Below are 142,749 nucleotides of genomic sequence, written 5' to 3' on the forward strand. Positions count from 1 at the left end.
AGCAGAGAAAAGCTCTTTTCCCTCTCTCATAACTCGAGCACTCAGGGACAGCCCCCCAAGCAGCTGTTAGGCCTGGTGGGGTGGGGAGAGGTGCCAATCCCATCAGGAGTATGAACTATTGTCAGAAACACAGAGAAGGGGAGGCCCCATGACCGCTATTAATCTTTTTAGAAAAAACCAATTTTCCAAGTGACACATACAAGCTGTGTATACACTATGCCTTTAAATATATGGAATCCTCGAAAGATTCCATCAACGGTGTCTCCAGAAATTTTTACACATCACTTGGGAAGACAGGCGAACTAATATCAGTGTACTGGAAGAAGCAAAGATCACCAGTGTCGAAGCAATAATTCTTCAACATCAACTTCGTTGGACTGGTCATGTTGTGCGAATGCCTTCCAAAGCAACAACTCTATTCTGAACTTAAAAATGGAAAGCGTAATGCTGGTGGTCAACAAAAGAGGTTTACAGACTGTCTCAAGGCAAATCTAATAAAATGTAGTATAAACACTGACAACTGGGAAACACTGGCCTGTGAGCATTCCAATTGGAGAACAGCCTTTACCAAAGGCTGAAGACACTCGAACTCAGGACACAAGGGAGAAACGTGCTAAGAGGAAGGCATGCTTGGCAAATCCACACCGTGATCAACTCCCGCCAGGAAACCAATGTCCCCACTGTGGAAGGATGTGTGGATCCAGAATTGGCCTCCACAGTCACTTACGGACTCATTGTTAAAACCGTGTTTATGGAAGACAATCTTACTCGGCTACGAGTGATTGCCAAAGAAGAAGAATACCTTTAAAGCACATTCAAATGACATTCCCCTCTCTCAAAGAATTCTAGGTTCTGCAGTTTATCCGTCACAGAGGTACAATTCCCAGCAGCCCACAGTGAACAGCAGCAGCTAGAATTCTCTGAAGGGGAAAATGTGCTTCGTATCCTTAGCATCTCATGTTATTTGGACCCAAGCCTCTGTTGACCATGTAAAACCCAGTGGATTTCATGGCTGTGCAGGGATTTGAATCCTGGGCCTCACCCACTCAACCTTCAACACTCCGTCCATGACACCACAGGTAGAATCTTAGAGACTGAAGGGAACCAGGCACAGGGGCTTCTCGGTGGTGGCGCCCACCCTGTGGAATGCCCTCCCATCAGATGTCAAGGAAATAAACAACTATCTGACTTTTAGAAGACATCTGAAGGCAGCCCTGTTTAGGGAAGTTTTTAATGTTTGATGTTTTACTCTGTTTTTAATCTGTTGGGAGCCGTCCAGAGTGGCTGGGGAAACCCAGCCAGATGGGCGGGTTATAAATAATAAATTATTATAATATTATTAATAATAACTTGGGGTCCTCTAGCAAAAGAGCACCTGCCTTGCATGCAGAAGGTCCCAGGATCAATTCCTTGTGTAGAGGTGGAGCTGCCAGTCAGTGGAGACACTGCCAAGATGGACCCAGTGGTCTGACTCAGTAAAAGGCAGCCTCCTATGTACGTTTGCTGCCACTTCCTTGACAGGTGGCCAGCTGAGGCCTTATCCACACTTACCTTCCCTCACTCTTTCCAGGCACAGTCCAAGCTCTAAAGCTTTATGTCAGAGTGCATCCCTGTGAAAACCCACTCTTTAAAGCTGAATCGGAGCAAATGGCAATCCATAGAAAAACTGAATGGCCATTTGCTCTGATCGAGCTCTAAAGGGCAGGTTTTCATGGGGAAAGCTCCAGGGCAAAATAAAAATAAAGAATTAAAGCCATCAGATGCTTTAAAGCGCAGGTCTGTGCCTGGAAAGAGAGGGGCAAAAGGTTAGTGTGGATAAGCCCAGAGTCTCTGCTTCAGTACTTCCAGCAGAAGTATATAACCTGCTGTTGGAATGGGATGCTACCTCAGTTGCTTCAACTTGCTTGCCTTCTTACTTACAAGTAGTCCAGGGAATTGTCCTATCGTTTTGCTCAGCAGCGAGAAGGATGGGGACAAAGGCTGCATTGGTTGGATCTGCCTGTTGAAGGCTTGCTCTGCCCTGTCTGCACTTGATGCTGGCTCCAACTGCACTCGGGCTCCTTGCTTTCTGCCTTACCTGTCCCAATGGGCACCAGTCCCTACTGCTATTTCTGATGCCAGCTTTGCTTTGGGCACTGTGTCTGCCCGCTTGCCTGAGAAGCTCAAGATCAGGAGTAGGCAAACTAAGGCCTGGGGGCCAGATATGGCCCAATCGCCTTCTAAATCCAGCCCACGGATGGTCCAGGAATCAGTGTGTTTTTACATGAATAGTACGTGTGCTTTTATTTAAAATGCATCTCTGGGTTATTGGTGGGGCATAGGAATTCATTCACCCCCCCAAATATAGTCTGCCCCCCCACAAGGTCTGAGGGACAGTGGACTGGCCCCCTGCTGAAAAAGTTTGCTCAAGATACTGAGACAGTAAAGAGAAAGGAAAAACTTTTGGCTGCTGTAATTGGCTTGTTCACGGAGCTGCTTAAAAAGCATGGCAACTCTGCCAGGAAGGCATCTGGCAACCTTCAAAGCAGGAAAACCAGCTTAAAGGGTTTGGGGATTGTGCAGCCTGCCCTCTGCCCTCTTGCGAGATCCATGCCTCCCACCTGCTTGCCCCCACCGCAAGCTCATGAGGCGATGGGCTTGGCCTTGGTGTCAGCCAGCCTGCTGTAAGTGATGTCCTTCCTTATCTGCCTGCTGACAAACCAGCATCCTTCACTGGCTATTTAAGAGCGGAAGGGAGAGGAGACACCAGCAAAACAGCAGCAGAGGCGCTCAGAGACACAGGGAAGCCAGGATCCTCCGCAACTCTTTCAGACTTCTGTGATGCTGCCTGCAACTTTCAAGCTGTGTGCCGGCATTTCCTACAGACACCTGCACAGCACAATGGGTGAGTACAAACCAAACAACATTATTATCATCATCTTCAGAATCAGAATCTTTTTGAGGGAAAGAATGTGCTTCAAACATGACTTATAGTGGGTACACAGTGTAAATGTGATCAGATGAATCTCCTACAGTTTCTTTTAAAGGTAATAGCAACTATTGGTGTGTGTTTGGGGGTTATTCAGATCGCATCCATTGTGCAGGGGCTGAACCCTTTGCCTTCCTGCTGTTTTCCAGATTTAAAAGTTGCTTCTGTATGTTCTTACTGTGGCACAAACAGAATTTAAATCAAGGAAATGATGAACGGCTCCTCTCCCCTGGCGCTGCAGTTCCAGTCTGAACGGCTGCAGCTAGTAGCTTTTTCATTCCTTGTGTTGCTTTTCAACCTTTTCTAGCAAGCCATCTTCTGGGATTGAGTGGGTGAAATATTGATGTATAAGCAATTTTTGTTGTATCAGATAAAAAGTTATCATGGATGTTTCTTGTTTTCTGGCTGCTTGACATGTTGTTAATGGCTAGCCTGGGAAGCTTGTGGTCTTCTGCCCTTTCCCTCTTTTTAGAACTTTTCTTTATTTGGGGTGGGGGGGACTTTGATTATAGTGGGAGGGTGCACTGTAATGTTGACCCTAGCTACTCAACTCTCCTTATTTACCAGTGGCATTGATGCTTGTGCATTAGCCTATGTACATTTCATGTAAATGTGTGTTATGTGCCTTTAAATAACCCAGCCATGCCCTTAGATGCATCTGTCTATGACATGCAGAAATGGATAGCTTACATTTTGTAGTTCAGGGGAATCTAGCGGTGGCTGCTGCCCATTAAGACAAGTAAGGTGGAAAGCAGGGAAACCACCAGCAGGGAGAGCTGTGGCCAATGACAGGCAAAGCAAGGAATTCTAGTTTTGTCTCCAATTACCTCCCTGCTGAGTTCCACAGGGAGACTACAGAGGCCATGCAAACCCTTGGACTGGTTTTGAGGAGGAAAAGCAGGCAGGTAGAGATTGGCCAAGGGCAGGCTGAGGGTGGTGAGAAACTACTGTACTCCATTTCCTCGAAAAATTGGCCAGCCTCTACTGGTTTTAGATGAGCTCAGCTGCAGCATGCAGAAGGTCACAGCTTCCATGTCCAGTTTTTTATTATTATTATTATAATAGGTTTTCTTGTTTTACAGAAGTAAGTGTAATGCCTCGTATTTTTTCCATGTAACATTTTTACAAATCCATTTCATTTGTCGAGACATTAGGGGAAGAAGAAAAAGAAAAGAAAAAAAGGGGGTGGAGGGAGGGAAGATGGGTGGGGGTGGGGTCGGGTGGCGATGTTTCTATTATGTTTAATGTATGTAGGGTTTGGTGTCAGTGTTGCTCATGCTGTTTCTTTGGTGGTGAGAGAGGTTGGGGTTGGCCTAGGGTGTGGTTGTTCATTTGTGATTGGCTGTGGTGGTCTTTGTTTTCGTGTGTGAGTGGGGTGGGTGGGTGTTTTGGATCAGGTTAGCCATACTGATTTGTATGCTGTTGGTGGGTTATTGCCATTGTCTTGTTGGGCTGTGTATGTGATAAAGGGGAGCCATTCCGGGGTAAAGGCATCTTCTTCTGTTTGTCCCTGTGTCAGTTTCAGTTTATTGGTTAATTTTTCTAGTAGGGCTGTTTCCCATACTGTTTGGTACCATTGGTCCATGCTTACTCCTGACAGGTCTCTCCAGTGTCTGGTTATGGTGTTTCTGGCTGCGCTTCCATGTCCAGTTAAAGTATCTCAGCTAAGGGGGCTATGAATGTAACTAGGGCGTACTTTCCCCTCCCCAGCTGTAGAGAGTTTAAATTGGGGTTGGGGAACCTGATGTCTTCTAGATGCTGGACTCTAACTCTCATCGCCCCAGCCAGAATGCTCATTCATTTTGGGAATTATAGGGAGAGAATTACCCAAACTTTATAGAAATTTATTCGTGTATGCGACTACAATGGCAATAATGTTACTTGCCCCCAAATGGAAGAAAGTCCCAGCAAAAGAAGAATGGATACAAAAACTTAGGAAATATGCAGAAATTGTGAAACTTAACCGGAAAAAAATAAGAAATCAAGATAACAAACAGGGGGGCAGTGGAGTCAGTTTTCATATGATGGTTCCTTGTTTCTAAAAGCCTTTATAGTCATAAATCTGTGTGCATGTTTGTAATGCATCCTGATTTCTTGCACAACTCTGATAAATTAAAGTCACTTTAAGTGTTTTCTTTGAAGAAATAAGCAAGAGATATAGAGGTACATAATTTACCATGTAAACATGCCTTTACCAGAATTTGTGCAATGTTCTCATTGGAGCAGAGGAGAAATCAGTTCGGCAGCTTTGTAGTAAAATCAGCAGAGTAGTGTTTCTACTGTACCCGCAACCCCAAAAGGCTGCCTGGATTCCCTTCTTAAGCTAAGAAGGCAACAAAGGAACTTGGAAATGGAGAAATGTTCAAGCAGCGTTTAAAACAATCTTGGGTCCCCAGATGCTGTCAGACTACAGCTACCATCATTCCTGAGCTGACCACTGGCTAAGCTGGCTGGGGATGGTGGGATTTGTAGTGCAACAACATCTGGGGAGTCAAGAACTGTTTTAAACAATAAAATGCAAACAGGACTCCTGACACAGGCTGTCCCTGCTGATTTAGTTTTAGGTTGGGGTTTTTTTTACAGCGGGAGGTGCAGGTGGGTTCGGGGGAGGAGGGTTGCATGAAGAACCTCTGGCAGTCATTCTATTCAGGACTAATTGTGGTGGATGGAAGGGCAGTCAAGTTCAAAGGGCTCAAATCTGTACACTAGTTAATTTTTCTTCATCTGATAAGTTTCACAACTTGTTTTTATGTGTATCAGTTCAATTTACAGCCCTCAGTTTACAGCTGCAGATTTAAGCAAGTAAGAGATTAGACTCATTAAAAGATTTCTCTCTGTGTGTGTTAACTGTCCAAATCTTGTCACATTAAAGAGTTTAAAATATTCATAAATATTAATAAAAATATATTGGTTCTGGTGGCACAAGAGTAGACTGTGTTGAACATGTCCTCTCAGATCAGCTCACTCTTTTGGGTGCTTTATTTTTCTGTGTTGTCTGTGTTGTTGTTTTTTAATGATGGTTAGGAACATCAAAAGCTGGAAGTATCCCAGGCCTCTCTGGACCTCAAAGGGCCTGCTTCTACGGGTTCAGATATGGCTTTTAATACCACTGTTATGCTTTCCTCTCCTCAGGCTTGAAGAGACAAGCAGCTGCTGCAATTGTCCAGGAGCTGAATAAATTTGCAGTTACCAGGCCTGGTCCCAGCAAGTGGATCAATAATGTGCGCAGAAGGAGCTCTTTGCTAAGTATGTATAACGAGGCACGGCTCTTGTTGGGCATGTTTTATCCTTGCATTTTGGGGCTGCTGAATTTTTGGTGGCATTGAAAATTCAATCTTTCTTTTAATAAAAATAAAATTAAATTAAAACCTGCTCCAAATTCCAACAGGTTCGAGACTGGAAGAGAATCTCTTCAATGAAATGGAGATGTCCTACATTAAGCAAGGAGATGAAGCGCTTCAGAAATCACTTAAAATTCTTGGAGAGCAGGAGGGCTGGAAAACAGAGACAGTGATGGTATGCATGTTGCATTGTTCATGGGGGACGTTGTTTGGCGTTCCCTTCTACTTTGCTTGCAAAGGATCAGGGAAGATGTCAGTTGGGGTCGCCAACTTTGCAGCCTTCAGATGGAGAGCTGAATTTTAGTTAGGGTCAATATATTTCAAATTCACAATTCAAATTCAAATTCACAAACCAAGGTATCTTTTATTTTATTTTCTAAAATATTTTTTATTAAATTTTTTGTTTTACGATTTCAAATACATATTTTACATCCTTAAGATATCAATGACTTCCCTTCTTCCCTTTCCATGGTTCAGGTTTAAACAAACAACTGTTTTCTGAGTTTGGATGTTAGGAGGAACTGTGGTTAATATAAAGCTGGAAAGGGTTCCTTCTGATCTTCTCACAAGTGTAAAAGAAAAAAAAAAAAGCATGTCATACAAGCCTGTGGCTTATTGCAGCTGGTCCTTCTAGTGGAAAATCATTATTTTGCATAAAAATGGGCCTAATTTTCTTCATGCTGCTCACTTTCTCACCCCACCTGCACCTTTCCACCCTTAAAAAAGGAGCAAATATTGTGGTCCTACTGATGCAACTTTTATAGACTCTAATCCATTGATTCAGGCATAGTCAAACATGGTGTGTTCCAGATGCTTCTGGACTTCAGCTCCCATCACTCCTGACTATTGGTCCTGCTGGCTGGGGCTGATGGGAGTTGGAGTCCAACACCTGCAGGACATCAGGGTTCCCCATCCCTGGTCCACACACCAACTGGTGGTAGCTCTCCAGGATTTCAGACAAGCCTTACCTAGAGCTTGAACTTGGGACCTTTTGCCTGCAAAGGATGTGCTCTACTTCTGAGCTATGGCCCTTTTCTAACATTAGCCATCCCCCTGGCTAGCACATTCTGGGCCAGTCATAGCTTCAAGGCCAGCCCCATATAGAGCACATTGGAAAAGCCCTGTTGCAAGGTTATCACCTGGGAATTGGGCTGGATGCAACATACTACCTAATAATACTCTTAGCTCTCATGCTTTGGGTTATGCAAGCCAGGGATGCTAACAATTTAGACCCCCTTCTGCTTTTTTTCCTGCAGGACAATGGTGACAAAGTCCTGAGCAAAGTGCTCCCGGATGTGGGGAAAGTATTCCGACTAGAGGTGGTGGTTGATAAACCCCTGGACTGCGTCTATGGCGAGTTAGTGGAAAGGATGGAACAGATGGGAGACTGGAACCCGAATGTCAAAGAAGTCAAGGTAAACACACACAGAAACGCATTCTTGGCGAAAGGAGACTGTGCCAATGGCTTATGCATTCAACTCTCCAAGGAGTTATAAAGCACATTGCTTTTTCAGTGATTTTTTGGGTAGCTATTAGTAGAAAAAGTATATTGTAGAGCAGGGATGGTCTAAGAAAGAGTGGGATCTACTGAAAGATTCCTTGGATGATTCAGAGTAAATCACCAAGCGTTGCTTGCTTCTTGTGGTGCAACGACAACAAATTAAAATCACAAGTCTTTAAAACAAATCTCAGCATGGCTAACCAATGTCTTGATCTCAGTGTTCCACACCTGTAAAACATGAACATTAATGAGGTGTTTGGGCAGCTCTGCTGGCCAGTTTTAGACTCTTGTGTTAAGTGTCTCAGATCTGTAATCATGCAGACATGGGTGCATTATGGTATTTGTGGGGTATCCCAATTGTATGGCTCGTAGGCCATACAGGCTCATGGGGAATTGCCTCCCTCCTTCAAAGGACAGAAGAAGGGCCCCCTCATGATTCCCACTGGAGGCAGAACCTAGCCATCATGGCTAGTAGCCTTAAAATCCTTATCTTCCATGAACTTATCAAAACTACTTTTAAAGCCATCCAAGTTGATGCCATTGCTACATCTTGTGGGCCACTATTACACACCCGGCTGTGGCTGGTGACCTTTACACTGTGTGCATCCTGCCCATGTTGGTAGCACCGATCATGTATTAAGAACAAAGGGAGTCTCCTTCTGCCTCTTGTCTCTCCCTTCCCCAAAGTAATCAGCACTGCGCTCCTTCCAAAAGTGAGGCAGGAAAGGAATTTGTCGGCCATAGCAGGAATTGCACCAGCTACCAGCAAGGAAGTGCAGTAAGTATCCCTGTATGAAAAATGACAACCCTTTGTTTTCATTGGCGATCTTTCTCCAGATCTTGCAGAAGATCGGCAACGACACGGTGATCACTCACGAAACTGCAGCCCCAACCCCTGGCAACATAGTTGGGCCGCGAGACTTTGTGAGTGTCCGTTGTTCCAAGAGGAGAGGCTCAACCTGTGTCCTGGCTGGCATGTCCACCACCTATGCAGCGATGCCTGAACAGAAAGGGGTTATTAGGTAAAGAGTCGTCCCTCCTTGATTGAATTTGGGGGGGGGGTACTCCATTTTTTGTGTAATATGCTAACATGATGCTCTCCTGTCCTCCCACAGAGCTGAGAATGGCCCCACATGTATGGTCCTTCGGCCTCTCCTTGGTGACCCCTCCCAGACCAAGTTAACCTGGCTTCTCAGCATCGACCTCAAGGTACAGGCACCCGGTGGACTGAGCTAAATCACTGCATCCATTGGTTTTGCCAGAGATCATCCTCTTGCCATGATTTGGGTGGTGCAACTTTCATAAACAGCTGTGCATTCAACTCTGCAGGGAGTCGTCTCAGGTGTCACTAAGAGGGACCCACTTTCTGGGGCTCTTAAGGGGGTATTTTTTAGTTAGATGAACTGTGCAGGAAGATACATAGCACTGTGCCAAGGATTCCTCCTGCATTTCCCCCCTACCACTCTCCATCGTTTGATGTCTCGTAAGATGAATTGTGGCTGCCTACAATTAAAGCACAACAGTACCACTTTAACAGTCCTGGCTTCCCCCAATGAATCATGGGAGCTGTAGCCTGTTAGGGGTGCTGAGAGTTGTTAGGAGACCCATACAGCCCTCACAGGGCTATTATTCCCAAAGTTCCCTGGGAAGAGGGATAGACTGTAAAACTGCTCCGAGGGCTCGTCCGCACGTCTGCTCTTCTGTGCTTTCTAGGCCTGGTTCCGAGAGGATTTTCGTTTGCTCAGCCACTTTTCCTGCGAAAACCCGCTATTTGCTGCTGAATTGGGCTTCCTGTGGATTGATGCTTATGGCAAACCATGGGAAAACCTCTCGGACCCATGCCTAGGAAGTGCAGACAAGCAGAAGGAGAAGGACAAGTGCAAAAGCGGCTGAGCCCCCCGAGTCCAGAAAGAAAAAGAAATCCTGATACCACTTTACTGAGGAGAACTGAGGGGGGGGGGAATAAACAGAGATGTTTTGCCTCTTTTTTATTACTCCAGACCTTGTGCATAGCAGGGAGACTGTCACAGAATTAACCCTTTAAGTTGAACACATAATGATGTTGCTCTTTTCCCCCCCTCTCTCCCAGGGATGGCTGCCCAAGTCCCTCATCAACCAAGTCCTCTCTCAAACCCAGGTGGATTTCGCTAAGCATCTGCGCAACCATTTGAGCAGCAATTCTGCCTCCATGCAGCAGGCCATGCGCTGTTGAAGTGGCCGCACGCACGCAACACACTCCTTGTGGCTGATGAATCCCTTCCCCGGCTCATGGACCACTCGCTCAAGGCTCTTCCCCTGGCAGCTGAGGCTCCTGCTCCAGAAAATGGGTACAGGGACATCCATCTTTCCTGCCAATAGAACAAGCTTCCTGCCTGCTCCTCTGAGGCAGCTTTTTTTATCCTCTCCCAAAAGGAAGAGTGGGAAATCTTCTTGGTTGTTGTTCTCAGGGGTGGTCTGTTGTGGGTCACATTCAGCAGTGGGCATTGCCAGAGCCAAAAGGCAGAGTAGGCCATCCCTTTGTTTCCCTCCTTCATTTCACCCCCCCCCCTTTTCTCACATCCACACCATACATTGAAGCACTTACGCCGTTTTCGTTGTCATGGCTTCACCCAAAGAATCCTGGGAACTGTGCTTGATTAAGGGTGCTGATCTCACAGAACTAAACTTCCCACCACCCTTGACCAACTACAGCTCCCAGGATTCTCCTTGAGGATTAAAGTAGCTGTGATATGGCGTAGCTGTGATCTCTATCTTAAGATTGCAAGGGGAGGGACAAATCACTCTTCTCAGAGGTTCAAAATGATTGCTTTCAGAATACTTTTGAAATTAGGCAGATGGGCTGAAGGTTGCACCCACCTCCACCCCCAGTTCAAAGGATTGAACAGCAGAAAAATTCATCCTAAGTGCTTGTTTCACTGATCCTTTGGTGACAAAGTGCAGGACTAGATTTTGCAGCCCCGGGTTTGTTAAAGAGGTTTCCTTTTGAAAAGTGTATCTGAAAAACCCTGAAAACAGAGCAAAGTTAACTGAGCTCACAGAACAACTTAAGCTATGATCTTACTTTTTTAAAACCAGTAGAATTTAGTGCCATTTATATTTTAATTTAGTGCATTTATTGTCCCACCCTTTTGTTCCAGAAGCATGGGGTATGCATGATCCCCCCCCATTTCCCCACTCCTAATAATGGTGGGTTAGGCTTGAGTAAGGACTCCTCCATTGCTGCCTGTTTATTGATTTGCTTGCACAAAGTTTACCAAGGATTCCTCTAGACTTGTTTATGGGGTGGTGACAGTCAGCATTCATCCTCATTTAATCCACTTCATTGGAACAAGCCTGAATTTCCAGGTATGCACTTGAATCCCTCCTACAAAACAGTAACAGCCTGGAGAAACCCCAAGAGGTAGCAGTTGGCCCAAGGTCCACCAGAGCATCTCAGAACTGCATTTGAAGCAGGGTGTCTGCAGCCTAATCTGGCAGTGCTCTACCCACTGCACTGCTTCTCCATGCCTGATTTAGAATCAGTCTGCTTGGGCCAGTTCGTGAATCTGTGTTTATGCAACACCTCCTATTTTACACTCAGCTGGCCTGTGCTGAACTGACTGGTTGAGGGAACCTCAGCTGGGTGGCAGAGCTGCTGCCTTGCATGCAGAAGGCCTCCTGCACTGTCCCTGGACCTGCCAACTAAACGAGAAAGGCTCAGGGAGCAGGTGACATGGAAGACCGCTGCCCAAGATCTCAGAGAAGCGCTGCCAGCGAGAGAAAAGGCGGCTAGGCTAGTTGGACAAGTGATCCGGCTTACTGTGCAATGGAAGGGCGTAAGGAAAGCCCCCCTGGAGCAGGCCAAAGACCCATCTAAGTCTAGGATCCTGCTGGCATGGCGGCGAGCCAGATGCCCCTTGGAGGCCCGCAAGCAGGAGCTGAGCACAAAAGCACTCTCCATACTTGCAGTTCCCAGAAGCTGGCATTCAGAGGCAAGCTCCCGCCAACAGTGGAGTTGGAGCTCCATCTTAGCTGCCTATGTTCCTAACTCTCTCTTAGGTATTGTGCCCATAGTGACAGCCTATCGGAAAGCCTTTGTGCGTGGGATCAGAAAAGAGCCAGTGCCTGTTCCAGGTTTCCAGGGGAACCTGGTGCAAGATGTTCTCCCCGTCTCTGCATGTGCCCCCCACCCTGAGTACAGCTTTCTCCAGTGTCACTACTGCCTCTCCCCATGTGTCTCTCCGCCGCCCCCCTCTCTGGAAGGCCCTTCTGCACCGAACAAGGCCTTCAGAGATTGCTGCTTTCTCACAGGGAAAAGGGCAGCACCAGCAACCAGAAACAGCAGGGCAAAGTATCTCCAAGGGTGGGACATGGGAATGAGCCAAACAATGCTGGCTGTAACCTATGTCCAACACGCTAGTACAGTGGTACCTTGGGTTACAGCTGCTTCAGGTTACAGACTCTGCTAACTCAGAAATAGTGCTTCAGGTTAAGAACTTTGCTTCAGGATGAGAACAGAAATCGTGCGGTGGTGGCACGGCAGCAGCGGGAGGCCTCATTAGTTAAAGTGGTACCTCAGGTTAAGAACAGTTTCAGGTTAAGAACGGACCTCCAGAACGAATTAAGTTCTTAACATGAGATACCACTGTAGATCAATGCAGTTTGAACTCAGCCTTCATCTTAGTGGGCTTGGTAGCAAGGCGCTTGTTTTGTTTAGATGTCCATAACAGCAGGCCATGCATGTGACTAACTGCTAACCATCCTTTGTAGCTTAAAAGCCACAATTACCACGGAGCAAGACCCTGCTGAATAAAAATAGTGCATTTGTAGCATCCCTGTTTCCCCACCAGTCTCTTGGCTCTCTGGCCAAGGCCTTTCCTCCTTCTCTCCCTCTCTGTCCACATATACGAGCTTTGGTTGACTGCACTGTATTCAACCCCTTGTTTTTTAGGGGAAGAGCAATAAGCTCAGTAGGACAGCATTTGCTTTACATGCAGACAGTTCTACATCTAATCTCCAGCTGGAGAGACTTCTGTCTGAAATCCTGGAGAGCTGCTGCCAGTCAGTGTTGCCAATATGGAGCTAAGAGGGACCAGGGGTCTGGTTCAGCATAAGGCAGCTTACTATATTCTTCAGGACCATAGTAGGCAAGCAGTTAAAACACACACACACACACACACACACAAAAAAAAATCTCAGTAACTAGCAGCCTCACCCTGGTCGATGAGAGTTACTTTAAAAACAAATTAGTTTCAATGCAAATATGTATTCCATATTGTTTGTTGTTAGGCTTAAAATAAGATAGGTAAGCTCCTAAACTCACTTTGTGAATCTGTGATCCCCAAAGTCTGACCTCAGGCTTGGCGCTGGCACATTATCCAGCCTCACAATAGATTTTACCATTTCAGCTACCGGAACCCTTGAATATGTCATTACTCATAACCAGTTTTGTTTTTTTAAAAAAACAAACTCTGTAGGTATCTTCTTCCCTTGTTTGCAGTTGGACAAAGTGTTTATTTAATATTTATTCAAGTCAGGTATATTAAACATGAAAAGCCTGTTCTGTTTTACTCTTGTATTCTCGGTTAACATCTTTTCAAAAACTGGCAGATGGTGCAGTGTGAAGATTTTGTGTGTTTAGACACTAATGCCAGGCGAAAATGAATAACAGCTTCTTTGATCTGAGACATTAAAAATTGTATTTAGCAAGAGTAGCAGAAAACTGTGCTCAAAGTTTATGTACTTCTGAAAATAAAAATTGAGTATGATTTAAAATGTTCCGTGTCACTGCTCTCTTTTTTGCCTACAGGATTAAGACTTTTGAAGCTCATGTAACTGAAAAGGTCTGCCCCTGATTCAGGGATGACCCAGTCAGTGAATTAGGACAGAGAGGGATAAAGGAATTTTATTTTGTATGCTACAGGAATCTGTGACCAACCAGATGCTATTGGACTCCAGTTCCCATCAGCCCCTGGCAGCATGGACAACTGCTATGGAAGATGGGCTCTGGAGTCCAATGACAGCTGAAGAGCCAGAGGTTCCTCATCCCTGTTCTACAGCTTGCAGCTTCTGAACATGGATGGCCAATGTACCATCTGGGTCCAAAGCTCAGTGGCAGAGCACTTTCACTTTGCAGGTCACCTCTAGTGCACGCTTTCGCAACCTGCCACCCTCCAGATGTTCTAGACTACATCACCGCTGCCGCCAGGACCGATGGCCAGGCCGAAGGGAGCTGTTGTCCACAGCACCTGGAGGGTAGCAGTTTGGAGAGGGCTAACCCTGCCCCTCTAGTTAAAAGAGCAGTAAGCTAATAAGGCAATGGGCAAGAACTATGCCAGAGTTCCTGGAGAAGCATTATGGAATGGGCAATACTGGAGTACATGGTGTCAGGCAAGCAAATAAACTGCAAAGAATTCTATCTCCATGACACTTCAGTGGTAAAAGGGAAGAAGAAGAAGAAGAAGAAGAAGAAGAAGAAGAAGAAGAAGAAGAAGAAGAGGAGGAGTAGTAGTTTGGATTTGATATCCCGCCTTTCACTCCCTTTAAGGAGTCTCAAAGAGGCTAACATTCTCCTTTCCCTTCCTCCCCCACAACAAACACTCTGTGAGAGAGAATTAAACATTTGTAAAAGTGCATATTGTGCCAGAGTGAAAAAACTTGTTTTACAGCAACCTCTCTCAAATGTTATCTGCTAGTTCATACTGTATAGCTTGTGTTATTATTATTAATTAAATTTATATGCCGCCCTATACCCGCAGGTCTCAGGGTGGTTCACAAGATAAAATTACAACATAAAAACGCAAAAATATATAATCAAAATATAAACAGAAACAGCCAAATAACCCCTCCCACCAAAACACACACACGTAAAAACAGTTTAAAACAATTTTTTAAAAAATGAAAAACTACAATTAAAAAGCAGCTTAAAGGAATGTAAACAGAATGCTCTGCTGGGCAGCAGCAGTCCTTTTGTAGCCTGTCAGGCCCCATACTAGGCCTGGTGGAGGGAGGCAGGAGCAGAAGCCTCAGATTCTCAGCAGGAATTCTCAGCATTCAAGAGTCTGGTATTAAAATCATACAAGTTCCTCCTCCTCCTTTCCTCTCTACTGCGACTTCACTTTGCAGCTCAGGAATTTATGTCTGAGCAAAGCGCCGTTGTTCTGACTGAAGCATGTATCCCCGTCTGATAAACGGGACCCCTCTACTGCCCACTACAACTGGGACTCGTACCAAAGCCTTGCCATGTGTGCTGCTCCTGTTCAAGATTCCCACCAGCCAGCTATGTCCCTTTTCAGGATACTCCATCTCCCCTCCCCATTTTCAGCCAGCATTCTACTGGAGGTTTAAGAGAGCGGCAATTAGTCCAGAAATTTTTAAAAAAACCAACCCAAAATTTATTTCTTTTCCACTTTACATCAAGTGATACTGTTTATTTTTTTGTAAAAACAAAACAAAAAAACAAAAAACCCAATATATACAATGTCTTTCAAGGTTCCCAAGGTGGACTGCGCCTCCCGTCAACTTCTGTTTCTACATGGTAGAGGACATCTGCCAGTGTGTGTTCCACCACAGCGACCCAGCCCATGTCACTGATCTGTGGAGAAGGAAGGGGGGTGGGTGGGAGAGAAGAAGTCAGCTATCTCAGGGGACCTATCTTGTTGCATTACAACTCCAAGCATCCCTGACCGTTAGCCATGTTGGCTGAAACTCGATGGAAGCTGAAATCAAATGTCTGGAGGGCCACAGCTTCCCCATCCATAGTTTATTTTGAACTTTTAAATTCTGCCTTTCCATTAATTAAGCATCTAATGCGGCTTGCACATCAACAACATCAAATTAACCAAACGTTCTGGTGAAAGTGAAACTACGGATGATAAAAAGGCAGCAGCAGAAGACAGATGGGCCATCCATTTCCAATGCTATTTAGTATCTGTATGAAGGCACTAGAAGTGATCAGTAGGAGAACTGGGGCAAAGGACCATCTGGTGACTATCAGCTCTATTTTTCTGTCGCAGTATCTCCATCCGAATTGGCTCTGGACCAGGGTCTGGATGCAGAAACTGGCTAGGAGAGGGCAAAAAAACCATTGAGTTTGGATGCCAGGAAAATGGAGGCTCTGTGGGCAAGAGGCTCCCATGTCTGCAAAACAGGCCCGTTTCAATGGAGATTGGAAAGAGTAATGGAGATGAGTAGTATTTTGGCCTGCATGGTTCAGATTTCTGTATCAGGTGCAAAGAACATGTGGTCCTGCAGATCTTGCGACTTCCATCATTTCTCGATGAATGGGTTATGCTGGCAGCAGCTGGTGGGAGGGCCTGTTGCACACCTACCCTGGCAAAGCCCAAACTTTTTTCCCTGCCAGGTGGTAACTGAAATGGGATTCTTAAAACAATCAGAATCCAATGAGTGTTCCTCTAAAACAGGGGTGGCCAACTCCGGAGAGACTGCGATTTACTTTCAGAATTAAAATCTGGTGATGATCTACCCCTGTTTTTTTCGGTTCAGGTCAAAGTTGTTGAGCTGAGGAAAGGGAGCCAGAGATCGACGCACGATCTACCAAAACCTTGCAGGGATCTACCAGTAGATCCCGCTTGACCTGTTGGACATCCCTGCTCAAAAACAAGCATTGAGAATCCAGATATTTCTAGACTCCCAACTCCCATTGGCCGGAAGAGTTGAGGACAGTGAGAGCTGAGGTCCAGCAACACAAGGAGGGACCTAACCCTACAATGAAAACTGCCTGTCACAAACACACACTCTTTGGGGTCAAGGGAAGAGCTGACCTGGAGTGTAACACCTAATTTGTGCTTCTTTTAAAGTGGCAATTCAATCATAATCCAGAGCTAATTTTACTCAGTGTTTCTGAAGTGCAATGCAGTATGCATTGGATCCAACTAACATTTACTCAGAGCAAAACTCACTGAAATCAATAGGCCTACCTTAGCCATACATTTCCATGGGTCTACTCTGAGCATGACTGCATCTTTATGTACATACAGGAATTCTGCATGGCTGAGTGAGTTATTGTCTACAGAATCTGGCAACTGCCACAAGTCCTTGGAATCGAGCTCCAAATTACAAATGCTTAGGAACACGACATGGTGTGGGATATTGTTTCATTTACCACACATTCCTTCCTTCATCCCTGTAGCTCTACATCCTTGGTCTAATTCACATATTTTACTCATTTTACTCCTACTGTTAAAATTTAGGTTTCTGGGTCAGTGAATCTGGGGATTTTTTTTTTGAACACACAGAATCTTAGACTCTCAACACACAAAAACTTGAAATTGCCATTGCCCAAGAAAGTCACATGTCAAAATCATTCTCATATTCCTACTTACTGGACGGTAACTGATATCTCTTGGCGGATATTTGAAGTAGGGTCCAAAGTTTATAGAAACCTATAAAAGGAAAAGGATCTATTAGTTTAATGCTACTGGGGGAAACGGTGCTATAAAAGATACCCAGTTGATAAGGATACTTTATAGAAATTTTAACAGGCTCGGTGAGTCTGGGTAACTGCTAGTAAAACAGGAAAATGAATAATTTTTTTTTTTTTTGGGGGGGGAGGCACAAGTAGACAATTAAGCACAATTTAAATACCTCCTTTAGGGAAGCTGAAGGGGAAAAAAAACTAATTGAGAATGAGTGCTAGTCTGGAAGCCATAAAGTGAAAAAGATCTCCATGCAGGCCAGAGAGCAGGCTGGTAGAGGAACAGGGCCCTCCCACTGGCGTAGAAACCAAATGGGCAGCCAGAGGAGAGAGTATCCCAGGGGCCAGGCCCCTTAGCCCTTGGCACTGGTGTAAACAGGTGGTGAGGAAGAGAGACCAGGGAGAATCTGGCACCTGCACATTAGCACCTGGACCTGTCAACTGTGAAAAGCTGGAAACACCTGCTTACCCCAAGCACACAGCTAATGTTCATGCCAGAGTGGGCCTGGTTTTTGTTAAGGATCCAGACAACCCTCTTTGTTTCAAATCCAAGAGTTATCAGATGAACTCATGATCAGCCTCCCACGGGTACATACCGTGCAGCCTTTATACAGAGAGACGGCAGGGAAATAAACACCTTCAAAAATATCTTTGTATGCAACTCCTTGGCTGGCACCATTTTTATAGAAGATTATCTGAAAAGAGACAGACAGGGATCACACGAGGAGGCTTGCAGTTCTCCTTTAGACTGGACAGGGCTTGCATGCAGGCTTCTCCTTCCAAATGCCAACTTACTTGGCTTCCGTGAGCTTGTTTTAAACTCTTCTCAGCTTTATCCACAAAGTCCTTCTCTTCGAAGTACAAGTAGCTTTTGAACTTGATCAAAGCCTAAGAAGGTAAGCAGTGGGGTAGGACAAACACCTAGTCAAGGCACAAAAACGCAACTAAAATAGTGAAGCACAAACACTGGCTATTGAGGCAGAAAACCTCCACGCTTGCCAAATCGTGTGTGGAACTCTAGGCACTTCAGTGAGATGGTCCTTGAGACTCGGAGGCTGAGGTGGTAACACCAGGAATGCACAATGGGACTGTGAGAAAAGCAAGGCAAGGCAAAAACGAAAAGTGTGTGTACTTGAATAGATGGACCACCAAAAAATGCTACCTTCTGTACCTTTCCCATTCAGCCTTTTTGCCATGAAGCGGAAGGACTGGAACTACCTAGTCCAAATATGTATTAGAGCTTAGTAAGAGACCCGAGGAGTCTACTATAATAGTTTATTATAGCATAAGTATTCTCAGGGCAGATCACACAGTGATCAAGGTCAAAGCTTGGCTCAAGCCTCTCCTTTAAAAGAGCACACCCCTTCCTTACCTTATCTTTGTAAGTATCTGGTAGCGATTTGGCAGTTTCGGTTTCATCTGGAAGGCTGATATAAAAACCAAGCACGTCTCCCTGGCCGTAGCTTGAGGAATAATGTTTACCAATTGATTGGTGGAACTTGGTGCCTTTCTTGCTGCGCCAGGAGTAACTAAACTTGTCGTAGCCAAGGGGAGCCTGAAGGTTTCCTGCAGAAAACCGGAGGTTCACAATAAGGTACCTGCCTGGACTTACATGCTATCTATATATAGTCAGAGGTCTCCTGGGAAGGGGGAGAAGGAATGAGGACAAAAGTTTATCGCCAATTTCTACCTGGGTGGGGAGGTGGTGGTGCTGGCCCAGATTTCCTTGCCTGCAGTGATGTACCATGGCAGCCCTGCTGTGAGGGCAAGCAGGCAGGAAGAGTCATGCCTCAGTCCCCAGAGGACTGCCATTGTGTTAGCTGCGCTGATGCAACAGCCCTTTGGAGATCCTAGAATGGATCCCACAGCAAGGCTTGAAGGCGTATGATGCTGCAACCTTACTCAGCAGGCCTGGTAGGCGCCAAGATGGGAGACTATTTGGGAACCTTAAGCACAGCCCTGAGTGCTCACTGGAAGAACAGATCGTGAAGCTGAGGCTCCAATACTTTGGCCACCTCATGAGAAGAAAAGACTCCCTGGAAAAGACCCTGATGTTGGGAAAGATGGAGGGCACAAGGAGAAGGGGACGACAGAGGACGAGATGGCTGGACAGTGTTCTCGAAGCTACCAGCATGAGTTTGACCAAACTGCGGGAGGCAGTGGAAGACAGGAGTGCCTGGCGTGCTCTGGTCCAGGGGGTCACAAAGAGTCGGACACGACTAAACGACTAAACAACAACAACAAAGCACATTGCCTTGGAGTTCTATGATGAGAGAAAGGCCAGGTACTAAATGTCAGTAAATAAAGCGCAGGGCCAGCGGGCTTACCTAGCGGCTGAGACCAACCAAGTCTGGCAGCTGTTTCAGGAGGCATCTCATCCACAGAGATCTCAAAGTACCAGGCTCCTTTCCGCACCCCATGTGAGGCTCGTACCATGGAGTAGCCTTTTTCTCCTATGACTGTCAATCTGTCATCTGAGATCTTCAATTGGGGAGCTGCAGTTGTTGTAAACAATTAATAATAATAATAATAATAAATTATTTGTACCCCACCCATCTGACTGGGTTGCCCCTGCCACTCGGGCGACTTCCAACATATATAAAAACATAATGAAACATTACACATTAAAAAGCTTCCCTATACAGGGCTGCCTTCAGATGTCTTTTAAAGGTTATAATCTCCTTGACATCTGATGGGAGGGCGTTCCACAGGGTGGGCACCACTACCGAGAAGGCCCTCTGCCTGGTTCCCTATATCTTCACTTTTTGGAGTTAGGGAGAGAGGAAGAATACTTAAAGCCTTCTGCGTGTTTAAATTATCAACTGTGAGCAAGTGAAGCAAGCACCAAGGACTGAAATGTTCTAAGATCTCTTCTCTGTTGCATTTGCATCATCATCATCATCATCATGATGTCTCAGTGCGGGTTACAACAATTATAAATTCAATAATAAACTCAGTGAAAACCAACTGCAGTCACAGGGGTAAGGTGGGTTCTGAAAACACAGGTCTCGGGTCTATTCATCAGAAATGATATAATGAAGGTGCCAGGCACACCCCTCTGAGGAATTTCACAATTCCTCAGGAGTTTCCACAGAAAATACCATCTTCTGGGCCACAACAACCCCTTAATTTCTGAGGGTGGTGGAATTACCAATAAGGCCCCCTCTACTGATCTTAACACCTGAGAGGATCTGTAGGAAAGGATGTTATCTTTCAGATATTTGGGGCCCAAGTCATTTAGGGCTTAAAACGCTGAAGAGAAATGGGTTATATGAGTTTCAAAAGGACCTCCTGTCAGTAATCTGTCTGCTGTATTTTGGACCAGTTCAAGTTTCTTCAAGGGCAGCTTTTAAAATTATGTGCAGAGCAAGGCTGTTTAAGGCCGCAGTCTTATCTGTGCAACTTGAGTCTATTCTTGTTGTTACTTGCAGACGGGTAGGGAGGCTGCAGATACAGAGCTCAGTGCCCATTCCTCTGCACTGGGTAACAAACTAAACTGCAGCACACTGTAGACTGATGCTGTGGACTGAGATTTAAAGTAATGTTTGTGCACACAGACATCCCAGGGAGACCTTTGCCTCTGTTATAGGATGCCATTTTGAATCCTTTAGCTTCCTCTCAATGTGGGCCACACCACCTCTCCAGCTTGGATATTTGAAGCAGAAATAGCCAGGGGATGGGCACTGACTTGTGACACCCAGCGGAGTCAAGTTAGGCATGCTGCCGTTATCAACATCATCATTGTAAACGTCACACAGATGAGCATAGTATGTAAGTCTGAAAAGCCTCTATGCAGAACACTCTTCTCTTGGTAGCCTGAAGCCTGTGGCAACACAGTGCTTAAGAAGCAGAAAATCTATTCCAGTTTTCCACCAGTGCTACATCTCCTGCCGCCTTGACCTGAGAGTGTGGAAAGAGCTCTATTCCGTACCTCGGTCATGCAGAGCCAGGAGGACTCGTTCGTACAGGCAGGCTCTGTAGAGATCTCCGGGAATAGGCTTGCCTGCCCAGCAGTCTAGCTCTAGCTTCTCTGGGTCAGGGGCATGAGGGTCAGGCTCAGCCAAAATGTAACGGTATCCATCTTTATTAAAGGGGTGTTCCAACGGGTACCCGTGGGGCGGAAGACGCTGGGCGGAGAACATAGGATCACTGGGAAATGGAGAAAGAGGCATTGAAAGTCTATGGAAGCACAGCTGATGGGAGTTAAGAAAGAAAAGTTGGTCATTCAACAACATTTCTCTTCCCCGAGCCCCTGCCCTGCTTTTGCTATTACTTATATAGATGTAAGAAGGAACCCCCCCCCCCAGTGCATCATCAAATATTTGGCTTTTTGTTTCAGAAGCATGCCCAACACTGCAGGATGCTTCCCCCCAAATTAGCAAGCAAACAACTGCAGAAGAGGTAGGCACGAAACAGAGCATACCAAACCCCAAAGATCACCTAAGAAAATATATACGGCACTTTTAAATTTGCAGTGAATTGTATGATCTTTAGAATCACAGAATCTTATGAGTTGGAAGGGACCCCGAGGGCCATCTAGTCCAAACCACTGCAATGCAGGAATCTCAGCTAAAGCATCCATGACAGATGGCCATCCAAGTTCTGTTTAAAAACCTCCAAGGAAGGAGAGACCACCACCAGGCCCTGGAGATCTGAATACATTTAAAGTAGCTAGGTCTTCCCTTACAACCTCTTTTCTTATCTTGCGCTGCAGCTCATTCCTTGCATCATTTATTGTGTTATCACCAGGTTGGGCACCGCTTTCCTTTTGGGTGAAGACAGAAGCAAAGTAGGTGTTGAGTAGTTCCGCCTTTTCTCTGTCACCCAATAGCAGCTGTGGGGCCACCACTGAGAAGGCCATTTCTTGTGGGCTTGCAAATTCATTTTACCAGTGGGCATACAAAGAACCTCAGGGGCAGATATTAGATCACAGGCAGTGCCAAATCGTGGCAGATGGTCTTTAAGGGAATCTGGCCTTATCACAGTCCAACTGGTTCAAAAGCAGTGTCACGTGTTCAACCTACTGGCTGCTACTAGCATCTAAAGGTAAAGGTAAAGGACCTCTGACAGTTAAGTCCAGTCACGAACTACTCTGGGGTTGCGGCACTCATCTCGCTTTACTGGCCGAGGGAGCCGGCATTTGTCCGCAGACAGTTTTTCCAGGTCACGTGGCCAGCATGACTAAGCCACTTCTGGCAAACCAGAGCAGTGCATGGAAACGCCGTTTACCTTCCCGCCGGAGCGGTACCTATTTACTATCTACTTGCACTTTCACGTGCTTTCAAACTGCTGGGTTGGCAGGAGCAGGGACTGAGCAACGGGAGCTCACCCCGTCGCGGGGATTTGAACCGCCGACCTTCCGATCGGCAAGCCCTAGGCTCAGTGGTTTAGACCACAGCACCACCCGCGTCCCTGCTACTAGCATCTAGGGTGCTGCATTTTGCACCAGCTAGAATGTTTGCCATTTTCTTTTATCACAGATTTCCCCCCATTTTCTACTGTTTAAACTGAACCATCTTGTGTAGTTTAGCACAAAAGCAATATACAACTATAGTCAATAAATTATTTTAAAAAGTTAGCATGGGGACAACAGTACGCACTTTCCCTGATTATCTGCATACTAAAGACAATCTCCTTCCTTCTTACCTTCTGGTTTTCTTGGTTGCACCTGTAGTCCCTCCATCTTGCTGCTTGCGTTTGGCTCCTCTTCCTTTCCCACTAGTTCCTGCCACAATACCCCCTTGGGGAAGAAAATGCCACAAACATGTCTGTCATTTGAAGATACAACTCAAAGAGAAAGAGACAGAGAACGAATCAATTCAACATTCCCTGGATGCGTTTGAATCTCAACAAAACCAGACATTTTTCAAGCAGAAGCAGAATTTTCATATCTAAAACTGTTTACATTTTGTTTGCTTCTTGGACTGTACTAAGTATAGCATCAATCAAAGTGGCATTTTGACTAAGACAGAAGAACCTTAACACATCAAGTGTCACCAGGCATGTATTAATTTAAAAGCCAGTCATTGTCATCCCTTTCATGGAGATTCGAAACACATAAAATGAAAAAGGGAGTTGAGTCAGTAAGGGAAGAGGAGGAGGAATAAATAAACTACAATCAGATTGTCATTCATTTCAACACTACACAAAATCAGTGCTCAAATCATGGGGAGAAAAAGTCAGGGGACCCTTAATGAAACCCACAACCCTTACACCATGACGTCTTCCAGGTTTTGATAAAAAAGCCTTCCCATGACCTGGGCAATCTTCTAAAAACAATTACTATGGGGACCAACACAAAAGGTAAGAGGGTCACCCGCTCAAGTCCCCCTGTAATTTGAGCACTGCACAAAATAGTTAAGATACACTTGGACACACAATCTCCGCATCAACTATAAGCAACCGCCACTCAAAGACAGCAAACTAGAAAAACCAAAAGCACAAGATGTTTCTCTGCAGTGTTAGAAACCGATCGTTGGTGGTACCAACTGCTTGATAGTCCATGCGACTCTCCCCCCGCCCCTTCTTGTGCTTGTTTATCCAAGGGCCTTGTGTGTGTGCCAGTGAAACGACAGCATCTACTTTGTGGGGAAGCATTTGCAGCAATATTGGAGATTGCGGGCTCAGACCATGTAGGACTTGGAGAAGGTATAAACAGCTGTATACACTACAAAAAGCTGCTAACAAACTGAAAGGTGCCAAAGAAGTTTCCCAAAGGAATCATACTAAAAATTATTTAACTGTTGATTACCTGTACCATAACATATTTTGGGGTGGTTTTTATGAGAAATGAGACAGAACCCATGTCCCTCTATGTGAGGCTATCAAGCCTGTGTGCGTGACTCAAAAAGTACATGAGTACACGATAGTAGTCTGGAAAGAGCTCAATCACAAGGCCAGGCCTGGACAACATAACAACCAAACGTTGGCTTAGCTCAGTGAAGACGCAAAAAGCAGCTATGGGCTCCTTTCCAAGGCCCTGCAAGTTTGGCTTTACAAAGCCATCAGCTTCCAAACTGGTCACAATCGTGGCACTTACTGCATCACATGAAGGAAATTCAGTGTTGCCACATGCATGTGTTTGTCTCTTTTAATACCAGTTTTGTACTGAGTCATTGGAATGGAAGAAGTGACTGCTCAAGGATTTCCCCCCCATGCTTATGTTCAGAGAGCGATTCCAATTCACTTTAGATGACTCTGGGTATTGAACTGTTCATTCGAAGCAATGTGCACAAAATATGAGCATCAACAGTAGACGTCTCCATTATGTACGCTCCCTGCTCCTGATGAACCCAGAGCTAAAAGTTTTTTGTACTGCAGACAACCACCTTCAAACAGTAGCATAAGCTGCCATAACTACAAGTGTAGCAAGCTTTGAAATCAGTATCTCTCTAGAAATGAAAGAAAATGCGGCCTTTGAAGGTTGCATTTTATTTTGCTTGTTCTAGCTTTCTAAATTTGGGTGAAAAATCAAAACAGAGACCTTCCACTTTCTAACTATACAGTGCCCCTTCTCAGGGTGAAACCAGGGTACCAGTTCTCTCTCAGCACTGCAGAATGGGAACCTCATAGAAACCTCATGACTGGCTCCTATTCTAAAACCGTGAAAACAGCTTTCATTTAAAAAAAACCAAACTGGACTTTGGAATCATCATCAGGTTTGTACTCCAGCCTTCCTTCAATGAGCTCTGAGCAAGAAACACTGGGAGTCTGAATTTTAGCCTCAAAACAATTCTGAGGAATAGGCTAGGCTGAGAAATTGGGACTTGTCACAGGGAGCAGTGATTTCAGCCAACGTGTCCTGAGCCTAAGAACAACAAACTCTCTCTCAGGACAACCTAGCTTACAGTGATTGTAAGTAAAGCTCATCAAATAAGTAAAGTAAAAACTGGTTGTCTGAATCCAAAAGTCAGTGTTAGCACAAACTTGGTTTTAGTTGTAATTGTTTTAACACCTCTAATTAGGCAGAAAACCAAAAGGTGCAAATGTTCAAATCAATTTCTTAAAAGCCATTTCCCCCATGCATTTCTTATTTATTTATCCTTACAGCTTGATTGTTTCAGCTCAAAATGGGCACCAGCGTTTCCTTGCCCTGAAACAACCCTGTAGGGAAGATTATCAGTATTCCTATTTTACAGTTGCTGAGGCTGAAGAGCCAGGGACATCTCAAGGCCTCCCAACAGAGGCCAACTGAGCAGAATAAAATAAAATTGGAGAAAATGTGGTTTAAGTGACAAGTGAAAGGCAGAATGTGACCTTTAAAGCTTTTGATGCTTCACGTTAATGTGTAATTTGATGTGCCATTTTAACGGTTTATGACAGCCCTGGGATTAATTATTTTTAGCATGTAAAATGATTGGCAGACAAGAAAGGAAGGAAGAGAGAAAGAAAAGATTTTTGTGAACCACAATACTTAAGTTTTAAGAAGCTGAAAAGTAAATATTCACCTCCCAAAGAGGCTCCACCTGAAAGAACAGAAGTTGCACCATGTAGTTGTCAAGTTTTAATGAGAGAAAAAAGAAAACACCACGGCATGAAATGGAGATAAAAACACTTATATTAGCCCTGCACATTACCAGTCTGCAAAAGTTATTTGCCTGGTTTTCATTTCCCCCCTGCTAACTTCTACCAAGTGAGCTGATAGAGGAGGGAGGCATCTCTGCACCGTGAACCTCTTTGGTTTCTGTGAAGGCAACAAATCAAAGGGTTCACTTTCCCTCTGTGGCCAGTATGGGATTGCAGCAAACCCACAGGCAACCGACAAGAAGTCAAGTGACTCCTCCCTCTTCCAGCAGCCCACCCACTCGCTCACACAGAATTCTGGCTATAATGACCAGGCAAGTTGCTAAATATCAGAAAAAGACACCCATCTATATTGAAGATCTTGAACAAGATCTGCAGTACTTTAGGCTCAGCTTACATGAAGCACAATCCTCTGGAAAGTTTCCCTGCGCAGCCTGCTCTGGCATCAATTGGAGATGTGCAAGAGAACAGCCATGCTAATCTTTTAAAAATAAAATCCAGATCTGAGTTGAGAAATTTCTAGCTTTCAGCATTTACAAATTCTTGAAAACATAGCTGCATGCAGTGAAATACAACCACAGATTCATTTTGCTAAATTCGGGGGGGGGGGGGGGGGGCAACTGGTCAAATTTAATATTCTAAGGATATCTCTCAGTTAGTAAGACTTCTAGGGTATCTCAAGATTAAGCTAGTTATGGCTGCAATCCCATGGATGCTACTGGAGAGTCAGCCCTATTGACTATAGTGGCACTTCCAAGGAAACATGCACAGGAATGCCATGTAAAGGCGATGCCATTTGAGCAATGAAGAAGCTGTTAGGGCTTGAGAATTTAAAATGTGCCGTTCAGATTTCCCCACTTGGAAAAGAAAAGGAACTTGCCATTCAGACTTCCGGTGGTAGATACAGCACTGCTCTGTTTCTGGTTATCATATGCAGGGCCAATATTAGCAAGATCCTAAAGAAGGAAAAATCAAATACACACCATTAAAAGTTACACACCTTGGGCTGTTTGGATCAAATCTCACTGCTCAAGATCTGAGCATTTCGAAGATAAAGCAGGTCTTTTACAGCACAATCCCACCAAGCATATTGACTCTGAAGGAAATCCCACTGTATTCAATGGGGTTATTCCCAGGTAAAGTATGTTTAGGACTGAAGTTGTGCCAAGTAAATTTGTTAAATGTAACAATACAAATGATTTCTGTCCAACAAAGGGCCTCATCTCCCCAAGTGTCCAAGATCCTGTTGTTCAATAGATCATTAAAGCAACCTGCTCAAAAGCTTTGACAAATAATAATTCAGCAATATTTTGAAATGATCAAGTAACTGAGATATCCTGAAACTGCAGAGCTGAAGGGAGGCCAATGCTGACCTGTCACCAGTCAGAAGCCTAGGGCAACTGAGAGGCTGCCTCTCAAGAATATCATCATGGCAAGGGGGGGGGGGGGAGCAACCTGGCCGTATCTCTCAACCAAGGAAAGGCACAGCTGCTCTAACACTCACTTTCTTCTTCCCTCCCCAACTGCTTTTCCTTTCATCTGGTATCAGTTGGATTATCACTCTGTGCGCAGGGACTATTTTTTTCAGCACTTAAAAAATCTTAGGATACAGCAAGCCCACAACTTGGGCACATTTAACTTGAATGCATTCAGTTTTATGAACTTGGCCAAAAAAAATTCACAAAATTTAAAAAGGGGCAGAAAGGGGCCATGTGTCTGGGACTTTGGCAACCCCACTTGCCAGTGTATTTTGACTACACATGATTCTGGCTTTAAGCACAATTCCCATAACATAACCCCCCACATACGTTGCAGGCTTACTGTGCTTTAAAAATGAATAAACCTTACTCACTTTATTCCCATGACATACCTGGTCTAAGAGTCCAAATTTGGGGTAATCTTCCTCTGGATCTTTGCTTCCTGGGTCTGGATGCTCTTTTACCAAAAACACGTCCCTTTCTTTACACTAGAGTAGAACATTCAAACAAAATCATGTGCTAATGGCATAGTGAAAAGTACCTGGGATGTTATGTAGTGGGGTTATTCCTGCCATAAAGACAAGCGCTTATGGTGGCTGAGATAAAATAGAGGCCGACTGAGGATTTTATTTTTAAAAATTAAAGGGTACAGTAATGTAACAGGTATATTTTCAAACCAATGATTTTTTTAAAAAAAAAAATCAGCTTCTTAACCAAGCTTTAATAAAAATAAATTTGCAATTTTGTTATGTCCCACTTCATACATGTTTGAAGTATGCTTCCGAGCACAATTCAAAGTGTTCTTGCTGACCTTTAGAGCCTAAACTGTCTCGGCCCCATCATTCAGCCCTGACATTGAGGTCCAGTTCCGAGGGCCTTCTGACGGTTCCCTCACTGCGAGAAGTGAGGTTACAGGGAACAAGGCGGAGGGCCTTCTTGGTAATGGCGCCCGCCCTATGGAACGCCCTCCCATCAGATGTTAACTATCTGACTTTTAGAAGACACCTGCAGGCAGCCCTGTTTAGGGAAGTTTTTAATGTTTGCTGTTTTATTGTGTTTTTAATCTTCTGTTGGGAGCAGAACTGTAGCTAGGGCATGGTGAGGTGGGCCCCTGCCAGGGGCGCAGGTGATGGGGGGCGTGCAAAATCAGCTAAAAATATGTCCATAAATATAAATATTGATTATTGCCTCATAAGAAATGGTTTTAAATAGACGGTGAATTGAATGGGTGGAGCGGGGGGGTTGGAGGAGAGGCAGAAAGAAGAGCTAATTTGTCCATGGCTAGGGGGAGCAATCTGGGCGGTTCTGCCAGGGGTGCAAAATCACTTAGCTATGGCTCTGGTTGTGAGCTGCCCAGAGTGGCTGGAGAAACCCAGCCAGATGGGTGGGGTATTAATTAACATCATCATCATCATGACTCACCATTGTTTTTACAATATTATTCGGCCAAGTCATCTTCCCTGGTCTTTGTCGTGTCGTCATACACTCCCAATACTTATCAATGAATGGTATAATATCCTGTTTGAAATCAAAGGCAACAAAGGCAGAGTATTTTATTAAACATATAAAATGGGGCTTTGGAGAGAAACTTGGTAATCTATATCAGTGGTTCCCAATCAGCTAAGTACTGCGGACCCCGTTTTTCAAAAGTCAAGCCGTGGACCTCCTACTTTGGAAAATTCTGATATCTCTATGGTAGTTTTTGTTATGTGACTGGTGCCACAGACCCCCTGGGTGAGTTACACAGACCACCATTTGGGAATCACCAATCTACATGATTATCTACTTATTTCTAGCATTTAAGCTACTGGACAAAATATATTAGCAGGCAAAGATTAAAGAACATGAACTAAATTCACCAAGGCACAGTTCCATGTAAACCTACTGCAGTGTGCATAACTTGCAGGGTATAATCTGTGTTTTCCAACGCAAAAAGCACATTACTGATGAAGGCACAGTTAAGAACCAAGGCCTTTGACAGTTTCCACGAACTAAAATACAGTGGTGCCCCGCAAGACGAATGCCTCGCAAGACGGAAAACTCGCTAGACGAAAGAGTTTTCCGTTTTGGAGGTGCTTCGCAAAACAAATTTCCTATGGGCTTGCTTCGCAAGACGAAAATGTCTTGCGAGTTCCTGCGGGTTTTTCCACCTCCCCCCCTTTTTCTAAGCCGCTAAGCCGCTTATCCGTTAAGCCGCTAAAAGCCGCTAATAGCGCTAATCTGCTAAGCCGTCAATGGGCTTGCTTCGCAAGACGAAAAAACCGCTAGACGAAGAGACTCGCGGAACGGATTCTTTTTGTCTTGCGAGGCACCACTGTAATGGAGATAATTTGAGGCTCTCTGTGAGGATAGCAAATGTACATACCAAATATAGTGGAACCTCGGTTTTCAAACATCTTGGCTGCCAAAAGTTTCAGAAGCTGAACCCCGAAAACCTGGAAGTGAATGCTTCCTTTTTCGAGCGTGCCTTGGAAATCAAACGGCTTCTGAGGCACGTTTCTCATTCCCCCCCCCCATTTAATTTGCCAACAGCCCTTTGATCCTTGGTTTTCAAACATTTTGGAGGTCAAATGGTCTTCCGGAATGGATAACGTTCAAAAACCGAGGTTCCACTGTACAAGGATACGGTTTAGTTTTCACTGATATGGCACACCTGTTTTGAACTGTACCATTTCATATGGAAGATAAGGGGTTGCATAATTGTCCTCCACAAGCAAAAATTCCCTCCGGAGGAAACCTGGTATCTGCGAGATGAGTTCTAACTTAGCTGTCCCCTAAATTCTTCCACGTGCTTCAAAGCATACAGAATGCCAAGAGCTACAACTGTGACAATTAACCCCTACCTTATCTTTTGAAAACATTGTTTTCGGGTGTTCATCTTGGGTCCTCGATTGCCAGGTTAAGTTTGCCAGTGCACTAAGACACATTTCCTTCAGATCTTCAAGGAAAGAACAGATACAGAAATGAAGGAGGCTATCTTTGGCTGCCCTGCACAAGCAAAACATACTACTATTATGGAAGCATCAGGTGAAGAAAAGGCTTTTGGGGGAATTGGGAAGGATGTAGAGAGCTGGTGAAATAGTTTGACAGGAAAGGAGCAATTGGGTGGGCTACACAACTACACGCTCTGGGCGATGTGGAATTACTTCCAAATGCAGCAACTACAATGCCGGGTCAGATGAGAAACGCTTCAGGCTCTCTTTGCTTTTGGCAATTAGCTCGATGTCTCCCAGAATGTCACACAAAACTCACAATGGAAGATTCAAAATTGTTCAAAATGGCATAAAGGCAGGACATAAGGGCCATGGCTCATTTGGCTCTTCCCGTGAACAATTTTTATATAAAATCAACAAGGAGAGAAAAGGTAACCAAAACACTCAATATTTAAGTGAAATCAGAGTTTCTAGTGGCACAGCTTTAGAAGAATTTGGAAACTTATTTTATCTGGTCCCAAATGAAAGCATGAGGCATTTTAGAATCTGCTGCATTTGGTAGAGACTTCAAGGTAGCATATTAGAATTGGGTTATCAGCAGCTTTTGGCAACATGGTCTTTGATTCATCTCATAAAACCTTTCATCCCGGTTAACTGAAATCATCTCTAGCCAAGGATTTTTGAGATTCAACAGGTTAGCGTTCTGCCATGAAAGAGGATATTCTCACAGTTATATTTAAGACTGTCATATACATAATGAGAAAAGGTGAAATCATGATTTAGCAAGTTTATATGCGTGCTAGGGGTGGCGGCTACCCTAGATAATCCCGCATTTTGAAGGTTATAGATTTAGAAGTATAGGAACAAATAAAAGACAAGACACATTCCCATTTCCCCCTTGCTTGCTTGCTTGCTTGCTTGCTTACTTGCTTGTTTTCTTAAGAAGTATGTATTCCCACTGTGATGACAAATATTGCAATGGAAACTGTAGTTGGTCATAAAAGGCAGACAGGCTCTGGAAAACAAAAATGCAGTGCTCCTTTTCTTACTTTAAAATAAGTAACGAGTACTAGCTTCTGACAGAAGAATAAAGTCCCCATCAATTTTATAGAATTAGAGCTAACAATACTAAAGAATTTAAGATGAAAAACTACCTTAAAGCATCCCCACCCTATTTTTAACCATTCTTGAAGTTTGAGTTCTAGAGTGAGTTTGAAGTGTCTAGAGAGGCAGAACTAAGAAACAAAATATATCAAAATTTCATGCAACTTTTCCACAAAGACACTGAGATATAGCCTAATCTATGCATAATGCTCCTCAAATTATGACCCATATTCAACTTCTTCCCATTTTAGCCAAGTAATCCCACCCCCAGATTCTTCTAAAAACAGCAGCTAAGGAAGTCATCACAAAAGGTGAATAGGCTGACTGCCCCCACCCCAACCTCCTTGTAGGTCAAACACTGATCTACAATCTACTTAAGATAATGTACCTGCATTTAAATATTCCAGATACTGGGGAAAGGCAGTAGCTCAGTGACAAGCTCTGCTTCACGTAAAGAAGATCCCGGTTTCAGTCCCCGGTAACTCCTGACGTAGCCCCTGCCTGAAACCCTGGAGTGTTGCTACCCAGTATAGTCAATACTAAGGAAGTGGGCCAATGGTATAAAGCCAGCTTCCTGTGTTCCAGGTCTAAGCAAGTGCCTAGTCTCAATGCAGCAAAGAATTCCCACCTCAACCCCACAAGAGAGACTGTACCTTGGGGGTTGCTATCTTGCAACACAGCCTGCAGGCTGGCTCACTTGCTTGAGCCACCTGAAGCCCCTGCTTGGTTAACATCACTTTTTGTGCGTGAAAGTTGCTGCATTGCAGTGCAAAGTTGGAAAAGAATGGCTTCAAATGATGGAGTTGGAAGGTACTAAGTTTGTGGGACCAATATTTCCATTTCAGATCAACTGAGCCGAGTAGATGGCCTACAAATCACAGCTTTAAGACCAGTTCATTAAAATTCACATAGCTACAAAAATATTTTTCAAGCCCCACTTTGTTTACTGACTCCATGGAATGTTGCAATTCAGCTCAACCTCTTTGGATCCTTTTATTTAGAATGAGCCAGCAAAATAGCCTTTGCTCGCTCAGTTTAAGCCAAGGTTGTCAGCATTTCAGGGAAATACCAGCAAGCAAATAGAAGTTCAACTTTTCATGGAATTAAAAAAAAATATGTAAACATCCAGGACTGTAATTCATAAACAGTATACTCAGGATAACTGAAATAGATGGGTTTTCTCAAATTAAGTAGGTTAAGGACTGCAGCTCCACAGCATTGTGTTTGGCACAATTTGTTTTATTATCACTTCACAGTTCTACGTGTGCTCGATGCTACACAAACACAGAGAAGCAAGGTCATTGCCACAGTTCATTATGCAGCAAGTTCATTAGGGAGCAGAATATTACTTAAAGAAATCATAGAACTAATGCCTATTTTACCCAGCAGTCCTACAAAATGTTTGCCGCTTCACAAATCACACGCCAGCCGAGATGAAACCGAGGTTTCAGCTTAAGGCTAAATTAATTGAAAATTTATAAATGAGTGGATATTGTGTATTTCTTTCACAAGCTGAGAGCTGGAAGAATTCTTGGACAAGCCTGCAGTTTAACCACTTGATATTTACTGGTACCATGAACTATTCGATAATGTTCAGCATGGACATCAAGAAAATGACATGCAAAACTCAACAAAACAGAATCAAAGTTTTGTCTAAGGGATTATTATTTCTGTGTAGAAAATCAGTTGCTACTCTGTTGTTGTTTCCTCCTCATTTATGATATATTAGTCTTTTGGTGCTTACGTTGAGAATACCTTGCTGCACACGTATTCACAAAAGAGCTATAAAGGCATATGGCTAAAAAGCAAGAGAGAGATTCAGAAATAGAATTTCTAAAGTCAGCATAACTCAGTGCATGGCTACTTGGGAGAAGGTATCAGTATTTTCCGTGGAGCTTTCTCGCAGGTAGGTATAGGACTGAAGCCAATGGGCAGTATTCCATGCAGTACTATAATTGTTCCAAGATGGAGGTGCATTCATAAGCTGTGGCTCTGAGCTCTCAATACTTCACCTACTCACGCACAAAACTGGTACTAAGAGAGCTGAGTGGGGGGTGCTCGTGTAATCTCACTGTATACAAGTTGTACAAGTGACAATAAATATTGCAATTTCAATTTCATAATGAACATTCCATCTGCCAGACAAAACAATCTCCCCTCCCCTCCCCTGCATGCACTGCTCTGGGGGAGCTGCCCCAGAGCCAATTTTGGGGGGCATGAGAGCCATGGGGAAGCCCTATGATGCAAGCGGAAGTCCTCACACAAGACCTATTAGGTGACTCCTGCCCAATGCCTTACGTAGCATTTTTCCTTATGGCTAGCAGTTTTATAAGCATGGCTTTGAGAGAAAAAACTAACACTGTGCTGTCATAGAAAATTAAAGCCCCAGTGAATTCAGTGGTGCTGACTTCCAAGCAAATACATTTAGAAAATGATTAGGTAGCTGAGCTCATACTGCCCTCTTCTGGAATTACAAAACTTTTCATACAGAAATTGACAGAACATTTAGAAAGTTCTTTAAGATGTGTCTATTAGGAGGACCAAACTAGAATCCGAGTACAAACGGGAATCACATGGCCCCAAAAGGAGGAAAAACTGCAAATACTACATACGTGGTATCAATGCCAAATGTTTCTGCCGTAAACCATTTGGTGCAAATTCCACACTGCAGCTCAATTTCTCCCAGCTGTCGTCCGTTCTCTTCATCTACTGAGCCAGTCTGATTATCCATAACTTCAGAACTGTCGCCAACACCCTCCTGGAACAACATCAGTGCAAGTGTACCAAAGGAAGAGCTAAGAACAACATCTATTATGCTTCTATCCCACCCTTCCTCCATGGAACTTGAAGTGATACACACAGCTCTTCCCCTGCTTTATATCCTCACAACAACTCTATGAGGTAGGTTAGGCTGAGAGATCCAAACTTATTTCATGAACTGTATGGCTGTGATTTCTACAGTCTTGGTCCAACACGAATGGACACATTTCAATGCCTTTTGCTAGGGTAGTTTTGCCAGAATGGAAGACACAAGTTATGACATTCATCTCATTTAAGAACAATTGCAACAAGTGTGGGCTTTTTTAAACATTAGTTTTCCATGATACAGAAATAGATCACTTCTACATCTTGGTACAATAAGCTTCCTTTTCCAAACTTTCAGAACCCTATAAAAGCTGCTATTTTATGTATTAATTTGATCGTTTAAATTCTGGTTTTTAACAACTTTGTAACTGTAAAAATTAATTGTAAGTCGACTAGAGACTGCCCTGTGTTAAGATGCAATTATTTAATTTTCTAGTCACATAAGTGTATAAATTGGATGGAAAACAAACAAACATAAAAAAACAAACTATATAGTGAAGTAAGAGAAGAAAAGTTTGTGGGTAAACTTTGATCACACCAGTCCTACAGAGGCTCAGGAATTCACTTTGTCTAGGTTTGCATTAGCATGCCACATTGAAATAATTTCCCACCTTGGGATAGGAATATATGGATCCACTTTAGCCCACTATCCAGGAGCAGTAAAAGACAAAGATGTTGCACCTCATAGACAGGTAGCCAAATTTTACCTTAGGGTGCTGTTTTCAGAGTTAACAAACAGTTATTGGCAGATGGTTTTTAAAAACCAGTACAAAGCATGTTACAACAGAAAGTGTTAGTTCGAAGAAACCCCACCATGAACAGTGCATAAAGCACCAGTAGTCATCTGATTCATCTGTCCAGTGGTAAGCAATGTGGAATCTCAAACCCTCCCCCTGCCCCAGTATACTGTTAGCCTTCTGGTTAAAAGGCAATCTGCCAATAAGTCAAAATTCTCACCTTTAAAACCTTCTCATCTTCTCCCATTCCTTTATAATAGCCATGTTGTTCCTTTGCAACACCACTCATCAGCAATCCCTAAGTAGCCTAAGCAGTGCATGAGATTTGTGCAATGAATATTTTGCTTTACTTTTGGAGAGCTGAAGAACACGCCTTCCCTTCCTTCACCAACTACAAAATAGTCTGGCAACAAACATGACGACGACTGGAGCTTTAATCATGCCAGGGGCTCCTTTAACAGACTTTGTGGATGCATTACTGTTATGTGGTGCCCAATATGACATCCAGGGACTGAAAGACTACCTCCAAATCCCCAAACAGTTCATTCACAGGGCACATAGCTCTCCCCATGCATGTGGTATCCCAGCAGAGTAGACTCAGTTCACGTACCAGTGCATCCTTTCCACTAGAAGATTCCGTCTCCATGGTGGCGGTGACATCGGCCAGGGATGCATCCCCCCTGAAGGACACAGAAAGTCATCATCATGTTTTGTACACTTTTTAGGCATTATAGAATCACAGAGTTGGACATGACCTGGAGGGTTATCAGTCCAACTCCCTACAATGCAGGAATCCCAACTAAAGCATCCATAACAGGTAGCCACCCAACCTCTGCTTTAAAACCTCCAAGGAAGGTTGATATGCAGGACAGCTATGAAAAAGAATATACATTAAAAAAGCAAGGCACACACAAAAACCACTCTGCTGTCCATTCAGCCATTCTGCATCATTCAAAACTGTGTAGTTAATCCATGGGTAGGCAAACTAAGGCCCAGGAGCCGGAGCCGGCCCAATCGCCTTCTAAATCCGGCCCGCGGACGGGCCAGGAATCAATATGTTTTTTACATGGGTAGAATGTGTGCTTTGATTTAAAATGCATCTCTGGGTTATTTGTGGGGCATAGGAATTCGTTCATTTTTTTTTTTTCCAAAATATAGTCCGGCCCCCCACAAGGTCTGAGCAACAGTGGACCAGCCCGCTGCTGAAAAAGTCTGCTGACCCTATCTGACCTTAATCTATTGTTAACCAGAGATTAACCCTGACCTGACACAGGTCCACAAAGTGAAAAGGAGACCTAAATGTAGAAGTGTGCCTTCATTCCTAGAACAGAAAGCTTCTTCAACAAAGTTTAAAAGAAAAGTTTCTCTGTCATCAGGTTCCTTCTCATACTCAGTAGTCAGATGCTTGTCCAGAGAGCACATTGAGATAGGAGTCTCACTCAGCTTTGGTACCTTGGTACAGTTTACTTGGCTGCCTCCTGAGCAAGTAAGCATACACAGGGGCCAGGATAGGAAAAAGGAAACTGCCTTATACCATGTCAAGCTATTTGTCCATCTGACCCAGCACTGCCCACCATGACTGGCACAAGCTCGCTGCTAGAGTGTTAGGTGGAGGTCTTTCCCATCACCTATCAACTGAATTAGAGCCTGAACCTGGGATCTTCCGCATGCAAAACATGTGCTCTTCCACTGAAAAAAAATTGCCCATACACATCAAATCTCTTGTTCTTGCTTCTGATCTAGGAAGGGAAATTGCACTCAAAAACTTCCTTTTACACAGGCATACTTGCTGAATCAGACATGCACAACAGCATTACGTTTATGCCCTGTCTTTCTATCACGGCATTCAAGGCAGCATATATGTAGTGGAGAAAACAGGCTGTCATGCAGGGATGGCTGCTCCACTTGAAATCCTGCACCCTCCTGCACTAGGAGCCTTCAGGACAGAGCTAGTAATGGAAGAGGGTTTCTGATCTTCTGTGTTTAGGCATAAACATTTTTTTGGGGGGGGGGAGGGGAGAGACTGCTCACACTAAAGACCGGGTGGGGGAAAAAGGGAAGTATTTACCTGGCGTCAAAAAATGTTGGTGAAGGTGTCAGGTGGACTTCATTGGATAAAGCATTCCACACACAGGGAACCACAACTAAGAAGGCCCCTGATTTGTCAACATCCTCCAAGCCTCCCTTACTAATTTTTATTAGTGTTATTCTACTACCGCTTTATATTCTACAAACTGCTTTAAGCGCAAAAGTATCTGTGGAAAATGTGAAATAAACTGGCTTACTATATGGTTCCTCACCCTGATTTTATTCTTACAACCCTATGAGTTAGGCAACACAAGAGATAGTTATGCGACCCCCGAGCGGTCGCCATCCATCGTTCTGCCCAGATGCTGAGGTCCAGCACCGAGGGCCTTCTGGTGGTTCCCTCATTGCGAGAAGCAAAGCTACAGGGAACCAGGCAGAGGGCCTTTTCGGTAGTGGCGCCCGCCCTGTGGAACGTCCTCCCACCAGATGTCAATAAGAGAAACAACTACCTGACATTTAGAAGACATCTGAAGGCAGCCCTGTTCAGGGACGTTTTTAATGTGTGACATTTTAATGTATTTTTAATCATTGTTGGAAGCCGCCCAGAGTGGCTGGGGAAACCCAGCCAAATGGGCAGGGTACAAATAATAATAATAATAGTAATTAATTATAGTAACCAACCCAATGTCCCCACCAAGCTCCACGGCCAAGTGGGAATTTGCAGTTGGGTACCTCCTGCCCCCCCCCCCGATGCTCCAGCCATTACATCACACTTGATTACGCTTGGAAACAAGTGCCCTTAGATTGAATCACAACACAGGCCCACTTAGCTAAGGTAACTTCTAAATCTACAATGAATGGCTCTGGCTTTTTCGGGTTTCTGTGGAAGGAACTTTCTCACCCATAGCTGGAGGTTAACTTTACTGTTAATTCTCTGAACAGGGCCAAGAGAATGGCAGGGTGAGCACATGCCACATGGATGACAGAGCAAGCTCATTTCCTGCTGCTCCAGAGGGCAGGACCCAAACTGACGGATTCAAATTGCAAATAAGGAGATTCCAACCATAACTTTCTGACCGTAGAACCAACTCTCTTGGAGGGTGGCAGGCTCTCCTTCACTGGAGGCTTTTAAGCAATTGTCTGGGTGACCATCTGTCCCGGATGCTTTCGTTAAGATTGCAGGAGGGTTGGACTAGATGACCCCTGGGGACCCCCTTCCGACCCTGCAATTCCATGGCTGAACTCTCTTGCTCCGGTACAGCCCCATTCCTAGGGCGGGGGGAGGCAGTGCAGAAAGCAGGCGCCTGCAGGGAGCATGAACCCCTGCTGGGAAGCAGCAATGGGGTTCTGGGTTCAAGAACAGCGCCTGCGAGAAAAGCACAGGCAGAATCGCTGCAGGGTTGGGGCGGGCAGAAAGACGGACGCAGCTGATTGGGCAGGACGGCACCGCTCTGACCAATGAGACGCAGGCCCGAGAGCCCCGACCAATAGGAGCAGGCGGCGGGAGCCGAGGCTCCCTAGCCAATAGCAGCGGCGGTGCCCGCTTTTCTCCCTCAGCCGTTATCGCCGGCCCTCACCCGGTCTCGGAGTCCCCTGTCCCCTGCTCCGCTGAGCCCGAGGCCTCCCCGGTCGTAGATTCCGGAGCCGCCGGAGGAGTAGCCTCTTCTTCGCCTCCCTCGTCCGGCGCTGGAGCCGCCGCTCCCGCCGCCGCCATCTTCCCGCTGGAAACAGGTTCTCGCGAGAACTCCTGCCTGAACTCTCGCGAGATACTCTCTCACGGTAGCACTTCCTCCCTCCCCCCTTTATATTAAAGGGGCAATGTCACTCTCGTTTTCTTAAACGGGCGATGCGATCCACTGCGGGCTTGCTGCGAAGTCTCTGGACTTGTCATGCCGCAGAAATTAAACTATAGCGAGGGGCGGGGCGGGAATGTATTATTATTATATATTTATTAATATCCCGTCTTTTTCCCTATTAGGGACTCAAGTCGGCTTAAAGAAAACAATCTGAACAGCTAAAAAACATAAAGGGGAAGGGGGAAATAAGCATTAAAAGCAATTAAAAATTCATAGAATTAAAACTACACACATAACGCACATGTATTTTGTAGATATAAAAAATCTATTAAAGCCATACCAATAATTACAATAAAAACAGCACCCCCTCAACATTGCATCTAAATCTGAATGCAGTGACTAAAACTTTCCCCCTGATCCTGGGTCTAAGTCTCATTGAACCCAACAGGACTCAATTTTCTGTAGACCTACCTAGAATTGCGCTGATTCATCAGGAATCAGCTCCAGGCTCCAGTACTGCCATTCGTGCCATCAATTTTCCAACTGCTGCTTGAACTCAGTGGGATTTGATTCTACACGTTATCTCAGTAATTCTTGCAACAGTGGTGGCGAATATGTGGTCTTCTTGGGTGTTCTTGGGCTCCAGCTCCCATCAGCCCAAGTCAGCATGGCCAATCTGAGAGGAATGGGAGCTGTGGTTTGTTTGGAGGGCCACAGGTTACCACCCTTACCTTGCAACAAGTCTGCAAAGTAGCTCCCATATATTTTAGGCTGTGGTTAACGCCAGTAATTGATCTATTTTATTTTTATTTATTTGAAGAGTTTATTTTTGCACTGGTGGTTTCAAAGTTCAAACAGCAAGCACTGGACAGGTTCTTACTACAGTGTTAGACTTCAGACTGCAGATGGAGGCTCACTACATGCAACTTTTTTCTACATTCCCCATTCCTCCAAAATTCCTTTAAAAAAAAAAAAATTATTAAGGTTTTAAAGGTTACAAAAAGGAAAAGAAAACAGACCAAATTAAACACAGACTTGTAACAAACCAAAAAATAGATACAATTAAACCAAAAAGAAAAAGAAAAAAGAAAAAAATACAACGAACCTTCCCATAGCTTATCTTTCATTTGCGTGTTTCCTTGACCTCCTCGCACCTCCCTTTTTTGTATTCTAGTTCTGTTAGCTATTTCAGCAAATCCTTTCCATTCTTCCCAATTTTTATCCTAATACAATGTGACTTTACCTTCCCTCCTTTCATCCATTAACAATCTATTTTTACTTAATCCTTTATAATACTTCTGCAAAAGCCACATAACTTCATTCCAGCCTCCTTCTAACATTCCTTAATTTTACAATGTTTCTGTAAATAGACTTTAAATTTCTTCCAATCTTCTTCCACCGACTCTTCTCCCTGGTCTCGGATTCTACCAGTCATTTCCGCCAATTCCATGTAGCCCATTCCTCCAAAAGTCCCTGCCACCCAGAAAACTGGACAACAGGGGAGAAACTTTCTAGCTTATGTTCCATACTCCTGAGCAGGCCTTTTGCTCTTAAGGCAGCACCTTTCAGTTTCAAGGGAGTCAGGTAACAGAAGCAACTAACTGCCCACTGAATCGTCTAGTCCTCTGCTTTCTTTTCCATTCCTTCCCAACAAATGGGGGGGCTTCTAGAGATTAGAGGACTCATTGAACCTCCACATTTTATTCAGTTCCAGTATCAATACGTAGCTGTATTAAAAATAATACCATTTATTTTCCTGCAGTTTTCATAAACCAGAGATTGTATAACAATGTTTTTAAAGGTAGATAGATAGACTGCCTTGATAAAAATACAACCACTTTAGTAAAATAACAACAACCAGAAGAGCCTATTTAGAGCAAAGCCTAACTGTAACTCAAATTGTTGTCTGGGGTTATATCCAGTGCTAGCCCAACACAGAGTCTACCTGTTGAAATTAAGGAACCCAAGGCAGCCTTGTTCATTAACTTCAGTGGGTCTACTCTCAATAGGACTAGTATTAGATACAACGCTGTGTCTTTATTGAATTGGGAATTCTGTACTGCTTTATATTTGGATATTTAAATAGATCATTTTGCTTTTTTTACTTTTTTTAGCTCAGTACTACTGTATTTACACACTGACTGGCAACTGGAGATGTTGAGGATTCAACCTGAAACCACCTATATGCAAAACAGATGTTCCCCTACTGACCCACGGCCCTTCCCTTTTTTAAAGAACAGCCATACACCATTATGGTATCAAGATGTGAAGATATGGTTTCTAAGATGTAGGCAGGAGAAAGCTTGGATTTTAAAATTATATTTTCAAAGATACCTCACACCCCCCAGCCCCGGGGAAGTGACTCATCCCTACAGCTCGGTCTCATAATCTTACTAGGAATATTCATAATCTTACTAGGAATATTCAGTCACTAGCAGGCAATCATCCAATAACAAATGTATTGCCTCTGAAAGCAGCTTTCGTCTTCAAATTGCTTCATTTTCACTAATTCATTCATACATTAGGCCTCTCTTTGAAGTTACTGATAACTACCATTGTTTCTGAGTCTAGAACATTGCAGGAATCTTTTGAAGTACCAATTCATTATAAAGACTAAGTTACTGAGTGGGACAATGGCATTAAATACATCCAAGAGTCCCGTATCTTTTCTTTTTTAAATCAATGACAGCTTCTGTGGGAGGCTCAGAGAGTGGTGACAAGGGAGAGGGCCATGCCCTCCTCACTTTCTTTGAAGTCCTTTTGGCACCAGATAAAAACTTACTTTTCCTCCCAGGCTTTTGATCGACTGAGATGCTGCTGTTTTGCTATTACAGTCTAATCTGAGTAGAACTTAAGAACTTAATTCGTTCTGGAGGTCTGTTCTTAACCTGAAACTGTTCTTAGCCTGAGGTACCACTTTAGCTAATGGGGCCTCCCACTGCCAACGTGCAATTTCTGTTCTCATCCTGAAGCAAAGTTCTTAACCCAAGGTACTATTTCTGGGTTAGCGGAGTCTGTAATCTGAAGCGTCTGTAACCTGAGGTACCACTGTAGTGCTGCTCAAACTTCCTGTGGCTGTTTTGGTGGGTTGTTTTCGGGTTGTTTTTGTTTATTTATTTGTGTTTTTAACAGCATTGGAAGTTGCCAGGAGACCTTTGGGTCACAAAAGACTAACAAGTCTAATAAATAATAATAATAATAGCTGTGATGGTTCCAGTCCAAATAGGCACTGTTCTGAAAGGAGGGGTAGAAGATAGTAGCAATGCTTTAGAGGAAAATAGCAGCTTGGGTAGGGAATTGTCAGCAGGTTAATGGTCTGGGGAGAGGATTAATCCCCTGTGCACATTAATTCAAGGCTGTATTCAGTGCTAGTTCTACTCAGATTAGACCTATTGAAATCAATTGGCAAAAGTAACTTAAATCTATTGAGTTCAGTGGGTCTGTTTTGAGCAGGGTTAACACTGGATACAACCCTAAGTGTCTTCTGAAGTTTTCACTAGAGCTTCAGATGCACCTTCTTTTAGTCTTTTATGCATTAGTGGGAAGATGGTATCAGAGACTATTACTCTTCAGCAAGAGGAACTGATTCCCATCATGCCAAACACCTCCTAATCTGCCCAACGCCTGCTCTGCAGCTCACTGGGTGAGAAATGGGAGCCAAAGTGCTCAGTTCCAGGCACATAGAGCATCATTTGGAGTTGAATCAAGTTCCTTGTAGCCAGGGATCTGTCCATGGTCCTGCAAACCTTGTACCTGATGCTCCATCTCCTGTTGAACTTCAGACCCATATTGGTTGACTCTCAGTACTACACTGGACTGCCTTCTCTTTGACATAGATCTAGGGCAGTCAACCTTTGATCCTCCAGATATTGTTGGACTTTTAACTCACATTGGTTCCGGTCATTGTGGCTCATGGTTAGGAATGATGGTCATGCTGGCTGGGGCTGATGGGAGTTTGAATCCAGCAACATCTGGAGTGCCACAGATTCCCCCTTCTAAATATAAATATTTCCAAAGAAGAAAATCCAGAAAGTTATTAGAATTCCACTTGTCACAGTTAACAAGTTTTCCACTACTGGCATATTGCTAGTATTAATTTAAACCTAGTGATTATGCATACTCCTATAAATCAATATGTTTTAAATGTTCAACAACAGAAAGAAGTTAGCATGAGAGGTAGCACCATCGGTTTCCTCTTGCCTAACCACCACATGTGAGCACCTTTGGTCATGGAAAACTCTCCCATGCTCCAAAGTAGTTAAAGCTGTTGTCAGTAGCTATTGTGGTGCTTAATCACATTACACAACATCCCCAGAGAGCATCCCAGAGGCAATGGGACTGAGATTTAAGAAACAGAAATAGCAACAACACAAATATTGACTGGAAATATTTGGTGGGTGTTGTTTTTTTGGTGGGGGTTGGTTGGTCTTGGGTCAACTCAGGCAAATTACTGCAAGCTGGTCTAGGGGTGAAGTGGTGAAATCTTCACACATTTTTGCCAGGAAAAGGAAGGAAATTATTGAACCACTTGGTGGCAGTAAACATATATCCCAGGAAAGTTTAGAATACAGAAAGTGCAAGGGTTGAGAGCAGTAGCAGGTTGTATATTTAGAGTTGAAGCATGGCTGAGTGGAAAAAGAGAAAGTATCTTCTCAGTAGCTCATTATAGAATACCCTGCCCCCTTCCTCACTGTTTTTCACCAATCAGGGCATGCCTTTTTAATCTGAATGGCTTTTATTTTATGAGAAAGCAATGTTTTTAACAACTTTTTTTTTAATAAAAAAGCTCTTCTTTATAATTGTTTTATAAAAGTGCAATGTTTTGTGGTGTGAGCTGCCCAGAGTGGTGTACAAGTATTGTATCCCATACGCTCAAAGTAGACCCGACGAAATTAATAGACATGGCTAACTTCTAATTCATTAGATTTCAATGGCTCTACTCTGAGTAAAAGTTAGTTTGATACAACCCTAAATGCATTTCTCAAAGGAGTTATTGTTATTTTTGTATTTCCTTTAGTAAAAAATAATCCATAAATACCAATACTTCTGCTCCTGTCTCAAAGGAAGAAGAAGAAGAATTGAGAGTGTGAAGGAGGGTCTGCAAACTGTCTTTGAGATATTCTGGGACCCACAGAGCCCCCTCAAATATTGCTGATCTGTGTACCATTTGAGCTTGAATCTTCCTGTCTCATAGAGAAAGAGGCTTGTGTGTCCCCCCCCCCTGCCCGAAAAAAGCACTGCTTGTAGTATTGCTTTCCTTCTGCATCCTGAGTTTTTACCTGGTATCACCTCTGTATGGTTCATGGCTGCGGTGCAGATAGGCAGATAAGCAGTTACTCTGTTCTCACAGTGGCCAACCAGATGCCTGGGAAAGCCTGCAAGCAGGACTCTTAACGCAATAGCATTCTTCCCTCCTCTGGTTTCCAGAAACTGTTATTCAGATGCATACAGTACTGCCTCTGAAAAATGCCGGAACTCCTGCTTTTTATTTGTTTAGAAAAGATTATGAAGCCATTCAGTACAGTGTAGAAATGTAAATCATCTGCCTCTCCCTTGACTGAGCAACACATGTGTGTCAGTAATTGCTCCTTGCCATAATTCCTGTTACCTGTGAGTCAGAGTTAAGCAGTCAGGCATCTTCCAATTTTTCACTGTGACCTGTCAAGCTGCCGATATCCTAAAGCTTATTAAGTCTTTGGGTTTACTGTAGCAATCTCATTCTTTTCAGCTCACATTCTTTTCAGCTAAGGCAGCTGGAAGGTATTGTCTGTTAGGTTTAGGTGGTTACATTAATTTCATGAAATACAGTGTGCCACTGGCTTATAAGTCCACCAAATTCACGAATCTCTCTGATTACATCTTCTCCAGCACATTACATTATGAGTATGCATGACTTGTCCCAGCTTTACCAGATTACGTATCATCTTTTCAGATGTGTGCTCTTAGGCTTGTGCCCAATGTAGTGATAAGTAAGCATCCCAACTGTGCGACGATTTCTGCTTGTGCAACAGAACATTCCCCTCTCTCCCTCTCTCCTTGTGCACCCCATACCCTCCCCAAATCTGCTCTGGTGGATTCAGGGGGAAACCCAGGCTAGATCTGGAGGTAGCACGGAAGTGGGCATGGGGAAGGGGGAGGAAGTACTCTTGTGCAAGTGGAAATCTTTGCACTGATGGGATGCTTAAAATGCTACACCAGATACAAGCCTAAATGTGTGAGGGTCTGAAGATGCGTTGGGGTCATAGCTGTCCTCATCCAAATTTCAAGCACTTGCTTGTTCAGACAAATGTCCAAACATGGTTTAGTGTTGTCCTTACACTCAATTCATCCATGGGCCATGGATGAATTTTCCTTGATTTGACAAAGTATCCTGTTTTGATTTTTACTAGAACCAGATCTGGGTGCAAAACACCAGCTCTGCTTAGACAATTGCAAAGAATTAAGGAACAGGGTACTGTATAGGGATGCGGGTGGCACTGTGGGTTAAACCACAGAGCCTAGGGCTTGCTGATCAGAAGGGCGGCGCTTCGAATCCCTGTGACAGGGTGAGCTCCCATTGCTCAGTCCCAGCTCCTACCCACCTAGCAGTTCGAAAGGACCTCAAAGTGAAAGTAGATAAATAGGTACCGCTCCAGCGGGAAGATAAACGGCGTTTCCGTGCGCTGCTCTGGTTCACCAGAAGTGGCTTAGTCATGCTGGCCACATGACGCAGAAGCTGTATGCTGGCTCCCTCGGCCAGTAAAGTGTGATGAGCGCTGCAACCCCAGAGTCGTCTGCCACTGGACCTAATGGTCAGGGGTCCCTTTACCTTTACGGAACAGGGTGCCTCTGAGCATATGCTCAGGCCAGAAATCTGTGGTTGGTGTTGGAACTAAGCTCACAAGTCCTTCTGCACCAATATCCACTCCTGGTTCACCCCCCCCAATTCTTTTTCAGCAACTTTATTCTTCATTCAAAGTTTTGTGATTCTGCCTACAGGATTTTATCAGCAGACTTCATCTGCTCGGCTGGGTCTCTCTTTCTCACAGAGGCTACTGGAACCAACTGCCCTGTGAGGGGGAGCAGCTGGACCATCTGCTCTAGGGTGGGTGGCATCATCTGTCCCCACCTGCCCCCCCAATCCCCAAAAGGCACCACCTTCCAGCTGCATCACAGCCACTCCCAGGAAGCTTGTGATGCATGGGTATTTCTTGGAGGTTTGCCTGTTTTGAACTGTGACCAGCCTGTGACAGCTGGCCCATCTGTTCTGGCTGGGCGTGTGGTCTCACCTGGACCCCCCAGTACTTCCTGATCTTTGTCAGATCTTTGCTCAATATTCAGCTGCCCTGAAGCCACTTTTGAGAAAGTGCTTCATCTGTTGGAAGCTAACCAAATATGAAACTCAGAGCTAGTGCCCCGGTTCGCATTTTTCCTCCTTCCTGCCAACACCTTTTCTTTTTGCGTCATGCCTTTTAGACTGTAAAGCCTGAGTGCAGGAATATTTCTTGGGAAACCCTTGGGGTAATAAAAATGCTCAAAATGAATGAATTAATAAAGAGTATGTGTGCTGTGGGTGCCAGATAAGTAATTTGCACAGCACAACTCCAGTTGGCGGGACTGGGTTCAGAATGGGTGGTCTGATGGTGTTATGTTATCAGCTGGGATCAAAGGGAGGATAACAGAGTAGATCAATGCAAGTCCATTGTTTCACCTTGGGATTTTGCTTTTGGAGATGAAAGGACCTGTCCCAATAAGAGGCAGAAAGCTCTTTCAAGCTGTTGAGCAGGTTGATTGCAAAGTGACAGGTTGCAATCCTGTGCACACTTACAGGGGAGCAAACCCCACTGAACATCGACTAGGCTTGTGCTGTAAACTTCCAGACATTTTAAACAAGGGATGTACCTTCTTACTGAGAAGAACAGTAAGGAAGGGGAGAAACAAGAGTTGCCAGAGCTTCTGCTGTTACCTGAATATAGGCAAACCGGGAATGACCACAGTCCTCACTGCCATCCTAGAGGGCACCTTCTTAAGCTCCAGTGTGGTGTAGTGGTTAGAGTTCGAATCCCTACTTGGCCATGAAGTTCAGTAGGCAAACTTGGGCCAGTCATTACCTGAGATTCCTGCATTGCAGGGGGTTGGACTAGATGACCCCTGGGATCTAAGATAATGTGATCAACTCTCAGCCTAACCCACCTCACAATATTGTGAAACATGACAAAAGTTTGCATTATATGCTTAAAAAACAACAACAACTGGCTTTGGGAGCTACTTCAAGGAAGTATCTCATCCTGTGCTGAAGATTGTTTAACAGTAAGCAATAATTTGTCAAATTTAATACTTTGATACTAATTTTCTAACCTCACATTGCTCTTTGGAGTACCACGCACAGCGTCTCCATCAGGGTGACTAACCTGTGGCTCGCTCGCGCTCTCTCTCTCTCTCTCTCTCTCTCTCTCTCGATTCCAGCTCCCATCACTCCCAGTCAACATGGCCAATAGCTGAGGGTGATGGGCAACCTCCGTTCCCATTCGTGTTCTAAATGAACTCCTGGTCAAGCTTCAAGGGTGGCTAACTCAGGATGAGGTTGCAGAGAAAGGAAGCCTTGCATTTTAGAACAAAGGCATATTTCTTTCTGCTTAAAAGTGTTGGCCTTAAGGAGTACACTATACACTACACAGAAATGCATGTGATGGAGTTTTGGTGGTATGTTGCTGAGAAAAGCATCCTCAAAAACCTCTGTCCGTCTATTGCATTCTTCATAACATGCAAGCAGAAATATAGCATGGGGTGATGAATTTGTTGTTATTATATAATAGGTTATATATTATAATAGGTTATTTTCCCCTTTCAAAGGCAGTCATTCTGTTTCTGTTGTCACCAGTGATTTAAGATTGCATTACCTGAATAAATTTCCCTTTGGAGGAGAAGGTCAAAATATACAGGTTTTTCCCTTGTACCTTTTTGCAGTGTATGGGAAGAAAAGGAAGTTAGCTGCTTTAACAGTGCGTACTGTACTCAACACTTACTGTCGCATAACAAATGTAACTGAGCTGCAGAAAAGACTTTACAACCTGAAAAAGGAGGCAATGCACGTACTTTTGTAAACCAAGAAAATCTTTAATAAAAAATATTTTTAAAACAGCAACAACACTGCAAGCTGTCCTGAAATCATATAGAAAGGTGGAAGGAAGAGAAACAAGTAATAATTTATTTATTTGGCTTATTATTACCCTACCCTTTTCACTCTAAGGTCCCAGGGCAGATTGCAACGATTTAGAATACGACATTAAAGACAGTTTAAAAGAAATTACGGTCACAAACTGGGGGGGGGTGTTCCTAGAAACGTATGAAGATTTGTAGAGACAAACGCCTCATTTCACAAGCCCCCTCCCCCGATTAAAAACGATCAGAACTCATCCATTGCCACCCAGATCTCGACTTTCTCAGCAAAGTGTCAAAGATGAAGGTATTAGAGAATCAGGATGCAAAGACTGAAGGAGGGGGTCGGATAAGGCGTTGGGGGGGGGGATAACACCCGCCAGGGGGATCTGGCTATCTTCAAGCATCTGTGGAAAAGAATCACTTCGCTCACATTCCACGTTGAGGCTGATGTCTAATGAGAGAGCGGTCATTAATTGCCTGTTTCTTTCCTCATTGGAGAGCGAGGGAGGTGGGGGAGTTGCATGAGAATAGGGACCAGAGGAAAAAAGGCAAGAGAAAGTTTGACAGCTTGTTGACATCAAAGACTCGCAAGATTAGGCAGCCGCAGGTATAAAAGTGCTCATCTCGAAGAAGGAGAGAGGAGCATTCGGAGCGAGCAGAAGCGGAGTAAGGGGCTTGAGCAGACACCCCCTCCGGGGAGAGGGAGAAGAGAGAGGAAAAGAAAGAAGCAAGAAGACTTCTCATTTAGACGAGAGTGAAAAAGAGAGTGAGAATGGGAGCGAGACAATTCTGACCCGAGTCAACCCTCTTAAGTTCTCTGAATTCGGAGTCAATTCGGATCTGAGCACAGGAGAGAGAGCGAGAGAGAGAGAGAGAGAGAGAGAGAGAACGGTGATTTAGGTGACACAAGATAGAAAACAAGACTCTTAGGTTAGAAGTTGAGAGAGAGAGGGAAAGAGACTTCGGAGCAATCTATGCAGCGATGCCTCCCAGGACCCCCTCGCTCTTGGAGCTGATGTCTTGGGCGCTCGCCCTCCTGGGCGCAGCCTGCTCGCAGACGGTCGAGCTGCTGCAAGAGGCCGCCGAGGGCCAGCTCCGGCCCGCCGCCTCCTCTCCGGCCGGCCTGGCCGCAGCCCCGGCCCGCCCTCGCCCGCAGCCCCCGGCGCTCCGCTCCCCGGTGTACATGCTGCAGCTGTACCGCGCCCTCGTCGTGGGCAGCCCCCCGAGCCAGCCCAGCGCAGAAGCCTCGGCCTGGAGAGAATCCGACACCATCCTCAGCCTGGGGGCGCGACGTAAGTCCTGCTCCTTGCCTCGGTTGACCCCTTTCCGTCCCCCGTCCCCCCCCACCGCCACAAAAAGCCTCCCCTCGCCCCTTTCCATTTTGAGTTACTTCCATTCTGATTTCCTGCCCAGGGTTTGTAAGGACATCCTTGATGGATGGATGGATGATGGATGCTTATCAGCATCCCTGGGTGGTGGTCCTTCTGGCCTTAAGTCAACCCGCCTCCCGCCTCTCCTTCCCGGGCCTCTTTTTTGTGGATTGTGGCCCCAGACGTCTGCAACGAAGGGAGCCCCCCAAGAGAGAGATGCAATCCACATCCCCTTTCCCTTACTATTAAGGACATCTGGCAGGAACCAGATGGGAAAGCGAGGAGGGGGCAGAAGCGAGGCTGGGGGTGTCGCATGATGCCCAGGAAGGGTGCAGCTAGAGGTTGCCACGCTCCAGAAGCTGCCTTACACTCGGGGAGGAGCGAGGCACCTGGAAATGGCCAGCGGAGGAGAAAGCGGCGTCTCAACTTTCCCTGGAATGGTATTGGGAGGTGCTATTGTCTGAGCTGCATTCAAAGAAAGGGAAACAGGTGGAGAGAGACGGGTGGGGGTGGGAGAACAGATTTGTGTGTACAGACTTGACTGTACCATTATGGCTGTGCGTGTTCTGTCTCATCCAGCTGCACGCTTTGCTGTGTCCGTGGATGGTTTTGGGGTTCAGGAACTCTAGAATACATTTGTACACCATGGCTGGTTTTTATTCTAGGGATTAGAAACGCCACTTATTTACACTGTACCCACGTAGGACCATAGCAAGCTGCCTTTTATCAGGTCAAACTAATTGTGCATTCAGCCCAATATCAACTCTCACCCCCCCCCTCAACCCCTGGAGCATGTTTGCAACAGTCATGGCCTCTGCGGTGGTGAATTTGTTTTCCTTTTCTTGCTTTTCCGTTTCAGCTTTTTGAGTTGGAATATAATTTTATACAGTCAATACCAACTGTTTCCCCTCAGTCTTTTGTTAGCACTTCAAAAGCAGAAAGGTATTTTTTTAAATGTCCTAATTAGTTATCAACACTTTCAAAGAGGGGGCATCAAAGGGTCTACGGGTGTGAGGAGTACAATGAAATTTAATGAGCTACGTGCCTTTAGTCTTTGAACTTCCATAACCCAATCAACCACTTAACTAGCTGATGCAATGAGTTAATCGCTGTCTTCAAGACAGCAGGGCCAGGGGAAGATAAAATGGACAGCTGGAGCTTGTGCAGCTAATCTGGAAGTGATGTTGTTAGGGACACGCATTAAGGAGAGTAAGGATTCTAAGATACCCATATCTTAGAAATGGAGAATTATAATACTCAGCTGTTGTACATGCAGATGACTCTCAGGGTCCCTTCCAACTCTACAATTTTATTATTCTATATACCACTCTAGTTTTCAACAGCCATTCATATAAGCTGCCCTGTAATACTTACAACAACCCTGTGAGGGAGGCCAGTACTTTCCCCATATTGCAAATGGGGGGTGGGGAGGTTCCTGGGGAGGTGAGCAGAAGCAGATAGATGTGGCTTCATTAAGGCAAGGAAATTACTAATTCATATCTCACTTTCATTGCCACCATAAAAACCAGCTCCATGGTACCTGGCAGCAAAGGCTAGATTTTTCTTCAAAAAATTGAGTTCACTTAGCACCCATTGATATTAATGGAGTTCAGATAATTTCCTGAGCATCTAAGCTTCATTTATGTGTCTGTTAATTTTCTATGGTCTTTCTTTCTCAGCAAGAAAGTGAAGTATTTTTTTATTACTAATTTTTAGTAATTAGTACATTAATATCCTGCTTTCCCTCCAAGGAACTGAAGGTTTCATCACCCCATTATATCCTCACATCACCTGTGTGTGGTAGGTTAGGCTGAGAGATAGTAACTGGCCCAAAGTCACCCAGTGCACTTTCTGCCTGAGTGGGGATTTGAACTCTGGTATCCCAGATTGTAGTCTGACCCTAACTGCTACACCATGCTGGCTCATATGCTATTCTTCTAGATATGTTCCTGGCTGCTCCTGGAAATCCCCTCTTCCCAGTTTGAGAACAGCTCAGTCACTGCTGCGCTCAACAATATGCCAAGAATTACAGGTCCATTTCAAATTTACCATTGTAAGAACAAAGGTTATTTGATTTGTCTATCTAGCTTATTGTTATCTACTTTGACTGGTAGCAGCTTTCCAGGGAGAGGATCTTTTCAGATCACCTGCTGCATAATTCTTCTAACTGGAGATGCCAAGGAACTATATACCAAAACACATGCTTAACCAATGTGCTATAGTCCCCCTCAGTTCTCTTGGACCCCTGTTTCTCACTTGTTTGTGCTGGTTTTCTTCTTTAATAATAATAATAATAATAATAATAATAATAATAATAATAATAATACAATCCCCCCTTTTTTAAAAAAGAAAAAGCTGAAAGACTCCAGGGAAAAGTGGGTAGATTAGTGGCATGAGAGGTGCTAGCCAATCAGTACTGCACACAGGCAACTTCAGCTGCAACAGGCAGAAGTTAAGAGGAAATTTTTTGAGTGAAGAAAATGCAGTGGATGCTCTTGCACGGGGGCACAGTTCTATGCTGGCCTTCATAGACGCTGTTTTATTTTCCCACCCCATGTCCTCTTATCCTGCCTTCTCCCCAAGACTGTTTTTGAGAGTCATAGAGTTAAGAGACTTTATTATTAAATGGTGTTCCTTTGTTCCATTCATCCCAACCAGTGCCATTCTTCTGCCTTCCAGATTATTTCCAGTTTGAGGACCACTGGGACTTCTCTTTTGACTTGACCTCCATTTCCAGCAGCTCTGATGTGAGGCTGGCAGAGTTCCGGGTCTGCCTGATGTCTTTCCCCCAGTACAGGAGTGTCACTTTGAACATCTACCACAGCCATGAGCGCACCTGCCATGGGAACCAGACCTGCACAGACAAGATCTTCCTTGGTTCTTTCATTAGCAGGAACTCCAGCCACTCCTCCTGGAAAGTCTTCAATGCCACCAGCATACTCCGCTTCTGGCTCCACCAGGGGGTATCATTTGGCATGGGTGCTCCAGATGACCAGGAGCGGCACTGGGTGGAGGAGAACCTATCTCAGGACAATGACGGAAGATCAGCTGGTGGGTTCCAGGGAAAATGTGGGTGCAATGACGATCAACAGTCCCATGTATTGACCCACAGCATGACTGACAGAGTCCTACTGGTTATCTTCTCCAAAGATAAGGAACTGGTGGAGCCCTCTCAGGGCCCAAGTCTCATCAGGACGGTGGAGATGTCCAAGTACATAATGATGGACAACACTTTCAAGGAGACTGGGGGCCGTCGGCACCGGCGGAACAGGAAGCAGAAGCAAAGGATTAAAGCGGCTAATATTTCCACCGCCAACTTTGGCAAAGAAGGGAGATCTCTGTGCAGGAGGGTAGATATGATTGTGGACTTTGAGCAGACTGGCTTTGGAAGTTGGATTGTGCACCCCAAGAAATACAATGCCTACCGGTGTGAGGGAGAGTGCCCGTTGCCTGTTGATGAAACCTTCAAGCCAACAAATCATGCATATATTCAGGTTTGTCTTTATGTTTGCATTTTAGGGGTCTTGGAAACTAGAAACTGGGTCCAATGCAGTATATCCAACTACACAGTCCAGTCTTATATGCTTTATAAACAGCACATTAAGAACAGTGGAAAGTGAAGCCCATATTCATACACCTGCAAAAACCTTTCTTTTTCTCCTATCCATTAGTTGCTTGTATGCTCAGCTCATAGTTCTGTATAGAACAATGATTTAACTAATACTGGGGATCATTTATGTATAAATACTGGTGATGATGAAGAGAAAGAAAAGGGCATGAGGAGCCAGGACATTGATCCATGTAGCTCAGTATTACTGGCACTAACTGGCAGTGGTATAATTTTTAAAAATCGTAAGGACAGCTGAGGCAATAGGTAGCATCAGTGTTTTTTTCTGGGGGGGATTAAGGGGTACACATACCCCTAAACATTTTGTGAATCTAAGTTTGGCCTCATTGAGGGGCAGTATTTCAATATGAGTAGGATAATGAAAGTACCCCTAAACATTTTTTTAGGGAAAAAAGCAGTGGGTAGCATCATTTTCAAAAGGGCTGAGGGGGCATGACGAGTCCCACCCTAGGGCTACCTCCAGGGGGACCATAAGAAGGAGGCCTTATCCCACCAAGAATTTCAGCAAGTGACATAGCACTGGGCTACGATTGTGTCCTAAGGGTCTGTTTCTCTCCCCACCCCATCAGGAAATGTCAGTCCTGTTTTATTCCCCTACTGGCTTTTTGGGATGAATTGTTAACATTGTTGTTGTTTAGTCGTTTAGTCGTTTCCGACTCTTCGTGACCCCATGGACCAGAGCACACCAGGCACTCCTGACTTCCACTGCCCCTCGCAGTTTGGTCAAACTCATGCTGGTAGCTTTGAGAACACTGTCCAACCATCTCGTCCTCTGTCGTCCCCTTCTTCTTGTGCCCTCCATCTTTCCCAACATCAGGGTCTTTTCCAGGGAGTCTTCTCTTCTCATGAGGTGGACAAAGTATTGGAGCCTCAGCTTCAGGATCTGTCCTTCCAGTGAGCACTCAGGCCTGATTTCCTGTTAACATGTTAACATGTTGTTAGTTAATTACTGTCTTTCTCCAGCTCTCTCTAGAAGTTAGGCTTTGGTCCTAAATACTGTACATTTACCTAAGTTCAGGCTGTCAGAACTGGGGATGAAAAGCCAGCTGGCTCGGTCCCAGCTGGAGCATCTCTCCTCTCCGCTGCTGCAGAGATCCATCGACTTCTGCTCCTCTGACATTCGTCAGTGACTCAAGCTGCAGGGCATACTTGAGCACACATTACTCAGCAGTGTAAACTGCACAACAGAAGAGGCTTGAGGTGTAGATACAATACTAAGGCCACACATTTATTATACATAAATCAGGACAAAGAAAACATGACTTCTCCCCTTGTCATCTTCTCGGAGTGAGACTGAAAAACAAAAGCAATGCAGAGCGGAAGTTCTGCTCACGCCAGCAACCTGTGCTGGAATGTAAACAGACATGTGACATGTAACAATCCCAACATATCTGCAGCAAAAGGTGGAATAGAATTCCCAGCACAGGCTCCACTGAACTCACTGGGGCTAACTTTTGCATAGATGTGGTACTGCACATCTCTGCCCCCAAGGCTATTTGCCCCCAGAGGTGCCTTTTGGAGAGAAGACAAAAGCACCTCTGGGAGCACATATAGTGGGGGGGGGGCTATTTTGGTGGGGAAATAGTGCTGGGGTGTTGATCAGGACCTATCAATGCCATATGTAGCTCGACCCGAGAAGCCTGTGTCCACCCATAACAGACACCTTCCTTACATGAAGAGCTTCCTTGATTTACTCCTTGAGCAATCTCAGCAGCCTGCTATGCTCACAGCTAAAGTGTGTGGCGGTTCGGAACACCTTCACTTTGGGGAGGGGCGACTGCCAGTTCTTGCAGGCTGAGGAAGCTGTGGTCCTCCAGATGGTGCTGGACTACAGCTCCCTTCACCCCTCACTGTTGGCTGTGCTGGCAAGGGCTGATGGGAGTTGGAGTCCCAACTTCTAGAAGGCCACAAATTCCTCAGCTTTGGTTTGGACAGACTCCACCCCCCCCCCCTTCACAATTCTATAAAGAGGCTCTCACTGTTGAGGAAGAAATTTCACTGGCTTTTTAAAAGCCTTGGATTTTTAATTTTTAAGCAACAACATTCCAGGTGGAGGCGAATTAATGCTCCTTGTGAGCTGGTGCATTCCTTGGCCCTGCAATCCCCCAAAATGGAGGTGTTTTTGTCCTGTTTTGACCATGCACAAGGCACAAGAATGCCCTAGGCAGGCATGGCCACACCACCAGAAAGAGCTCCAAGTTAGCAGCTTGCTCCAATAAGCTCTGGAGGCTGGATCTCTGCCAAGGCTTTATATCTCTCTTGGGGCAGAGTGACACTCCTTGGCTCCTTCCTGAAGTATGGAGAGCCTTGAAGAGGAATTCCTCCAGCCCTGTCAGCAATCAGCAAGTTTCCTCTGAGTTCCTTCTTTGCTCTTGGGTTTCCTTGATGAAGAAGAGGCTGGTCCCTCAGAAGAAACTAGCCCAGTGGGTGTTCCCAGTTTGGGGGCCTGTCACAAGTATCAGGGGCCTGGGTCAAATCCCTTCCATAGTTTATGGCCCTGGTCTTTCTGATTGGGCTGGCCACTCCTCCTCTTAGTCAAATTCCAGACTCTTTTATGTATTTGGGGTGGGGTAGGGTAGGGGGTCACAAAATATTTGCACCAGATTCTGCCAGGTCATAATTGGACATGGTGGGACTGCACTGCTTACCTGACTGCCCTCCAGCCGAGTTGCTCCTGCGTTCTGGATTGAGAGAGGTGAGGCGGTGAGGTCAGCGCAGTGCAAACACATCATCAGAGGCAATCTGGTACTCCAATCTGCATTTGCACTGCAGTGACCTCACCACCTCACTTGCCCCTCTCTGTCGTAGTATGAAGCAGCTAGGGAGGTCAGGTAAGTGGCGTAGCCCCACTGCGCCCTGCCCTACTGCCCTTAACTACACTGTGCCAATTCTTGGATATGATGTTTTCCTCTTCCTTCTTTCCCTTTCAGAGCTTGCTGAAGTTATACCAACCCAACCGGGTGCCTTGCCCATCTTGTGCCCCTGTCAAAATGAGCCCTCTGTCTATGATGTACTACGAGAAAGGGAAAGTGAGGGTCCGTCACCATGACGACATGATCATCGAGGAATGTGGCTGCAACTGATGCATATGAGTCTTAGCTACTTGGTGGATGGGGCCTCCTCCAGATACCAGCTCCCTAAAACTCAAAGCACCTTCTCCTCTTGCAGCAGAAGCCCAAGAAACATTGACCTTAAATGGAGGAAAAATTAGACTCCTCGCCACTTGGAGATCAAGCTGTTTCTCTAGGGTGTTGTCTATATAATCCTTATCAAAATGGGGGAATGGAATAGGCAGAGGATTATGACAGGGGTCATGCTTTTCTTATGGAACTTAGTCTGCTCCCAGAAGCAGAGGGTCCTCACAGAAATAACCCCTCTCCCACACCTGGGGTTGGTTCCAGGTTTTTGGGGGGCCCCTTGGCAAAGTAATATCAGCTGAGCCCCTTTCTGTGTCAACAGGCCTCCCTGGTGGGCTTGTCTGGTGGCTTGAAGGCCTCGATGCTGCCATCTTTTTAATTTCCCACAATGCCCCTGATGTAATGTTAATTCAGGGAATTGTGGGAAATTCCCTGCCCAGTGCAGAAGTTGGTTTAAAGGGGGCTCCAGAGTAGGCATCAGTTGTGGTCCATGCTGTAGCTCTTTCCAAAAGTCCCACCTGTGAGAGATTATTTATAAATAGAGCCCCTATATGCAAAACACAGGTCTACCAATTTTTTCTGAGATCGGTGGGATGATAGGCGCATGCTGAACCACTAGTGAAGACAGTTGTTTTGTACATGTCTGTAAAGAGCCTCCTTGACTGGTTTTGAGAAAGTAGTGATATATTCCTTAAAAGGTATATAGCCCTCCTTTCAAGGTATGAGAGGCCTCGTCTGCACTATTATGTTTAAAGCACTATTACACTACTTCAAACAGCCATGGCTTCCCCCAGAGAATCCTGGGAACTGTAGTTTGCAAAGGGTTCTGAGAGCTGTTAGGAGACCATTATTTCTCTCACAGAGCTACAATACCCAGAGTTCCCTGGGAAGTGGAATTGATTGTTAAACCATTCTGTCATGTAGGTCAATTCAATGTGCATTTATTTGGAAGAAAATTCCTCTGGCTTCAGTGAGGCTTACTCCCAAGTAAATGTGCATTAAAGAATCCACAGTTTGTCATACTGCTGACCTCCAGCTTCTTTTTAGTATTAAAGAAAATAACTTCCATTCTTTCAAACTTTGTCTGTCTTGTGTGATTATTCTGTGAAGATTTAAAAGTTTAAATGAGATCATAAACAAATTTCCGAGTTAACATTTTGTAATACAGATTCTGCTCCCCCTGCAATGTAACTGGGATTTAAATGCATAATTTCAGTGTAGATCATCTGAACTAAAATCATAGGGTACAAAGGGAAGTGTTGTATAGCAGGTCAGACCATTTGGCTATATTGACTGGCAGTAAGCAGCTTTCTGAGGACCACCTTCCCTATCAGCTACTTTGCTCAACCCACTGAGAGCTATGGCCCTTCCCCATCATGAGACATAACTGAACAGTCCATCTGCTGTGGTGGCCACGCCAATACGGAAGGAGTGACCTGAGAATTCCCTTGGATCGCCGCCACAGGCCCCAATGGCCTTATGGAGGACCGTGAAGGCATCTAGTGTCTGCACTGCCTCATGTGCCAGTTAGTGGAAATGCTCCATCACCACTTGATTGTCCGGCAGAAACAAACCCTGGAATTTCTGAAATGGTTTTCCCAGATGCGAAGGGCAATGGCTTTTGGTTGGGGGGGTGGACCAGGAGCGTTCTAGAAACAGGCGAATCGAAACAGGAAAGTGGCAACCGTTGCGAAATCCAGCCTCAATGTATTTTTCTGCCTCCCTGTTGGGATAAGTTTCCAACAGGGTCAGCATGGCTGGAAGAGAAACAGGGGAGGGGGCTAGGGAGGAAAAGGGGGTTACTTCTGTGCCTCTTGAGTGCTGGGCTTTTTATTGAAAAAGGGGGGACGGTGCCAGTAATCACAATGGAGATGTTATAATAAGTGCCACATGGCTTAGTCACGCTGGCACATGACCCAGAAAAACTATCTGTGGACAAATGTCGGCTCCCTTGGCCTATAGAGTGAGATGAGCTCCGCAACCCCAGAGTCGTTCGCGACTGGACTTAACTGTCAGGGGTCCTTTACCTTTTATGTAACAACCAAAGATCTTGGTTGGTATGGTTTTCATCAATGCTTCAAATAAAGACAATACAGAGATGAAAGGAGGATTTCTGTGTTTTGTTTTCCGCCTGTTTTTGCATCTCCGTTGCAGTACCTAGATTGTGCCCCATTCTTTCTAGGGCTCAAAATTCAGCAGAAAACAAAATTTTACATATGAAACGATCAATGCAATTGCCCTTGCATTCTGAGATCAGAACATTTCAGCATAGCTAAATATGCACAGCTGCCTTTAATTTACAATAATTATCATGTTTTCTCAGTTTTGGGCTACAATTTGCCAGGGAGATCTTGCTCCAGTCCCATTCATTTGGGCTTTTCTTTGTTCTGTTGTCAAAACTGGGTATTTCATTCAAGTTAGAGCACCAAGGGAAGGAAATAAAAACCAGGGCTTACAGAACACGGTGTATGGTTTTATGTTTTTACATTGTTGTAAATATATTTTTTATAAATAAGTAATAAAGGCCGAGCGGGGTGTGGCTATGGAAAGGGATGAGGTTTGTAATTGGACTGGACAAATGGCTCCTGCAACAAAATGTTGCAGCGTGGAGTGCTCCTCTGCCAGCCAGCCAGCCAGTCTCTCTTCCACAATCGTCCCTTCTATTCCACCTGCCTGGTTTTCCACTTCTGAGAATGCTGGGGATTAAATCTGGGAGCTTCTGCAGGTGAGGCAGTGGATAAAAGTTCTTTCTCCCTCTCCGTGCTAAAACTTGTGGACATCCAATGAATCTGAATGTTGGTAAGATTAAGAGCAGCTAAAAGAAGGCACTTCTTCATGCAGCACCTAGTAGCTACCAATTTTAAAAAGATTGAACAAATTCATGGAAGAGAGGGGTTACTGCTCTACTGCCACAGTTGGAGGCAGCACTGCTTCTGAGTACGTATTTTTGCTGGAAAGCAAAAGACGGGAGAGGGCTCTTGTGCTCGAATGCTGCTTCAGGGTTTCCACAGGCACCTGGCTGGCTGCTGTGAGCAGGGCAGACCTTGGCGCCTGAAATTTCAGTGGTGCCCTGTGCCCTGGAGCAACCCCTCCCCCCCAAAAATTCTATTGGATGTCATAGCTGTGGTCCCTGCTGAGGCGCCTTAGAAGCTCTGTCCCTGGTGCAACCAAACCAGTCACACTCCCCTAGGAGTTGTAAAGACTGCGGAGCAATCTTTCCACCTTGGATCAAATCTATGCTTCCAGGTGCCATAAGAAAGCTGCAGAGATAGCGCAGGATAGTGCGCACCCCGGAAAGCTTCTGCCTTCTGGAAGAAGCTTCTGCCTTCTGGAAGAAGGTCCAGGGTTATAAAGACTAGGACTAGCCGCCTGAGAAACAGTTTCTGTCCAAATGCGATTTTGGTTTTAAACACGGTGTAAGGAGTCTCTAGGGGCGCGTGTGGAGCTGTGGGTTAACCACAGAGCCTAGGACTTGCAGATCAGAAGGTCGGCGGTTTGAATCCCCGCGACGGGGTGAGCTCCCGTTGCTCGGTCCCTGCTCCTGCCAACCTAGCAGTTCAAAAGTACGTCAAAGTGCAAGTAGATAAATAGGTACTGCTCCAGCGGGAAGGTAAACGGCGATTCCGTGTGTTGCTTTGGTTCGCCAGAAGCAGCTTAGTCATGCTGGCCACATGACCCGGAAGTTGTCTGCGGACAAACGCCGGCTCCCTCAGCCTTTAGAGCGAGATGAGCGCGCAACCCCAGAGTCAGTCACGACTGGACCTAATGGTCAGGGGTCCCTTTACCTTTTAAGGAGTCTCTAGGGATGCGGGTGGTGCTGTGGGTTAAACCACAGAGCCTAGGACTTGCCGATCAGAAGGTCGGCGGTTCGAATCCCCGCGAAGGGGTTAGCTCCCGTTGCTTGGTCCCTGCTCCTGCCAACCTAGCAGTTTGAAAGCATGTCAAAGTGTAAGTAGATAAATAGGTACCACTCTGGCGGGAAGGTAAACAGCATTTCCGTGCACTGCTCTGGTTCGCCAGAAGCAGCTTAGTCATGCTGGCCACATGACCCGGAAGCTGTACGCCAGCTCCCTCGGCCAATAAAGCGAGATGAGCGCTGCAACCCCAGAGTCAGCCACAACTGGACCTAATGGTCAGGGGTCCCTTTACCTTTACCTAAGGAGTCTCTATGGGAGTATATTGTATTTTATAATGGGGTATCAGAGTTTTTAGGGGGCTAACCAGGTTAGGATAGCTGGGATAGCAGGCTTGTTGGTTTTTGAATGTCTTATGTAGATTTTTTCAATTTCGTTGTTCTGTATGGGACAATGACAATAAAGATTCTTGTATCGTATCGTATCGTATCATATCGTAGATCTGCTGTGAGAAAAGGGTTCTTGGCTAGATGGACCATTGGCCTGATCCAGCAGGCTCTTCTTACATCCTTATGTTTATCGAGGCACCCCTCCAAACCTGCAAAACATAGGGCAGTGATTTACCAGGGGCAGTAATAAAAGAAAAAGAAAAGAAACAAACCAATTCTGGGCAGAAAGGGGGAAACTGCAGTTTATGAACTCTTATTTTCAAGCCAAGCCTAATCCTGCTCCCTGTCCTCAAGGCTAAATTCCACACCCCCCCTTTCAGGATACCATGCAGAAGACTGTGCTATGGGTCATGCCCTTTGATCTTAAGTCTGGGGTCTTTTGTGTAGTGGATGTTTGTGTAACTGGCAAGGAGCTGTTTCCCCAGGGAGTCTTGTCATCCTGGAAAGTGAGAATCCAGACACCTGAGGGAGGCTGAGCTCTGCAGCAAGGGGGAAAGATCATTCATGCTCATAAACAGCTAATCATCGCCAAAACACCAACACTCCCTGTCAAAAGTTGAGTTAAGGGTCACTTCCCATGAGAGAGCCAGTCCAGGAAGGCCATTTGAAACATGCTTGCACCCTTGAGTTGTTCAAGCCATGACTGTACTAATCTGCCGGGTCCTGAGCATGTTTTAAAGAGGACATTGACAAACTGGGACAGCCAAGATGGCAGGTGGTCTGGGATCCAAGTCCTGAGGAGACAGTTGAAAGAATTGGGTCAGATTAATTTTTTTAAGCTGGTTTTCCAGTTGTACAAATTCCCCATCAGACACCTAAAAAAAAACAAAAACAAAGTGTGCTTTGCCCCTTGTTTACCCCTTGCCTAAAATCAGTAGCAGCTTCTCCCTAGTAGTCCGTAGTTTGTATTGACTGTACAGTGATGGTTCAGTAACCAGCAGTACTCAAAAGGAGTACTCAGAGAGTATACTGAGAGTACATTGGGAGCCACTGTGGTGTAGTGGTTAGAGCAGGGGTTGGCAAGTTTCACTCCAGTGGAGATCCCTCCGTGGGCCGGATTGCACGTGCGCATGAGCAGGCACCCCCACGATTTCCAGTGTCTGCGTCTGCGCAGATGTGATTTCCGGCGCCATGGAAGCGAGTCCCCGCGCCGCACTGCCGCCGGTTTAGCGAAGCGTGCGGAGACTCGCCGAGTGGGCAGCTCGGTTCGGGGGTGACTTGTTGGCTGGTAAAATGACCCCTGTGGTCCACTTGTGGCCCATGGGCCTTAGGTTGCCTACTCCTGGGTTAGAGTGTCCGACTAAGACCTGGGAAGATGAGGGTTCAAATTCTCACTCAGCCATGAAGCTCACCTTGGGCTATTCATTGCCTCGGAGCCTTAGGCTACCTACCTTTCAGAGTCATTTGTGGGAATTATATGAGGAGCGGGGAACCATGTGTGCCCCCTTGAGCTCCTTGGGAAAACAAGGTGGGATAAAGGAAACAAAATGAATAAATGAATAATACTGTAATGGTATTTGCAAAGATGTGACGAAACCTTACCTGCCCTAAGGTAAAGGTGATGAAGAAGGGGCTAACTGATCCCCCAAGATCCCTTAAAATTCTGTGATTAGCCATATCCACTCCACACAGTTTAAGCGCTGTTCTACTACTTTAAACAGTCATGCCTCTCCCCTGCAAGAATCCTGGGAACTGTAGTTTGTTAAGGGTGCTGATTTTAAAATCATAGCTTCCTATGTTCCTTTCATGCCTGATCATTGACTGTTCTGGCTGGGGCTGATGGGAGTTGGCATCCAACGTTATCTAGAGCTGGCTTGTTCAACTCCCAAGAGACTGCGATCTACTCCCACAATAAATCATCATCATCATCAATCTTTATTACGGTCCAGAGACTGAACAAATAATTACAAAGCAATACACAATTCATACAGCCTACCTCCAGGTCAAACAAGCATTTTGTTCAGAATATAGGGATCATTGGTTCTTGCAACTACCAATAAAATCTTTGCCACTGCTAATGTTCTAGCGTTTGTCCGGTCTTCCAATAGGAACCTGACATAGTGAGCCTCTGATTTTCCCGGGAAAGGTATCAGCAAGGGTAGTATCAGTTCAGCCCTGGCTTGCTCATATTTTGCACAAAGCAACAAAATATGTTTTATGGAATCGATGTCTTGAGCACATGAGCAAAGTCTGTCCTGGTAGGGAACTCCTCTCAACCTGCCATCCAACACTGCAGAAGGAAAGACGTTTAGTCTGGCTTTGGTGAAAAGCCTTCAATAGTTTGGTACTGTCAGGTTTTTAATGTAAGATGTTAACTTAAAGACATGCCCATATTGTACTCCTACTGCCTGTGGACTACAGACTGTGTGTGATCGAGATTGCAAGTCACTGTGTGCATTATCCCATAATCTTTGCTTTAACATCTTTAGGGTGCCTTCATAACCCAGGTAATACAGTTGGGGGGGGGTGACAGACCAATAGAGGTGGCTTTTTTAGCCATGGTTTTCTGCCAAATTCCTCATTGGTCAGGTGTTGGTACTCCCACAATAAAAAAATTGGCGATGATCTACCCACTGGATTGACCAAAGTTGTTGAGCTTTTTTTTGGAGAATCAAAGTTGTTGAGCTTTTTTGGTCTAGTGGCTGGATAAAGGATGAGCATTATAGGACCAATCAATTATAGAGCCCAGCTCTCAGTTTCTCCACCATGATCTGCGCTGGCCCCAAATTGGAAGGGGGGGGGGATTAAAAGGAGCAAGCATTGTGAGAAGGATGGTGCTGTTTTGGCACTGCCTCCCCACAAATCCACCATGTTTTTCAAGGCTGATTAGCTCCAATCCACATCAGCCTTTGCAGATAAACAAAGCGTGTCTGGTTCTCACCCCTGAGGCCTGCCTGTCAGCACAAAGGAGAGGGTAGCATTGCTGCATATTTCACACTGTGAGCCTCTAGCAATTAAGCAGTGGCTAGAGGTTCATTTGCAAGAGCTGTTACCCAAAATGACTTCCCAGAAAGGAATGAACCCACTATTTCCCCCTCCTTCTCCCCCAAATCTAGGAATTGAATTGTCTATCTCAGGTGTAGGCAACCTAAGGCCCGGGGGCAGGATGCAGCCCAATCGCCTTCTCAATCCGGCCAGTGGACGGTCTGGGAATCAGCGTGTTTTTACATGAGTAGAATGTGTGCTTTTATTTAAAATGCACCTCTGGGTTATTTGTGGGGCACAGGAATTTGTTCATTTCCCTCATCTACCACAAGCAAAGAGATCCAATGGGGGTTGTGTTGTGGCTTCCTCATAAAAAGGAAGAAGATTCAACAGATGCTTTTGGTAGATTGGATTCACCAACATCTTCATAGGTAATACAGATAGATGTTGGAGGTGCGATTTATTTTTCTTTGTGGTCCAAAATAGTTGTCCACATTTATTATGTATCAGAGAAATCCTTGGTATTTGCAGATGGCCATGTACTTTTAAATTATATGCTTGTGGTGCAGGGACCAACAGCAGGACGACCAAAGTGGTTTTTGCAAGCTCTTATGGTTTCCAAGAGACTTCTGATTCAAACCTGGAAGGACAAACACCCGCCATCCATTCTGCAATGGTTCAAGGACCTCACTGCCCTTTGCTGCTGCTGAACGTACAATATTTTGTTTCAGTTTTGTTCAGATATCTATCAAGACATTTGGATGGCAGTTTTTACCTATATGTTGACTTACATGTTTAGGATGACATGGATGATTAGATGGTCATTGCATTTCTAATGCGAGCAGATGTTTCCTTTCCCCATTTTTTAAATTTTTTAAATTAGTTTTTATATATATTTTCCAAACAAAACATAACATCTCCTCTCCTCTTATACAACATTTTGGCTGTAATCCTAGGACTTCCATCAACCACATCTAATGATTTTCAGCCTTCATCACTTAGCCTTGCATTTCAATATTTTCACTGTTACTTTAATAGTCATAACTTAAAGTCCCTTATCATAAATTTTACTGCAATATTTCATATAGTTCTCCTTACAAAACCTCTTGTAATCCTATGAGCGTAGTCAATTTGAATACAATTGTTTTTCAAATGGTTTGTATATTTACTCCAGTCTTTCAAGCATTTCTGGTCCCACCGGTTTCAAATTCTCCCTGTCATCCAGTTCTGCATAGTCCATTAATTTCGTCTGCCACTCTTTTTTCCCTTTTCCCATTTTTTTTGTCTTGCTTCTCCCCTTTCTGTTTTTGTTAAACTTGCTAGATAGACAGACAGACAGACAGATAGCTGGATGCCACCCACCTGAGCTGCACAACCTTAGTAATAATAATAATAATAATAATAATAATAATAATAATAATAATAATAATAAATTTTATTTATACCCCGCCCTCCCCAGCCGAAGCCGGGCTCAGGGCGGCTAACAACAATAAAATAGTACAACATTCTAAAACCATTCATTATAAAATTAATTAAAATCAAATTGATGACAACCATTGGGCTAGAGTTCTGTGAAGATTGCCAAAAGAGGGAGTCAGGCTGTGCCCCGACCAAAGGCCTGGCAGAACAGCTCTGTCTTGCAGGCCCTGCGGAAAGATGTCAAATCCTGCAGGGCCCTAGTCTCTTGTGACAGAGCGTTCCACCAGATTGGAGCCACAGCCGAAAAACCCCTGGCTCTAGTTGAGGCCAGCCTAACCTCTCTGTGGCCTGGGACCTTAAAGATGTTTTTGTTTGAAGACTGTAAATTCCTCTGTGGGACATACCAGGAGAGTTACACATGTCACACATGTGACCTCCCCATACATTCCTCCTATGCATCCTAGGGTGAGGAAGGGCCCATACGTTCCCCTTTCTCTTCAGGGCAGAGGTGTTAGTGGACACCTGCCACTCCGGCTGGCTTCAAGCAGCTATGCTGGGGGTGCACAACATGAGGCCACCATAGAATCATAGAATCATAGAGTTGGAAGAGACCACAAGGGCCATCGAGTCCAACCCCCTGCCAAGCAGGAAACACCATCAGAGCACTCCTGACATATGGTTGTCAAGCCTCTGCTTAAAGACCTCCAAAGAAGGAGACTCCACCACACTCCTTGGCAGCAAATTCCACTGTCAAACAGCTCTTACTGTCAGGAAGTTCTTCCTAATGTTTAGGTGGAATCTTCTTTCTTGTAGTTTGGATCCATTGCTCCGTGTCCGCTTCTCTGGAGCAGCAGAAAACAACCTTTCTCCCTCCTCTATGTGACATCCTTTTATATATTTGAACATGGCTATCATATCACCCCTTAACCTCCTCTTCTCCAGGCTAAACATGCCCAGCTCCCTTAGCCGTTCCTCATAAGGCATTGTTTCCAGGCCTTTGACCATTTTGGTTGCCCTCCTCTGGACACGTTCCAGTTTGTCAGTGTCCTTCTTGAACTGTGGTGCCCAGAACTGGACACAGTACTCCAGGTGAGGTCTGACCAGAGCAGAATACAGTGGCACTATTACTTCCCTTGATCTAGATGCTATACTCCTATTGATGCAGCCCAGAATTGCCTTGGCTTTTTTAGCTGCCGCGTCACACTGTTGGCTCATGTCAAGTTTGTGGTCAACCAAGACTCCTAGATCCTTTTCACATGTACTGCTCTCAAGCCAGGTGTCACCCATCTTGTATTTGTGTCTTATGGGAAGCAGGGATTGGCAGACTTCTGCTGCTGTCCTTATACTGCCCATAGCATTATGTTTGTGGCCCACATCCATGGACCATGTAGGGAAACAGATGTTGGCTAAATGTTAGGAGAGCAAGATCCCAGCGGTGAGAGCTGTTTGACAGTGGAACAGACTGGCTCAGGAGGTGGGTGGGCTCTCCTTCTCCAGAGGCATTTAAACAGAGGTTGCAGAAACATCTGGCAGGGATGGTTTGCAGCTGCATCCTGCACTGCTGATCCATAAAGAGGTTAGAGCAGATGACCTCCACAGCCTCTGTGTTTCAGTTCTTATGAAACCATACCTGCTCAAACTACTGCCTACCTTCAAACGGTTATTGGAAGGTCAAAACAGACTCGATATGTATACAGTGGTACCTCGGGTTAAGTACTTAATTCGTTCCGGAGGTCCGTTCTTAACCTGAAACTGTTCTTACCTGAGGTACCACTTTAGCTAATGGGGCCTCCCGCTGCCACCACACGATTTCTGTTCTCATCCTGAAGCAAAATACTTAACCTGAGGTACTATTTCTGGGTTAGTGGAGTCTGTAACCTGAAGCGTATTTAACCTGAAGTGTATGTAACCCGAGGTAGGTAAAGGTAAAGGTAAAGGGACCCCTGACTATTAGGTCCAGTCATGACCGACTCTGGGGTTGCGGCGCTCATCTTGCTTTATTGGCCGAGGGAGCCGACGTACAGCTTCCGGGTTATGTGGCCAGCAGGACTAAGCCGCTTCTGGCGAACCAGAGCAGTGCCCGGAAACGCCGTTTGCCTTCCCGCCAGAGCAGTACCTATTTATCTACTTGCACTTTGACGTGCTTTCGAACTGCTAGGTTGGCAGGAGCAGGGACCGAGCAACAGGAGCTCACCCTGTCAAGGGGATTTGAACTGCCAACCTTCTGATCTGCAAGTCCTAGGGTCTGTGGTTTAACCCACAGCGCCACCCGAGTCCCTGTAACCCGAGGTACCACTGTACAAATGTATCCTGGTGGGGTCTTAACACACAATGAGATACCCTGCTTTTTGGCTTATAGAGCCAACATGCATACAGGTGTCAGGTAAGGCTCTGTTTCCACCTTTGTGATAATTGTGTTGCTGTTCCATTTTGAGATAGACCAACTGAAATTAACAGATCTACTTAATTAATTAACCTAAGTTAATCATGTCCATTAACTTCCATGGGTCTACTTTGAGCAAGACTAGCATTGGAGACAACCCTGTGCATATTAAGCAGTATTTATTTATTTAGTCAGTTACAGACTAAATAAATAAGTCAAATAAATATGAGAAACAATGATAGTGATGGCCAGTGCTTTTTTTTTTTTTTTAAATAAAATGGTGATTTTCTTAAGTCAAAATGAGAGTACCCCTAAACATTTTTAAAGAAAAAAAAGCACTGGTGATGGCTTTAAAAACGAAGAAGTTGCAGATGTACTACACAGCAGGCATTGAAACTGGAAGCAGCATCAGAAAACAATGGCATGGAAGAAATATACATTTGTTATTCCAGTGCAATTCGAATCCTGCTGGTCCCTCACCAGGGAAATTCAGAAAAATAAAGGAATATTCAAAATAGAAGGGACTAGCACATCTAAACGTTAAATCTGCATTTCTCTGAGGGAGGAAAATAAGGGTTGTTAGATCAGATCATTAGAGAGATATCCAACTCAGCTCACCTTGTGCTTCTCTTATTTCTGCATTCTCATATATTGACATTCTGAATCCAGAGGAAGCCATTTTGAAAAATTAGCAGTACACTTAGGATTTGGCTATGATGCCCCGATGTGGTATTAACCTCATCCACTTCATCAGTAATGAGCCTAAATCTTATACACCCAGACAAGGCAGATTATTTTGAGGATTAAGGGGCAAAGGCCTGACTAGCTTTGATGCAAATGTTCCCAAACTGCGCTGGACCTTTAGCATGTAGGAACATGTTTGAAGTGCTAATGATCTGATGAGAGACATTTGCATGTAAATGCACGCAAGTGCCATTACTCTCACTCTGAAGCAGGGATGTGCTAAGCAAAGGCTACTAACTGAGCTACACACCTGCTTTCAAATGCATTTTTTTGAGCTTTGTGCCCCCTGCCAGGGAAATACATGCCTGCTGAGCTGGACTCCATTGAGCACCAGTTAGTATCTTCCTTTCCCTAGAGGCCTTTTTAGCACTGTTGATTTTTTCATAAATTGCTGTCACACCTCTTTGAATGCCTTTTGGGCATGTGAAATGTGGGTCATCAAAATTCTCTGATGAACAGGAATGCATTGGTAGCATAACAGTGCACTGATATGAGACTGTGTGGTAAATTCAGAGGAAACCTGATTGACCCAGATTTTCTTTTGTTTGGATAACTGAGAAGTAAATATTCTTCAGATGAGCCTAAGCTTTGCATGATTTCCTAAACTTTGTATGGGTTTTTTCCTTTGCTTTAATTATTAGTCAAGGATTTGAGGCTTTCTTTCTTTCTTTCTTTCTTTCTTTCTTTCTTTCTTTCTTTCTTTCTTTCGCTTTTGTCTTTAATGTTCCTTATCCCATTAATTATTCTATCACCTATGCTTTCTTTCTTGCGTAATCATTTTGAAATTAGCCCTTTATGGGGCTAAGTATTTGTGTTCTTTTTCTATCCTTTGCTTTGCAATAATACTAATACTATCTCCCCCATGTCTGTGTCTCACTACAGGCATTAATTGACACTGCATGAGTTATGAGGATTATGCTACCACCAATTACTCCTATTATCTATGTTCACTGAATTTATTTGTTATACATATAAGCTTTAATTGAATACTATCGGTCTCTACTTTTTACATTTATGACAACTTGACCCCGATGATCACAGCTTTTTACTTTTCTATATCCTTGTATAAAGAATGCTTCCTCGTGTGGCTAAGATTCAAACACAATAAATTTGTTCATCTTTAAAGTGAAAAAAGAGTTGTTATTAGTATTTCATTCTGTGTAGATCCTAATATTGTTTCTTTCCATTAATCTCCTATGTGAAAGCCCTTCAAACTTCATGGTCTTCCTGAAGACCAAAATTTTAAGAAGGAATGGGGAAAATATGTAATTTGCCTTAAAAACCATTGCAAACAATTACAATTATTAGTAGGACTGGAATAACACTTGTAGCTTAATGTTGAATTTTGGGTATAATGGAGATTTAAAAGATTTGATTAATAGACAGGATGTAGGAGGAAAAGGTTAATATAAGGACCCACAAAGGGGAGGAGGGACGTTCAGGAGAGTCTTCGGAATTCTCTTTCTATGTTGATAGTTTGATAATTGTTTGTAATTTTTTTAAAATCTGAAAAACTAAATAAAATTTTAAAAAGAGAAAGACCTTCAAACTTCAGGTCACATTCTAATCAAATACAGAAACATATTTTTATTTCTTGCTACGATGTGGCTACAGTGTGAATGCACACGCAGACTTTCTCAGTTCAAGAGTGATTTCTCCTTTGGCAATTTTACTTGAATTTTCCTACAAGCTTACCTATAATATACAGTGGTATCTTGGTTTGCAAACAGTCTGGTTTGCATATGTTTTGGATTACAAACATGTCAAACCCAGAAGTGCGTGACCCGGTTTGTGAACTTTTTTTTGGATTACAACCCTTTTTGGGGGGATTATGAACATATTTTTTTTTGAAGCCCCATTGGCAGAAGTGTGCCTTGGGTTACAACCTGTTTTGGTTTATGAACGGACCTCTGGAATGGATTATGGTTGTAAACCAAGGTACCACTGTACTAAGGACTGTAATCAATTAAAGTTCCTTCAGACTCGTGAGGTTTTTTTTAATTTTTGGTTGTGTTTTTTTTTTGGCAGGTATATTCCACAACATGTCACTGAAAGATTAAGAGTGCTTTAGTGCTGGATTTATATACAGTACTGGACAATCCATCCATCATTCTGTTCTGCACGGTTGTTCTGCGATGCTCCCTCAATCAGAGTTAGTTTGATTTATTACGGCCATTGGCCCATATCTAAAACAATACATCAAAATTTATCCATAAACAATACAATTTACACAGTTCGAAGTTAAAACACCCATATAAAACCAATTTTACTTCAATTAAGTAAACACTATACACAATAAGCTCCCTCTATGTAAACTGCAATTCAAATCCCTCAGATTTTGGGGGATATGCGTCTTAGTTCTGGCACTTATTGCCCTCAATCAGATTGTTGCCATCTCATTGGGGAGGGGTGTGTGTGTCACTCTTACACTATAGCCTTGCTCATCTCAACATCATTGAGTCGACAGCATTTGGATTTAAGCCCTGTTAAGTCCCGTTGAATCGGAATAATCCAGTTAAACTAGTTTGTAGTCCGGATTGATAGTAAATCCCCAGTTTATTGACCAATCCATGCTTAAGTCCCAGTGAACTGAATGGAAGGCGTTTATCAGCCATGACTGGGTGGAAAATACTTCACGGGGGGGGGGGGGACAAAGGAGTCCCATCCTAATGCAATACAAGCATTGTTGGTTTGGGGTAAAGCCATTAGCTTGGTGGTAGAGCATCTGCTTTGTACACAGAAGGTCATAGAATCATAGAATCATAGAGTTGGAAGAGACCACAAAGGCCATCGAGTCCAACCCCCTGCCAAGCAGGAAACACCATCAGAGCACTCCTGACATATGGTTGTCAAGCCTCTGCTTAAAGACCTCCAAAGAAGGAGACTCCACCACACTCCTTGGCAGCAAATTCCACTGTCGAACAGCTCTTACTGTCAGGAAGTTCTTCCTAATGTTTAGGTGGAATCTTCTTTCTTGTAGTTTGGAGCCATTGCTCCGTGTCCGCTTCTCTGGAGCAGCAGAAAACAACCTTTCTCCCTCCTCTATGTGACATCCTTTTATATATTTGAACATGGCTATCATATCACCCCTTAACCTCCTCTTCTCCAGGCTAAACATGCCCAGCTCCCTTAGCCGTTCCTCATAAGGCATCATTTCCAGGCCTTTGACCATTTTGGTTGCCTTCCTCTGGACACGTTCCAGTTTGTCAGTGTCCTTCTTGAACTGTGGTGCCCAGAACTGGACACAGTACTCCAGGTGAGGTCTGACCAGAGCAGAATACAGTGGCACTATAACTTCCCTTGATCTAGATGCTATACTCCTATTGATGCAGCCCAGAATTGCCTTGGCTTTTTTAGCTGCCGCGTCACACTGTTGGCTCATGTCAAGTTTGTGGTCAACCAAGACTCCTAGATCCTTTTCACATGTACTGCTCTCAAGCCAGGTGTCACCCATCTTGTATTTGTGCCTCTCATTTTTTTTGCCCAAGTGCAATACCAGATTCAGGTCCCAGATTCAGTCCCCAGTGCCCTGGGTAGGGTGAGAGAACACCCCCTGCCTGAAACCCGGGACAGCTAGAGCCAGCCAGTGGTTTGGTTTTTGTTTTTTTAAAAAAATATATATTTTATTGATTTTTCAAAAATAACAGAAATAAATAAAAAAAACCAACAAAATAACACAATACGAAAACAAAACAAAACAAATTGACTTCCCTCTAATCCCTTCCCTGGTACCATTATTTCTCAACATACTGCATGCCCATTGTTACGTTTGTAACATATTTAAATCACCTATTATCCATTCATTGTACTTTTAAAACCCTGCTAATGTATTAACCTGTTAATAATAATAATAACAAATTATTTATATCCCGCGCTTCCCAGCCAAAGCCGGGCTCAGAGCAGCTAACAACAGTAAAAATAGTACAATTTACATAAAATCACAATAAATTAATTGAAATACATTCTAAAATCAATTCAGAATCAAATTAATGGCAACCATTGGGCTAGAGTTCCAAGAAGATTACAGAAGGAGACAATGCTTCTGTATATATGCAATAAACATCTTCCATTCTTCCTTAAATTCTTTGTCATCTCTGACTCTTAATTTCATTGTCAGTTTTGCCATTTCAGCATGTTCCATTAATTTAACTTGCCAGTCTTCATTAGGAGCCAGCCAGTGTGGACAGTCATGAGCTATAAAAGCCACTGGTTTGCCTTGATCATGTCTTCCTATAATACCTTGACCGGAACCAAACATTCATCAAGAAGACAGCAAGCTTCCCAGCTGATAAAACCTCTTCATCCGGCTGGAAAACCACAAGCAGAAAACCACTTGTGAGAATGAAATGGGGGGAGAGAGGAACCACATACACCCCCCTTGGAGGACAGGGGAGATAAAAGTGGAGCAAATAAACCAAACCTGAGCACATGCTCAGCGCATGAATTGGTATTCCAAAGCTTGCACACAAATCCTTCCGGATGGAAAGTGGTTGAATGAGCTGCTTATGTTGTTGTTGTTTAGTTGTTTAGTCGTGTCCAACTCTTCGTGACCCCATGGACCAGAGCACGCCAGGCACTCCTGTCTTCCACTGCCTCCCGCAGTTTGGTCAGACTCATGTTAGTAGCTTCGAGAACACTGTCCAACCATCTCGTCCTCTGTCGTCCCCTTCTCCTTGTGCCCTCCATCTTTCCCAACATCAGGGTCTTTTCCAGGGAGTCTTCTCTTCTCATGAGGTGGCCAAAGTATTGGAGCCTCAGCTTCACGATCTGTTCTTCCAGTGAGCACTCAGGGCTGATTTCCTTAAGAATGGATACGTTTGATCTTCTTGCAGTCCATGGGACTCTCAAGAGTCTCCTCCAGCACCATAATTCAAAAGCATCAATTCTTCGGCGATCAGCCTTCTTTATGGTCCAGCTCTCACTTCTAAACATCACTACTGGGAAAACCATGGCTTTAACTATACGGACCTTTGTTGGCAAGGTGATGTCTCTGCTTTTTAAGACGCTGTCTAGGTTTGCCATCGCCTTTCTCCCAAGGAGCAGGGGTCTTTTAATTTCGTGACTGCTGTCACCATCTGCAGTGATCATGCTTATAATCTATCTATCTATCTATCTATCTATCTATCTATCTATCTATCTATAAATGCTTATAAATGATGCTTAATATACTGCTATCTAATTCTGCAGACTAAATGTTTCCTTTGGATCCAGCGGAGAGGAAACTGTCACAGAGGGTGAGTGTGGGGGCAGCTTCTACCGATTCTGTTCAGTTATTATGGCATTTTGAGATAACTGTTTTTTGAAAATGACTTCTATCCATGTTTTTTTTATGTTTAAGAGAATTTTTGTTTTCCTGTTAATTAAATCCTGCTTTAAATGTGGGTTTCTCATCTGACCATTATCTGGAATCTTTTATTTTGATATTATGTAATGCTTTATTGGATGCTTTAATTTAGGTCGTAAACTGCTTTGAGGTTTTTTCCTTCTTCTGAAATATATAAAGCAGAGTCAAAATTTTATCTATCTATCATCTATCTATCTATTCCTGTTTCTCACCAACCTTGTTGATTGCAGCAGCCTCATTTAGAAGGGGAGGCAGGCTTTGTTCTGTTGCCATTGTTAAAACATAGGGAGCTGGAAACCTTTGCAAATCATCCTAGAGGTCTCCCAGTAGATCCCTGATCTGCCTTCTGACCTCCCCTGATTTAGCATACCAACTGGAGCCCTGAATATCTTAGTGTGTGTCTCTGTTCCTCATGATCTTAACCCCTTATATTCCTGCCAGGTCACTTTGGGGGAGTCTCTTCGGGTGATCCCCCATGGCTCAGGTGCTCAGGTTGTAACTACTAGAAACTGTGCGTTCAGTGTTGTGGGCCCAAGCCTGTGGAACTTCCTCCCACTTGAACCTAGGCAGGCACACTCCTTGATGAACTTCCTATTGCAGCTTGCATTTTAAGGTAGCATTTGGTGCGGCTTTGTGACTAATTTTTATTTATCTTATTCTCTCTCTCTCTCTGTTTGTAGTTTTATATACATTGCTTAGAAATGTTAATGGAGCTAAGGAAGTTCTAACAGTGGAGAAGGGTCCATTTGGGTGAATGGAGCCCTGCCCCACCAAACTCAGTCTGCCCTCAATCAGTGCCCATCTGTCTGTCTTACTAGTCCAAGGAGCGGAGGGTTGCCTTCCTTCTCCTTTGCCTCAGTGTTGCCCTTGTAGACTTCAGCAGGGAGGAGCTCAAAAATAGAAATAGTTGGTTCCACTTGCAATAGTTCCACTTCTCATTAGCTCTGGCTCCCCCTGCTGTTGGCCTCCCTCCTTTCCACCCTACCAGACCCAATGGGCTCCAGTCACCACTGATTAATAACACATGAATTATACTAAGTCAGGGGTCAGCAAAGGTTTTTAGCAGGGGGCTGGTCCACTGTCCCTCAGACCTGGCGGCGGGGGGCGGCGGACTATATTTTGGGAAAAAATGAACTAATTCCTATGTCCCACAAATAACCCAGAGATGCATTTTAAATAAAAGGACACATTCTACTCATGTAAAAACATGTTGATTCCTGGACCGTCTGTGGGCCGAATTTAGAAGGCGATTGGGCCGCATCCAGCCCCCTGGGCCTTATCTTGCCTACCCATGTACTAAGTGGTCCCCCAATTCTCAAATCCATCTGTAGGGACCTCTATCTTGGAACCTTTCCTAAACTGAAAGAGGAAAGGGATAAGAGAACACATGCAAAAAGGGGGGGGGAATAAATAAAAGACATAAAGGAAGATTTCAGAGACAGAGGGAAAGAAATGACAGGATGTTTAAGCTACCAGCCTGTAGTAAATGACTTGGGCATTATAAAATTGCATTTGATGGCTCTTTCAGACAAGAATATTTGAAGTGCAGTGTTGGAGATTTTATGGAAGTTCTTGCAACTTGCAAGCCGTTATGTTGGCATTCATCTGTCTCAAGAGATAATGGACTTCCAGGACTGGGGCAGCGTGTATGGAGATCGTGGGCTGCCCAGATGACAAGACCCCTCTCTCAGCCTCAGTAATGTGGTCCAGAGGAAAGGAAATACTGGTACATTTGGCACCAGTATGACCATTTATAATCATTCATACTGGCTTAGCTGGCTAAACCAGGTGAGCATAGCCTAAAGTTGCCATATTCTGAAGAGCAAAAAGGAGCACATGTGTAGGTGGGCAGAGGGGGGAGGGAGAAAAATAGTTGTAATAGTGTGTGTGAAGTAAAAGATAAAAGGTGTATTGAAATATATAATAATTGTAATAAAAAATGAAAATAAAGGTAAAAAATAAAAATGGGGTGATAATTAAAATATGTCAGTGAAAGTCTAAGAGATGTCAGAAAAGTAGAGTAGAAAGAGAAAGGGAGATATAATTAAAAGAAGGGGATTCCCCCCCCTTCCCTGGAGAAAAGGGGAAAAAACCCAGTTTCTTTAATTTTAAGTGATGATTGTATTACAGAAATCTAATACACTGGATTGATGCCTGTCTTTATTGAGATGGATGCTAATATTTTATTGTTGCAGCTGCAATGGAGTCTTTGGACAAAAGGCAGAATATCAGTTTTAAAAATAACTAACTGAACCATTCAGGATTTTGCTGCTAAATTCTTCACACTCATTTACAAATAGCATCTTACTCTTGTCTTGACAGCTATTCAAGTGTTAACATGCTGGAAGGTTTCAATCTGCCCTTTGGGCAACTGAAATTCAGGACATTTTCACAAGAGAATGCACAAAGGCAGATAGCTCACCTAAAACACACACACATACAGTGCTCTTTTTCTAAAAAAACATTTAGGGGTACATTTTCCTGCTTATATTGAAATATTGGCCCTCAATGAGGCCAAACTTAGATTCACAAAATGTTTAGCAGTATGCATACCCCTGCATCCCCCCAGAAAAAAGCACTGTACATATATATCTGAAAGTTCTGTCAACTCTTGCTTTTTATGCCATTAGCAGATTAGCCTTTCTAAACTCTTTAATCTCTAATTTCTTTATTAGACTCTCTCCATTTTTTGCTTTAAACAAAGAAAAAAACAGATCACTGAAGTTCCATCTCTCCTCAGTTACAGGAAACACAATCTATGGTAACAGAATCATTTTTAAAAATGGCTTATAGAATTGTGCCATTTATAGTGTAGTGTGTGTGTGTGTGAAACTTATACATTTTCCAAGGAAAGATTGAGATATTCTAATTCTAAGGGATGGGGAACCACATTGGGCAAAAGAAGTGTTCAAAACTCCCATTGTTCTAGGTGCATTTTGGGACAGGGAATTTCATTAGCGAGAGCAGTTTTTGAGCACTGAGTGCAATACTGCAGCGAAGATTTCAGCTTAAAACTGCAGTGGAAGGAAAGGAGGACCTTTTTCTGTCTCCCCACTTCCAGCTACTCTCTGGAGACTGAAGAAGAGACCCTCTTAAGAATATTGGGGGGGGGGGCGGGGCGGGCAGAGGAAGGACTAGACCATGTGAAAAATGAACACAATATTTTAGCTGATTCATTCATTTTCTGCTTTGTTTTCCTGTTCTATAAAAAAAGCGCGCCCAGACATTCCGTTGTTGTGCCCATAACCTAGGTTTAAGGTGACATTTACTGTGGCTCTTAGCTTTCATATCTCTGTTTCTAACAAAGGGCAAAATATTCCTGCATTGCATAGACGACCCTCATGATCCCTTCCAACTTAACAATTCTATGATCTGCTATCTATGATCCTGTTACCCTCCAGATTCTGACAGACTACACACCTCACAATTCCCAAGCACTGGCCTGGGTTGATGGGAACTGTAGTTCACAGCATCTGGAGGGACCAATTTAGAAAAGGCTCTTATGTGTTCTTTGACAGCGTATGATTAGCGCAGGCGCCCATTAGATTGAATAGTTTGTGCAACATTATTAATAAGGGGAAACCATTTCCTCCAAAGCTTAGAGCAATTGTAAAGTTTTATTTCTTTATTTTTAAAGTACAGTGAATAATGAGTACAGATTTCCATGAATGTGTATGCCGCCCTTTAAAAAGTAAGAAAGATAGCAGGCTACCCACTTCCCCACAGCAATACTTTCTCATTCCAATAGTTTTTGAAAATCTACTTCTCTTTGAAGCGAGTGATCTTGCTCTCTCCAACACATTCAGGATTATTATTTTTTAAAGAAGTGTTTCTACCAGAGTGAAATTGACCAGAACCTGCTGATAATGTCTAATTAATTTCAGCATGGCATTAATTTGTATGGTACTAGGAAAAACTGCTACAGATAAGACAACAGGAAAACTAATTTAACAAGCATGGCTCTCTCTTTTTCCACTCTATTTGTAGAAGTTTATCAAGATACCAGTGCTGGACTGGTGCTTGTGCTGAAAAAAAGCTTAAGGCAGAATGCTGTTCTGTCAATTTACATTGACAACTAATTTGTGCACCGCATCCATTGATCTCATTTCTTGTGAACAGTGATGAGATAACAATTGTAGAGCACGTTGCATAGACATGTGATGTGATTGGAAGCGTGACCCACCACTGTATTAATCCCCTAGATCCGGCATAATTTTATATCTGTCCTTGTATCCAATGCCTTGCTTGGCAGCAGAGACATTCACGAACAAAGGCACTGGAACTCAAGGGCCAGAATTGCACAGAGCGTTCCACCTCTCCATGCCAATGCTCCTCCTTGGCCGCCTTTCCACCACCACCACACAGAGAGGCTCTGCCAAGTGTTTTCAGTCCTTATGTAACAGGAAATCTCCTCTTCCTCCCAGAAAAGTAGTAATAATTAATGGACCTTCCATCTTGGAAAGCTTTGCAAAGCGTGGGCTATTCTACAAGCCCCACTTGTTTTGGAAGCATCACCGATTTCGCGTCTTCACTGGAAAAGTGTATCTATCTATATGCATAGATATATTTCAGGGGGCAGGTTTTCAGATATCCATGTCAAACTGGGCTTCCTCACCTGCAAAAGAAAAAGAAATTGCTGATGAATTCCAAGTTTTGCATATATTAACTTGATGTTGACCACTGCTTAAGTGTCCAAAGATTTAAGGCACCTAGTTCTGGACACAATGTGTTCCTTGAGACAGCTGGAAAAAGCAATGACTTCAAAGGTTGGCAGCCTATAATCCATTTAATATTTTCAGCGTGACTATGAACAAACAAATGGCATTGCCACCTTTGATAAGGATGGTCAGGTGGTAGAAAAAGTTTTCAATGTTCTTTGCCTGCCAGCGGAGAACAATGTGTTCTCTCAAAAGCTGATATTCTTTTGGCTTGAGCAATGTTGTGCTATGGGAAAGCAACCTTGCGAGGTACCCTTAACCTTTGCATTTCCAGGCAGCTTTACCAGTTGTCATCTCAATTTGCCGGACTACAGCTTCCCTTCATCCCTGACTGTTGGTCCTGCTTGCCTGGGATAATGAGAGCTGTAGTGTAATAATTCCTAGAATGTACCGCATTTGCTACCCCTGCTCTCACACATTTTAACACCTCTATCTCATTTTAATGCACAGTTTGAGAACCACTTGGCTCACTCAACACAGTCCACTGACCACATATTTGGGGCCTCCACTGGAGCTCTGAGAACTTTGCACCTGACCCAGGCCTGGGTCTCCCTCATTCTCTTATTTTGCAATCCTAGGCAGGCAACAACACACAGGGTTTATGGCGCTCCTGATGGACCACCATAACCGGCTGCTGGGTAAGATCAGTGCAACCTGTGTTTAAAACGATGGCACTTTATGACACAGCAACAGATCACTCACCTACGCCTGGCTGCTTCTCCTCCTCAGCGTGGATGAGATTGGTCTCGGTCCCAAGGATTTCGACAGCTGGGCTTGTAACACCTGGAATGTCTGGAAGGTCACAAGGTGGTGTTTTGGCAACTGGAGAATTCCGACACTCCATTAAAAATTTGCGGTCGTATATAATGCGTGTACCTAGGAAAGAGAGACAACCGCAAATCACTGCTTTCATCCCAGGGAGGAGGTAAGGAAGGACTTTTTGGCGTGTTCATCACCCAAGTGCTATAGGCTATACTACACTCTTGCATTTCACGGCATCAGGTTTGCACACTCTCCTCTCAAGCACCTATTTTGGCCTACCAAGTTCAAAACCATTGCTTATACCAAGTATGGGCATTAATAATATAGTAAAAAAAAAAAAAATTTATATCCCGTCCTCCCCAGCTGAAGCCAGGCTCAGAGCGGCTAACAACAATAAAAGTAACACAACACTCTAAAATCAATTCATTTTAAAATCAATTCAAAATCAATTACAGGAAACTGTGGTTAATTTAAAACTGGAAGGAGAGGAGGAGAGGGGTGGGGAAACTTTTTCAGAAGGATGGCCACTTTCCCTTCTGGGGGCCTCTGATCCAGAGGTAAAAGTGGGCAGAACAACAAATGTAAAATATACCTTTGTACAGTATGTTAGTTTCTACACAAACTCTATTCAAGCTGGCATGGGGCATTATCAGAGTTCTGTCTTCACCCTTTGACAGCTTAGTGGCATTTAACAGAGGGGTCAGTTGCCAATGTGAAGTCATGATTTGAGTTAAAAAATGAATAAATATATCCAATAAGTTGGCTGATTCGTATAGTGCAAATGGGATCTTTTCCCCATCCCTGACACAAATGCAATTAAATGTTTATCTTCTGCCATGTGGTAGAGATGGCAGTTGCTTCCAGAGAGAATTAAAAGGAAGCATATCTATAAACAGCAGCCAAATCTCAAAACATGTACTCAGGATTGGATGGAAGAAAGACGACCCCAAATACAGTTTTAAAGAACAAAACACACTATCCAAAAGCCACCGTCTGTCAATGAAATCTTGTTTCTGGATTGACTGTCAATACCTAGCGTTGGTGCAACAATTGTAAGTGTGAGCCTTGAAGAGCCCAATTCAAGTCTCACTTTGGTCCTAGCTACACTCCAAATAAGTGAATAAAGGCGAAGACGACAGGCAATTGGAGCAGGGGAAACTCAGCGTCTTTTCTTCCTTCTCGCTTCTCCATTCAAACCCCCCCCCCACTGAAGCAGCTTTCCCCTTTACTAAAATAAAAAAAAAAGATCATCAGGGTTTTATTACACAAATTTGCATTCAACGTGCCAGAAACACTCTCAGCCAGAAACCTACTCAGTGGACTTTAGGCAAACTGCCACCTGCTCCTCTTGTGAACTGCAGGCTGTGAGGGCCAAGAATTTTAGAATGAATATTAAGGGGGTGCAACCCTTCAAAAACTGAGACCTGAGTGTGCTCAGTAGCTATGGAATGTTGACAGCCAGCTGGAGAAGAAAACCAGAGAAGTGGGATAGAGGCTGGCTACCCTGAACATCCCATTTGGGGATAAGGATAAGGAAGTAAGGGAAGTCCTGCTGGATCGGACAAAGGCCCATCTAGTTCCACATCCTGTTCTCAGTGGTCAAACAGATGACCCTGGGAAGCAGGACATACAATAAGTGATAGGATATAATGCAATGCTTTGTTGCAAGTCTCACTTGCCAGGAAAATACTGCCGTACTTTGCAGCGCTGTTGCAAGGATTATTGATGTAATGAACATGAAGTGCTCCGAACATTATAAAGCACCGTGTGTCTGCTTTAGCCTGCTCAAAGCATAGTGTGTGGGCTAGGTCCTGAGAGAGCTGGGTTCAAAAGCCAATTCAGCCAGGAAGATCAGTGGATCTCAGCCTAACCAACCTCAAAGGGCTGTTGTGAGCATGAAATGGGAGGGTGAATCTTGTAGTCCATTTGGAAGAAAGGAGGCCTATAAATGTCACTTCTGCAATTCACTGAGCCGAGTGAAACAGTCCTCTTCAAACAAAACAGAGGCTCTGTGTGTACGTGTGGTGAGGAAAGGCTTTTCGAAACTCAGCATGGAGGAACTGGTGCTAAATAACCTTCCAACTCAGTAGCAGTATTTCGAAATCTGGCTACTATCCGCAGATCACGGGCAGAGTCACCAGTTTAGACTACGCCCCACATTAAACAGCCGTTAATCAAGGTCCTGGAGCCAAGCCCTGTCAGTTGTTACAGCTGCCAGCCGTTGGAACACTTGCAGAACAACACCAGTTTTCCTAGAAGTGTTGTCAGTGTACCAGTTACCGCAGGGACATTTCATAACGGGTTCACTGGAGGACTCCATCCCTGAGTTTACAGTCAAGTCACATATCTAAAGATCCAGTATGCTAAAGCAAATACGGGACAGGGAGCACAACAGGCTTGTGCCATTATACAAATGGGATTGGCAGAAACTCAGAGGTTGTGTTTTGCCATGTCTGAATGTTTTCATTTTTGAAGTGGTCAATAGCACCCCCTCCCATTTAGCCCATTAAGTTTTCAGCTGTTTTCTAGGGCCAAATTCCACAGGGCATACCTGGTGGGATTTTTGACCTTTCCCCTTTGAACAACTGCTGCCACATTGGGGCTGTGCTTGAACCCCCCCCCCCCCCCAGTGCCAAGTAATTGGGATGTAAACTCATACATATAGCTCAAGTCTGCCTCATCTTTGCCTAAGCTGTAAAAACTGCTTTGTTGGTGGTTTACACGTGCTTTTACTAAATAAGAAATACTCTGACAGACAGCGTCTCACAGGGTTACCAGGCAAGGGTCCATCAAATTTACCTGCTAACCCAGCCTTTCTCAAACTTGGGTTCCCATATGTTGTTGGACTACAACTCCCATCACCAATGACCACTGGTCCTGGTCACTAGGGATGATGGGAGTTGTAGTCCAACGTCTGGGGAAACAAGTTTGAAAGAGGTAGTCTAACAAATTATTTTGGCTGGAGATGCCAGAGATCGAACCAGGGATTTTCTTTATGAAAAGCAGATGCTCTGCAGATCAGCCTTCATTTAACAGAGAATTCTCATTTGTGGTGACTGTTTTTCTGCAACGTGTACACTGGACTACAGCTTCATTGAAGGTATATAATGATAAGAGGGAACCCTTTTCCATGAACATACAGTTGCATAAGCTTCTATGCACATGCTGGTGTGTGCATTACAGGGAAGGGCTAATATGCTTTTCTCATTGAACAATTTAATTCTGAAACCAGGTAATAGTATTTTTTAGTACTTGGAAGTAAGCCCCATTTAACTCAATAGGACTTACTTCTGTGTAGTCAAGTACAGGATTACCCTTCTGAATCTCCCCCTGCCCCCAATTACTCCCTGGTCATAAATTAACTTAAGAAGAGTTTGGATTTGATATCCCGCTTTATCACTACCCAAAGGAGTCTCAAAGCGGTTAACATTCTCCTTTCCCTTCCTCCCCACAACAAACACTCTGTGAGGTGAGTGAGTTTGAGCTACTTCAGAGAAGTGTGACTAGCCCAAGGTCACCCAGCAGCTGCATGTGGAGGAGCGGGGAAGCAAACCCGGTTCCCCAGATTATGAATCTACCGCTCTTAACCACTACGCCACACTGGCTCAAGAGCTTAAGAGCTGAATAGTCCAGCATCCTGTTTTCACAGTGGCCAACCAAAAGCAGGAGCCCAGTGTAGCAGCACACTCTCCTCACCTGCTATTCCTAGCAACTGGGATGCAGAAATGGACTGCTTCGAACAACAGAGACAGAACCTAGCCATTGTGGCTAGTAGCAACTGATAGCTTTTATCCTCCGTGAATTTGTCTAATCCTCTTTTAGAGGCATCCACGTTTGTGGCCATCACTGTATCCTGTGGAACTCAACAATTTAACTCTGTGATGTGTGAAGAAGGTGCCCTTTCAATCATAAGTGGTAGCAAACTGGATGACCTCAGACTTTTAAACAATGGCATATTATCAAAACACACACACATATATATTGCATCATCAGTTAAAAATAGGGCTGCAAAATCTAGATACTTCAGCAGCAAGCCAATATTTTGACTTTAAAAAACAAAAAGCAACTACATTTAAAATAAACATATTTATAAAAACTGCAGAAAAGCAAACACCATTCTGAGGAATTTGCTCTTGTATGTGAAGTACAAGAAGCCTGGTGCATTATATGCACACCTAAAACAAAACTTTTACTTCTTTAAAACTGTTTTCATTTTTATGTGCAAATTTACCGTATATAGTTTTAATTGCTCAAATAAACCCCACACATATAATTTACTAGGATTTTAAAAAAATAGTGTCCAAAAGCTATTCACACAATCTGCTTTGTGACTCTTGTATGTTCCTGTGGCACAAGGATGCTTGTGTGCCACGATTTAAAGTCAGAAACTCTCACTCTACAACAGGTGTGGGGAACTTGTGGTCCTCTGAATGTTACTGGACTCCAACTCCCATGAGATCCAGCCATCCTCCCTGACCACTGGCCATGGTGGCTGGGTCTCATGAGAGCTAGAATCCAGGAACGTCTGGAAAATCACAGGCTCCCCATCACTGAGTGACGAGAATGGTGTACCATGGGATTTCCCAACTTGGTGCTCCCCAGATGTCCCAGACAATAATTCACAAGGTGCTGGAGGGCTCCAGATTGGAAAAGCTGATCTACAAGATCTTCATCTGACCCAATGGCCTTCTTCAAGACAGCAAGCACCGGGGGCCTATTTCCATTAGCACTGTGTGGTGGCAGTGGGGAAAACACTCATCCATTTCAATGCCCCTCTTTGCTACTTCAGCCCAAGAACAGGCAGTTATGCACACCCATCATCATGCCCAGTTTTTAGCCTTTCACTCTGTATGCTGTTTTTCAAGCATTTGTGACCGATTGCCAAAAGCGAAACCTGCCCTTTCCCAGAGACCGCCATGTGCTGAGATTCTGCTCTTAGGCGGCACGTCATTCAGTTGCCACTTATGCAGGAACACCTTCGATGCTGGCAAGCCTCGCAACAGCAATCCGAGACAGTTAAAAACAAGCCATGAATAGGACCTTCGGCCACTTACTTGTTGCTCAGCAGCAATAAGATTTATTTTGGACTTTTGATGGGCCAAGGCCTGTTGATGTGCAACACATCTGCAGAACTGGGGGGGGGGGGTCACAGAGGTAACTAAAGCCATGGAATCTAAAAGCTGTGTTGGCAGGACATTGCCACAGCATTAGTTTACACCAGGCATGTTCAAAGTCTGATTCGGGGGCCTAATCCAGCCCACTGGATGGTGTAATCCAGCAGTTAATTTCCTGTGGCAGTTAATTTCCTGGGGTAAAGGTAAAGGAACCCCAGACCATTAGGTCCAGTCGTGGCCGACTCTGGGGTTGCGGCGCTCATCTCGCTTTATTGGCCGAGGTAGCCGGCATACAGCTTCCGAGTCATGTGGCCAGCATGACGAAGTCGCTTCTGGCAAACCAGAGCAGCGCACAGAAACGCCATTTACCTTCCCGCTGGAGCAGTGCCTATTTATCTACTTGCACTTTGACGTGCTTTCAAACTGCTAGGTTGGCAGGAGCAGGGACTGAGCAACGGGAGCTCACCCCGTTGCGGGGATTCGAACCGCCAACCTTCTGATCAGCAAGCCCTAGGCTCTGTGTCCCTAAATCCTAAAAAAACACCACCCGTGTCCCTAAATCCTAAAAAACCCTCAAAAGCTCAACAACTTCAAAACTTCAATCCTAAAAAAAGGTCAAAAACTTGGCCCTCCACTTCATCAAATCTGGCCCTCTTTGAAAAACGTTTGGGCACTTTACACAAACCAGAATTAAATGTGCTCCCTTTCCTGACATATCAAGAGAGCCACGTACTTAGGTCAGCTTCTTGTTCTCACTTCCCCATACTGAGCTCTGCCGCAATCGACAAACAACAGTTTTGATCAGGTCAGCTGTTCTGTTTGTCCCTCTCAGCTCTCTCTCTCTCTCTCCCACTCTCTATAAGCCTCGGTTAGAAAGTCAAAGGTCAGAGCTGTTGACACCAGCGTGACTAAACCCCTTTCTCTGTCCAGGTTACAATTTAGAGGAGTAAGAGAAGTGTTGGTCAAGGTGACATTTCTGGACTTGGCTGAAGACTTGCAAGCAACTCAACTTCCCAATTTATATTTGCAGTTCCCCTACACAACAATAGGGGTGGGGTGGAAGAGGGGGCTGTTGCTAGACTCCCATCGTCCCTGACCAGTGACCATGCTAGCTGGGGTTGATCAGGGTTGGAGTGTAACATCTTCCCCACCCTTGCAGCAGATGAGAGCTTTCTAAACTTTTCACGTTGGCATGCATCATTTTGTAACATGGTAATTCAGTTCTATTAGCAAACAGGAGGCTAAACTAACCCCTTTCCAGCCCTGGGAGGAGCACGGGGAGTGTTCACGTGACACACAGTTTGGAAAGTTCTGCAACAGACCATCACCTCTCCTCTCCTTCCCAGCAAAGCTTTCAGGTGAATTCTGCCTTTCCCGCGCTTACTCCCCAACAGCACAGCTAACAAAGGAAACAAGCAGCATTCACATAAGCACACACTTTTAGATTTAACGGTTTCTGGCCTTATTCTAGGAAGGGTCCAGGTGTTGGTTTGGTGGGGTTAGATGTAATGGCGGACTACCATTGGCCACCAAGTCGAAAGCAAAGCATGCAAAGGGAATAGGGAGAAAATTGTGTAATCTATCACAGGGTTTTCCCACCCAACGCCAAGCCATGCCTTGGCATAAGATTTTGAGAACCTCAATTTCAGAACCAGAGCTTGCATGTAGGTCTGATTTTACGCCTAGTTCCTATTCCTTGAGGATAACAACTGCAAAACTTCCTCCAAGTAGCAACTGCAGTCAATTCATTGTACTCTGTATTATTTTTATTTTTTATTTTTATTTTACAAGGTTGTTATTGTACTTCACGAGATCTTAACCTATTACACTATTTGTAAGAATGGATTCCAAATATCACTGAATTTGTCCATGGCAAGTCTGCGCTTATATGCACATTGTTCATATGTTGCGAGTTTGTAAAAGTCTTCAATCTAATTGTAGAAGGGAGACACATTTTTATTTTTCCAATTCATCAGTATCAGTTTTTTTGCTGTGGTAAGGGCATGTACTGTACTGTATTATTTTAATTTAATACCAGCTCTTTACCCTCAGATCCTAGAACGAGTTACAACAATTTAAAATACAATAAACACAGTTAAAAAAAAATTATAATTGCAAAAGCTACTAGGGCCAAGCGAGAGACTACTAGGGTAACTCTCATCTACTTTCACAGTACATATTATTCAGCAAAACTCATTTTACCCTGTAGTGAATGCCTCAGATCAGTAGCCAGCTGCCAAACTAAATCTTCACACAAGATGGCACAGCTCAGTTTTTATGCAAAACTATGCGTGAATGAGCAAGTGTTGTGGCTATACAGAGCAAAAATCGCAGCCGTTCCTCTTCTGGTCTTGCTGCTGCTGTGCTGCCTGGAGCAAAACGAGGGCTTGGCTTAGCATTATGTGCAAACTCAGGCTCAGGGTGTGTTTTCCACAAATAAAGCATGTGCAGTTAGCGAGGAAGAATTCTTGGCTGCAGCTCATGGTTGGTTTGGAGAAAGGCAAACTACAAGTCCAGGTTCACATGCAATGTTAAGTCAAACCATGGCTTAGCGCTGCTGTTTGTGGCAAACTAGGATGTAGAATGCTTTTGAAGTACAGTGGTACCGCCGGTTATGAACTTAATTTGTTCCGGAGGTCCGTTCTTAACCTGAGGCGTGCTTTCGCTAATGGGGCCTTGTGCTACTGGCAGGCGACTTCTGCTCGCATCCTGGAGCAAAGTTCGCTACCAGGAGCACCTACTTCCAGATTAGCGGAGATTACCTGAAGTGTTCGTAAGGAGGACGGTACGTAACCTGAGGTTCCACTGTAGCCAGAAGAGCAGTTTTGACTTTGCTGGATGTGCCACAAACATTTACAGTCGTACCTTGGATCCCGAACACCCTGGAACTCGGATGTTTTGGCTTCCAAATGTACCAAACCCAGAAGTGATTGTTCCGGTTTGTGAACGTTCTTTTAGAACTTGAATGTCCGACCGGGCTTCCACGACTTCGGTTTCCGAACATTTTGGAAGCTGAACGGACTTCTGGAATGGATCCCGTTCAACTTCCAAGGTACGACTGCATTGCCTTCCACCTCCAGGCTTCTAATTAACCATAAACCTGGTCACCTGAAGGGAATAAGAGTCACGTCCAGGCAACCAAGATGGATAGCCTTTGTATACAGCAATTTCCAAAGTGCTTTCCATGATGGAATCCACAGTGCATGAAGCAACTGAGTTTCTCATAGACAGAAGACAGCATTGTCGCCGTCTGCTGAAATACAGCTGAGCTGCTAATGATGCAAGCCTACGCACAATTACTACAGAGCGAGTGCCCTTGAACTTACTGTGCTAGACGAATATGGGAAGGATTACACTACAAGAAAATGTCAGATTTGTGCAGAAAGGCTGCAGAGTTATTAACTTTAAAGGCTAGTTAAATTCAAATCAAATACAGTGGTGCCCCGCAAGACGAACGCCTCGCAAGACAAAAAACCCGCTAGACGAAAGGGTTTTCCGTTTTGGAGGCGCTTCGCAAAACGAATTTCCCTATGGGCTTCCTTCGCAAGACGAAAGCCCATAGGGAAATCTCCGGGACAGCGGGGAAGCGCAGCGCGTCTTCCCCACTGTCCTCGGACCTCCTCCGAAGGCTGGCGGTGGGGCGGGGAGCCCTCCTCCCGCCGCCAGCCTTGGGATGGCTGCTCCGAAGGCTGGCGGTGGGGCGGGGAGCCCTCCTCCCGCCGCCAGCCTTGGGATGGCTGCTCCGAAGGCTGGCGGTGGGGCGGGGAGCCCTCCTCCCGCTGCCAGCCTTGGGATGGCTGCTCCGAAGGCTGGCGGTGGGGCGGAGAGCCCTCCTCCCGCCGCCAGCCTTCGGATGGCTGTCCTGAAGACTTGCGGTGGGAGGAGGGTTTTCCTTCCCACCGCCAACTTTCAGAATGCTGTTCTGAATGTTGGTGTGGGGAGGAAAAACCCTCCTCCCACCGCAAGCCCCGGGAACAGAGGAGAAGCGCTGCGTGCCTTCCCCTCTGTTCCCGTACCTGTCCTGAAGGCTTGCGGTGGGGAGAAAAGCCCTTCTCCGCACCGCCAGCCTGGCAAGCGGTCTCCATAGGAACGCATTAATTGATTTTCAATGCATTCCTATGGGAAACCGTGCTTCGTAAGACGAAAAACTCGCAAGAAGAAAAAACTTGCGGAACGAATTAATTTCGTCTTGCGAGGCACCACTGTACTTAAATCAAAAAGGAAACAATTGTGCATTTAGTTTCAAATAATAATAATCCGCATAGCACTGATTAAATCAAGAACATACTTCATGACCTCAGCACAACCACTGGGCATCTTATCTAACCTGACACTATAAAAGATAGACAAAAATAATTTGGTACTAACGTGAAGTATCTGTCACTTAACAGCAGCCATTCTATCAGGCTGAGGGACAGAAAGGAAGCAGAACTATCCCATATGGTCTTCAGAGACACCAGATGCCTTTGGCTCTCCCTCAACTTTTACCTTGAAGATGGTGTACCAGCAGACACCTGAATCGTTTATATGCCAACTAATTGTTCTAAGAACCCTCCAACTTTAAAAACCAGTGCCTGAGTTTACTTTCTTCTCTTCCCTCCCCCCCCCCCCCCGTTCCTTCTGCCTTTTTGTTGTGCTTTTTAGACTGCAAACACAAGGGCAGAGACTATCCTGTTTTTTTATTGACCCATAAGCCACTCTGTGAGGATTTTCTGCAGAAAAACAGGGTACAAAGGCTTTAAATAAAGTAAAATTATAGCGGTGCAGTAAAATATTCTAGGTTCTAGGACTTCTGACTCTGAGCAGAGAACCTAAGGCTCTCTCTTCAGGTTTCTACTAATTAGCAGACAGCAATAACTTTTTAAGTATGTTTAATTCCCAGCTGACAAACTCCAGAATAGCCATGAATTTGTAGCACCTAAAGCAGGCACCCCCAAACTCAGCCCTCCAGATGTTTTGGGACTACAACTCCCATCATCCCTAGCTAACAGGACCAGTAGTCAGGGATGATGGGAATTGTAGTTCCAAAACAATTGGAGGGCCGAGTTTGGGGATGCCTGACCTAAAGTGTAACAGATGCATAAGGTCATTATGGCATAAGATTATGTCCAATACAGCTCACTTAGTTGGTTGCATGAAGCATCACCCTGCTCTGAATTTGCATATATTTGAATTTTGATTAGAAATGTCACAAACTGTACCCGTATCTCATATTTTTTGACCCAGTGCTTACTATTTCCCCCCTCTATGCCTAAGAGGAGTGTACAAATACACAGCCTGCCAACCAAGGGGTAATAGTTTGTGCCTCTGACAAAGTGGTCTCTACTACTATGACACAACAATGTGCTTTCTGGTCCACAACAACCTTTCAATCTAGAGCGACAAGACTGTTTAAACACATTTCAAACAAGTTAAACACTGTAAGCAATGCTAACACCCACGAAGTTTATGCACAGTCTGGAGCCTTCCATGAACCGTCACGGAAGCTTTTACACTGCTCACTAAGCAAACCACTTCTGTTCTTTGCAAGGTACCTGCTCCATTATATTTGTGCGTTGCTACATGCTACAAAACAGTTAATGTTATGAAGCAGTCTGGGTGGCTGCCAAGGAATCATGCTTCACACAAAAACAAACAAAGCCAGGCATGCCTCTTCCACGCCCCATGTCCCTGGTGCACGAATTCAGCTTGCTGATTCTTGCAAGGCCACGGCACCTGTGCATATCTCACACCAATCCTTGACCTGTGTGCTTAGCAGGTGTGGGGCAACCACAACGGAGGTAGCAGGGAGAAAGATGGCTGACGAGCAAAACTTGGGTGTACCATACTGTATTTTCTCAGGCATTGCTTCCTGCCAAGTTTTGCATAAAAGAGCTAAAGCAAGGATAAGGAACATGTGCCTGTCCATGTTGGCCTACAACTCCCATAATTCCTGTCCGTTGGCCCCTCTGGCTGGGAATGATGAGAGCTGGGGTCCAACAACATCTTGAGAACCACAAGTTCTCTATAAGCTATAACAGGGTTTCCCAAATTTGGGTCTTCAGCTGTTTTCAGACTCCAATGCCCACCATCTCTAGCTAGGAGCAATGGTCAGGGATGATGGGAATTGTAGTCCAAAAAACAGCTGGGGATCCAAGTTTGGGAAACCCTGAGCTACAGGGAGGCAGGAAGCTTCACCAGTTGATCACATTTTCAGGTGCACAAGGCTATTCTAGCTTACCCTCTGGTCCTCAACTACTCATATCAACAGTAAGACTTTCAGACAGAAAAGGCCATGCACAAAGAATTAAATTTTGCCTTTGCATGTCTGCCACACGGTTTAATTCGGTTCAAACAATCTATAAAAAACAACAACAATTGCTTTTAGTTGACAACAGCGTACAGATTTTAAAGCCTGGCAACACTTCTGCATGGGGAACCAGAGAAGTTTGCACACAGATGGATATTAGTCAAATAAAAGAAATTACTAGCATTCCTCAGCACGGCTCATTCTCTTGGACTGATACAACAATAAAGCTACTGAACAGTTTTTATTCAAAAACAACCCATTAGAATTACTACATCGGCGCTTATAACAGAACGTTCTCCACGCTGGAAGGATCTCTGTATTTTTTACTTCCAGTAATTTATGAACAGTTATTGCTGTGGACATCTGCTCAGCAATGTTAATAAATTGGAAGGGGCAATGGACTGAAGGCTGCTCATTATCTTTTATTCTTATCATTTGGGGGGGGGGTTCGGCAGCCTTTGATTAAACCATTGTACACAGATAAACTCTGGAAAAAGTTATACACATGACAGCTTAGAGGACTATGGCCGTCCTTTATGCAGGCAAACATAATTTGCCGTTCACAATTTTGTATGCTGTTTTATAAACTGGAATTTAAGTCCTCTGCACTGTTCTAGGCGACTTAAGGCTGGCATTCTAACCACGTCTACTCAGAAGTAAGTCCCATTGAATTCCACGGGTATTCCATGGTAATATTAGGATTGCAGCCTAAGCAAACAAACAAATACACTTGAGCCTCCAGGACTGCTCTCCGCTAATGCCAATATAATCATTTAATATCAACTGTCTCATGCCTGACAGAAAGCAACAGCCTTTTTTCTGACAGACCCGTATACGTAATTCCACAAATCATGCCCTGCTCAGCCATCACCCAACTCCAGAAAGTCACATTCTTTGCAAGAGATTTACTACTGTCTGACGTAACAGTAAACACGGAGAAGGCAGAAACAGTCTTTAACTGAATCATAGTGCTGGTTCAGACAAAAAAGTGCTGCCTCAGCTGTTCCATCCTTATTATTTTGAGATGTAGCCTCTTCTACTTTCAGTGCATGGCCTTGAGCAAGCCCCCCAATATGCAACACAATGCCAAATTGTGTGCCCTGTGTTCAAGCATTTTCACCGCTGCCTTAAGTCATTCCAAGTTAAATTCCGCACCTAAGTGCATTTCCTAGTATCTAAGAAATTCACTACTTTGTTCTCAACATCAGGGGTGGCAAAAAGCCTAATAATCTGCATGGAGTGCCGCATGACCCCTGTAAATTGAGTCGCCTGTACTATGCACACGATCCCTAGCCCAAATACTTCCAAAGAACAAATGTCCCACTCTCGTATTCTCTAGCAGTCCCTACCCACTCCCCAACCTCGGGGTACCCATTCTCTGCCCCTAAACACAAAGCCCCTTTGAAGGCCTGCAGCAACCAGGCTTAATCTGTACTGTTTGCAATCAGTTGTTTTGGTTTCAGCCATTTGTGCAGTTTCCTGCACTGAAGCCAAGGACAGAAAGCTTTCAAACCAAAGACTTGTTTCACAGCATAAAGACAAAACATTTCTCCACACAATGAAGATCATTTCTGATGTTTTAGGCTTGCTCTCTTGTGTTAGGTAATTAGTTCCACTACCTCAAATTAACAGAATTATACACTATCTTCCCCTGCCCACCTTCCAAACTCAATATGTATTCCTAAGCACTCAGGACAGCAAAGGAGCACCTAATTGGTTATTATCATTCTAAAACAGGCAGTATCATGACTCAAGCCTGACCATAACTACTGTCCCTTTCCCCAAAATCCCCATACCCTAGGATCCCCCATGCACTGTTGGCACGAAGTGGCAGTTCATTGTTACAGGGAATGGCTGATTTCCAATAGGCAAATGCCACGTGTGGGTAATCTTCGCAAAAGGACAACAGCATAGTCAATCATTTCTTCCCACATAAGGAATAGTTTGGCCCTTAGTGCCGTGGTTAAGGCAGCACTCTGAATTTCATGGCTTTTACATCCTCTGGCTCACTGGCCAATCTGTTAAGGGAGAATAACACTTCATGCATCTGACTAAGTGACCAAGGAAATCTTGTCTCCCTCTTTCTCCCCCTCCCCCAGTTGAATATTACTTATGTGTTATTAAGAAGAAGGGAATGACCCAGGTCTGGCTCAAGTTCACCTTCATATCATCCACACCTATTCTCCAGTTCTTTCCCAGGAACAGACCCTGCCCCTCCGAGGATGCCCTGGGGACCCCAGAGCTTATTGCATAAAGGATGCAGAGTGGCAGGGGGGTCTCGGCCCCCAATCCTTTCCCACCGCCCCACTTCCCTCAAGAGCTCACACTGGTAAGGGATGCTCCGAGGTGCTCTTGCTTCCCCCTGCTCAAGCCGCCTGCTTACCCGCCCGCAGCTGTCACTCTGCACATGTTCAGAGGCACTACTAGAGCTTGGTCTGAAGGGGGACCACCACCCCGAGCCCTCCCTGGGAACGAGACTCTGCACATGCCCAGAGGCACTCCAGAGCTGCTTCCCACTGGAAGCGAGGGGGGTGGGCGGAGGGGAGTCCCAAAAGCCAGCGCCCGCCGGGGGGGGGCTGCTGCTGCTCAGGGGCGCTCTGCACATGCTCAGGGGCGCTCTCTCCCTCCCTCCCCTCGGCCGCTCACCGCCCGGCGTGGTCCCGAAGAGGGTTCCGCCGGGCGTGGTGCTGTAGTCGCCGGGAGGCAGCGCGGCTCCGTCGGGCAGGATCAGCCGCTTGGCGGGGCCGGGGATATCCCTGCCCAGCGTCGGCCCCTGAGGCGGGTGAGGGCGGCAGCAGCTGGCGGCGGACATGGCGGAGGCGCGCGCGGACCAGAAGACGCGCGACCAGGCGCTCGCTCTCCCTCTCGGTCCCCGCGCCCCACGGCCACGCCCACTTGGCTTACGGCGCCGCGCAAAGCACGGCGGGAAGCGTAGTCCTCAGGGGCCGAGGGAGCGGCCCCCGCCCCTTTGCCCTACGTCACGGCGGGGAGCGTAGTCCTCAGGGAGGGAAAGAAACTAGTCCCGCCCCTTTGTGTTTACGGCATCGCGCAAAGCACGGCGGGAAGCGTAGTCCTCCAGGGAGGGAGGGAAGGGCACTGGGAGCGCCTAGCACGGTGTCGTTTGCACCAGAATGGTCTCCAACTGGCATAGGCTCAAGACCCACCTCTGGCTTCCAGCGTGCAACTTTTAAAAAATTATTATTATTATTCAAAATTTTTAATTAATTTTCCAAAAAATTTAAAACAAGCACACATACAAACATCCTGTTTATAATTAAACCAATCTTGGTAACATTGTTAAGTGACTTCCTCAAATCCTCCTGGTTGAATTTCATTATATATCATTTTAACAGTTTTCCAAAATCGATCTTCTCAAAGAAAAAATATTTTTCATTCCTTCTAATCTGACTTTAAACATCTTAAATACAGAAAAAAGAAGGAAAGATGAGAGGGAGAGAAAAAACCCAAAGATACATATAAAAGAATGGAAATGGTCTATTGAATATTTACCAACAAACTGTAAACAGATAAGAACATTGGCAGGATTATTGTAATAATCTGCAGTTTCATAAGAGTATACATTTAAAGTAGATGAATAAATGATTAAGTTAATTTGGAATATGCAGAAAATATAAAAATTACATTCAAGGAACTGCAGAAAGGAGGAAGGAAGTCGAGTTTCAAAATCATTTTAATTGTAAAATTATTGAAATGTATGAAATTAAAAATCATAAATGCAAATTATAAAAGATAAAAAGATACATATACAAGATATAGATGATAGATATTTATAAATATAGATACAAGCAAAAATGCAATATATGATATTCCCATACATTCTTATATAAATTGGTATAGTGTTATTATCCTAATACTTATGTAAATGTTAATAAACTACATTTTGCATAAAATCCTTCCATACATTATCATATTTATCCAGACAAAGTCTGCGCCTGTGAGCAGTCCCTTTATAGGTAGCGAGAGATGTCATATTGTCAAACACAAAATACATAATAAAAATAGCAAACAATAGCACCCGCCCACACTCTTACATGCTCACTTTTGATTTGTCCCCATGATGCACATTGTTAACTCTAAAATCCCAATTTGCAGGGAGCAATAGACACAGACTTACCTTAGCGTTATGGAGGACCTTCAACTTATGTGTGATTTACTTACACGGAGACATTGCTCATGACGGAAAACCGCACCTACCTGCAGGGTATAGATTGCACATCTGCTTTGCCTGAAGAAGATCCTGGATTCAGTCCCTGGGTAGGTCTGTCTGTGCCCCCCCCCCCCCCGTCTGATACCCTAGAGAGCTTCTCCAAGTCAGTGTAGACAATGTTGAGTTGGAATAGTGGTCTGACTTGGGATAAGCTTCCTTTATTCCTATTGTGCTAGAATGTCAAGACACCTAAAAAATGGGACAGGACTTTTAATAGTTGTATTAGGGTCCTAGTTTACAAAGGGCGGGACGCGGGTGGCGCTGTGGGTTAAACCACAGAGCCTAGGGCTTGCTGATCAGAAGGTCGGCGGTTCAAATCCCCACGACGGGGTGAGCTCTTGTTGCTCGGTCCCTGCTCCTGACAACCTAGCAGTTCGAAAGCACGTCAAAGTGCAAGTAGATAAATAGGCACTGCTCCAGCGGGAAGGTAAATGGCGTTTCTGTGCGCTGCTCTGGTTTGCCAGAAGCGACTTAGTCATGCTGGCCACATGACCCGGAAGCTGTATGCCGGCTCCCTCGGTCAGTACAGCGAGATGAGTGCCGCAACCCCAGAGTCGGCCACGACTGGACCTAATGGTTAGGGGTCCCTTTACCTTTACCTTACAAAGGGCAGCCTTTAAAAGAGTCATCTGCTTGAAGGGCTTTCCAGTCCAAGTTCAACAATGAACTATAAGAAGGAAGAGCAAGGAGAGCTCATCAACAATGGACAGCAGACGCACAGGTCATCTGGTTATAAGTAATCCCCAAAGTGATGTTGTTGGCATTGGTCTGCCTCAAGAGACAGTGGAGTGCACCTCTAGGGGTTTTATTTAAATTATAGCAATTACGGTACAGTATTTGTAAATATGCACCTACACAGGGAGATTAGTGCATGCAAATTTTATGCAAATCTGGCTTTTTGTGCTCTGAAAACAGGCTTTATACTCATATATATATATTTTATTAACTTTTCTGTTTCACAATTTAAAATACTTATTTTACATCCTTTAGATATCAGTGACTTCCCTTCTCTTTCCATGGTTCATTTTACATATCATAAATCCCTGCATATTTTACAAAAACTATACCAGTATTCTATTATTGCATCCATCAAAACTTATTTACACTGTTGAATTTATCTTAATGTTGCCAGCATTTTCAGCTGTACACAATTATTTCCCATATATTCAATAAACGTTTTCCAATCTTCTTTAAACATATGTTCTTCTTGTTCTCTTATTCTCTATGTTAAGTCTGCAAGTTGTTCATATCCTGTCAACTTAAGTTGCCATTCTTCTTTGATTGGGACCTTGCTCGTTTTCCATTTTTGGGCTAACAAAACACGGGCCGCAGTAGTAACATACATAAATGACCTAACACATGGGAATTTCAGTCTGAATTATCCCCAACAGAAAAGACTCTGGGTTGTTTGTTTTTTTGGAAAGTACTTTTAGACATTTTTTCCCAATTCATTATGGATTATTTCCCAATACTCTTTTATCCTTTTACAAGTCCACAACATATGAAAAAACATTTCCTCTGCCTCTTTGAATCTCCAGGACTTACCTGATTTGGACTTATACATTTTAGCAAGCCTACTCAGAGTTAAATACCATCTGTGAATCATTTTCAGGTAGTTCTCCTTCAAAGAATAACAAAAAAATTATGCACATTGAGTCCTCTACTGCTCTCAATTTTTGTAATGCATTACTCCATGTCCCTCGTAATTTCCCCTTTCTTTCACGTTTTTAGACATTTCCATTCTCCTACCCCTCCCCTGCACCAAAGCCCCCTCCCCCAATTCATCTCATTCTCTTATTGTTGCTTCTTAGTTCCAGGTCTTTGGTCTGTTCCGTCCCCTTGTGGCCCAGCTCACCTTCCCTGTGTTCTCCTAAGAAAAGTTTGGGTGGCCTTTGGAACCACTTGCAAACCCCATGCAGTGTCAGATTTTGCAGCTTCCCCTCCTTCTCGCCACTCTTTTGCTCCACCTCTTCTCCCCCCTCCTCCCCCTCCCATTCTTTGGTTTCTGTGTGACCTTGCCATTGTGTCAAACTTCACCTGTTGGGGTGATAGTCGAGGGTGTGTAGAAGAATCAAATCCTTACTTATGGCCACTCCCCAAGTCTCTCTCACATAAGAAGAGCCAAGAATGGAGGAAACATAGTGTAGGGTTGGCTCACTAGTGCAGAGGTGGGGGACCTGGGGCCTTCCAGATATTTTTGGACTTCATCTCCCATCAGCCCCAGATTGCACAGCCAGTGGTCAGGATGGATGGGAGTTACAGTCCCAAAACATCTGGAGAATCACATGCTCCCCAATCCTGCACTAGCCTTCACATTCAAACATCAAGAATGTAGAAGCTGTTAGTCACCACTGTTAGCTTTAGCTTTTATGAATTTGTCAAATCCTCTTTTGAAGCCATCCAAGTTGGTGCCTGTTGCTGCTTCTTGCGGAAGGAGCAAATGCCACCATTTAACTATGTGTTATGTCAAGAAGTATGGGGTGTTTGGGTACCTCTCATGTACCTAGAAAGAGAAGACTCCCAAGACCCAAACCAGTTAAGAGGGGTGTGGTGATCCTCTGGGTCTGTTATACTATTTGGAAATACCTCAGGAGTGTAATTGGGTAACTGGCAGAAAGTACCACTTGTTTAAGAACCAAAGTACAGTGGTACCTCGGGTTAAGAACTTAATTTGTTCTGGAGGCCTGTTCTTAACCTGAAACTATTCTTAACCTGAGGTACCACTTTAGCTAATGGGGCCTCTTGCTGCTGCTGCGGCGCTGCTGCGCGATTTCTGTTTTCATCCCGAAGCAAAGTTCTTAACCCGAGGTACTATTTCTGGGTTAGCTATTTCAGGTCTGTAACCTGAAGCGTCTGTAACCAGAAGTGTCTGTAACCCGAGGTACCACTGTATTAAGTTGTAAACATCTAACTAACTTACGGACCTGAAGTAAAATAACTCCAAATAAGCTGAGCGTTTTCCATTTAGTGTGGAAACCTGTAACAACTACCTGAAGTGTAATAACTGAATTTAAGCAACTAAAGTTTGAAAGAAGCTATGCATTTACTGCCTTGTTTAGAAGCCTGTAACATCCATTAGTTTTAGTATAATTATTAATAAGTTAACCATTTCCCAAAAGAACATTACTTCCTGATAACATCCTTTGTTTTATCTACAGTACTTTGTTCTGTAAAATAATTTTTTCTTATTTGTTCTGCTTTTGCCTGAGTTTCCAAGTATCTAAGAATTCCCTCACACAAAATCCAAAAGATAACCTGTGGTGGTTAGAAATGTATTTATATGGAGGAGGGGAGTTTGTTGCAGCATCCAAGGGCCTGGTGAGGAGGGCAGTGAATCTCAGCTGGGTTGGTCCCATGAAGAGCCCTTCCAAGTCTCTCTTTTTTTTTATAATAGATTTTATTAAAGTTTTGAAGGTTACAGAAAGAAAAATAGAAAAAAGTTAAACAAACAAAGCGCAAAAAAAAACCACAAATCCAACCTTTACATAACTTTCTTTCCTTTGCTTATTTCCTTGACCTCCTCACACCTCCCTTTTTTGTATTCTAGTTCAATTAGATATTTCAGCAAATCCTTTCCATCTTTGTTTTTATCCTAAAAAATTATCTTGATATACTATAATTTTACATTCTCCTCTTTCACTAATTACCAATCCATTTTTACTTAATCCTTTATAACATTTCTGCTAAAAGCACATAGCTTGAGCCCTTCCAAGTCTCTGGGACCTTCAGCCAATGCTCAAACTGGCTAACTGCTGGTGTTGGGACTAGTCCCCCCTTTTTTAGTACCCTTGGCTCTTAACATCAAGAAAACCAGTGTGCTGTAGTGGCTGGAGTGTTGGAAAAGGACCTGGAACACCCTAGTTCAAATCCCCAAAGTTCAAATCAAAGATTACTTGGTGATCTTTGGCCAGTCACAGTCTCTCAGCTTAACCTCCCTGGCAGGGTTGTTGTGAAGAGAAGAACCAGGCTCACCTTGAACTCCTTGGAGGAAAGCTGTGATATGCATGCAATGATAAGTAAAAATAGACACTTGAGGTGCAGAAAAAGGGAGCGACAAAGTTTTGTTTACTGGCTGAGGAATGTTTCCTGGCTTAATTTCTAATTTCTGTGTGCCAGACTATAGTTAAAGGCAGATGAACAGGGATGGTTAGAAAAGAAAAGAAAGTTGGCAACACTGGTAAGAAATGTATGTTCTTAGCTTGGGTGGTATAAAAGAAGATCTTCATTATGGCAGTTGGCAAGCTTAATGCTGCGGCGTCCAAACACATTTAGGATTGAACGAGTCCAACTTGACACAATGGGACTTACTGTAGCTCCAAGTAAATGTTCACCAGATCGCACTGTAAATATGCAAAGTATATGGTAATATGCATGTGGTTGTATCTGCTTCACGAGCATGACACAAACTCTCTTTCCACTGAGATACGCATGTGCATGCTCCATTGCTGTGCAAAGGGTATTCAGGGTACCAGCGCAAACTTACAGTTTGGCTGACTCGATGTTTCTGTGAATGACGTTCTCTCTGATGTTCCTAATAGCTGGGCAACGTTAACCTAAAAAAGAAAGAAAGAGATTTATTGCCTAGGGGATGAATTGAAGTGGGTGGTCAGCAAGACCACCTAAAGGCTCTGAATCCAGTGTGGTCCATGCCTAGCCATCTGTAGGTGTGCCCCACTGTGCCTTTGGCACATCAGTTGGCTGATGAAAGCAGGGCCACATGTTTGCATTCATATCTGAAAGGTAATTGTTATATCTCTGTGACTCCACTAGCCCCATGCTCTGCTCTGCCTCTTTCTGCCAACTTGGGTGTAAACTGACACTGGGTAAAATGTCACTAATAGAGAAGGGAAGAGGAAGCTGCCTAAGCAGTGTGTCAACTCAAAAGGATCTGTCACTGTCATTCGCTGTTAGGAAATGTCCTGAGATTTTCAGTAGCAATGGTTCTTGAGTACTTATTTTATTTTTATTCTTGCAGAAGGTCTGTTTATTATTGGAACAGGAAATATGGTCAGAATAGTTCTTTAGAAGCATGATGCTGACAACTGTGAAATAACATCAGCACGAATTGCGTATTTTGCTTCATTATCACATATATTGCTGCTGCTATCTATCCATCTATCTATTGGTTATCCACTGGGACATGCAGATGTAGCATTACAGTGTGAAAACTCTCTCTCTCTCTCTCTCTCTCTCTCTCTCTCTCTCTCTCTCTCTCTCTCTCATATTTCTAAATTTATTTTGATATTCAATTTTACAAGGGGAAGCTTTAGATTATGCTAGTACATCAGAAGAAACATGTATCAAAAACAGTACATTCTTCAACCACACACTGATTAAAAGTTCGGGTATTTAACAACGTACATTGCACTGCATAGATGGAGGGTGCAATTTGTGTGGATTGCCAGACAAGAAAGTAAAAAAAGGACAGTCTGTTTCCATAAAATTGTTGGCGTCTTGAGTTCCATTTAAAGCTTTCATATATTTTGTAAGTTTCTTTTTTCCCCTTTTAAATATTTATTAAAGTTTCCAAATTAATACAAAGATGAAAAAACACAAAAAGAAAATAACAAAAATACAAAAATGCAAAATTTAAAAAAACAACAAATACAATTTCCATTACTTATTTCCATTAACTTATTTCCCAGACCTCCTCTCGCCTCCCCCTTTTGTATTCCAGTTCAAATTCTTAACTCAGCAAATCCTTATTGTAACTTATTGTAGCTTATTATAACTTATTGTAACTTATTGCTCAACCTTTACGTTACAGCTGGCAACCAATTAATTTCAATTCAACATCACTCTATTATCCAGTAATTTTACAATGCCTCTGCAGATAGTCTTTAAATTTCTTCCAGTCTTCTTCCGCCGACTCTTTTCCCTGGTCTCGGATTCTGCCGCATATATTTTGTAAGTTTCGCCCTTAATGCTCCTGTCCATTTTGCCTTTTGTCTCCATGGAGAAAGTTGCATGTTTGACGAGCTTTTCCAGTTTTGTGCCACCAGTTTCTACTAATGAGCTGCCATGCGTAGAAATGTAATTAATTCCTTAGAATGCAGCTCCTTTTGTTCCCCATGGAAAACAGTCGGCAAAGCTGTGCTGTGCTGAACTGAACTGAACTGAACTGTGAACTGTCTGTTTTGTAAAGAGACTTATTTCATTGAATATATTTCTGCTCAGTATGCTTGAACTTTATCACCACATATGAAATACTCTCCTGATCTCTGTGCCTCCTCGCCAAGAGAGAGGTGAAGAAAATGGATTAATATGATTACAGTTTTGTGGTGTCAAGTGCCAGTGCTGAAGCAACTTGAAAATATTTTCCTCGCTTTTTGTGGAGGCGAATCACATGGGTTTTGGCAAGTTGCACCAGTTGGCCTTGATGGGCACTTATCAAGGATGTTGTAGCAGCAGATTTCCTGCACCAGCCTTTCCTTGATGGAGTAAGTAAAACGGTAAAGAATTTCACCCAATTATTAGCTTATAGAAGCAAAAATGAGTGCCTATCCAGTTGCACTGGATCATTACAAGTGGTGCTGTGGTCTAAACAACTGAGCCTCTTGGGCTTGCTGATCAGAAGATTGGTGGTTCGAATCCCCGCGACGGAGTGAGCTCCTGTTGCTCTGTCCCAGCTCATGGCAACCCAGCAGTTTGAAAGCATGTCAAAGTGCAAGTAGATAAATAGGTACTGCTGCAGCGGGAAGGTAAACGGCATTTCCGTGCGCTCTGGCACTCGTCATGGTCCTCTGTGCACCAGTAGCAGTTTAGTCATGCTGGCCACATGACCCGGAAAACGTTCTGTGGACAAACACTGGCTCCTTGGGCCAGAAAGCGAGATGAGCACCGCAACCCCATAGTCGCCTTTGATTGGACTTAACCATCTAGGGGTCCTTTACCTTTTACCTTTACAGCAATTGATCATTTATATTCCTGAAAAAAGAAGTGGAAGCAAAAAGACGGGTAACATTTTCTTCTAAGCTGATCTTCATTTTTCAGAATCCAGAGGTGTTTACATAGCATGCTGGTGCCCTCTGCTGACCTTCCATGTGAATGCTGCTTGGGCAGTCTTCTGCATTCAAGCGCATGGCCCTATAATAGTGAATAATCAAGAAATTGTGTAATAAGTGAGGTCCCTCCCCCGCTTTTGGTGTCTCTTGAAAACAGGTTGTAGGGGCTGAGCTGGACTTATTCCTTCAGGCTTCAGTCCACAAGGCAGACTCACCTGGGAGCAAGTCCCATTGAACTCAGTGGGACTTAATTCTGAGTACACATGAATAGGATTGCACTGCACACCCCAGATTGTCCTATGAATGCTAACTGTGAATATTCCAATTATTTATGTCTTGATTTGCACCAGCTGGTCCTTCTGGTAGTCCTTCTGGTCTTCCTGACTAGCCTTCACCTTGGCTACAGTCCATATCTTTGTGCAAAAAGGTGTCACATGATAGTCTGTTAACAACAGTTTGTGCATGCTTTTCATGGGATTTATGGAGACATAGAATCATTCCAGAGCAGTCAGAACTTAAAGACTGCCAGGTACATCTAAAATAATTTGGACTGAGCAATTGGGCAAAATACTACCTACATGCTTCCTTGCCTTATAGCTTATTCCTTAAGCCTGTAGGAATATAGGAAGCTGCCTAACACTGAGTCTGACACATGGTCCACCTGCTCAGTATTGCCTACACAAACTGGCAATGGCCTCCCAGGATTTCCCGCAGGGTTCTCTCCCAACCCTACTCAGAGATGCCAGGGATTGAACCTAGACCTACTCCATGAAAAACTGGAGTTCCTTCAATGGGCTAAAGCTCACACTTCAGCTGTAGTGCTGTGGTCTGGCAGTGCCTAACTGGCAATAAGTTCCATAACTGTGGAGGGGATATAGAGAATGTCACCCTTTTAGGACAGGCCAGATTAGCTTCCTGAGATGATGGCCTCATTCGACCTAACAGCAAGGATGGCCCTATGGCCTTGGTTAGTACATGCTGTAATCACAGTGCATTGTTCCTGAGTGAAATCAAGAATCATCCCTTGGTGGAAGTTCTGGCACTGGTTTACTGGGACTTGAGGGAGTAGGCTGCATTCAGATGTCATGATAAACCATGGTTTGGTGTTACAAGATCAGGTTCTCCTGAACCTGATCTTAACCATGAAACAAATACTGGTATGGTTTTGTTTTGTTTTTAAAAAGAAACCACACAATTTACAAATGTTTTTCATTTAATTTACAGTATATGCCACTTTTCCAGGCAAAGTCAGACCAAAGCTGTTTGAACTACAGGTGTGTGTGTGTGTGTGTGTGTGTGTGTGTGTGTAATCTTGGTATTACAAAAGCAAAGAATAAAATAGATTCACAAAGTTGAAAACAAACTCAGAACTCCAATAATGGTAAATAAAGAATGGGGACAAAAGGTTTTTATCTCCTTGCAGCCACACTGAACAAAAAAAGGGGGAAAGGGAGCCTGCAGTCCCAAAGCTCTCTGTGCCTCATTTCTATGCTGTTCAGATGTCTATTTCTGTGGCACCTGGACCCAGCCTTTGCCTTTCTCTGCATAGGGTTAAGCATTAAAGGTTAAGACCACCCAGAACTTGCCAGGGGTGCTTCTGTGGGTACCATTATACGGAGAGGAAAGCCTGGCAATTGCATATGCACAAAATTTTAACTTGGCTCAGGGTACTAACTGATGGTGTGGTGTGTCAAATGCCTCACTCATCCACATTCTAAAATGTCACATTCTGTCTTGGGATAAACTTTGATTAAATCTTTTAATAGGAAAAGTGCAAATGGAACCACCAAGGACATTATGAAACCCTGATGCTTTATTAAGATTCTGATCAATGTTGCCTGAGGATAAGCTGCTGGGGAAGATTTTAGATCATTGCTGCACCAGAGCATCATGGGCCAGCCAATGCTATTTTGCAGCAGTAAGAATACCTGGCCAGGTAGAAAATGCCAGGAGTGAATTATCAGAAGCAAAGACTGGTGAATGGTCCTCATTTCCAACTGAGATTGTACGGCAGCCTATTTTCTATGGTTCTGCGTGTCAGGGGGCCTTGGAGAGCACTGTCTTGCACTATCTAAATCTGGATCTGTAAATTAGTTATAATAATATGCTTGGAGAAGCTGAGATTGAATAATATAGACGTATTATTAAGCCTCACCAGAAGACGAAATGTCATTTTGCAGCCAGCCCACTAGGTGAAGGGAGGAATGAATAGAATGGTTCTATTGTGCAGACACGCCAGATATTCTGCTGAATACTGAAACGGTAGCAAAAATCCGAGTTAAGGACAAAAGGCATAATAAATTTACAAAAATCTGTTGTTATGGATGTAATACTGGAGTATTTGTATTGGCAAAAAAATATTATTTTGCAGTAATTATCCAGAATACAAGCAGTCCAATAATCTGTCCTTAATAGGCCAAATCCTAGGCAGCAGCATGCTTCAACACATTTTGACCCAAATGTCTTCATCAGTGGCCTAAGATAACATCAGAGAAGCAAAGCATGACAAATGTGTTTTTTGAAAAAAAATCATTAACAGTTCGGCACATCTGGAATAAAAAACAGCCATACATAGTAACCACCAGAAGTAGCTGCTACACACCAATAATTTTCTATTCACTGTATTGAGGATAATTACTTGGTAAGTTTTAGGATGATTAATGTTGATGTTTGGGGTTTTATTGTTTTATTTAAAAACCCAGTTTATTTATATTTTGTTCTATTAAAAATACCATTAACAATAGCAGCAAAGAGCAATAATGTACCAGTACCTATTTTTGCATACATTGCAAATTAGCTGTACACTACCCTTGATAATCTTAATACTTTTTGTTACACAACAAGTAAATTTAACTAGTATAACATTCTTTACTTATCCCAAAGATCCATGAGTAGCCAGAATTATATTTTGTCCAAGGAACAAATCGGTACCTTTGACCACAGTGTCATCAACATGTGTTTACTTGTCTTGTTGCTTTTATGTGTGTAGTCAGTTTTTCCAGTAAATCAATTTGCCAAATCACGTTTGTTCATTCCTATAGTGAACCTTCCTCGTCTGACTTCCAATTTCATGCTGTCACTTCCCTAGTTGCTGCCAAAAGAAATGACAGCAAGTCTTTGTCAGGGAGATCTCTGTTTTGTCCATCAAAGATAGTTAAAAGTTCCATTGAAGTCTTATTGCAATGCAGTGACCTCTCACTTTGCTTTATTCTAGTCCCCTCCCCTCAGTATTTTTTAAATCACCTTACAACTTCACCATGTATGGATGAAATAACATTTCACTTTACATTATTTTCTCCAAGATTCCAAATGCATTGGTGTTATGTTGAAACATGCTGCACAGGATCACTGAGCATTTGTAAATATTATAATACAGAATCGTATTTATTAATGCCTATCCAAACCTTTCCAAACCTAGACAGCACCTTAAAAAGCAGAGACATCACCTTGCTAACAAAAGTCCGTATAGTTAAAGCTATGGTTTTCCCAGTAGTGATGTATGGAAGTGACCATAAAGAAGGCTGATCGCCAAAGAATTGATGCTTTTTAATTATGGTGCTGGAGGAGGCTCTTGAGAGTCCCATGGACTGCAAGAAGATCAAACCTATCCATTCTGTAGGAAATCAGCCCTGAGTGCTCACTGGAAGGACAGATCCTGAAGCTGAGGCTCCAATACTCTGGCCACCTCATGAGAAGAGAAGACTCCCTGGAAAAGACCCTGATGTTGGGAAAGATGGAGAGCACAAGGAGAAGGGGACGACAGAGGACAGGATGGCAGGACAGTGTTCTCGAAGCTACCAGCATGAGTTTGACCAGACTGTGGGAGGCAGTGGAAGACAGGAGTGCCTGGCGTGCTCTGGTTCAGGGGGTCACGAAGAGTCGGACACGACTAAATGACTAAACAACAACAACAAATCCAAACCTTTCACCCAAAGGAGCCAAGGGAAGCAGTTGCATTTTTAAAATACCTTTTCCCTAACCTGCTTTAATGCTGATTTTGGTTGCTAGGATTTCTTTTTTTGTTAAGGACCATTTGTGGCTCAGTCATTTGAACATTGAAACTGCTATGTGAATTACCATCTCTCACAATGTTTTGTGAATTAATTCCCTGGAGCTGTGCTGAAACGGGGGAGGGGGGCTTCCCCTCCCCATTGTTCATCCCCCCCCTGGGTTCTAAGAAAGGAGAGAAAAATGTTCACACCCATCATGTGCGGGCGACCCTAGCTTTGAAAGGAAATGCAACCCTGTTGCTGAGACAACCAAAGTGATGCTCTCACCTTGGCTGTGCTGTACGGTGGCAATTAAACTGCCATAGCACACAATGGAAAACAGAGACTCTCAGCCCTGTTGCTTTGACAATGGGGATGAGTTCCTCTCATTACCCCTTAATCTTGCAGCAACCAAGATGCAGAGACAGAGGCACCAGTAAAGGAGATGGATCAAGTCCAGGGCTCTAGGCTGACTACTGGCTGTCAGACAGGAGCCTTCAGAATAATCCTCTGGACTATGAGGGCCAGAGCTCAGATTCTCACAGGTGCCGAGACCGGAGCTCTGAGCATGAGCTGGAGGAACCAGATGCCTCCCACTACACTTCACTAGCCCAGTAGCACAGAGAGCACACTGGGAGGGAGGCAGTGGAGTGGAAGAGGAGTGTCTGTCTGCTGGCCAGGTGCTTGGCCCTTTAAAGCTCTGCATTTCCCCATGAGGTGGTGGAGCTTGGATGAGGTAGTCTTGAGACAGAGGGTTAAGCTGCAGGCTGCTCCCAACCCTTGTTGGAGTAACTTGCTCATATGGAGTTATCCATGGTCCTGCAATTTTTGACCAGCCTCACCTCCTTCTCTGTGGGATCCAGCGTTGGACTGGAACAGTGACAGTTTTCCCTCCCCTCCTAATTCAGAATGAGAGTAGTATAACTTGTCTTTAGTTTTCCCAAAAGCATTCTTCAAAGTGGATTTTCATATAATCATAGAACCAGAAGGGATCTCAATGGCCGTGTAAACCAACCCTGCGCCAATGCAGGGAATTCGTTAGCGCAGCATCTCATATAGGTGAACTCGGTTTCAGAACGTTTAATGAAGGAGAATCCACCACTTTCCAAGGAAGTCTTTCCCACTGTCAAGCAGCTCATACCATCAGGAAGCTCTTAAAATTGTTAGTCTCTTGTAATTTGAACCCATTGATTTGGATCTTATCCTCTGGAGCAGCAAAAAAAAACAAAAAAAACAAAAAAAACAAAAAAAAAACAAAAAAAAATTGCCCATCTGATATGTGACAACCCTTCAAATATTTCCAGATAGCTACCATGTCGCATCATAATAGTATCTTCTTGAGGTTAAACGTACTCAGTTCTTTCAATGATTCCTCACAGAACTTGGTTCTCAGCTATCTCATCACCTTTGCCACTCTGTTGTAGACTTATTTCCAGTTTGTCAAGTACTTTCTTAAACAGTGGTTCCCAGGACACACCTCACTGGTCTCACTGGTCCTGCCTTACATCCATCTTGAGTTATTTTTGTCTGGCTGGATGGTGTCCTTGAACTCTTGTATTGATTCTTGCTAATCTGAATGGAGGATAGCGAGAGCTGTGTGTAGGAAATAACCAGTTGCCTAGAAGGTAAATTTTATATTCATCCTTCCACCCACTTTTGCCTCTGAATCTTTCCACCTGTACCAGAGCTGCATATGGTCCTTGGATTGTAGCCCAGTAAGGAAGAAAAGACCACCCACACGGTATACAGAAATAAATATCGACATCCATCTAATGTGTTTTCCCCCCTGCATAACAAACAAAATGAAGCTTAGAGCAAACTGCAGGATGGACAGGAGGGGAGGTGGAAAAGCAGGGTGATTGAATTTCTAAAGCCGTAAACTGTCTTACTCCTAAGAAACACGCCTTTTTGTGTGTGAAGTGTTTAGCGTTTGTGAATCTAACCATCCTGTGAGGACAGCCAAGAATAAACTCTGACAGCCTCTGTGTACCTTCCTAGCTGGAGGCCTGAATTGATTAGCATTCTGGCTTGGAAAACAAACCAGGCTTACAGAGAACTTGACTGGGCTTTGCTGACAATTGCAAGTTGCTGTTTCGGAGCTGCTTTGTTTATGCACTGTGAACACCTGGTGTCTATTTGGTATCAGAACTTCAGTTTGCAGCATTGTTTGTCTTGAGAAGCAGGGATATCTCTGTCTTATAGAGTTAATTCATTATAGAATTTAGTCTTTTCCAGAATTTCTGAAAGTAAACATGTGAAGAAAGATCATGCCAGCTGTCTTTGTCCCTTAAATGATTTGTTTAGTATGCACAGAAGCTATGCCATTTGTCTCTCTCTTGCTGTGTAACTGTGAGACTTTGCTTTTGGAAGGAATCTCAGCTGCATACAGCCTGCTTATCTGTAGATTCTCTGCACAGAAAGTTAATTAATGGTGGAGATTGCAGAGACTGCAGGCATAATCTCTTTCTGTCTATTCACTACTGTATATGCATTTTTAGAAGGACTGGAAAAGTAGCCCAAATTGTATCTTCCAGGTGTTGCTGGACTACAACTCCCATTAGCCTGATAATAGTTTTGAAGAGAGTTGAAAGTTGCATTTGTCCACTCCTGATGATGCAGAACCTGCAGGTACGTTAGGAGGGTGTAGATCTGGTAAATACTCTGGGGCAGAGGGCAGAAAGGAGTGAGTCAGGCTCAGGATTCCCTAGAATAAGAGTGGTTAGCCTTTCAGGACCCTGGACAGAGCCCAAGAAGCTTGTAAAACGTTTAACATTTGTGCTAAGCACTTTCTGCCTCTTCTGCTATTTGACTATGCTTCCACACTGTCAGTATTTTGTGGGAGGGATTCAAGCACATACTGGAACTTTAGACTTTCACAATGAGAGAATAAGAAATACGTATTTTAAAAGGCGAAATTGACCCTTGGTGGTTTGGAAAGTGATGAGGAATTACCTTGAAAAGTGTGGGGTGGGGACAAATGATTAATGGGAAAATGTGTTAAGCACTGCACTGGCAAATCAGGGTGAATGTTCATTGTCATATAACCTCTTCATAATAAAATCAGGATGAATGCTCAATAAGGACCAGACATAATTTAACCGAAGTGTAACCTTGGTGCAAGAAAAACAGGAGGAATAGTCAATAAACACCTGAAGGGGCCCGTAAATGGTTTTACCCCTCCCTCCTCATTTTTCCTTTACAACCAACCTGGTTTAATATCCTTTATTTATTGGTGCTTTATGTTAATATTACATTTATTTTTGTATCTTAAAGGACTGGGTGTATATGACAAAGAACAAACTACTATATTTGTTCCTGCAGCCCTACTTTTTCACAGGGATAGAGTCTCGCTAAAATCAGTGCAACTTGGTTGGGACAAACTTACTTAGGACTGCAGGTATGCTTAGAGATGCTAGGCTGCAATGCCAAAAGATGAGCATGTGAACCTTTTTATTGACGTTAATGGAATGTGGAACACACTTTCTGTCTGGATTCAGTTTTGCAGGGTAGAATGGCAGCAAGCAGTTTCAGGGAGGCCAGGGGTGGCAACCTGAATAATTTTTTTGTGGTGGTGGTGGTGGGGTGAAGAATCAATCACAAGACATGGTGTGCACACACACCATCTGAATGGCAGTGCCCTTTAATGTGGGGGGGGGCCTTAAATATTTTATTGGGGGGAGGACAAGGGACCTTGGCCCCTAGGAGTTGGCTCCTGTGAGAGAGGCTAAATGGATTTACTGTTTTAACAGAGCAAAATTTTGGTTTCAGCTGTGAAACAAAACCATAAATGGCACACTTTGCACATGCTGCAGATCAGTTCTCAAATCACGGCAATGTCAAAACTGAAGTGGGTGTCCCATCTGCTGATGCTAACAGTGCACCGACAGCAGTCTCATTTCAGTGCCAAGCTAAGACCTGCCTCTTTATGGAGGCATTTGATTCATGCTAACTATCATCTGTATTGGGGTTGCCTAGCAGTTTGGTGATGCATTGCTTGATGTATTATGATTTTATGCTGTTATTTTATATTAGGGGTGGGGCCCTTTTTAAGTATGAGGGCTGGATTCCATTTGAGGAGAGCCTTCCAAATTAAAAAAAATAAAGGAAGGGTTCAGGCTTGCAATATGTTTAAAGAAAGCAGGGGAAGAAGAAAAGTGAGGAATTGGCTGTACCAAATAATGTCAACAACAACAATGCAACAAATACTATTTTTTGTGAATGGAAAGCAAGGTACAGTGCAGTAGTATCAATGTTTCCCTTTTGCACATATGTGTTATGAAGCTTCTTAGTGACATCACTGTTCTTGCCTTTTATTATAAAGGGACTGTATATTCTCTTGTATTCAGTCGGAGCTGAGGTGGATTAGATAGCCATGGGAGCTGGGAGCACAGCACCTCCTTCTGTCTCCAGACTGTTCTTCTCTTGACTAAAACAGACTAGGCATGATTAGATCCCTGCTGCTGCTGCTGCTGCTGTTTGTTTAAACCTATCTGTTGTTCCAGTGATGGAAGCATAGAATGTTAGAAGCAAAGTTGATTCCTCTCTCTGCCAGCCACAAAGGAAGATCCCTAGATCACTGCAGGATGCAGGTAAGGGGGGAAATGTTGTGGAAATAAATTCTAAATTTTACATTTCATGTCAGGAAAATTGGGTCTGTCTTGCAGATGAGTAGTTGTTGAAAGTGATGCAAAATTAACAGTTGTCTCTTGAGAAGCAAAGAAGAAGGAAAGGGGACAACAAACCTTGTATTATTTATATACAGGGAGTGTATGGTATATTCCTTGGCTTCATTAACTGTTTTTGCCTACTCTCATACCTTTGGGATATAACAGCCAGTCTTTAGTTTCTACAATTCCCTTCTTCCCCCAGCCTTGGGTAAATCCCATTCCATGGACCATGAAACACATTTTCAGATCAATGTAGGGCTGCTTTAGACCAATTCGTGGGTTGGATAGAGAACACACTTTAATGGTTATTTTCTTTTTTAAAGAGAGCTCACTCATATTGTTTATTTGTTTATGGCTGAATCCAGGGCTCTGTTACAGCATCAGCACCATCCCTGTTATTGTCATACTCTAGCCATGTGAATGGTGCTTTACAGAATATAAGAGGATAGGTGGTGATCAAGGAGCTTACAGTCTAAAATGGAACATGGAGGGATCAATGGAGGAAATGAAGGAGTAGCTGGGGTAAAGAGCGGAATGGATCTGCCAAGTAAGCCCCATTTTTAATATCAGATGTATGGGACTATGCTGGAATTACTCAGTAAGAAGGAAAATTAACTCTGCACACTTATTCATAGTGCTTTGCAATCATTGTCTTAACAATCCTTACAACACCCCTATAGGACAGATCAGCATTAGAATCCGCATATTGCAGGTGGGCAGAGACTTTCAGACTGTCGCTCTTTCAGGGTGAGATTCTATCACATACCAGCAAATTCAGTTAAAGTTGGCTTGGTGCTCTTGTGCAACAAACCACACTCCCGAAAGGGAAAATAAACTAGAAAATGTGGAATAACACTTGCCTTATGCAAAATCATATAACTTCAACACAAACAAATCAGCTTGAATGCTCAGCAAATATCTGACATTGCCTGCCCTCCCTGCAAACTTGTGCAAACAATTAAGTGTAAATCACCCATCAACAGATCATATGGATGTAGCCTTAGTGGCTGATCTATTGCAGCAGTGGCCTATTCTAGGAAATCTGGTACTTGAGGAAGGGCAAATAAATGAGCAGAAAGGAAATTTATACCCATACTTATGATCCTTCAAGAATGCCCATGGAGTGAGGAAGAAACCTCAGAACTGGAAGGATGCAGTTTCTGACTGCCTAGCCACTGTGTCAACATCAGCAGCCTGCACCTGGATCATCTAGCCAGTCAACAACACTGAGCTTCCATGGTACTTACTGGCGAGAATGGCTTTTGCCTGCATCTCTGCATCCTGGGAAGTTGCTGTTAGTTAGTTCATGGCTAGGGGATAGGAGAGATTTCAGTCAAGGGCTCCCCACCCTACCTGACAACTTACCTTTATCCACTACATCAGACATGAGGCACCTGTGACCCTCCAGATGTTGCTGGGACTTCAACTCCCATTGGCCCCAGCCTGCATTGCCAGCGGTAAGGGACGATGGGAGATGGAGTCCAAAAGCACATGGAGGACTACTGATCCCTCACCCCTGCACTGCTGCCTTATGTCTGCTCTCAGACTTTTATAGCACTTAGGAACTTTGCACCCACCCACTGGAACCATTAAAAAAAAAAAATATCCCTGATGCTTGAAGCTGGAGAGCTGGCAGCAAATACAAATTCAGGGCCTGGGTCCTCAATAGCTCAGTTTCTGCCTTGTATGACATCTGATTGCTTTTAGCACTTGTTTCCTTCCCCCCCTTGAATTAGTGCCTTGGCTGCTTTGGTTTGGTGCTTTATCTGCTATTTTGTTGTTGTTTACAGGGCTTCCAATCCTGCTGTTGCTTTGTTTCAGGTTTTTAAAATATTTATCTTTGTTAGCCACCCTGAGGCTTCAGTGATTAGTCGCAATATAAATCTTGACACAAATAAAAATAAATCAATGGTATAAAATGTGCTCCAAATGATGAGTCACTGATAAGACTCTTGCAGCTGCCTTTTGGGGCCAGGCAGCATTTCTGGAGGCTCTTCAAAGGCAATGCGGGGACCTCATCTGGACACTGCCAAGGCATGTGTGAATGTGGCTAGGTTGGAGCTCTGCCATAAAGGGTGAGGATAAGGTACCAACCTAAAGTCAGGAAACCCACCTCAAGCCATCTGCAAACCTACTTTACCAAAGGTGCCTCCAGACTGTTGCTATTCTTCAGGAAGGATTACAGGACATACCTGAAATTTTGTTGTTTAGTCATCTTAGTCGTGTTCGACTCTCCTTGACCCCATGAACCAGAGCATGCCTTGGAAACTCTCACTTTCTTCTCAAAGCTTTCCCTTTTTTATGTCCATGGAGTTTTCCTGGCAAAATACTGGAGTGGTTTGCCAGTTCCTTCTCCAGGTGGATCACATTTAGTCTAATAATAATAATAATAATAATAATAATAATAATAATAATAATAATTTATACCCCACTCTCCCCGGCCAGAGCCATGCTCAGGGTGGCTAACAACAGTAAAAATTACAGTAAAAACATAATGAGGAAAAAACCCCAATTTAAAGCACAGGTTAAAATGCAATTTAAAATGCAGCCTCATTTTAAAAGTAGCCCATAGATCAAAACCATAAGGGGAGGGAAACATAAGGGTCAGACTAAGTCCAAACCAAAGGCCAAGCAGAACAGCTCTGTCTTGCAGGCCCTGTGGAAAGATGTCAAGTCCCACAGGGCCCTAGTCTCTTGTGACAGAGCGTTCCACCACATCGGGGCCAGTACTGAAAAGGCCCTGGTTCTAGTTGAGACCAATCTAACCACCTTGTGACTTTGGACCTCTAAACTCTCTGCTATGACCTGTCTGTCTTGGGTGGCCCTGCACGGCATAGCTCATAGTTTCTTGGAGTTATTCAAGCCCCTTTGCCACAACAAGACAGTGTTCCATGAAGGGGACCAGAAATTTAGGTTTGCACAATTGAAGTGGAATGAAGGGCTCTGTTGTCCTAGTGCAGGGGGAGTGAGCATGAGGTCAACAGGCCAATGTTGACCTGCCAGTGGTTCCATTTAGGCCCATGAGCCCGTTTTCCTGAAACCACACCCGGCTATTAATCAGCAGACATTACCCAAACCAGACAGAAAGCAGGACTGACATCCCTGGATGCCAATCCTGCCTTGTTTAGGTGCACAAGGTTCCCAGCTGGATTTTAGGTGCTTGGGAATCACTGCACAAGGGATTTTGGCAGGTGGGTGGGATAAGCTGTATCTGAGGTTGTCTTTTTCTGCACCTCCAGTTGGACAATATTCATGTCTATTTGCTGTAACCAGAACCGTGTACCACATTCCTTGTGGTGTTGCACTATGGAGTCAGAAAAAACCCCAATTTCCTTCCCACTGGAAACATACAGGGATAATAAAACAAACATATCGTGTCATGAGGAGCAGGCTGCAAGCTCTCACCCCAAAATTCCAGGCATACTCTTAGAGTTCCTTGGAACGCAGAGATCAATGATCTGGTGCATCATTCAGAGGTGTGCTAAAGGGTCATTGGCAATGTTGCAGAAGATCGTGTAGAATAGTTGTTTAGGTTTCTGGCTGTCACTCAGCCACGGGTACATGCACGTGAAATGTTGCCATCAGTTTCCTCAGTGCGATTGTGATAGGCTTGGGGTCTGCCTTTTAGAGTCTGTGATGGAACTGCTTGCATTTACACAATGTCTAGGTTTGCTGCAACATCTTACTTGCTTACAAGAAATACAGAGATCACACAGAAAAGCACTGACTTTGCTTAAAGAGCAGTCAATGCATTTCAAAAATCTAAGGCAAAACATGGAATTGATTGGGGTTTATTATTATGGGTTGCCTCCAACACTAGTCATATTCAGAGTAGACCCACTGAGGTGAAATAGAGATGACTAAATTATATCCATCAATTTCAATAGGCTTACTCTGAGTCAATCTTAACTGACTACAACTCTATGATACTTCTATCTCTAAAGCCTTCCTTCTATTTCATTCTATCCTATCGCACAAAATATTGGAGTAATTAAATGCTTGTTTGGTTGGTTTTAAAGATCTGTACCCTGCTATTCAATCAAACTGATGCCTTGATGGTTTATAATAGATTCAAGAGTACAGTACAAAGCAATTAAGAGACAATTCAAATCAGCTCAGCAAGACATCTGCTTAATAAACAGCCTGAGCAAAACAACATTATGTTAAATAAGCAAATCTATCCATGCTTAATCATTTTCTGATCTCAGAACATGCGCTTCCTTGACATGGAATTCAGGTTTTTAGGTTCAAAATCTGGAGTGGGGGCAGCAGCTGGCATTCAGACAGCCCTATCTTAATAGAATATCTGGTCTTTTCACCTTGCCCTATAGGTCGCAGAAGTACAGGCTTCTTGGTAAATGCTTATATTGCCAGAAGAACAAGACTTTTGATTCTTCTATATGCTCCTGCTTCATCTTAGCCTCCTGTGTTCAGACTTGAGGAAGAGGAAAGTGCACTTGGTTGCTGGAGAGAAGCTTTTGTGCACTTGCAAAAATTAGTTTCCCTTGAAATACTGAGAAAGTGACTGACCGCTGAGAAAGAGCACTCCTTTGACAAAGATGTGTTTTTCTATACCTGGAAAATGTGATGGGGAGATCTGATCTTTCTTCCTTTCCTTTCCTTTCCTTTCCTTTCCTTTCCTTTCCTTTCCTTTTTCCTTTCCTTTCCTTTTTCCTTTTTCCTTTCCTTTTTCCTTTTTCCTTTCCTTTCCTTTTTCCTTTCCTTTCCTTTTTCCTTTCCTTTCCTTTCCTTTTTCCTTTCCTTTCCTTTTTCCTTTCCTTTCCTTTTTCCTTTCCTTTCCTTTTTCCTTTCCTTTTTCCTTTTTCCTTTCCTTTCCTTTTTCCTTTCCTTTCCTTTCCTTTTTCCTTTCCTTTCCTTTTCCCTTTCCTTTCCTTTTCCCTTCCCTTCCCTTTTTCCTTCCCTTCCCTTTTCCCTTCCCTTCCCTTTTCCCTTCCCTTCCCTTTTCCCTTCCCTTCCCTTCCCTTTTCCCTTCCCTTCCCTTTTCCCTTCCCTTCCCTTTTCCCTTCCCTTCCCTTCCCTTCCCTTCCCTTCCCTTCCTTTTGACACCTGCTTATTAAACAGGAGAATAATTACAAGACTGAATGGCACCCACCCCCAGATAATTGTAGACCGGTTGCTTTCATTAGGTACTTAAGCTAATTAGACAAATAGAGCAGCAATGGAATGCCAGTTGTGGTGGGCATTAAGTCTTCACTCCTGGGTGCCTTTCCTCTTGTTCTTGTTTTTCTCATTAATGTCTTGCCTGGTGATTAAAAAGCTGTTTACCTTATTTCATTGCATTCCAAATTAAGCTGTCCATATCGTGGCAGGTTTCCTGCAAGTGCCTCAGAGAATGCAGCCTCTGTCTTCAGGAACCATTTAAACATCACAGCAGTAGAAGCTCTCAGAAAAACCACTGCCCCATTTGCACTGCTTCCTGGGTCAGTGTCAGCGGTGGGGTCAGCTCCTCGGACAGCTGGCAGGGCTCAACTTGCTGAAGCAGGGCCATTTCCTCACATTCGCTCTGGGGGCTCGTTCGCGCTATATGGCCTAATCCTCAGAGTGGCTGGGTGCCATGTTGATTTCCAAGAATGACCCCAATGCAGCATCACTTTGGAGGAATTATGAGAAATTAAAATGGCAGCTCCCAGCCACTCAGTGCTGCTTGAAGTGCTACTGTGCCCATTGCTACTACCCGGTAAGCTTGTGAGGAGCCACCAACAGAGTAAGGGGTTCACCAGAGCAGTGTTTCCCAACCTTGGGCCTCCAGATGTTTTTGGCCTACAACTCCCATCATCCCTAGCTAGCAAGACCAGTGGTCAGGGATGATGGGAATTGTAGTTCAAAAACAGCTGGAGGCCCAAGGTTGGGAAACACTGCACCAGAGGATGCTTTGCCCACTGCACTGTTAAACCTAGAGCCAGTCCTGGGTGGTGTAAATCTGAAAAACCTATTACCAAAAACATTAGGCCTATTTACGTTTTTGTTTGCTTTTAATTATTCATTAAAATGTTTATATATTGACTTCCATCAATACACGGGCTGGTTACAATAAGCAATTAAATGAACGTCATAGTTTAATATTTAATAATAAAAAGCAGAGGTGCACAGTAGATCCAGAGGGATTCAGGGGGAATTAGGGGCTTGTCAGAGGTGATGCAGGATTGCTATGGAGCAGTATGAGTTGAATGCTTTCATCCAGAAAGTGAATCCCTTTTAGGTCTTGCCACCCAAACATCAACTTCAAAGGTGCTTAAAAGTCCCTGGGCCTATTTGTCTGCAATCTGGCAGGTTTCTTACCCAGGGGCACCTCTCTCATGTCTGCAGTTTTCAGATGCATTGCTGACAGAATAACAAGGTGGATTTGGGCACAATGTTGTTGTGTTTGTTTGTTTGTTTTTAGCTGCAACAAGGCCATTCTTCTTCAAGATGGCACACAGGTTGTGGAGAAGATGACGCTTCCCTGCAGCAATCGCAGTAGAAGACCTGCAACTGATCTGCATGCCTGCAAGCACCCAGAAAGCACTGCTCTGCAGTTATCCCCTCTGGAGAAAGAGAAGGAGCCTCATCAGGTGTTGGATGGGATGGGCAAAACAGGAAGTGACATAATGGGCTCCCTACGTATGTGTATGTCTCTGGTGCAGCCTTTTCAACATCAGGTGTGAAAAGCCTAAAGCAACTGATGTTCTGCTCTGCAGAGTGGCAGGGCTCAGCCAAACAAGGGGAGGTTTAAGCTGGAAACAAGGTAAAATGGGACAATGTATGGTTTGGCCCCAGGGCAGGACGTTGCCTATGCTCTGGGAAACACAGTTGTTTCAGCAATGAAAACGCTGAAGCAGAGCCCTTTCATAATAGTAGCACCAGCAGGTGCATCCTAATTTTGTACCTGAAAGGTTCCCCTTATTCAAACCATCCACGTTAACTTGTGATTTCTCTTTTGTATTTCCCAGGTGAGAGCCAAATTCTTGCCACACTATGGAGACCCCTGAAGGCAGCACTAACCAAACAACCTACTCCTTGGGAAATGCCAAAAGGAACATGACTTATGCCCCATACTACTCTCACTCACCACCTGTTGCCGCCATCTACATTGTCGCTTACCTGTTCATCTTTGCCTTGTGCATGGCTGGGAACAGCCTGGTTTGTTTCATTGTACTGAAAAATAGCCGGATGAGGACAGTCACCAACCTGTTCATCCTCAACCTGGCCATCAGTGATCTGCTGGTGGGCATCTTCTGTATTCCTACCACACTAGTTGACAATTTGATCACAGGTAAGCCAAAAGGTGGTGGTGGTGGCGGGGCATAGGATGGCTAAGCTCAGCCTCTTGGTTTCTGGGGAAAAATTCACCTTCATGGCCCCCTGCAGTCTTCCCAGAAGCACCTGGTTTGCTGTGGGTTACATGGACCTTTGGCTTCTTATGTTCTTTCTTTTTTTTAAATAGTATTTATTGAAGCTTCAACAAGAAAAAAAGTTACAAAAATGATACAAAGAAAACACAAAAAGTACAGACATAAAAAAACAAAAACAAATCCCTCTTTCTATATCTTACAGTTCATTTACTTATTTTCATGACTTCCTCGCACCTCCCTTTTTTGTATTTCAATTCAAATAGTTAGTTCAGCAAATCCATACCCTCTTTATTTTCTCTTAGTTCTTTATCTTCATTTATTATAACTTCAAATTTTCATCTAATATCAATCAATTTTTACATATTCCTTTTAACCTTATCACTAAGACCGCTTCGTTTCATTCCAACATCATTTTAACATTCAATAATTTTACAGTGTTTCTGTAAATAGTCTTTAAATTTCTTCCAATCTTCTTCCACCAACTCTTCTCCTTGGTCTCGGATTCTGCCAGTCATTTCCGCCAATTCCATATAGTCCATTACTTTCATCTGCCATTCTTCCAGAGTGGGTAGATCTTGTGTCTTCCAATACTTTGCGATAAGTATTCTTGCTGCTGCTGTGGCATACATAAAGAAAGTTCTATCCTTCTTTGGCACCAGTTGGCCGAACATGCCCAGGAGAAAGGCCTCTGGTTTCTTCAGGAAGGTATATTTAAATACCTTTTTCATTTCATTATAAATCATCTCCCAGAAAGCCTTAATCCTTGGGCACGTCCACCAAAGGTGAAAGAATGTACCTTCGGTCTCTTTACATTTCCAGCATTTATTATCGGGCAAATGATAAATTTTTGCAAGCTTGATTGGTGTCATGTACCACCTGTATATCATTTTCATAATATTCTCTCGTAAGGCATTACATGCCGTAAATTTAATACCTGTGGTCCACAACTGTTCCCAGTCAGCAAACATAATGTTATGTCCAACATCTTGTGCCCATTTGATCATAGCAGATTTTACTGTTTCATCCTGAGTATTCCATTTCAACAGCAAGTTATACATTCTTGATAATATCTTAGTTTTGGGTTCTAGCAGTTCTGTTTCCAATTTTGATTTTTCCACCTGGGAACCATTTTTTTTGTCCAAATTGTAGGCCTCCCTTATTTGAAAATAATGAAGCCAATCTCGCACTTTATCTTTTAGTTTCTCAAAACTCTGCAATTTCAGTTTATCACCCTCCTGTTTCAACATTTCCCAATATTTTGGCCAATTGGCCTCCATATTGAGTTTTTTCAGAGCCTTCGCTTCCATAGGTGATAGCCACCTTGGGGTGGCTTCTTATGTTCTTATGGGGAAAGAGGGAAATGTTCCCAGATCATGTACTTGACCCCTGCTAAGTTGGTTGCACTTACCTCCCACTGAATTCAAGGGGGCAAGGTTAGTCAGGGCTTAAATTCAGCCCCATTTATTCCAAATGAAACTAATTTCAATGGGTAACTTGTATCCAATATTAGTCACACTCAGAGAAGACCCACTGAAATTAATGCACATGACACAGGTTTAATGGGTCTACTCTACATAGAGCTTAGTTGGCCACAACCCAGTTGGCCTTGATCCAACCCCATAACACAATGAAAGGTGGTTTAGAAATGTAATTATTATTAATGATAGTGATGATGATGGTGTAAGGGCTGATTCATACAACCCTCACTTTCATGCTGAATGTTGACTTGACATCATGATAAAACAGAAAGCAGCTTGGAAGGATGGGACTTTGAGTAGAGAATAATAGTATTATTTATTATTATTTATTAAATTTGCATATTGCCCTATACCCGCAGGGCTCAAGGCGGTTACAACATAAAATCACAATATAAAAACACAAAATAACATAATCCTCTTTGAAAGCCATCAAAGTTAGTGGCCATTGTGTGAGTGAATTTCCATAGTTTTTGGCTATGCACATTGCGAAGAAGTCCTTATTTTTGTCTGCCATGAATGCTTCAACATTCAGCTGCATGGAGTCCACGAGGGTTATGAAAGGAAAAAACTTTTCTCTATCCACTTTCTTGATGCCATGCATATTTTTTTACACCTCTACCATGTTGTCTCTTGCCTGTCCTTTTTTCTAAATGGTCAGCAGGGAAAAGATTAAGCATCATTCTCTCCTGCTGCTGTGCAAGTCATAACCTCCTCTAAGCTGCTTCTCACTTTTTGAAAAGCAGCTGAGCCATGCTGGAGATGTATTGGTGACGAGATTTTCACAGTGGAGAGAGACCACCTGCATGTTAAATAGATAGAATCAGCTGGTAAAACTAGCCTCTCTCTAATGTCTGCTGAACTCTGTCTCATGGCCCCCAACTGCTTGCTTCCTCCTAGGATGGCCTTTCAGCAATAGCGTCTGCAAGATGAGTGGCCTGGTGCAGGGCATGTCTGTTTCGTCATCTGTCTTCACTCTGGTGGCAATCGCTGTGGAAAGGTAAGAAGAAGGTGAGGTCCTAAAGCAGGAATGGGGAGCAGATGTTGAACTCCAGCTCCCAACAGCCCCAGCCAGCATGACCAGAAGAAAGGGATGATGGGAGTCGGAGTCTAGCAACATCTGGAGGGCCACCGGTTCCCCACTCTTGCCAGAAAGGGAGAGCACACAGGTTTGCTGTGAGATCAAGCTCAGTTCCCATGCATTTGGGGCCAAGGAAGGAGGAAACTGATGCCCATCACCCTTCTTTCAAACAAATGAGCCAAGTTCCATAGGTCAGATGCTTAATGTGTTATGAGGTGTCTGTTCTCAGTTCAGTGGATAGGACTGGGTCAGCTCACCCATATGACCTGTCCATGGGGACTGTCACTTGTCCCATGCAATCACCGAGTGTGTCATCCACCCCAGCAGCAGTGACCAGACAATCTGTGAGCTGTGGTGAGGGAGGCTTAGTGGGTGCTGAAGACCTTGAGTCCTGATAAAAGGGTATTTGCTTGGCCCCTTCCTGGTCAGAGTCTTATCCTGAGGCCAAATGATGCTAAGTGTTTCCACTTAAAGGAACTATAGGTGTTTGGGACTGCCAAATTTATTGTGACAGCAATCCTCCTGTGTTTTAAATAGTTGCATGACTGACAGCAAAATAGCAGGTCTTCCCCACTTGCTCCATCCTCATGTTGGGCACAGTGTCAAGGAGCTTATAAAGCTGCAGGACTGAGAAGGAAAGTGCCAGTGACAAGCTATGATGCGGGATGAGACCTTGTGAGATGGGAACTTGTGGTGGCACCCCATCTACGGAATAAAATGTATTCATTCATCTGTGCTGAAGGTCAATGCATTCATTTGCCCAATCATCTGATCAACACTCCATGGTACCTCATTTCATTAACATGGTACCCTCTAGCAGTTGTGAACTTCCATTAGCCCCCAGCCAGCACAGATCTGGAGGACATCAGATTGGTGAAGACTGGATTAGAGGATTCATCCACTATATCCTTTGCATGTAGGTTAATCTTTTTGAGCATGAGCGGTTGGGGGCTAGAGATAATGTTTGAGGTAGCGAATGAGTGTTGAGGTTGCATAGAATGGATGGTGAATGAGACATGTGGGTTGAAATTTTACATTATGCTGCCTTGTAATGCTCTCCGATTTCATTGATATAAATAGCGTGTTTATGTATGAATATTTGTTTTGCAAAGTCTTTTCTGCATTAAATTTATTTACCTAGTGTAAATCTGCATTTATACTTATTTACCTAGTGCAAACCACTTTGATATCTCAGACAGGAAGCTGTCTATAAATGCAAATAATAAACAAATAATATTAAATTATGGTGGTTGAGGCCAGCTTAGCCTCTTTATTTCCTTGCCCCTCAGAATGGCCCATTTTGGCCAGATAGAAAGCATATATTTTATGTTCCTCCCTTCTTGCATAGTAGTCATTCCCCTACTTGTATTCTTCCTCCCTTTTTCCTCTGCAGGTTCCGCTGCATTGTCTACCCATTTAAATCCAAACTCAGCCTCTTCCAGGCACTCAATACCATTGCTATCATCTGGGTACTGGCTATTACCATCATGTGTCCCTCTGCTATCAAGCTCACAGTGGCTCAGCAGGAGGACAGCTACACGGTATACAATGGCAATCAGAGCATGACCTACCCCTTGTATTCATGCTACGAGGCTTGGCCCAATAGTGAAATGCGCAAAGTCTACACCACTGTGCTTTTTGCCCACATCTATGTTGTCCCGCTGACCCTCATCACATTCATGTATGGCCGAATTGGGCTCAAGCTGTACAGGTCCTCAGGCCCAGTGAGTCAGCACGAGGTAGTTCACAAAGGTCAGTGCAACATGGCAGTTTCTAGAAGGAAGGTGAAGGTCATCAAAATGCTTGTGCTCGTGGCTCTGCTCTTCATGCTCTCCTGGTTACCTCTGTGGACACTAATGCTGCTCACGGACTATGCCAAGCTGGATGAGCAGCACATAAATCTCCTTGCGAGTTATGTTTTCCCCTTTGCGCACTGGCTGGCTTTCTCCAACAGTAGCGTCAACCCCATCATCTATGGCTACTTCAATGAGAACTTCAAGAAGGGCTTCCAGGCAGCCTTCAAACTCCAGACCTGCTCTGATGAAATGGTCCATCAAGGGGTCTATGCCGAGCGCACAACCGTCAGCACCAGTGGCTTTGGTACCCGGAATAAAATCTTCACTGATGGGGAGTCCTCCGATTCAATGTGCTTGAAGAACCTGCCCCCTCAAGCTCCTTGTGGCCCACAGGCTGGACATGGCCAGGGACAAGGACCAGGAATACTGCTGCAGGATGTCAATGACATCACACCCCTGAGCAAGGTTTGCAAAGCTTGGGATGCCTGAGGAGGGTTGAGTCAGCAGATTTTTCTGGGATCATTCCGTTCCTGCAACTGCATTTGCCTCACATGAATGGATGGGGATATTTGGGTGGCCACTCATTTGTATTTTCTGTGAACTGAGCATGTTGTGGCAGTTCTTTCTACAATCATTAGAAAGAAAAAAAACATATGGAGGGAGTTTGACTTCCCTTGCCTGCCCCCAAATCCTGTATTGGAAGCCCAAACAAATATGGATTTAAAAAGAGAACAGAATTTTTCATTTATTATTTCCCCTGTTCAGCCTGTTGTTTTATTTTTCTTTCTACGTACATACCTTTAAAGCATATTGAAAGCACATTCTTTCTCTCAAGGAATTCCAGGCATTGTAGTTTTTAAGGGTTGCTGGGAATTGTCAGTTCTGTGAGGGGTAAACAACAGTGCCCATAATTCTTTGAGGGAAAGAAAGTGCTTTGAAAGTGCACTTAAAGGTACAATATGTACGCAGCCTTCTAGCTTCAAGTCTGGCATTCTTTTCTACTCTTCCTGGGTGCATATTGGATGAAAAAGGAGGATTTGGATACAGAACATTCAAGCTCTTCTCATCTGCCCTGATATGCCCTGATATGTCATTTTTTAACCCCCCTATGGACATGAAAGCATTGCTGGCGGTACATCTGCATTGGTGGACTTTTCTGTCACTGTGTGATGGGGGCTTCATTCGGAATTCAAGTGCCACCCTAGTGGTATGATGAGCTGCAGGATAGTAGTCCAAGTGGTTTTGCAAATATTTTTCTGCCCGGTTTTGGACATTCAGATACCAAGTGTATAACACCAGAGATGTTGCTAGATATTGAAAGGATTTTGAGCAGGGGTCAACAGAGCACAAATTTGCAGTAAATAAAACAAGTGGTCATTTATATGCACAGGTGTAAACATCTGAGCAACTTTCAGAGAAAAAACAACAACTTTCAATGGAGAGTATTCAAAAGAATGAAAGTGGCTATTGTTGTGTGAAGAAGTTAAGAGGTGCATGTTGTGGTAACCTTAGTGCCATTGCTTAGCAATGTCAAGAACAACACTGTGCTTTCATGTTTCCAAGGAAGAATCTCAGTTACTTGTACAGTCTACAACACAGGGAAGATAGAGTAAAGGGAATAATAATAATAATAATAATAATAATAATAATAATAATAATAAATTTTATTTATATCCCGCCCTCCCCAGCCGAAGCTGGGCTCAGGGCGGCTAACAACAATAAAACAGTACAAAAGTACAGCACAAACAACACTCTAAAATCATTCATTATAAAATTAATTAAATTCAAGCCCCTGGCCACCATTGGGCCAGAGCTCTGCGAAGATTGCCGAGGGAGGGAATCAGCCTGGCGGAACAGCTCTGCCTTGCAGGCCCTGCGGAAAGATGTCAAGTCCCGCATGGCCCTAGTCTCTTGTGACAGAGTGTTCTACCAGGTCGGAGCCACAGCCGAAAAAGCCCTGGCTCTAGTTGAGGCCAGCCTAACTTCTCTGTGGCCTGGGACCTTCAAGATGTTTTTATTTGAAGACCGTAAGTTTCTCTGTGGGGCATACCAGGAGAGGCGGTCCCGTAGGTACGAGGAACTGGAGGCTATGGCTGTCTGGAAGGGGCTGGGACCCTTGTACCACTGAAAACTGGTTGTCCAGCACCCCGTTCCCAGCTGGCATCCTGGGCTCTGTCTCAGCCTTGACATATGGTCTTCGAAGATAACTCCCTGGTGTTGTCCTTGTAGGCTCATACTGGTGCAATGGGGATACTTGGATAGGTTTTGCATGCAATCTTGCCAGCCCCAAATATGGTACCCACCAAATTATGTTTGTACAAACACACACACACACTTGTGCAAAAGGAGTTGTGAGAATGCAATGAACCACATTTTAACTCACACACTGAACTTGTGTCAGAACTACCCAAACTTCATTTTATCCTCCCAGATGGGAAGGTCAGGAGGAACTTTCTCAAGACAGATCATAGAATCATAGAATGGTAGAGACCCAAGGATCATCTAGTCAAACCCCCTGCAATGCAGAAATCACAACTAGATCATACATGGCAGATGGCCATCCAACCTCTGCTTAAAAACCTGCAATGAAGATAGTCCACTTGTTATAATGCACATGCTCTGCCAATATTTTTATCTGATGCCATTTTGGGAAGTATATTGTTAGCTATTGTAGTGCATCGTTTAATACTTTTTCAGTATTCATTTGTACTGTGACTATGGCACAAAGGTGGGATATAAAGAATTCATTCGTATAAATAAAAAAATCATTCCTAGCAAGATGGGCTGATAATTACATGGAAATTGGACATTCTCATCTCATAGAATGGGGGGTGCCTCACACTCTGTCAACTGAAGGGTGTATATGTGTCTGTCTACAAGTCATGACATAACTGTAGCTGGTAACTCATTAAAATAAGAGTACAAAATCTCATTGCATATCCTGCGTGTTTTGTTTGTGTTTGGCTAGAATAAGTAACACCTCCCCCCCTCATTATTTGTCTACAGATCCCTTTTAGATTTTCATTGCACTTTTATGAGTTTCACTTGACCTCAGAAGATGATGTTTTTTATGGGCAAAGAGAAAGAAGATGGGATTTAGGGCTTTGAAAACTATGGCTGCATACATAAAGGTAAAGGGACCCCTGACCATTAGGTCCAGTCGCGGACGACTCTGGGGTTGCGGCGCTCATCTCACTTTACTGGCCACACAGTTAATGCACACTTAAAGCAGACAGTGCACAAGAATCCTGGGAACTGTAGTGTGTTAAGGTTACTGGGAATTGTAGCTCTGTGAGGGGTAAACTACAGTTCCTAGGATTCTCTCCCCCCCCCCCATTTGGCAAAAGGAGCTTTAAATGTATGGTGTATATGCATCTACAGAAGCAAACATTTAGTTGTGCCAGTTCAATAGCAACATCAGTTCTGTATGCTCCTTGCCTTCTCTCTCTCTCCCCCCCACCAGTCCCAATGAGCAACAGTCGCCACTGATAGAGTAGAAACCAGAAAGGAGGGAGAGAGAATTGTGAGAGGGATTCAGAGATGCCTGTGAAGTGTGTGTGTGTGTGTGTGAGAGAGAGAGAGAGAGAGAGGATGACAGCGAGAGAGAGCGTTCTGGGATATACATGTTAGAATTCCTGCTCCATGATTGCAGTCATGGGATTTTTGTCTATCATATGACGGTATATGTTTTGACTCCACAGAGTGGGAAGTGACGGAGACAGGATGTTTGTGTTACTGTGTTCTGTGAAGTGGGACTATTGTCCTTTGTTCTTTTTCTCTGTCAGATGCTAGAGAGAGAGGGAGCCATGTCGCAGCACTCCTTGTGTGTTTATATGTAAATAAAGTAGATTAGCCAAAATGCTGAGTTGCTGAGGTCTGTTACGCAATTGTGCAAACTCTGCGGATCCCTAAGTGTGCCGGTGTCGGTTGGCATCGGTCGCTGTGATGTTCAGGCAGAAGAAAGATTTTGAAGCTCCCGAATGAAAGACCAGGAGGGAGAGAACATGCCAGTCGGGCATGTGTCTCTGCCAGGGTCGTACTCAAGTGTAGGCTGAACTCCTGACAATACAGAGAAAATGTGGTTAACAGTTAAAAAGAAAACGGCGAGTTTAAATTGTAGCAGGAGTAATTTTCCGCAGCGAAAATGTGATTTGGCCTCTTGTTTTAAATACGAATGTCAGAGTTGTCCTCAGAGTGATTTGAGAGTTGCATGCCCTTGCAAAGCCTTAATCAGCTTGCATTAGTTACTCAAGTGAAAGGAAATTGGCTCCAGCCAGTTCCTAATCATGCCAATGGTGCTTCAGACACACTGCAAATCAGTTCCTCCTCTGGGCTCCACTCCTTCCTTCTGCTGCCCACAGCTCTTTAGGGATGTGCCTGATTACCTTTTGTGCTGAGTCTTCTTGAAATTCACACCCTTGATCAATGAACTCTGAACAAGGGGAGGGAGGGAGGGAGGGAGATGGGTGTTGGGATCAGAGCCGTGGACATGTAAGAGACAGAAAGAACGAGGAAAACTCGCTTTTTGGCCATGCAATTAATCCATGTTAAATTCGGCTCAAGGGAAATATGAACTAATGTGGACTGGGGGGGGGGGCGGGAGAGAAGTGACCTTAGGCTCAGGGTTCAAATGTGGCACTCCAAGCCTCTCTATCTGCTATCAGTCAGCGTAGGCAATACTTAGCTAGACCAATAATCTGACTCAGTGCAAGGGAGCTTCCTAAGTTCCTGAATTCTTTTTCATACATCACATAATGAATTGGTAGAATTTGCTGCCTCCAGTGGTGGAGATGCCAACTGGCTTGGATGGCTTGAAAAGAGGTCTTGACTATCAGCTTTGGTTGACGGGCAAAAATGGCACTGAGACGAAAGGGTTTATCTCCTACCCCTCCAGTCCCAATCAGGAATATGCTTTCTCCCTATGGCTGCTGTTTGAAGGAGATTTGTTCACATTTTGCTGTGGCTGTCGTGTCTAGTTCAGCCTTGAGCAAAGGGTGAGAGAGTGAGCCATACTACTTTCAGGACCTTAGTCATACTGCAGTCAGCAGGATTAAATTGTGTGGGCCTGCGCACACACCATGCATTTAAAGTGGACCCACCCAAGAACCCTGGGAACTGTCTCATCAGAGTGGTACACACGCTCTGGCCAGTGTGGTATAGTGGTTAAGAGTGGTAGACTCGTAATCTGGTAAACCGGATTCGCGCCTCCACTCCTCCACATGCAGCTGCTGGTTGACCTTGGGCCAGTCACACTTCTTTGAAGTCTCTCAGCCCCACTCACCTCACAGAGTGTTTGTTGTGGGGGAGGAAGGGAAAGGAGATTGTTAGCCACTTTGAGACTCCTTCGGGTAGTGATAAAGTGGGATATCAAATCCAAACTCCTCCTCCTCCTCCTCCTCCTCCTCTTCTTCTTCTTCTTCTTCTTCTTCTTCTTCTTCTTCTTCGGTCCTGAATACCTAAAGGAGCATCTCCACCCTCAACACTCAGCCCAGACACTGAGGTCCAGCTCCGAGGGCCTTCTGGCAGTCCCCTCATTGGGAAAAGTGAAGATACCGGGAACCAGGTAAGAGGGCCTACTAGGTTTTGGTGTCCGCCCTATGGAACGCCCTCCTATCAGATGTCAAAGAGAAAAACAATTACAGGACTTTTTGTAGACATCTGCTTTGGGAAACTTTTAATGTTTGATGTTTCATTGTGTTCATTTATATTTTGGTGGAAGCTGCCCAGTCAAAAGGGTGGGGTACAAGAAACAAATTATTAGTATTATTAGTATTATTACTATTATTAATATAGCTTACCCCCCACAGAGCTGCAATTTCAAGCCCCCTTAACAGACTACACTTCCCAAGATTCTTGGGTGGGGGGCATTATGCTTTCCAGCATAACTCTGCCATTTTCCATGGATAATCTGTTGGTGGGTATCATATGACTTTCTTCCACCTTCCTGTCTCCATCATCCACAGATTTTTGATAGGCTTGCTGGCTTGCGTTGTGCTATTGTCAAAAAGTCTATGTCAAAAATGCATGCAATTATGGACCTCATTTGCTGCTTGAAAATTGGCAGTAGGAGACATTGGAAGCCCCAGGAAGTGGGCAATGAGCACAAAAGCTTTGTGGAGCAGATGTGCAGGAATTGGTTGCATTTAGGATGCTCCTGGAGGGCCACCCTAACCTCAGCATGAGTTGCATAAGAAGAGTCTGTGCCTTTGCTGAAAACCTCCTTTATTTCTTCCTGTTGACAAATTGGCAAATACAGGATTATGCTAGTGCCTACGGAAAGGGAAGCATTAGCACCAGAAGCAAAGCAGGGGCATAGCGCTGTTTGCCAGTGGCCGGGGCGGGAGAGTGCTCTTCTCCTCTGCTCGCCAGTCCCTGCTTCTGCCAGGTGGTCGATCGCGTGCTGGGCAGGGCATGATGGGCATGCAATGGGGATCTTTGTGGCGGGTGCCTGGTTCATGGCCTCCCTAATTGTGCAGCCGGCACCCCCCAGGCTACACCACTGAAGCAAAGCACAAGGCAGGTGGTCAGTGGAAGGTGCACTTGTGGCAAGGATGATTGGTTCTACTCTGATTGAGGTTCGGGTTTCTTTTTGAAATTACATAGGTGTTTCCTGACAGTAAGAGCTGTTCGACAGTGGAATTTGCTGCCAAGGAGTGTGGTGGAGTCTCCTTCTTTGGAGGTCTTTAAGCAGAGGCTTGACAACCATATGTCAGGAGTGCTCTGATGGTGTTTCCTGCTTGGCAGGGGGTTGGACTCGATGGCCCTTGTGGTCTCTTCCAACTCTATGATTCTATGATTCTATGTTCTAAAAGGTAAAGGTAAAGGGACCCCTGACCATTAGGTCCAGTCGTGGCCGACTCTGGGGTTGCGGCGCTCATCTCGCTTTACTGGCCAAGGGAGCCGGCGTACAGCTTCCGGGTCATGTGGCCAGCATGACTAAGCCGCTTCTGGCGAACCAGAGCAGTGCACGGAAACGCCATTTACCTTCCCGCCGGAGCGGTACCTATTTATCTACTTGCACTTTGAGGTGCTTTCGAACTGCTAGGTGGGCAGGAGCAGGGACCGAGCAATGGGAGCTCACCCCGTTGCGGGGATTCAAACCGCCAACCTTCTGATCGGCAAGCCCTAGGCTCTGTGGTTTAACCCACAGCGCCACCCGTGTCACAGGTGTTCTAGTTCACTTTAATTGTTTCTTTTGGCATTGGTCTGTCTCGGGAGACAATGAAGGAAAGTGCCTTTGTGGGTGAGGCCAAGCTGTTGGCAGGTTACAGTGCCTGCTGTGGCTACAGAAGCCGATACAGGAGAGGTGCATTTCGTTGCAGCTGGGGCAGATGAAGGCGTCCGGTTGTGCAAATGCACCATGGTCTTTAATTGTACAAACCCTATGCTTTTTTCCCCTTGGGGGACACAGGGGGACACATACCCCTAAACATTTTGTGATTCTAAGTTTGGCCTCATTGAGGGGCAGTATTTCAATATGAGCAGGAAAATGAGAGTACCCCTAAGCATTTTTAAAGAAAAAAAGCACTTGTCAGGGGCTCAGGAGCAGAAGCACAGGGAAGAGAGGAAATGGAGAGTGAAGGGGAAGAATCGGAGGGCAGCGTAGGAAAAGATGACAGTGGCCCGAGAGATTCCATGAGCCTCTCCAGCGAATCGGAAGATTCACAGAAGGGGGCGCCGGTGGCCAGGGCAAGGGGGGTCCCAAGGGGGACACTCCAGAAGCAAGGGGCCAGCGGGGACTCTCAGAGCAGCAGTTGGAGATCAGGACCAGCTTCCCCACCAGAGCATAGTGGGGGGGGGGAGAGTCCCAGGTATCGGGACCAGCAGGGAGAGAAGATGAGTCAGGGCTGACCATGCCTCCATCGGACAGTCAGGCAACGGAGGTCAGGTCCAGCTAGCATCCCGGAAGAGGGAAGCAGTGACAGAAGCAGTGTAACGGTCAGGAGGAAGGTCCTACTGGGTTGGCGCGAGAGCCAAGTTCAAATGTACAGGCGCGCGGGACAGCAGAGAACCAGGATTGGGAACCAGGTCCTAAAGCCCGCCGGAGGCAGGGGGAGGAGTCAGGGGACTCAGCGTCAGAAGAGTCCAGAAAGGGGAATGCCCCAGCGGACAGGAGGACCCAGAGGAGGAGAGAGCAGAGGAAGAGGTGGAGCAGGGCTAGAGTCTTAAACTGGTGTCAGGGGGGAGGAGATTCAGACGGAACTTCGGCGGTCTAGGGTTTAAGACGTAGAGCTGCGCGCCACGGCTTTGAAATGGAAACTGAACTTCAATAAAGACTTTTGTATATAACGACGACCTGGCGTTGGTCCTCTGTGAGCTGGGATCTTGGGCAGCTCTGACAGCACTGTACTGTACAAACCTAAAATTCCAGGCATGTACACAAATCCCTCCCACAGTATGGAAGCACTCTAAGTGGACACCCTAATAATATTGCCCATGATGGAATGTGACCTTTGAGTACATAAGGTCCCCCACCCCTGGCCTAGTGATTGTCAGTTATCCTCATGCCTTGGCACTCATTGGCCAGAACACTGGAAGCTGGAAGCATGTTTTCTTCCAGTTAAGCCAATGGGTAGAAAGCTTCAACCATTTAATCTTCAAAACATCCCTATGAGGTAGATTAGGCCCTGAGATGGTAACTGGCCTCAGGTCATACCATTAGCTTCATGGATGAGTGGGACTTGAATCTGGATCCTCCTCATAGCCTTAACCATAGCCTCTAACCACTACACCAAACTGCCTCTGCTTTTACAATGCAAGTTGTACCCCCCCCCCATGCCTACAGCTTTGGGTCAATTTTGCATTTGCCAGTCTTATACTGATGAGTCACCAGACAAGTGATATTCAGCAGCTGATACTTTCAGATGTAGTGCAAGTTTTGAATATGGATCGGAGCTGGAAATAGCTCTTGCACAGTTAGAAGTATATGAACAATTGCTCATTCGCAAATGCTGCTACCATTTTCGGAAATACATTATTGGGTGTTCTATAGATAGGAGAGCAGACCAGTAATGTGTTTAAACTTCCCTTGGAAGCCAGAAAATTGTCTCAGTTAAAACAAGGCAAAAGTGGGTCAGGTCTCACATTGGCCTGTTCGCTTCAGGCTTTTTCCTGTACAAATGAGGTTGGGGCAAGTTCAGAGGTGATGTCTTGCTGAATCCCCTGCAGAACATTTTATGAACTAGCAACAGGGACAGCCCACCCAAGAGGGAAAGTGAGGCAGCGGATTCGGCCTCCAAGGAATTCATTTCCCGCTGCTGCTGCTAAACAGTGCCAGATTTATGTATACATAAACAAGCTTTAGCTTAGGGCCCCACTCTCTTGGAGGCCCCCTGAAAATTTAAAGGAAAAGAAAACTGGATGTACATTTCCAAAATATAAGATAAAAAACAAATAAAATAAAACCTGCATACAGCAACAGTGTTTTAATGTACTTCTTAATTGTATTTCCGTTCAACAATTACTCTGATAAAATACATATTTTGTTATGTGCAAATGGCTTTAGATACCTATTAGGTCCATAAATTACCATATAGCATATATTCAACACAAAAAACAGAGACAATTTGTTGTTGACAAAGGACAGCTGGACATATAAAGGGTCCCATTATCTTCAGTAGCATAGGACCTCATCAAACCTAAATCCAGCCCTGCTGCTAAGACACACTCCTTGGAGCTGGGCTCCCCAAACTAAGGCCCACGGGCCAGATAAGGCCCAAGGGACTCATTTATCCAGCCTGTGGCGATCCCTGCCGCCCGCTCCTACTGGCGCTGTGCTGCGCAGCTGCCCACTTTTGGGTCAGAGGAGCACCGGAAATAGCTTGTGCACATGCGCAAGCATTATTTGCACATGTGGAAGTGTTATTTGCGCATGTGGAAGCATTATTTGCACATGCGCAAGCATTATTTCCGGTGCACATCCGGGTCGGAGGAGGCCCATGCTCATGTGCACAAGCTATTTCCGGTGCTCTTCTGACCCAGAAGTGTGCCGGAAATAGCGCGTGAGCATGTGTATGGGCATGCGCTCCCCTACCCTCTGGCCCACCACATGATCGGCACTGGAGACACCGCCCGAGGCGCGGTAACCTTGCTGACCCCTGCCTTGGAGGCTGGCTCTGCTGTCACCTCAACAGCCCCAGCCCATAGCTGTCTCTTTTCTTGCGAGGAATCCTATTCGGAATAAGGGAATATCCCTTAAAAAAAGGGAAACATTGACAGCTATGCCCCAGCCATGCTGCCTTTACAGTAGCCTCTAGAAGAATAGGAGGTGCTGCTGGGCATCTGCTACCCCTAGGGAGGAAATGCCAGGGGTTGCCCTCTGGAATGTCCTGTGCTCTGCACCCACCTGCCATGATTCAGAGCGCTTCCCCAATGGCCTTTGATTCCCATTTCAACCTTCAGGTAAGATTGATTTGATTCCCCCCTTGTTCCTGATGTAGATCTTTCCTACCCCTTCTTCCCTAGCTGGTGGGGGAAGGCACCATTTTGTGGTTTGCCTCAGGTTCCGAATGTATCAAGTCAACCCTGACTAGCAAGATGCATGTTCAGTGCTGTGCAAAAAGAAAACTTCCCTTCAATTCCCTAATTCTTTTTCTTTGCCTGTGATAAAGGCAACCAGTGTTCTGTCTATGTTTTTCTTTCCACTAAATATTTCACCAACACTGCAGCTTCCCTGGGTGTCTGTAACTTCCTGGCAGGACTTACCTCATGCTGTCTGTTATGTACTGAAGTTCTCACCCTGGGCCAACAGGGGGATACTGTAGATAGTTATGCAAATAAGGGATCGAAAGTGACGTTCAGTGACTGGATAGTTTTAGAAAATTGTTACAGTTACATTGTACTGGAGCTCTATATAAGCAGGCTGACTGAACCCTTCAGTTCAGTTCTGTCCTGGCCTGTGAATAAACAAGAGCTGTTTGAAGAATCGCTGTATCGTCTGATATGTTCACCCACAACTTAACACTGTCTACCCCTGGGTTTTAACTGGGGAGGGTAACTATGGAGATTGGTGCACATAAAAGTTTTATTTTCAAGGGAAGTCCTTCCTTTTACCTATAAAAATAATTCTACACAATTCCTTTCAAAGTAAAAAAAGTCTCCTCACAAACAACACTTGTCAAATAGGCAGTAGGCAAGCCCTGTCCGCCCTTCCTTCTGCATTTACAGGAATGTCTAGCCAAGAATTCAGGAGATTTGAGGGTGTGTGGCACCTGGGAAGGCTGCAGAGTGCATACCAGCAGAGAGATGCTTTGCAGGATGAAAGAAAGGATATTCACAAACATCTCTTGGCCACCTGAAAAGTCAGGTGAATGCATCAGAAATTCTGCTTGAGCATTTCTCTCCTGCCTGGCCATTTGATTATCTCCTTCTAATCACTATAGAAAGTGTCCTTTCATACTGCATCACGGTGTGGTACACTGGTTTGACATCAACTGATAGGAAGTGCCTATAGAGGGTGGTGAATACAGCACAAGATATTATGGGCTGTCCCGTGAATCCGCTGGATGAAATAGCAGAAGAACGTTGCCTCGGGAGAGTGAGGAAAATTCTCAGGGATGATTCACACCCTGGCTGGCACTTTCTTGATCTCCTGCCTTCAGGCAGAAGATATAGAAGCATGATTAGTCGCACCAACAGGGTAAAGAACAGCTTCTATCCGTGGGCTGTTAGGGTGCTGAATGAAAAGATAACAACAGGGCAACTGACTTTTGGGTTTGGTGGGTGTGCGTCAGTAAAAGAGGGGAATTAAGACTAAGAGAGCTGAGTGGGGGGTGCTCGTGTAATCCCACTGCATACAAGTTGTACAAGTGATAATAAATTATTTCAATTTAAGAATGCAGTTTCTTTTCTTGTTACTTGATGGAAAATGCTCACGGGGGGGGGGCGGGCAGGAAAACACAAATATTTTTTCTCATAGAAGTAATGCATGTTATGGAAAGGGGCAGGTATTGTGGGATCCCTGGGAAGTCCCATTTAGTGTCAGGGCTGGGCAGCAATCTTAGGTGAGTCAAGAGTGGGAACCCGTTAAGTCACAAGACAAGCCAGTAGTTGGTACTGAAGATCAAGTCAGAACCAAAGAGCAATGAAAGGTACAGAGCTCATGTCACTATTTTAGATGAATTCAATTACACACCAGTAAATTTAGGTTTGTGCCATGAATGTGGATGAAAGTGCTTTTGCACTTTTGAACAACATACCCACTTAAAGATAAATTAAGGCTGCCAACATCTGTGGTTCCTGCGAGTCGGCCAAATGTCCAGAAAAACCTGGATGTATGGCAACTCATTGGGGAAGTGTGTATTTTCCTGTAAATAAAAAATAAAAAAATTCTTGGCTCAACAATTTTGGCCCAAAAATAAAAATAAAAGCAATCTTAGATAAATAAACATAAAAACAGCCTTTTTTGGTAAGGAAAGTGAGAGGGAAATGCAGTAGAAAGAGCAGGATAAAGATTTTTTTGACAGAAAGTCATTTAAACCTCTGTGCAAGGATGATATTGCTGCTGCTGCCTCTCTCCATGGCATCTTCTAGGTCAGTGGCCTTTTATTGGCAGCAAATATTATTTATTGGTAATCTATAGGCAATCTTTACTATAATGAAAGAATGATGGACAAAAACAAAGAGAAAAACAATGAAGGTAAATTTTCTTGCAGAAATACATATGAATGTGTTTGAGATATTCTCCACTCTGAAAATTATAATTGCACTGCAAACCGACAAGGGATCATAATCACCATTAGGTGTCATAGACCCTTATTAAGTGACACAGCAATTAAAATTGATAATTGCAACAGTATATCTATAGGCCTTTAGTCACATCATTTTAATTATTTTAAGAGATGGAGGCTGCTGATTACACTGAGGTTACAAAAAGCTTGTGTCTTTAATTACCTGAGCACTGGCCCTGGAAACTGATGTCCAAAGGAAAACATTAATTTTCGTTTCAGATTTGGAAGAGAGAGGAGAGATCACTTCTTGGATGATTCACACCAAACACTACAAAAGAGAAGCAGGGGGAACAATTGGAAAGGTCCATCAATAGCTATTAGCTACCACAGCTAAAAACAGAACTTCTATAGATAGAATAAAGGTCTCTTTTGGAGTGTGGGAGGCTGGATGCTGCTACCAGCCTGCTGTGCACTGGGTCCCTTGCCTGGAGCATTAGTTATGAATGAATGACAGAAACAGAGAACTGGGATAATGGGTGTCCTTCTGGGGGCTCACTCAGAATGGCAACTCGTGTTTTTCAAACTAATGTTACATCCTGTTTTTGTGGCACAGCAGCTGTGCAGAAACACTCCTGTGCTCAGATGATCACGTCTCCTCAGTTATTTGTAAAGCATTGATTACGTGGCAGGATAGCACAGGAAGAAAAGAAGGTGGTACATTTCAGGTCACCTAGCTCAGGGGCAGTCAATGCATGTAGCATCACAGAAGAGAACTGTATCATGAGGAGACAGGATGGCTCTGTCATCAGTTCTCCCTTGAAGGCCTAAAACGCCCAGACCTCGCACTGCTTGCTATTAATATCCCATACTTGTAGGAGTTAATGTGAATCTGTATATTCAAGCATTTATTCAATAGAAAACAGCAGTATGTCACATGGTTGGTAAAGTATGAGAAACAATACACTAGCTGGGAAGATCAAAGTTTGAAACCAGCTGGCCAGTTATCCTTCATAGATAAGGCATCAGTTTGGCTCACGCTGTTGCTTTCGGTTCAAAGCCATGAGAATACCGTATTTTTCGCTCTATAAGAAGCACAGACCACAAGACGCACCTAGTTTTTGGAGGAGGAAAATAAGAAAAAAAATATTCTGAATCTCAGAAGCCAGAACAGCAAGAGGGATCGCTGTGCAGTGAAAGCAGCAATCCCTCTTGCTGTTCTGGCTTCTGGGATAGCTGCGCAGCCTGCATTCACGCCATAAGATGCACATACATTTCCCCTTACTTTTTAGGAGGGGAAAAGTGAGTCTTATAGAGCAAAAAATACTGTACTTACAGTAGACCTCCCTTTCCCCCAGAAATGCATAGGGAATGTTACAGTGATGTATAGTCCATGTGGATGCGACAAATGTGCCAGGCAGGCTTGTCAGCATAGTGCAACGCTATATAACAGGGGGCCAGGGAGCTAGAGGAGAAAACACACCTCCAGCCAGCTGGAGGCAAGACCCAGAGCTGAGGGACCATGCCCTTTGCTGTCCAAGAGTCTAAACAATTGAAGCACCATGAGCAGCAGGGCCTTGCTTGACAGCCTGTTGCTTGGCTTGTAAGCTAAGCTGGCACAGTGTGCTGTTTCATGCATTTATAGAAGCCAGGTCTAGTAATTGCGGTTTCCTAACGGCTAGCTTTGCGCCAGCCGCACTGGGCAGCTTCCAACATATCTAATAATAATAATAAAACAATAAATAGACAATCAAAACTTCACTATACAGGGCTGCCTTCAGATGTCCTCTAAAGGTTTTTAAGTTATCTCCTTTTCTTGGGGCTTGCATAACTCCATACCCTCCAACATTTCTCCGATGAAAATAGGGATGTCCTAAGGAAAAGCGGGATATTCCAGGATCAAATCAGAAACTGGGATGGCTTCTGTAAATCTGGGATTGTCCCTGGAAAATAGGGGCACTTGGAGGTTTGAGATACAACTTTCATTGACCCTGCATTGCACCTCCTGGAGAGTTTTTGCCTGGTTGAGCCTGCATTCTTGAACTCTGATAATGCCTTTTGGTTTCCTGAATAGAGGCCAGAGAGTGGTGAGCAGGCATCTGTAGAAGCTAGCCAGCTGAACCAAGGTAAGATTTACATGCATTGCTCTGTCCACTTTGGCCTCTGACACCAGCCACTACTGGCAAGCCCAGAAGGGAATGTCGCCTTCAGGCTGAAAAATGGTTCTCTGTCCCTATCTATATAATCTCTTTTTGTCGGAAAATTCCATAAATCACTGCAGGAAAGGGTGAAATGAAAACCAATGCATGCCATTTTCTCTGCTCAGAGATGGCTATGGAATATTTAGGGCTGGGCTAAGTTTTGAATGCGCAGGCCCATTTCCAAGAAGGAGGATGAATATGAATCTAATGACTGACATAGCTAAGTTAAGATCAGATGCCAGCACAAGTTGTCACCATGGCAATAAGAACCATTGCCTTTGGCTTGCCTTAAACATGGGATTGACGTGAATCACACCATCATCAGCAGTCTTGTATGGCTCCTACCATGTGGCTGCCAAGTGCAGAACTGAGACGGGGGGGGGGGGGATGTCACCCAGCCTTAGCTGTTCAGACTTCCACTGAGCATCTCTCTTGTCCTGGGCTCTCCTTTCATCCCAAAGTGAGAAGCTAATAAATGTCACCATGTCCAAGTTTAAGCTGATGAGTTCACTAAGGAAGTAAAATGCCAGGTATTGCTCATGGTACTGTCAATTAGCCCACAATATTGTGGGCTTAAGAAAAAAAGTGCTTAGAACAGATATAGATCTATTTTATCTTCTTTCTTGATTTTGTCAAGGAAGGCCTTGGAGAAAGAGTCCTCCAGAAATTGTAGCTCCAAGGGGGAGGTGGATTTCCAAACTGGTCTGTCCCGTGAGGGTTCATCAGCACATGAGCCTCTGCCACCAAACTCTGATGGCAAAAAACTCTTTAGGAGACCAAGTGAACCTTGATGAGAGATCACCGCAGCTGTAATACACTTGACCACTTCATTAGAAACAGCAAAACAAACCATGGTGCTGGGTTCATATGTGATGCCAAACCACAATTGAAGCAGACCAGCTATTAATGCGGAGTCAAGTCACAGTAATATACCATAACCATTGTGGTCTCCAACTCCTGTTATGCAGCAGATCTGCCTGCCACTGTCAGTTCTCCTGAGAAAGGCATTCACCACCCTAAAATGTTTCCAAACATTCTAGAGATTCCATCATGAATAAGCCATCTCCTAACAACTTGCTACCATATTGGTTACTGTGGCCATTAATAGACAGTAACATTTTTATCCAATGTCCAAACTCTAATGAAGGCCAAACAAACCGTGGTGTTGGGCTCAGACATAATGCCAAACCATAGTTGAAACAAATCAAGCTAACAGCAGACCATGGTTTGTTAGGAGTAAACTAAAGAAACTGCTGGGCATGGTTCAAATATAACACTGGCCATGGCATTATGTGCAAACAAGGCCAGTAATAGAGCAGATGGGTTCACAGGTGCAGTACAAAACATCTCTTGTCTTCATTCTTATAGGACTTTTTAAAGCTGAAACCTGCCTATCTCACATCAACAGACAGTTAGCATTAGACCAAACAGAAAGGAAACAAAGAATGCCAACTATCTGAAAGACATTCTTCTCCCAGAAGCCTTTTCCTTTCACACACAAATCCTGCCTGGGCCTGTGGTCTTGACTGGAAATCAGCGATAACTTCCCCTACCTCCCAAGGGAGCTGAAACTAGTATGATAGAGGCATTGTGGGATGTAGTAGGCAAGTGCCCTATTGGACCTGGTGGATTGCAGATTTGTGCAGTACTTCTGAAAGTTTGCAAAGCCCGTCTGATCAAAGAAAACAGTAGGGCAAAAATGTGTGTGTATACACATCCTGGGCAACAGTAACTCCAATCATATATCATAACATTTTTTTTACTATAACATTTTTAAAGAAGCTATGGTCTAGTCAGCAGTCACTTTGAAGCTTGCTTTGGGGCTGAAACTTCAGTACTGTTTGAATTTCTGGAATGTTATTATCCACATCCCCCCCCACCCCCCTTTTCTTTACTGTGTGTGTGATTGTAACTGCCTTTAAGCCAACTCAAATTCCATACTGCATGCTAAAATTGTCCTTTTGGAACTTGAAAAGGATTTCATTCCTTACGCTGCAAGATTCAAGCAGCCTGGTCTGGAGGATTGGTATCTGCAGGGCCTGCAAATCTCAGTTCTTTTCTAAACCCTGCTTTGTGAGATGTGCAGCATGCCACCAGAAGGGCCAGTTCAGGGTTGGTGGGGAGGGGGGAATGTATGCTGAGGTAAAAAGAACGCCAGGTTTGCATAAAATGTGCCAGATTTGCATAAAATGTGCATAACAGTGTTAACTCTGGATGCAAACGGGATCTGTTCCGGAGCCCCGTTCACATCCTGAAGCAAGCGTAACATGCGACTGCACATCTGCGGGTTGCATTTTGCCGCTTCCGCCCACGTGCGTGATGTCATTTTGAGCGCCTGGACATGCACGAGCGGCGAAACCCGGAAGTAAAGCATTCCGTTATGTCCGAGTCACCACGGAGCTCAACCCGAAAACGCTCAACCTGAAGCGTATTCATCCCGAGGTAGGACTGTACGTTAATCGATATGTACAGATGCAAATTTAGAACTACGACCTCACTGCAGTGGGGAAGACGATGGCCAGGTGGCCTGTGGCACTGCTCAGTATGATGTCCAGGTGCTAAATGCTGAGGGACAACTTCAAGGTCCCTCCTGCTCTTTGTTCTTAGGGGTCTTTATTTTTAAGCCAGACTTTGCCCTTCAAGCAAAGGACAGCCTTTGATAAATAGTACACATGAACACACAACTAAAGACCCCTCTCTTCCAGAAAGCTGCTTCCCACAGAGGCTGACGTGATGCCTCTTGGAGGTCCACAAGTGGGACACAAAGGGAGCAATCTCTCCTCCTATTTCCCTCCCTGCAACTGATATTTCATGGCACACTGAGGTGTTGTGTTGCATCCTCGTAAATACCCTGATGGTACTCCTGGTTTTGCACGTGTTAGTTACTGAACGAATTGCTGCTGTATAATACTAGATAAGAATCACCTGCTCCTATGGAGAAGGTACCATTGATGCAGGTGTAAACAAGGAGCAAAGCACACCTTGTGTTCATTAGGGTTTGTTTAAGCGTGGGGTACCTGGAGGGGGGGGGGATTTGTGCAGTTGGAAAATCTGCTTTTTAAAAACCCAGTGGCTTGCCACTTCTGTACATCAAAATGCTATTTAGCCACCATGACTAAAAGCCACTGACAGACTCCATGAATTAGTCTAATCTTATTTTAAAGCCATCTGATCAGATCTCCCAGCATTGAATTTCATAAATTTCATAAATTAATTACACCAGATAACCCCAAGGGTTAGTGTATGTGCATGTGTGTATACCTGCTACATATTTTGGAAAGTGCTTTGTCTGTCCATTTGTCTGTTTGTTGTCTGTACATTGGAACACCTCTTCGGATAGGGTCACCAAACTTGGCATGTGGGTTCCTAAGGGGTGGGGGTGGCACTCTTCTTAAAGTTTGAGTTTTGGCTGCCATTTTGAATCAAGATGGTGGATTGAAATGTGACTTTGCCTACTTTTTGGGTCAGCAGCCTCTCCAGATATCATCACCAAACCTGGCATGAGGGTTTCCATTTTGAATCAAGATGGTGGACCAAAACAAGATTTTGGCATGACTTTGCCTGTTTGGGGACACATATATTTGAGGGTGGGGGAGAGCCTTCTAGCCAGCCAGCCATTTCCCCACAACCTGCAACAGGTCTGAGGAGCGTCTGGGCATCCCTATGTTACTGCACTGCAACTATTCCTACCATCCCAGACCGTTGGCAGCGTTGGCTGGGGTTGATGGGAGTTGGAGTCCAACAACGTCCGGAGGAGCACAAGTTCCCCATCTTCCCAGATAGTTCTACAAGGAAGCAATGTTGTGCCTGCTTCATCAGGTTTCCATCATGCAGTGTAAATACTATTCTGGTCATAAGAACACACTTCAGAATGTAAGGGAGAGAGGTTGTGTATGTGGCAATTTTGTCTTCTCTGGGCATGAATGTGCATGGGAGGAGGATGTCCCCAAAAGAGACAGATCTTCTGTGAAAGGGAAAATGATGTGAAATGCTCCAGTTTGACAATGTGTGGGTCATATGGATCAATTGCAATTTCTTTTTTAAAAAAATATTTTATTGGATTTTAACAGTAAAAAAAAATTATAAGACATAGAAGAAAAAAACACAAGAAAGATACAAAAACACAAAAATACAAAAAAACAGAAATGCAAACATTTAACATAGAACAAAACAAAAACAAAAAACAAAACAAAAATCCCTCTTTTTTTAATTTCTCATTTTTGATTAACTTATTTTCCTGACTTCCTCACGCCTCCCTTTTTTGTATTCCATTTAAAGATTGGTTCAGCAAATTCATATCCTGTTAGTTTATCCTTAATTATTTTTCCTCACATATTATAGCTTCAAATTTTCATCTAATGTCAATCCATTCTTACATATTCTTATACCTTATTACTAGAACCCCTTCATTTCATTTCAATGTCATTAACATTCAAAAACTTTACAGTATTTCTGTAAATAGATTTTAAATTTCTTCCAATCTTCTTCCACCAACTCTTCTCCCTGGTCTCGGAATTTCCATGGGGAATTATTATCCTCCATTAGGGACCATCTTGTCAATTTCACATATTCCCATGGAACAGGGGTGGCCAACTCCAAAGAGACTGCGATCTACTCACAGAGTTAAAAACTGGCAGTGCTCTGCCCCCCTTTTAGGGGTTCAGGTCAAAGTTGTTGAAGTTTTTTGGGGGAGGAAGGAGGCCCGGTTTTGGGGGGGAGCCAAAGCTTTATAGCTTCCTTAGGGGGAGCCAGTGATCTACCAGTAGATCAAAATCTACCTGTTGGGCATGCCTGCCACAGAAGAAAAGCAGCAGGTGGATGTGTGGACTGTTATGAAAAATATGTGTATTGTTAACATTCTTTTTTCCAAATTTCACTGCTATACTAACTGGAAGAGATGGGAAGTGTTGGGGTGCTTTGCAGATTACAAAGAGAACAGGTTCTTTCCCTGATGAACTTACAATCTAACATTAAAAACAGAGAAAGGGAAGGCAAGTGGAGACAACACCAAGCATGGGGAAAATGTGCTGAGGATTGGTTGCAGGCCTAGAGCCCCCTCCAGACTGTTCTCCCTCCTGGATATATTCTGCAACACTGATTGATTGATTGATTGATTGATTGATTAAACTTATATCCCTTCCTTTCTGCCAAAGGAGCCCAGGACAGCGAACAACAAGCAAGAATACTCTGTTTAAAAACCACCCATGAAGGAGCGTCCACACCTTCTGAGGTATTCCTTTCCACTGCCAAGCAGTCCTTACCATCGGAAAGTTCTTTCAAATATTTAGTTGGAACCCCCTCTCTTGCATTTTAAATACAGTGGTTTGGGTCTTACGCTCTAGAGCAGGAGAAAACAAGCTTGCTCTCTCTTCCATGTGGCAGCCCTTCAGATATCTGAAGATGGCTCTCATATTGCCTTCAACGGAGTTCCCTGCTATGTACACATAACAGTATCCTCAAGTTTTCATTTTGGCCAATAGGTGGTGGTGGTTTGCTGCTTGTCTCAGGACAAGAGACTTTGAAGGTGCCACTATCTTTACAGATAGGTAGCCGTGTTGGTCTGCCATGGTCAAAACAAAATAAAAAAATTCCTTCCAGTAGCACCTTAAAGACCAACTGAGTTAGTTCTAGGTATGAGCTTTCGTGTGCATGCACACTTCTTCAGATACACTTCTGAAGAAGTGTGCATGCACACGAAAGCTCATACATAGAACTAACTCAGTTGGTCTTTAAGGTGCTACTGGAAGGAATTTTTTTATTTTGTTTTGACCACTATCTTTAGTTTGGCACTTGGGGTCAGTTTGTTAATGAAGTGGGAATAGTGTTAATGCTTTGACAGTGGCAGAAGAAACTATGGGGTGGGATGGCAGAGAGAGGGAGAGAGAGCTTGAAAAAAACATTTGTAAAGAACTATGAAACAGTTCAAACATGCAAAATCACCGGAGATGTTGAAAGTAGGTCTTTCTAAAGATAGAAACAGGGGAACATGCATGCTGTTAGATTATTATTAATGCAATAAATGAGTAAAAGGGGTGTAAAACAGGGTGGAAGGAGTTGCACAATATTTGTCTACATATTTTTTAACTTGCCTAATGCAAAACAATATTGTGATGAGCATGGCACTAGAGTTAGTGCTACAAACCAATTAAGGCAGGGCACATCTTGTGGGAGTGTTGATGCACAGAAATAAGCCAACCCATATGTGTGTATGTGCCTGTGTTTTCTTCCTATGCACATAAAAATGTATGGTTGGCACCACGCTGCCATTGACATAGCTGCCAGAATGCAGCTAACCAACTCCACTGTGATGGAGTTGGCTCAGGTA

The 142,749-nt window shown here is 44.2% G+C and overlaps 5 protein-coding genes and 1 long non-coding RNA gene across 8 annotated transcripts in view; 4 read left to right on the forward strand and 2 right to left on the reverse strand.

Annotated features, from left to right (window-relative positions):
- Nucleotides 1–2,737: 2,737 nt before the first annotated feature.
- STAR (steroidogenic acute regulatory protein) lies at nucleotides 2,738–13,568 on the forward strand. Its single transcript, XM_081843369.1, has 7 exons — nucleotides 2,738–2,884; nucleotides 6,101–6,214; nucleotides 6,357–6,484; nucleotides 7,566–7,724; nucleotides 8,648–8,832; nucleotides 8,926–9,019; nucleotides 9,900–13,568. Exons 1-7 carry the CDS (start codon nucleotides 2,821–2,823, stop codon nucleotides 10,020–10,022), a joined length of 867 nt encoding a protein of 288 aa, XP_081699495.1. The 5' UTR covers nucleotides 2,738–2,820; the 3' UTR covers nucleotides 10,023–13,568.
- Nucleotides 13,569–15,238: 1,670 nt separating this feature from the next.
- On the reverse strand, nucleotides 15,239–38,639 carry ASH2L (ASH2 like, histone lysine methyltransferase complex subunit). 2 transcript variants are annotated; one of them, XM_081843293.1, is made up of 17 exons: nucleotides 38,471–38,639; nucleotides 35,476–35,545; nucleotides 33,876–34,021; nucleotides 31,086–31,174; nucleotides 30,070–30,164; nucleotides 28,649–28,744; nucleotides 27,619–27,714; nucleotides 26,629–26,704; nucleotides 25,673–25,690; nucleotides 22,872–22,965; nucleotides 21,157–21,374; nucleotides 19,553–19,720; nucleotides 18,598–18,791; nucleotides 18,021–18,113; nucleotides 17,822–17,920; nucleotides 17,134–17,193; nucleotides 15,239–15,383 (listed from the first exon to the last, which is right to left on the reverse strand). In XM_081843293.1, exons 1-17 carry the CDS (start codon nucleotides 38,605–38,607, stop codon nucleotides 15,276–15,278), a joined length of 1,857 nt encoding a protein of 618 aa, XP_081699419.1. In that variant the 5' UTR covers nucleotides 38,608–38,639; the 3' UTR covers nucleotides 15,239–15,275. The 2 variants fall into 2 exon arrangements, with proteins under 2 accessions (XP_081699419.1, XP_081699420.1); XM_081843294.1 differs by lacking the exon at nucleotides 25,673–25,690.
- A 9,614-nt stretch (nucleotides 38,640–48,253) lies between these two features.
- On the forward strand, nucleotides 48,254–56,389 carry NODAL (nodal growth differentiation factor). Its single transcript, XM_081843426.1, has 3 exons — nucleotides 48,254–49,122; nucleotides 51,880–52,694; nucleotides 55,759–56,389. Exons 1-3 carry the CDS (start codon nucleotides 48,813–48,815, stop codon nucleotides 55,909–55,911), a joined length of 1,278 nt encoding a protein of 425 aa, XP_081699552.1. The 5' UTR covers nucleotides 48,254–48,812; the 3' UTR covers nucleotides 55,912–56,389.
- A 20,292-nt stretch (nucleotides 56,390–76,681) lies between these two features.
- On the reverse strand, nucleotides 76,682–92,823 carry EIF4EBP1 (eukaryotic translation initiation factor 4E binding protein 1). The gene is made up of 3 exons (XM_081843407.1): nucleotides 92,613–92,823; nucleotides 78,504–78,677; nucleotides 76,682–77,698 (listed from the first exon to the last, which is right to left on the reverse strand). Exons 1-3 carry the CDS (start codon nucleotides 92,776–92,778, stop codon nucleotides 77,667–77,669), a joined length of 372 nt encoding a protein of 123 aa, XP_081699533.1. The 5' UTR covers nucleotides 92,779–92,823; the 3' UTR covers nucleotides 76,682–77,666.
- A 16,742-nt stretch (nucleotides 92,824–109,565) lies between these two features.
- On the forward strand, nucleotides 109,566–122,665 carry LOC309331235 (neuropeptide FF receptor 1-like). 2 transcript variants are annotated; one of them, XM_081843344.1, is made up of 5 exons: nucleotides 109,566–109,776; nucleotides 116,258–116,599; nucleotides 116,805–117,127; nucleotides 119,582–119,681; nucleotides 121,156–122,665. In XM_081843344.1, exons 3-5 carry the CDS (start codon nucleotides 116,830–116,832, stop codon nucleotides 122,045–122,047), a joined length of 1,290 nt encoding a protein of 429 aa, XP_081699470.1. In that variant the 5' UTR covers nucleotides 109,566–109,776; nucleotides 116,258–116,599; nucleotides 116,805–116,829; the 3' UTR covers nucleotides 122,048–122,665. The 2 variants fall into 2 exon arrangements, with proteins under 2 accessions (XP_081699470.1, XP_081699471.1); XM_081843345.1 differs by having other exon boundaries at nucleotides 116,258–116,426.
- An 8,807-nt stretch (nucleotides 122,666–131,472) lies between these two features.
- The window catches only part of LOC309331183, a 12,525-nt gene continuing 1,248 nt past the window's right edge, over nucleotides 131,473–142,749 (forward strand). The window contains exons 1-2 of the long non-coding RNA XR_014151756.1: nucleotides 131,473–131,639; nucleotides 141,578–141,654. This is a non-coding gene — a long non-coding RNA (uncharacterized lncRNA). The remainder of the gene's footprint in view (nucleotides 131,640–141,577; nucleotides 141,655–142,749) is intronic.

Source organism: Podarcis erhardii (genome assembly GCF_964252035.2).
Source record: "Podarcis erhardii genome assembly, chromosome: 16".
Classification (NCBI taxonomy): Eukaryota; Metazoa; Chordata; class Lepidosauria; order Squamata; family Lacertidae; genus Podarcis; species Podarcis erhardii.

Coding starts and splice junctions, on each gene's coding strand:
- STAR (XM_081843369.1), top strand. CDS start 2,821: ATGCTGCCTGCAACTTTCAAGCTGTGTGCCGGCATTTCCTACAGACAC. Junction 6,215..6,356: donor CAGAAGGAGCTCTTTGCTAA/GTATGTATAACG, acceptor AAATTCCAACAG/GTTCGAGACTGGAAGAGAAT. Junction 6,485..7,565: donor GGAAAACAGAGACAGTGATG/GTATGCATGTTG, acceptor TTTTTCCTGCAG/GACAATGGTGACAAAGTCCT.
- ASH2L (XM_081843293.1), bottom strand. CDS start 38,607: ATGGCGGCGGCGGGAGCGGCGGCTCCAGCGCCGGACGAGGGAGGCGAA. Junction 18,792..19,552: donor TGGTTGGTCTCAGCCGCTAG/GTAAGCCCGCTG, acceptor GGTTTTCTGCAG/GAAACCTTCAGGCTCCCCTT. Junction 17,921..18,020: donor AACAAGCTCACGGAAGCCAA/GTAAGTTGGCAT, acceptor GTCTCTTTTCAG/ATAATCTTCTATAAAAATGG.
- NODAL (XM_081843426.1), top strand. CDS start 48,813: ATGCCTCCCAGGACCCCCTCGCTCTTGGAGCTGATGTCTTGGGCGCTC. Junction 49,123..51,879: donor CCTCAGCCTGGGGGCGCGAC/GTAAGTCCTGCT, acceptor TCTGCCTTCCAG/ATTATTTCCAGTTTGAGGAC. Junction 52,695..55,758: donor CAAATCATGCATATATTCAG/GTTTGTCTTTAT, acceptor TTTCCCTTTCAG/AGCTTGCTGAAGTTATACCA.
- EIF4EBP1 (XM_081843407.1), bottom strand. CDS start 92,778: ATGTCCGCCGCCAGCTGCTGCCGCCCTCACCCGCCTCAGGGGCCGACG. Junction 78,678..92,612: donor CTTCGGGACCACGCCGGGCG/GTGAGCGGCCGA, acceptor TCTCTTTCCTAG/GTACACGCATTATATACGAC. Junction 77,699..78,503: donor GGAGAAGCAGCCAGGCGTAG/GTGAGTGATCTG, acceptor TTTCTTTTGCAG/GTGAGGAAGCCCAGTTTGAC.
- LOC309331235 (XM_081843344.1), top strand. CDS start 116,830: ATGGAGACCCCTGAAGGCAGCACTAACCAAACAACCTACTCCTTGGGA. Junction 117,128..119,581: donor AGTTGACAATTTGATCACAG/GTAAGCCAAAAG, acceptor GCTTCCTCCTAG/GATGGCCTTTCAGCAATAGC. Junction 119,682..121,155: donor GTGGCAATCGCTGTGGAAAG/GTAAGAAGAAGG, acceptor TTTCCTCTGCAG/GTTCCGCTGCATTGTCTACC.